The sequence below is a fragment of the Vigna umbellata genome, chromosome 5, assembly GCF_029865625.1.
Source record: "Vigna umbellata cultivar VRB3 chromosome 5, Vumbellata_1.0, whole genome shotgun sequence".
Taxonomy (NCBI): Eukaryota; Viridiplantae; Streptophyta; class Magnoliopsida; order Fabales; family Fabaceae; genus Vigna; species Vigna umbellata.
In genome coordinates, this window is record NC_142169.1 from 31,776,327 (window position 1) to 31,913,062 (window position 136,736).

The 136,736-nt window shown below is 30.2% G+C and overlaps 14 protein-coding genes and 1 long non-coding RNA gene across 19 annotated transcripts; 9 read left to right on the forward strand and 6 right to left on the reverse strand.

Moving 5' to 3' along the window:
• Positions 1-5,561: 5,561 nt before the first annotated feature.
• LOC124836625 (transcription factor MYB2-like) lies at positions 5,562-7,101 on the reverse strand. The gene is made up of 3 exons (XM_047311801.2): positions 6,797-7,101; positions 6,564-6,693; positions 5,562-6,414 (listed from the first exon to the last, which is right to left on the reverse strand). Exons 1-3 carry the CDS (start codon positions 6,948-6,950, stop codon positions 5,916-5,918), a joined length of 783 nt encoding a protein of 260 aa, XP_047167757.2. The 5' UTR covers positions 6,951-7,101; the 3' UTR covers positions 5,562-5,915.
• Positions 7,102-26,489: 19,388 nt separating this feature from the next.
• GOLS1 (galactinol synthase 1) lies at positions 26,490-28,242 on the forward strand. 2 transcript variants are annotated; one of them, XM_088091668.1, is made up of 4 exons: positions 26,490-26,920; positions 27,042-27,497; positions 27,591-27,809; positions 27,921-28,242. In XM_088091668.1, the coding sequence occupies exons 1-3, from the start codon at positions 26,588-26,590 to the stop codon at positions 27,807-27,809; spliced, it is 1,008 nt and encodes a 335-aa protein (XP_087947794.1). In that variant the 5' UTR covers positions 26,490-26,587; the 3' UTR covers positions 27,921-28,242. The 2 variants fall into 2 exon arrangements, with proteins under 2 accessions (XP_087947794.1, XP_047167745.1); XM_047311789.2 differs by having other exon boundaries at positions 26,491-26,920; positions 27,591-27,770.
• Positions 28,243-36,134: 7,892 nt separating this feature from the next.
• Positions 36,135-38,312, reverse strand: LOC124836615 (ADP-ribosylation factor-like). Of its 2 annotated transcripts, XM_047311793.2 has the most exons (7): positions 38,153-38,312; positions 37,783-37,941; positions 37,538-37,608; positions 36,836-36,955; positions 36,610-36,728; positions 36,435-36,516; positions 36,135-36,324 (listed from the first exon to the last, which is right to left on the reverse strand). In XM_047311793.2, the coding sequence occupies exons 2-7, from the start codon at positions 37,928-37,930 to the stop codon at positions 36,319-36,321; spliced, it is 546 nt and encodes a 181-aa protein (XP_047167749.1). In that variant the 5' UTR covers positions 37,931-37,941; positions 38,153-38,312; the 3' UTR covers positions 36,135-36,318. The 2 variants fall into 2 exon arrangements, with proteins under 2 accessions (XP_047167749.1, XP_087947795.1); XM_088091669.1 differs by lacking the exon at positions 36,135-36,324 and having other exon boundaries at positions 36,420-36,516.
• A 670-nt stretch (positions 38,313-38,982) lies between these two features.
• GLB1 (nitrogen regulatory P-II-like protein) lies at positions 38,983-43,484 on the reverse strand. Its single transcript, XM_047311790.2, has 8 exons — positions 43,236-43,484; positions 43,110-43,155; positions 42,946-42,973; positions 42,303-42,390; positions 40,859-40,926; positions 40,164-40,233; positions 39,400-39,435; positions 38,983-39,321 (listed from the first exon to the last, which is right to left on the reverse strand). Exons 1-8 carry the CDS (start codon positions 43,420-43,422, stop codon positions 39,257-39,259), a joined length of 588 nt encoding a protein of 195 aa, XP_047167746.1. The 5' UTR covers positions 43,423-43,484; the 3' UTR covers positions 38,983-39,256.
• A 110-nt stretch (positions 43,485-43,594) lies between these two features.
• LOC124836613 (dihydroorotate dehydrogenase) lies at positions 43,595-44,601 on the forward strand. Its single transcript, XM_047311791.2, has 3 exons — positions 43,595-43,753; positions 43,886-43,960; positions 44,206-44,601. The coding sequence occupies exons 1-3, from the start codon at positions 43,628-43,630 to the stop codon at positions 44,365-44,367; spliced, it is 363 nt and encodes a 120-aa protein (XP_047167747.1). The 5' UTR covers positions 43,595-43,627; the 3' UTR covers positions 44,368-44,601.
• Positions 44,602-54,349: 9,748 nt separating this feature from the next.
• On the reverse strand, positions 54,350-54,703 carry LOC148198139 (uncharacterized). Its single transcript, XR_015786536.1, has 2 exons — positions 54,511-54,703; positions 54,350-54,423 (listed from the first exon to the last, which is right to left on the reverse strand). It is a non-coding gene; the product is annotated as an uncharacterized LOC148198139 (long non-coding RNA).
• A 4,952-nt stretch (positions 54,704-59,655) lies between these two features.
• Positions 59,656-64,197, forward strand: BOR1 (HCO3- transporter family). The gene is made up of 12 exons (XM_047311792.2): positions 59,656-60,243; positions 60,333-60,415; positions 60,508-60,700; positions 60,843-60,981; positions 61,121-61,286; positions 61,397-61,563; positions 61,666-61,839; positions 62,057-62,152; positions 62,250-62,387; positions 62,636-62,961; positions 63,054-63,321; positions 63,597-64,197. Exons 1-12 carry the CDS (start codon positions 60,140-60,142, stop codon positions 63,912-63,914), a joined length of 2,172 nt encoding a protein of 723 aa, XP_047167748.1. The 5' UTR covers positions 59,656-60,139; the 3' UTR covers positions 63,915-64,197.
• An 11,522-nt stretch (positions 64,198-75,719) lies between these two features.
• On the reverse strand, positions 75,720-76,362 carry LOC124836621 (systemic acquired resistance (SAR) regulator protein NIMIN-1-like protein). Its single transcript, XM_047311798.2, has one exon. It carries the CDS (start codon positions 76,211-76,213, stop codon positions 75,851-75,853), a length of 363 nt encoding a protein of 120 aa, XP_047167754.1. The 5' UTR covers positions 76,214-76,362; the 3' UTR covers positions 75,720-75,850.
• Positions 76,363-84,944: 8,582 nt separating this feature from the next.
• Positions 84,945-87,770, reverse strand: LOC124836607 (polygalacturonase At1g48100-like). The gene is made up of 6 exons (XM_047311782.2): positions 86,988-87,770; positions 86,717-86,884; positions 86,578-86,622; positions 86,299-86,506; positions 86,126-86,207; positions 84,945-85,689 (listed from the first exon to the last, which is right to left on the reverse strand). Exons 1-6 carry the CDS (start codon positions 87,372-87,374, stop codon positions 85,188-85,190), a joined length of 1,392 nt encoding a protein of 463 aa, XP_047167738.1. The 5' UTR covers positions 87,375-87,770; the 3' UTR covers positions 84,945-85,187.
• A 6,201-nt stretch (positions 87,771-93,971) lies between these two features.
• On the forward strand, positions 93,972-95,191 carry LOC124836619 (short-chain dehydrogenase reductase 3b-like). Its single transcript, XM_047311797.2, has 2 exons — positions 93,972-94,131; positions 94,205-95,191. The coding sequence occupies exons 1-2, from the start codon at positions 94,118-94,120 to the stop codon at positions 94,983-94,985; spliced, it is 795 nt and encodes a 264-aa protein (XP_047167753.1). The 5' UTR covers positions 93,972-94,117; the 3' UTR covers positions 94,986-95,191.
• A 1,437-nt stretch (positions 95,192-96,628) lies between these two features.
• Positions 96,629-97,932, forward strand: LOC124836605 (short-chain dehydrogenase reductase 3b-like). The gene is made up of 2 exons (XM_047311780.2): positions 96,629-96,769; positions 96,996-97,932. Exons 1-2 carry the CDS (start codon positions 96,756-96,758, stop codon positions 97,774-97,776), a joined length of 795 nt encoding a protein of 264 aa, XP_047167736.1. The 5' UTR covers positions 96,629-96,755; the 3' UTR covers positions 97,777-97,932.
• Positions 97,933-103,737: 5,805 nt separating this feature from the next.
• Positions 103,738-105,357, forward strand: LOC124836628 (short-chain dehydrogenase reductase 3b-like). Its single transcript, XM_047311804.2, has 2 exons — positions 103,738-104,012; positions 104,146-105,357. Exons 1-2 carry the CDS (start codon positions 103,999-104,001, stop codon positions 104,930-104,932), a joined length of 801 nt encoding a protein of 266 aa, XP_047167760.1. The 5' UTR covers positions 103,738-103,998; the 3' UTR covers positions 104,933-105,357.
• Positions 105,358-107,108: 1,751 nt separating this feature from the next.
• On the forward strand, positions 107,109-110,489 carry LOC124836603 (uncharacterized). The gene is made up of 8 exons (XM_047311778.2): positions 107,109-107,822; positions 108,328-108,361; positions 108,620-108,841; positions 108,945-109,034; positions 109,255-109,320; positions 109,517-109,608; positions 109,696-109,743; positions 110,109-110,489. Exons 1-8 carry the CDS (start codon positions 107,482-107,484, stop codon positions 110,224-110,226), a joined length of 1,011 nt encoding a protein of 336 aa, XP_047167734.1. The 5' UTR covers positions 107,109-107,481; the 3' UTR covers positions 110,227-110,489.
• A 2,589-nt stretch (positions 110,490-113,078) lies between these two features.
• LOC124836627 (uncharacterized) lies at positions 113,079-117,488 on the forward strand. Its single transcript, XM_047311803.2, has 7 exons — positions 113,079-113,602; positions 114,267-114,572; positions 114,671-114,879; positions 114,957-115,005; positions 115,115-115,204; positions 115,415-115,477; positions 115,590-117,488. Exons 1-7 carry the CDS (start codon positions 113,435-113,437, stop codon positions 117,198-117,200), a joined length of 2,496 nt encoding a protein of 831 aa, XP_047167759.2. The 5' UTR covers positions 113,079-113,434; the 3' UTR covers positions 117,201-117,488.
• A 1,254-nt stretch (positions 117,489-118,742) lies between these two features.
• Positions 118,743-131,108, forward strand: LOC124836609 (Transducin family protein / WD-40 repeat family protein). Of its 3 annotated transcripts, none has more exons than XM_047311785.2 (21): positions 118,743-118,933; positions 119,012-119,265; positions 119,359-119,476; positions 119,559-119,641; positions 120,643-120,860; positions 120,960-121,074; positions 121,995-122,077; positions 122,709-122,909; positions 123,051-123,410; positions 123,848-124,019; positions 124,494-124,685; positions 124,845-125,051; positions 125,168-125,260; positions 127,035-127,249; positions 127,327-127,884; positions 127,975-128,055; positions 128,163-128,248; positions 128,818-129,525; positions 129,891-130,041; positions 130,118-130,207; positions 130,319-131,108. In XM_047311785.2, the coding sequence occupies exons 1-20, from the start codon at positions 118,792-118,794 to the stop codon at positions 130,179-130,181; spliced, it is 4,101 nt and encodes a 1,366-aa protein (XP_047167741.1). In that variant the 5' UTR covers positions 118,743-118,791; the 3' UTR covers positions 130,182-130,207; positions 130,319-131,108. The 3 variants fall into 3 exon arrangements, with proteins under 3 accessions (XP_047167741.1, XP_087972651.1, XP_047167740.1); XM_088116525.1 differs by having other exon boundaries at positions 130,328-131,108; XM_047311784.2 differs by having other exon boundaries at positions 130,118-131,108.
• Positions 131,109-136,736: the final 5,628 nt, after the last annotated feature.

Below are 136,736 nucleotides of genomic sequence, written 5' to 3' on the forward strand. Positions count from 1 at the left end.
AATTGGTCGATTATCAGTTAAATCGATTAACATTAATACTAACTAACTTAAAAGTAAAATATGATTATTAAATTAGTATTAATTAAAAATTTATTATAAAATTCATAAATGTAAGTTTGAGATAAAAATATATAAATAATCTGTATTTATTGTATATTAATTTTTTAATTATAAATATTGAGTTAATTTTAATATCAGAATATTTTTAGTAGATAGTTTTTAAACTATTTAGATGAATGATTAGATTCAGAACTAGGAACTTTCAGACTATAGAAAACTCACTACACAGTAAACATTTCCATTAGTTTCATTCATGTTACTATGGGTACGAGTCCGACCGATCAGAAACGATCGGTAAGGGCTCGTGCCCATAGTAACATAATTTTTCTCTGTAAGTTTATTATGAGTGTAAAAAAAGTCTCTTTATCTAAAAAATAAACCCTTATTTATGGAGTTTAAAGAAATCTGATCAATTAATTTACCTTTTAATATCATTAATGCGAACCTTAACCACTTAACGGTAGCCGTTATGTTATTAATTGTTTCTTAACTGTGCTCAACGATTGTTAGAACTGAACGACTGCAGAACGTTTTCTTGAACGACTACTGCTCGGTTCTTTGCAGCCCTTATCGATGGGTTCTTATAGGTAGTGTGCCCATAGTAACAATTCATTTTCCAAATATTATTTAAGTAAGACTATTGATAGTGAAAATCTTCTAAGGACATGTATTAAATGGATATGGTTAATCTAAACAGCTGAATTAACATATACAAGTATTTTGCAAAGAGTTTTATAGGTGGATGTTCTAACGTACAACTTTCCTTAATACGTTAAAAGTTGAAGTTTTTGGTTATAAGAGAGCGCATACTAAAGAAGAATTTGGACGGTAAAAACCTGTAACAGTATAGACTGAGACTGATTGCATGGCAATGAGTGTTTAGAAAAAAAGGAGTTGATTAAACGTAGAAAGAGAGAGGAAAGACTGTTTTATAGTCAATAATGAGGAAGGTGGAAATATTTTGAGCAGGGGTGGTAATTCCTTTTGTCTCTGCATGCCATTCGTCCGTTAAAAAGTGAGGTTGCTCTCGTCAAATTAAAATAGATTACTTCTCATAATTTGTCGGCACAGGACAGGTGGGTTGAAGGGTCGGACCCGACTTGTTTTCAATTGTTTTAATTTTTTATTTTTAAAATTTATTTATATACACGTAAGTGAGTATTAAAAATATATTTAATCAAATGTTTTCTAATTTTTTAATTAATTGTTTAATGTTTTTAATTAAATAAATTAAAATAATGATTACATTTATAAGTTAAATTATTTTATTATAATTAATAATAGAAATTTTAAATTATAATACTATTATATGGTTATATTTTTTAAAACGTATAATATAAAAAGTTAATCTTTTAGACTATTTATTTTAATTTTTAATTAGAAAAAAAGTCAACAGATTAGCTCTGACTAACTCGTATGTTAACCTGTCAAATTGACGAATTGTATGGGTTAAACCAAAACATGACGATGGATTTAAATTTTCAACCTGAACTAGACAAGTTAACATATGGACTCAAAGACAATCCATTTTGTCAGTCTTAATTTTAAAAAACAATTTATAAGATTATTTAATGGTTTAGCATATAACTCAACTCAATCTTATCTATTTATACCAAGTTTAATTTTATTTATGATTAGATTAAATTTGATCTAATTTAATCTCAAGTAAACTGTAATTAAGTGATGAGTTTAATATGAATAATTCGATATTCACTTTTATAACAAATTATATTAAATTTTGAATTAATTTAAATAATCTTGTTGTCACTTGATTTATTAATTTACTTGAAATCTTTTAATTATTATAAAAATTATGTTAATTTTTTTATAAGTTAATGTATGAAAATTACAATTTTTGAACAAAAGAAAAGAAAGTTTTTTATAATTTTAAACTTATTGATCCATTCCAATCCAATTCTCTTGACGAATTAAAAAAAAACTCTCAATATTTTATTTCTTATCTAAAAGATAAAAAAGGAAATTTTTTAACTCAACTCAATATTTTAGTTTAAAGTGATGGATAATAAGTTTGTCTAACTAATACCACACAGCCTTCTTAGTGTTCTGAGCATAATTTTTATTATTTGATCTGCAGTCCAAAAAGTTTTTTACTATAAGAAGTATTTTATGGATATATAAATCCATGTTTATTTTATATTTTATCCGATGTGAAATTTTGTTTGTACCCAACATATACGACAAAAAGCAAGTCATTTAAGGTATAATTAAATAAGACAACTATATATTATAACTTAGGCCTCTCATATATACTATTTTGAAACGCAAGCAATTGTTATACGAAAATAAAAGGAAAAGATTATTGTTCCCACTGCTATTACCAAATTTGTATCAATTACAAAACAGAAAACTCTATTGCTAGAATCTACTAATGACTTTTAAAGATTAAGTGATAATCTTTTATATAAGTACATACGTACATGCAATAGATATTATTATCACCGAATAAATAAATTTATGATATATTCTTTTAATTTAATTAGTAATTTTGAAATTGAACCTCAATATAGAAATAAAATTATACGTCAACTATGGTCTTATTTGACACCGATCACTTAAAGATACGGTTAGTATTTGATAAAAATGGTATTATACACATATAAAAATTATACAATACATGAGACAAATAGTTTTGTACTCACTAACCGACATCATCTCGACCTGTATTTATTATCAATAATACAACAATTCAATGTTATAATATGGAAATTATAATGTAATATTTATGTCTTAAACATTTCTAAAATAAATAAAATATTCAAGTAAGACGTATTTACATAGAGTTTATAATAAGAAGAGATTTTTTTTATTAGATATCTTATATTATTTTATTAACTTGAGCGACAGAATATTTGCATAAACTTTTATTTTATTGTAATTTTGAGAAAGAAACATCTCAAACAAAGAAATGTGAACAAAAAAAATTTGAGACAAGAAGTTAGGGTATTGTAAGACATCTCGATCACACATTAAAAACAAAATTAGTTTTTAAATAGAAATTTGTGGAATTCAATAAAAAAAACAATGAATTTTTAGGGTTTTGGTTGAGTATACGGGTTGTGGGTATGATTGGGTGAGCCTATGAAGAGATTGCAATACGGCCTACCTAGTGTTTGTGTTTGTGCTTAGCAGAAGAATGTGTGAAAAAAAGGACGTAGTAAGATCAGCTTGAGAATCGTAGTGATTTGAATGTTCAATGCAAGTGAATGTGCACATCACTTCTGGATGCAATGCATGTATTGAAAGCAGTTGAGGTTGAGAAAATGTATATGTAATGAAAAGGTGAAGCACGCGCAAGTGTTGTGACAGGATGATCCATGGTAGGGACATTCGGTCGCCAAAACATGAAATGTCTTCTTATCAACACTGTTCCTATTCATTGGTTTTACACCTCTCCTTAATCAATGGAACAAGCACAACAATGCTACTCAAAATTTACAATCTGATTTTGGTTATTGTCAAGAATCATATATTCATAAAAAATTAAATAATACTAATAAAACGGAAAGATTATTACTACTTTAAAAACCAGGATGTTGTTATTCTCACATAAATAAGTATATTGCTACCAGTAAGGGTGAGATTTGAGCTAATCCTCTTAGGCTGCTTGAACAGTATGTTGTCCCATGAATAATGCAAATAGGAATGAGAATTTTATTTTTTACGGATATTAAATTGATACTTTTATTTACTTTTTTTTTTGTCGATAATGGTTACAAATATTTAATTACTTATTTATTAATGCAGAGAGAGTACAAGTATTATAGTATTCAATATAAAAATATTTACCTGTTAATAATTATTAGTAAATTTTATATAAATATTTTTCTTAAACTTAAGAGATAAAATAAAATTATTAGTGAAAAAATATTAATAATGAAAAAAAAGTTTAAATTTGACATCATATATTTCTACTATATATGTATAGACCTATATCAAGTTAGTTTGTAAAATGTTTTTATTTTAAAATTTAAATCTTTATAGAACTCATTTAAATTTATTTTTTAGAAAGAAACTTTTTTGTATAAGTTAGAAAAAGTTTTTTATACCGATTTCAAAATCAATAAAAAAACTTTTATATATCAGTTATTTGGCATAAAAAGTTTAATACTTTTATATTCCTATTTTATATAGGAGATTAGAACTTTTTATACTATTTCAAGAATCAATATAAAAAGTCGTTTCTTTATACTATTTTTTATACCACTATAAAAGATTATTTTTGTATACCCTTCTCTACAACGACCATCCCACACCTCTTCAACACTATAACACCACACAACAATAATGAATTCACCAACATTCATTGTAAGTGCAAATCTTTACACTAGCACCTTTACTCGACAACGATGAACTAGAACCACGATATAACCACCTCGTATCAGAACATATGTGCACAACCACACAGTTCCACCACAAATGAACATCGAAGTGGTTGTGACCACAAGAATGCATGTGACACTATAAAAATGAAAATCTGCCCACCTCGCAAAAACGACTGGGCTCGTATATGCAAGCCATGAAAGCACTATTTGAGTAATGCGAGCACCGTTTGAGAAACCACCACAGATCCCTAAATCGTGCTTCCACCTACATAGAAATGCATTGTTGGTCACTCGACGAACCACATCTACAACATACCTAAAAACGCAAAAATTAGACCAGGAACAATGTAGAATTAGACAATGACAATTTCCGAAGAGATAATGGCGAGAGCGACGGAGGAAGGAGATGGAGGTGAGGACTGTTGTGAATGTGTTGGGAGAAAGAGCGAAGAGTATGAAACTTAGAGAGAGCGTGAGGGAGAAACTCAGAGATGATACGGAAGAGAGTATGAAAATTTAACATATTATACAAGTTGGAGTGAATAACATATGTATTACAAAATCTAAATAATTCAATATTCAACTTTCTATACCACATTAGGTTTAACTAATATGTAAAGTCTTTCTAACTTATTAGATATTTGTATTACACCACATTTTGTAGCGGTTATAGATCCAATCAATACAGAAGATTTCACATTAACTACAACGTTGTCACCACTTCTTTTTTTATATTTGGTGAATTTGAATCGGTATAATATGTCATTATGTAAAGTTTATTTTATATTAATTAATGGATACACACGGTACGAAAGAACTCAAATATTTATCCATTTATATATCCAATAAATAACAGAATAGGTAACGAACGAATATTTTTCGGACCAAATCAATGATGTATAAACATTGTTCTTATCCTACCCACTCCATTTTCATTCTTATATACAATGTCGGAACATTAGAGTTAGGGGCAGGACAATTAATTGATATTTTATGTACGCTACACCTTTGTGCCTCAGAACAGACTTGTCAAGTTATCCGGAGTTTTATTTCTAACTTGTTTTCATAGTATTTCAACTTTTATCTATCTTCTATCAAACTAAACTCAATCTCTCCTTCACTATATATATTTTCTTTCTTTTTTCTACACAGCATCCATTTCTCGGCATTCAAACGGACAGTAAAATTGTCTATATACTCGTGAATCAAATGTCAAGCACAAGCGTGAAGATGCATAAAACAACATGAAAATGAAAATGTAAAAGCAACTCCAACTCCCTTCTCTTTCCGATCTCTCTAACTACAAAATAGCAGAGACCGAATGACAATGAGAAAAAAGCTTACTTTTATTAGTTAAAAGTAAAGGAAAAGGAAAAGTGCATGCATTTTTCAACTCTAGGACAAGCTCATGGAACTGACCCTTACGCAGTTTTACCTGCGAATTTGTACGTCAAAGTCACCGAATTAGCACACACAGATACACTTGTCTGCTTTCTCTGGCTTTAACTTGCGTCACGCAAGGAAATTGTCTTTAATTTCCAGATCATCACAAAGTTGCTGCATAAGCCACAGAGTCTCATCATCCCACAAACTCTCCATTGAGTCCCCACCAGCAAAAGGTAGCGTGATATTCCCCTGTTCCACGTCTCGATCATTCATATTTTCACACACTCCCGGAACTGAAACATTATTATGACCCATATCTTCAGGCTCTAAAGGACTCTCCAACTTGGCACTTGACGAACCGTGAAACCCGTTTTGGTGATGGAGCGAAGGAGTTGGGTTCGGGTGAAGTTCGAAGAGGGACACAGGGGGCGGGTGGTGAGTTTCCGATGACGGTTCAATGCGCTCAATCAAACGGGGCATCCACACGTAACGTAAGGCATCTTTGAACTGTTCACTGTCCACGTCACACTTCAGATTCCTTGCTTGCTTAAGCACACGAGTCCTCCAATAATTCTTTATTTCGTTGTCCGTTCTACCGGGAAGATGCCGAGCAATTTTCGACCACCTACGAAAATATTATATAGCGCACTAATCAACGTCTTCACGAGGATTTCTCTGTTTTTTATTCCATGTTATCCACTAACTCGGAAATGAGAAGAAGAAAAAAAAAAGAACAAGAATATATTAACCGGGAACATGTTCCAGTTTAATTACCTATTGCCCCACCGAGAGTGAAGGTCCAGAATGGTTATCTGTTCCTGGAGTGTTATATTTCCACGACGAACATCGGGCCGCAAGTAGTTTAACCATCTCAGCCTGCAACTTTTCCCTGATCTCTTAAGGCCTGCACACGTTTAATTTTACATTATTACAAAAATAACTTCATCTATTTTAGAATCGATAATGCTGAGAGTGTTTAGTTTGATAGCGTAGAGTATAATAAGTGCCTGCACAGCGTGCGACGGAATTCCAGCGACCGTCGCCGTGGGTGGCGACGTAATTTTGGAGAAGAGTGTCCTCTTCAACGCTCCACGGACCTTTTCTAGTGTCTTCACTATTCGCCTCTTCTGCGGACCGTGATTTCTTCATGTTAACATCCATTATGTCTCTTATTTATATATAGGAACTCAAATTCTTAACATAGTGAGAGCATAGTGTATAGGGATGAGACATACATATACTTTGGAAGATGAGTGTAAGTGAGCGATATATTCCGTGGGGATGAGACAAGACAAACTAGGAATGAAGGAGATGGTTGTTTTGGTCTTGTTCTTCCAGTGTCAACAACTATAAATAGCTCCCAGTTTCACCTTTCTTAGTGTCTGGTTTTTGGCATTTCTTTATCTCTTATTTAAGATAAAATTAACTTTATTTTTTCCACTCTCGTTTTCTCCCGTCTGACGAAGTATATGTAATAATAAATTTAATATTAATTTTGAAACTAAAATAAAAAATAACTATTTAAAAAGAAAACAAAGCATTACTGCTTGACACGAAGTTAAACCAAAATCTTGAAGACTAAAGATAACATAAAAGATAATAATTAAGAGTGAGATATGTCATTTTTTTTAGAAACATGTATCTATATTAAATGTAATGTAGATGTTTTTTTTTTTAGAAAAATTACAAATATATGTGTAATATATGTTAGGAGGCCACATTCGGTGTACATACAGGGTCCAAAAGCAAACGTAGATCACTAATCACCCATTTAGTTAATTAGAATCGTGTTAATACAGGCCTAATTCCACAAGTCTCTATAAATAGGTTGACATCCCATAGATTTAATAGATTGATATACGACATCTACAAAAGAATATCAACAGCAAGATTACAAGTGATTGAATAACCTCTAAATTTATATTAAAATATGTTGAATATTACATTAAAATTAAATTTTAAAATATTATAGAAAGTGTGAAACATGTTTCATCATAGTATACATTAAATGTAACATGTTATTTGCAACTTTGAACTTATCTAGTGGTGAAGGAGAGTAATAATCCACCCTTCCATTCTCTTAGACTATTGGTCTTGCTCATTTCATGTATAGTGTAATTAATTATTGACTATGTAAGTTAAATAGACGTTTACCAAATGCAATTTGGTATAATCCACTATAGTTACAATCCAGTGACTAAGATTGAATTAATAACATAAGAATATCTTTTTATCAGTCTAACATAACATAATATGACATTAAAAGTTCAATCTTCTTTGTCGTATATGTAAACATGCAATTTAATAAAACAAAAAAGACATTTTACTAATTAATACTTTATCAGATTTTCTTTTATACTATACATAATTTTGTTTTCTTACTTTGGTATCAATTATTATCTATTATAAAATAAGATATTTTATTTTTAACTCATAATTATATTGTTAAACATTTTACAATAAGTGCATATTTTAAAATAGTTAGGATACTTTTGTTAGTCATATGTATTTTTACAGTGATAATCGGGATTAAATTGTTGGATTTATCAAGGAGGAGGTCACTGAAAAGACACAATACCATTTGAGCCCAACCATACAAGGGATTCAGATCAGTCTCTATAAAAAACCTTAAGGCATTGAGTTAATGAGTCTTTGACTTTTATACAGTCCCTTCCACATAAGGGGAGGACACGCTTACTTGAAACCTTTCACCAAGAAAACTTTCGATATATGGACCATTATACTCGTCTAAGTCGGTCATCAAGACAAATAATCAACTCTAATACCACCGTTGGGTCTATCAAAGAGGAGGTTCACCTAGGAGATACACACCAATGACATCTGAGTCCAACCATATAAAGAATTGACACCACTCTCTACCAAAAACCTTAAGACAATGTGTTAGTAGGTCTTTCATCTTTATACATTGTTCTACTTTCTCATTTCTATCTAATGTGGGACTTGGACTCATACTTGAATTTCTAACATAAACTAAATTAAAATAATTATAATATTTAAAACTAATTAGAATAATTAAGGACCAGATATATTATTTTAATTTGCTTGTCCATATATACTTAGAATTTATATATTTTAATTTGAAAGAATTAACCTGATAATTCATAAATGTTTAAAATATGCTATATATAAAATTAAAATAACTAAATAAATTTAAATTAAGTACACTATTTATGACTTTTATATATTATTTTAAATTTTGTATAAACATTTCAAATTTTAAAGTGTTCGTATTGTGTTATAACTTTGTTCAATAAATCAAGATAAAATGATACAAAAATAATATTTAACTTCTACTAATTAGTGTAAAAATATATCATGGACATAAGCATCAAAAGTTGAATATGATAAAATCAAGGAACGTGAAAATTATATCTTTTATTGTTATTGACTTAATCAAAATATTAGATTAATATATATAGATCATTGTCCAAAACTTTATGATTTCAATTCAATTTTTAAAATACTATCATAATAAAGTAATTAAAATTCAAAGCAATTGTTTAGTTAGTACAAAAATGTGTTTATTTTATACAATGAGTTACACTAAGAAGTAGGATTAGATCATCTCTTCTATTCCTTCTCCGTAGCTTTATTCAGACAGTAGACTTTATCGTTGTGATTGTTAATCGTTGTCACTGTCACAGTAAAAAATTATAAACAATATAAAAGTCGTTCCAAAAATCAAAATCAATGAGTATTACTTCGGACTATAATGCACTGAATACTACATTTGTAAGTCCCAAACAAAAAACACTATGTTTCACAGTGTTTCCTATGTACCATCCTATATATTGTGTAATGAGACAGTTGGCTTATGGAAAAGTGGAATGAATCCAAATCTAAATCTTGCTAAAAATTCAAAAAGTTCATGTGAATTTTCTTCGACATAATTCTATAAACATTTTAAAAATTAATATTTATTTAATAAACATTTCATCCAGTGTATGTTTTCTTATATAAACTTTTTCACAAATTACATATTTACAAACACTTTTAAAATGACAATACTATTTAAAATATTTTTTTTTAAATTATGCAGAAATGTGTGAAAAAGAAGAAAAATGTTTAAAATAAGTTGAGTGTTTGAATTTATTTAGTTAATTATCATAGGTAAAATAAAGATTATTTATATTTTTCAGGAAAATTAAAGATAAATTTTTAATTGGATGATGTTGAGACTAACAACACCTATAACATAAATCTTTATTTGTATTAAATTTTTAATTAGGTTAAAGACAAGAAAAAGTTAATTTTAATTGCATTTATTCTTAAGTGGTTGTAGGTATTACTATTATATTATCAATGAGATCTGAATCACAAATACTCTAACACCTCCCAATTTCTCCCATTTCAATATCAAAACTTATCTATAGAAAATATATGATCACCCACCCTAAATTTATCCCTGCTCCAGCCTTAACAATGAAACCACAGATTTTGGGTTTATTATAATTGTATATGTGAACAGATTACATCGTATATTTAATAATATATTTTTATTTGAATAAATATTTTAAAATAAAATAAATCCTTTAAATTACAACCCATAAACAATTTCATCTTTTACTCCTCAATATATTTAACCATATTTGTATATTTTTTTAATCATTAAAATTTTTAAGATTTACAATTTACAATTTAAGTATCAATTTTATTTATAAATACGATAAATTTCTTTTATTTTAAAATAATATTAGCATAGAAAATTGGGACTTTTGGAAATAACGGTCAGTTTGAGAAGAAAGCAAAAATAAAACAATTAATTAACTGGTGAATGAATGAGCTCAAAGTTCATCCAGAATAAATGCCAAGACCAAACAAACTTAATACGTATAATGGTGGGTTAGTTATAGTTTAGTGCAGTTTTAGTTTTGCAGTTTTTCCCTTACTTACTACCTTTAAAAAAAAGTGTGTTATAGTTACTTTTAAATAGAAAAAAAATATTGTTATTTTTGAAAAAAAAATGGTATGAAGTTACCTATTTCATTACATAAAAAAGATTATTTATATTTCTTAGGAATGGAACTATGTAATTAAAAAAGTCAGCAGCAGTAGCTACAAAAGGTATATATATACATATATTGTTAAAAAATCCAAAATATATAAAAACCTAATGTTGAATAAGACAATACAAGGTAAGGATTGTGTGCATTCTCTTTTAGTTCTAGGTAAACAATAACAGCAAATTAAAATTATATCTGAGAGTTAAGCAATTAATTACAATGATTTTAATTATTCTAAAAGTTATATTTACGATTAATAGCAATCTCAAAATATATATACATATCCTTTTTATTGACAAATTGGACGTTAAATTATTACATTCCAGGGTTAGAATAGTATAAATTTCAAGAAAGATATAATACTTTCCAGACCTGTTCCCATTGGCAAAAGACAAGGATTAATTAAATAGAAAGCGAGAAAAGAGAATAGATCCATTGACTGCTTTTGCACATTAATATATAATCATTAAATTTTTAAAATTCGACCTGCATACATATCAATACATAGTAAATGTATTTCTCGTAGTAAGCTACTGAACCATCTACTCTTAGCATTCATGTTTTCCTCCACAAGAAATTTGTTTGTGACATTTTATTATTTAAATATATTTTCTTTATTTTGTCTCACATTTCAAGGATTTGATACTTTTCTGTAGAAATGTTTCTTCCACATGTTTTATATATTATTAGAAAGTGGAATTTGAGAGCTGAGGATAATGGTCAAAGTCTGAGAATTAAAAATAATTGCAAATCTAACGGGGAAAGGATGAGCATTGAGCACAGAAAGTTGATCGAGAATAAATCCCATGATCAAAACAAAGCAAGAATTAACATAGATGGTGGATTTGTGATAGTCCAATTATTCTGTTCTGGTCAAAAAACTTTTTTCTGGATCTTATATTTATTCTCCCTACTCATTCAGCATTGACTACACATTCCTGCATAGTGAAAAGGAGATACTATTTTTTCAGTACCGTAAATTGACCCAAAATACACACAGTTATATATATATAGCAACATCCTTATAAAGTACACACTACCAACTACGAATTGTTTGTTTGTTCGTATAATATTTTATTAAATCATTTGCTTTCAACTAATTAAAAATTAAGGAAGCTAGCTTAATGTTAAGCGATGCATGGAAGCTACAAACAGATATGTGACAAATTATTGTCTTTCAATTTGTATATACATATTTCAATTTTTCCACAAACGTTTGATTTATTTGATCACTTTATATTAAGAATAATGGAACGGTTCGAAGTTCCACATCGATTAGAGATAAAACAAAATTATAATATATAAGTGGTGCAAATCTTATATTATAAATTGGTTTTGTGGAATTGAGTTAGATTTTAAAATCACTTTTTAATATGGTATCAGAGCTCGGCGTGAAAGAGTGTGTTGGAAGTTTGGAATGTCTTGAAAGTCTCATATTAACTAGATATAAGACCAAATTGGTAATAAAATGATGGAAGACCATGTAGAAAAAATGCACTTCTATGTAATAGAGATAAATTAAGCTCATGACCTGTTATGAGAAGCAGTTTATTAAAGTTTAGGGTTAAATTGTGATGCTGTTCCAATTTTCTTGCAAAGATAGGTGTGAAGATTAATTGTGTATTTTTATTCCATTTCTTCCGTATACAAGAAAGGTACAAAACCGTACTGTTTGGAAAATTGGTATGTTATTGATGTGTGTTGCCTTTGATGGTATGGTGTCCTTGTATGTGTGTAAATATATATTCTGCTTCCTTATTCTGATCTCCCACTATGGTTTCACTGTGTTTGGTGGAAACAGCAATTGTATTAGGATTCTTTCGCCGACAGCATCTACACTTGTTTGTCTACTCATAACTATTACACACCAAATTTTAATTATAACAATTTTGATATCATATTAATAAATAAATTTTAAGTTTAATTTAATATTATAAAATTAATATATATATATATATATATATATATATATATATATATATATTTATTGTAATTACAAAGTAGAAAATACTATGTAAAGACTCTTTTACTTCCTAGCTTTTTATACTCGGTATTCATCTTCTAACTCTTTTTCATCCTCTTAGTATTTGCCTTCTATAGAGTGGACGTTAATTTTGGAAAAAATTGTTTTAGGCTTAAGTTAGTACTCAAAGTCAGAAATTTAGTAAAAATGTGATTAATGTTAAAAGTAAAGTCTAAACTTTATATATATATATATATATATATATATATATATATATATATATATATATATATATATATTTTGTTAATTGTGGGTCATTAACTAAATGAATTAAGATATTGGCCAACTAACCTAATAACCATTTTACCTATATGGTGGTGTCTAGCTAGTTTTGGTTAAGTTAATGGTTTATCAATGTCTTCAACAAATACAAGTAAATGTCGTTAGAGATAACTAAGTTTTAGTGGACAATACTTAACAAAGTATTAGGTTTTTTTATTGGGTACACAGTACTCAATATCCGACACTCTAAACTTGACACTTGAGACTCAACAATCATCATATATATACTTACTCTTTTAACAAACAAAATATTAATCTTTGACGAACAATCTTCAATATATAACTTAACCTACAAAATATTTTGTGTCTATGCAACCTCTCTTAAGTATTCCTTATCCAATATACATTAAGCAATGAATTTTACTTATAGATTAACATTATCACTAATTTATATTGTATCCTTAGTATAAATATGATAAGAAGAGGTGAAATAGGTGTTTAGACGTAGAAGTGGTGAACCAAAATTTTGGCACATAGAGTGATTTGTACCTATATAGGTTTTGATTAGCCTATAAAGATGATTGGTTGAGTGTTGAGTTTGTGGTGAAAGAAAGAGGTGCGTGAGAATGGAAGAAAGGACGTAGGAATATCAGTTAGTATCGTGGTGATTTGAATGTTCAGTGCAAGTGAATGGGCACATTGGTCAAAACGTGTCACTCAGTTGAAGGAATACAGTTCTCTGAATGAACAAAATATGGAAACGTGTGTGAGTGCAGGTGTAGAGAAACAGTTGAGAAATTTGTAGGTGTCAAGAATTTGAGCTCCCCAGTTGGTGACAGTGAATTATGGTAGGCCCATTTGGTCGCTAAAACGTGATTTGTGTTCGTATATGAACACTACAGTAATTCATTTTTATTCATTCCTTCATGTCACAAATATCCTCATTCCTCACTCAATAGGACCAAACACAACAGACCAGCCCCAAATTTTATTTTCGTTACTTCATACATTTCACGTACTCTTAATTTAATCACATTTATTCTTCACGCTACGTTTTATTTTATTTTTCAATGAATAGCTTTACAACTACAAAAATTGACCTAATGCCGGACATTTGTGTAGTTTATACAGCAAAAGATGTTGCTGTTTACTGATACTTTAGAAAGTTAAAAATGATAATATTTAATTGTCATCAATGAATTTACGAGCATAAGAGGAAAGGTGTCCCAGTTTACGAAAAAAAATTATTCTGTTTTAAGTTAAATTCTAAAGGTTATAAATGGAAAATTAGAAAAATATTCATGTAAAATTTTTAACTTTAAAACCTAAATTATTTTTACTTTTTTATGACTTTTCTTTAATTTTTTTTTTACATTTAATATATTTTTAATCTCTCAACTTAAATATGAAATTTGAATTAATTCATATCTCAAACTTTGTTGAACTTTTGTTCTTAAACATTAAAAATAAATGAATATAATATTTTTAAACTAATAATATTAAATTTTTTAATTTGTTAAATGATATTATAGAATGATATTTAAATTTAAACGTGTAAAAATAATATAAATGATTAAAAAATCAACCTAATATACATTTGACATATAACAAAAAAAATTAATAAAATTCATTTAAAATGATTATATTTATTCATTTTTAAATTTTGGATATCAAAATGTATTAAAATTTAATAAATAAATAAATTTTAATTTTACGTCTAAGTTTAAAAATTAAAAATATATTTAATTCTAAATTTTATATATTTTCTTCGTGAACTTATAGGTTCTGAAATAGTTGAGATGAGACTTAGCATAATGAAAGAAAACTTAAATCAAAATAATTTTTTATCGATTTTTAAAAAACCAATTTTTTCATATATATATATATATATATATATATATATATTATGATTATTATGTTTGATACATATTATATATTTTATGGTTTACTTAAGAGAATTTAAATTCTGTTATGATTTAAGTTATCTCTTTTTTAGGAATTTAAGTGCAACTTTTGTCACATAAAATTATTAAAATTGAGTAAAATCATTTATGTATGACGGTCTTTCAATGAAAAATTTTCACTATTGTCACGTGAAAAATTCAATGCTCTTCTTTTTCCAAATATCAATTTGAAGCATATGTGAAAAGTCGTCTCTTCTCTCTTCGTTATTTGATAATGTTGTTGTGTGATGTTGCTTTTGTAATTTGTAACATCCAAAAATATAGCATAATTATCATAGATTAATCACATATAATAATATGATAAATCAGTTTATAAAGAGTTAGTAAAGTATTTTAATCGTACAATTATCAAAAATAACCATAAAACTAAAAACTTTACATAGTAACATAAGTCTGATGAAAAAATATGGACATAAACCGAACGATGATACAACACCATGTATAAACCGATCGGTTTACAAAAGATAAGCTAATCTCATTGACCGAATGATCCATTCTAAAACTATATACAACTGATGACCGAGCGGTCCTAACCTAAGCAACAGGATCCTCGCCTTCTGCTCAAATCCACAGGATGATCATTGCAAAAGAAAAGGTAACCGGATGAACAAAACAAGACAAATCAAGAAAGTAGGGTAAGCTAATGTAATTTAATTATAAACACATCTATACATTTCATGCAATTTTAGTTCATACGAAACCGAACAATACATCATGCAAACACTGAATACAAATAATCACATACACACCGAACACTACAATTCACACACACACATACACACACACACACACATATATATAAACTGAACACTATGACTTGACCATCCGGATTGTATGAATATGTAGCTATAGTTGTCCTTGCACTTGTGGTAGTGTAACAGCTGACACCAATTAAGCTACTACCCAAGGTTAATCCCATAATACCTACCTCGGCACCCTGAGGTGGTAGGATCTCCAATTGAAATATCTCTCTCTATGTGAGAATGATACTCGTAGAATTTCAGGATGAACGTCAGCTTAACATATCCATATTCATACTTTACAATTCAATAACCATACACGAGACATTCCGCCTTGGAATTCTCTTCCACAGTATTTAAAAGTCAAAATTCTCATATTTAACATAATCTATCATTCATCAGTTATATTTTCATTCATAGAATAAAGAGAACATGTGAGCGTTGGAGACCGAACACCTTCACACTACCCAACCGAGAGGATCGAAACGGTTCATAAGAGACAATACAAAAGAAAATGACCGAACGCTATTATTGACCGACCACTATAGAAAGCCAACTACTAGGAACTTAGCCTAACCCGAAGAGCTTAAACTGAACACTCATAGCTCAAACCAAACTCTTAAAAACTTAGACCGAATGGTTTTACTGCACAAAGTACTTAGAGCGTACTGGATACTATATCCAGACCAAACACTATTTTAAATATCAGAACATTGTGGTTAGACCGAACGGTCATAAATAGATGACACCTCTAATAGACCGAACCTAGTTAATGATTGAGTACGGAACACAGCCGAATGGTCAACAAAACAAAATTATGAATAACACTTCTTAAACCAAAACAAGATATTTTTCTTAATTTCTAAACCTCCAAACTTGATTTCTAAGTTATTCTAAACTTATTCGACTTAACCTATTTCACACTGACCCCAACTCACATTTTCACATACTCTCTTTCCCAAACCAGAAATGACTGAACGTTTTACAACAGGAAACTCCAAACCAGTTCACAGGTCTTGGCCAATCACAGAATTTTAATACAATTCAATCAAACACACCATTATTCATACATGCAAGTATTCAAACAGAAATTCCAAACATAGAAGAAAACATTATTAAATTACTAGCTTCCTTTACCTTGAATAAACCAGACACTTCCTAAGCTTCCACCGTTTTGACTAACCAGCAACCACTTCTAAGCAACCTACTAAATTTCTGATCGGTGAAAAGGGACTAACCAGAGGATCAAAGACAGAAAAACAAATTCAGAGAGATAGATGATGAACACATGCAAGATGAACAGTGCTTGCATGTATCAGAAAAATATAGAACCTCACCGAACGAATGAGTTTACTTACCCACTTCACACAACAACTAGATTGATGGAAAGGAAACTCTTGCCACCAAGGAAGAACTCAGACACAACCTAGATGATGATCATAAGAAGGAGAAAGTTTCGTGGAGAGAAGAAGGAGAATTGTAGAGAGAAGGAGAAGAAACTTAGAAAGTTTGGAGAGAGGAGGTGCATGCAAAAAGTGCCTCAACGTTTGAAAAAATTACTTATATACTACCGTAAAAACCGATCGGCCAATCAGCTACACACATCTGTCTTCTACTTTTTGAATTTTCTAAATCCTTACACCTATACCTGGTTTCCATTCACTGATGATTTTAGTGGTCCTAACATAATTGCTTATCAGTTAATAACATTTAGTTTAACTCAACCACTGCTCATTTCTTTGAACATCATTCAACATATAAACAAACCCAATTATTTACGCTTATTAATTCAAATATAAAATATCATAAATTAACTCATAGTATGAACGTACCAAAACCCTTGACAAAATACACATTATAGAGTAAATCAAACATCGTTTACAACTAATAAAATATATATTTATGTATCGACCTGGCTTTTAGGCCCAGCTTGTCACAATAGACCGTCATTCTGGGCCAAAAGTTTTCTTCCCGTACCTTCATAATTTCTAACTGTACATTTTCAATTTTGAAAATGACATTTTAGTTTTTGTAAAATTAACTTTTGCATTATTTGCTTCAGAATTTTTAGAGCAAAGATATTTATAATAAGATTCTTGGAACAGAATTTATAGAATATGCTTTCTAAAACACGTGAAATGTATTTCAAAATGAGTTTTTCAGAAAAAAAAATTAGAATGTGTTTTCCAGAATATACATATACATATGTTACAGTCCAAAACATATATGATATTCTAGAACAATATTTCCAAAACAAGCTTATCTTCTTCTTCCTCTTCTCAAAGAGTGGAATGGTAACAATAGAGAACAAGGTGTGGTTGGAGTTGGCAGCAGCAATTATAGCAACAAGAATGATATGGTACAACAAGGAGGATATTTTAATGTTTTGATGTGATTATGGAGTACAGATACTAATCATGAGGTGCAGGAAAAAAGACCAATTTTGGGCTCTCAGAACCCAAGATATTATGCTGGGCCAAGTACCCATACACTAAAAGCTTTGGTATTCACACACAAGTTCATATCTATTATTTTCTGAAAAAGTACTCAAGCCGAACACAATTCCATCACAGCTAGTGCTAATGGATACTTGTTTACTAACGTTATGAATTTACAGTGTAGATAGTGAAAACTTTCATCGTGTATTATACACTTTGGAAATATCTTTTCTTTAATTACTGCTTTTAGAAGTTTAAAATAGATCGGCATTACTGCTTTTAGATGTTTAAAATAGATCTGCAGTTAATGCTACGCCCACGTTATTTTTTTAAGAAATTATCTTATAATAGTAATCAAATTAATTACTAAATAAATTATTATTTATATTAAAATAACATAAATAAAATAAGATTTTCCTTTTTAATATTACTTTATATAATTATGATATAAATAATATTTTTAAACAATATTCAACTTTAGAAGAATAACCAAATTAACCGTGATACATATTTTTGATAAAAATAAATTATATAATATCTAATTTAGTAGTTATTAAAAAGGATCATTTGAGATTTTTTATATATTTTTAATTTTATTTAGATAAATTTTTATTTGCAAATCGGACAGTGGATAGATACTACTATCCTTGTTCGACTTACTTATCAATCCTAATTGATTCAAATTTTAATAAATATAACTTTTTTCATATAATAAGAATAATGTAAAATAAAAATGATATTTTTGATACTCAAACTTTTTATATTTATTTAATATTATTTTTTATTTTTAAATAAAAAAGTTGATTTTTTGTGATATTTTTTTTCTTGTACGTGTCAAATAAATATATAAATGCATGTGGTAGAATATTTAAAAGTAAAATGTTTATAGTGTGAAGATTGTGGATGAAGAAGGGGAAGCATATAAAAAGATTTTGTGAAGTAATATTTTGCATTGATAAGGAAGGGGAAAGAGATTCCAAAAGTTCAAAATCTGATGTTGACATTCTGACGGTGGCTCAACACACCTACGTGCCATATCTACCATGAATTAGATACCATACCATACCATGGTCCCCCTTGTTTATCTAAATTTATTCCAAATTACAAGTCAATTATAATAAATATTAATACAAGATTAAAATTTTATTTAAGAATTGCTTGAAAGGACAAGAGGCACACATTTCGAAAACAGTGACTGACAGTTCTGTAGAAAACAATAAAACAATGAGTTCTGAGGAATCTTGTTGTAGCAGATTACTCTTGTTTCATGCGACATGCTTACACCACGTGGATTATTGAGTTGCTTGGTTCCTTACGCGTGGACTCTCGTAGTGTTACACTTCATTGCATGTAAATACATTTGTTGTTTTGTGCTTTAGTTGACGGAACCAAACAACCATGCTCTCTCATGAATGCTGCATATACTGTTTTTTCCAACTCCATCCCAAGATATAACGCAAGTCCAAAACTATCTAGACCACAATTTTATTAAGGTGTTGCAATCTAATAATAATGTATTAGATGCTTTTAAACAACATAACTTTTTTTAATGAATTAATTACGTCAAAACAACTTTCAGTCTAATTAGATCAAAACAACTTTTAATGAATTTAGTCTTTTATAAATGAACCTTATTCATTGTTTCGATGTCATTTATTAATGTCATTGGTAAAAAATAACATTAGAAAAATATCCAGAAAATTTATTAACCAAAAATAACATTGATGTCTTTGGTAAAAAATAATCACAGTAAACATTAACAAAACAATAACCACGACATATATCAATTGAAAAGAAATCTAGTTCACGTTTATAAATAAACATCTCAAACATCGCTTGAATAACCCAATTTATAGAGCGAAAAATAACAGTGATTTGCAATAACAACAACATCAACAAAATAATTCTAGCAGTATACATAAAAAAACTCACATTAATATCGATAAACAAACTCTAGTCAATGTCAATAAAAAAGTAGAACTCCCAATATTAATAAGAAACTCGTAAGTAAATCGAAAAACAACTCTTACTATTGTCTTCAAAATAATTTCAATAATTATTGATTGAAAAAAAAAACTCTTCATTGACATTAATTGAAAATAACTTTAATTGACCTAAATTGAGAAAGAATGTGTTTGACATAAAACAAAATAATAAGCATGACCGACTTTAGTCTAAAAGAAATCTTCAATATTTATCTAAAAATAATGTCAAAATCCAAATCAATAATTTTTTAATCTCAATTAAATCAACCACTAGAGAATATATATATATATATATATATATATATATATATATATATATATATATATATATATATATATATATATATTAAAAAAGAGAGATAAATTTGAAAATTTATAAAAAATGCAAATTCTTACCCCTTTAGATAAATTCTTAAATTATCAAATTTTAAGTAATCCATATTACTTACTCCTGTTATTAATTTGAAATTTTACCTAAATAACATATTTCATCTCGAAACATTTCAAATTTTCATCTATCCTCTTAAAATTATCTGTCAAGCTTCAATTAATATTCTTTTACAATATCAAAATATGTTATTTCTTTTACCATGGTAATATATTATTTTTCTAAAGTAAAAACTAAACAAATTGCTGTGAGACTTCGGAAAAACGCACCCAAACCCCTCCTGTCAGAATCATTAAAAACGCACCCAAAATCCCTCTGAACGGACGCCAGATGTTAAGCAACGAGGATCAGAAATCAGATAGTGGGATGCAGGTGTCAGCAGATGAGCGGACGTTCGTCTTAAGCAAAACTGAGTTTTTAGAAAAATCACGTCCCACTCTCTGCATGCATTTTCTCCTCCAAACTCTGATCTTTTCAAATTCTCCTCCTTCTCTCTAGAAACTTTCCCTTCTCTCTACCAAAACTCACCCTTTTTCTTTTCCGATCACCGTTCAGGCACCGTAGGAGCACTCCCGACGTCCCAAGCTTCGATTTAAGCCGAACAGTTCCGGATTCTGAAACTGGTAAGTTTCTCGTCCCTAGCTGTTCGTTCTTGTGAACATGCAAACCAAGCTCTGGTTGCATGCGTTCATCTTGTCTGAACCAATCTTGGTTTTCTGTAACTTGTTTTAGTTTGAAGAGTTGGTTGAGCGTTGAGGGTAGAAGAAATCGTATTTCCGCGAACTGAGTTTTGGTCTGTAGGACGTTCGTTCACACTAGAGGTAAGGAAAGCTTATCTAATTTAATTGTATGTTGTTTATACGTTCGTTGATAATGAATGCATGTTGCTGAGTGGTTGAAGGTATATGAAGTAGGATACTGATATGATTGTTTATGTGGAAAATGATTTATTAGTATGATATGGATCGTATGAAGTATGAAAATTGATTTGATATGTATTTTATATAGTTATGACATTATGTATTGAGAAATGAGTTGAAGATAAATGAATTTCTGGATATGAATTTCCCTATGATAATTTACGTTCGTCATTGAACGGTCCTTGACCGTTCGGTGTTCCTATTAAAATTGTTTAGAATTGAATTCTTTCATTTGGAAAGAATTCTAGTCGAGGACAAGCGTCTTCTTGTGATAGTACTGTACTTGAGCGTTCAGTCAAGCGTAGTTGCATCTGAGTATTCGGTGATAAATTAAAACCTTGTAAATATATGTATTTGTATATAGTAGTTATTCTTAAACACAATTCCGACAATATCTCATTTATAAATCTTTCTATTATAAATTTTAGTAGCTCTCGGTCTCACACCAAGCTCTCGAAATGAGTGGTGCTCGGTCTTATACCCATCGCTTGTACTCTTTTATAATTTATCAATCATAATGAAATAACGTCTGTCCAACTTCAGTAGAATTCCCTTTTACCGTGTTCGGTCATTGACTGGCATTGGGTTCTGTATATGAATTATTATAAGTATTGGTTTGAGCTCACGAGAGTCAGTTCATTTAACTAATTCATGTTGCAAGAAAGTTCGTCATATATTATATAATTGTATTTGGTTTATTCCTACGTCTAGCAGTAAACCTCTCGATCTTATTCTATTCTGGAACGGGATACTTCTCAGTCTCGTTCCTAGTGTTCATCCTCATTCCGAGTGAGGACTGAACGTTCGGTATTTGATGTTCTTGAAATTGGTGATAAAGATGAAATTAAAATGATGGATAATAAAAGATGAAGAGTATATGAAATGGATGAAAGGTTGTGAATTTTGAATGAGCGTTCTAGGGAGGAACGACTCATGTATGAATATTGGAATTTGTAAAGTATGACTGTGGTAATGTTAAGCTGTCGATTCATCCTGATGTTCCGTGAGTACTCGTCCTCATATAGAGAGGGGTAGGTCATGTGTGGGAACGGCAGGAGGTCCTAGTCCTTAGGGATACTTTGGACAGATAGGACTAACCTCGGGTGACAACTGATGAGAGTATTCCAGTTACTACACCACCCGGGTGCACGAACGTCGTAGCTACACAGATTTCATACAGTCCGGACAGTCAGTCTGTAGGATTTGTATGTTACGAATGTTGAATTTGCCTTGTGCATTTGATTGTTTGAAGTGTATGTGTATGCATGAATTAAATTACATAAGCTTACCCTGTGTTTTTCCTGTGTTATCTGGTTTTGTACGTCCGTCCTTGTCATTGCAATGATCATCCATGTGGATGTGAGCAGAAGGAGACGCGCTGTTGGAAGATGCGCTGGAAGAAGAAAATTTGTTAGAAGTGGAAGTGAAGACCGAGCAGTAGGAACGTTCGGTTAGCAGATGGTAGTTTTATTGTGAGGTGATCGTTCGGTCACCTCCTCTTTTGATTTTATCTGACCGTTCAGTAGGATCTTTTGTAAACCTTTCGGTCATGTTTTCCCTTATTGTGTACGGTTTAAATGAAAACCTTTATGTAAGGCCGTTCGGCCATGAACTTGCGTTGCTTAGTGTAAGACTGAACTGATATATTATTAAATTTAATTATTTCTAACATATGGTTTACTACTGTATTTTTGGGATGTTACAATTGTCTTGTTATTTATTTTATCTATTATTATTTTTATTATTTTTTACCTACTTGAATTATTTTAATAGAGTTTTATTTGCTACAATCATATATCCATGTTGTAATATTGACTTTAATCAAGATATAATCAGTTCATATAACTTTGATAATATGGTTATTTATGTAAGTAATTTGGTATAAATCAGTATATTAAATCAATTTTAGAATATTTATTATATTAGTTTTATAATTGATCTAATATTTATTTTAGTGCAATAGTAATGAGATGCATGGGTTAACACTGCAACATTGAGTATGAAGCTATCCTTGCGATGGTGGAATTTTAATGGACCAACATTGGTGATGAATAAAAAAATATTACATTGAAATAAAATGTGTTATAGCTTCAGAAAATAAGAAAAAAAAACTTTGTGAAAAGTAAAAAAAGGAATTTTGTATCTAATAAAAAGACTTATTAAATGGGTTGTTTTTTTTAATCAATATATATATTATATTATATTGATTTTCACTACAAAATTATTTAATATAATTTTTTTTATTTATAAAATTATTATCTTCAATTTAATTTAATAACTTGTTATAGTATGTTTATTTTTCACTAATATAAATATTGGAAGAAGACATGCATGCATCAACGTGCCAACGGAGGTCATCTTGTTAGGTGTAGGTGTAGGTGATATTGCTAGGTGTAGGTGTTGTCTGTATCCCTTTTTAACAACATACCACTTAAAAAAAAAAGAAATGGTTGTCAAAAAAAAAAAAGTTAGAAAAAGAGTACTAGGTAGAAGTGTGGTCTCAATATTTCTGTATTTTTTTAATTTCTTTTAATAAATTTTATGTGATGGTTTATAACTCATAGACTTTGGAGTGTTGAAATGTCAACTTTTGAATTTTTTTTCATAATAATTTTTTTCCCTGCTTGGGTTTAGCCTATGTTAAAATTGCTTAGTGTGTTGTATCATTGAAAATCTGAACTTTTGTAGTTAACCCTAACTCTAAATTTGTTAGAATCTGTTATTCAAAAATTTTTATATTATTTCCTAATATCTACTTATTTAAGTTAATATTGATCTGTTTTAATTGTTTACAATCAATGTAGTAAAATTTAGTAGTACATCACTATACATAAAGTTATTTTTTTATTTTTATTTCTGAATATTGTATTTATAAAAATTATGAAATTAATATGTATTATTTTGTTGTTAATGTCAAGTTTCATAAATTTAATTGATTTTCATTTTATTTATTGTAACTTACTTTTCGTTTTAGTTTACTTTTTTTTGGTGAGTGTGACTTCTCAGTGGCATTTGAACCATGAATTAGATGCCATGGTCCTTCTGGGATCACATATGCATCACTAAGGTCCAACTAACTGCTGTTTTTTTTCTTTGACGTAACTTCCCATCTTAGGTTGTTTCTCTAAATTTTGTTACAATTTTTATGTTTTAATGCTTCCAATTTCATTATTGCAAATTCAAAAAATACTTTTAATTTACAAATACAAGATCTATATACAAAATTAAAATTACTAAAATACAAAAAAAAAATATTACTCTCAATTAAGAAAAATATGTATCAAAGCATACATAATGGGATATTGTTTTGTCTGGAAAATTAGTGGTGTTTTGTCTGTAAGATCGAAGTGCAGTGAAATCAAAATCATTTAGTGAAATAATTAATTAAGATAACTCTATGAGAATAAATTTCAGCTTATATTTATTTGTCTAATCTGAACCCGACTTTAATGAGAAAAAAAAATTGTTGTTTTGATTAAGATCATGTTGCCCTTAGATATTTTTTTAACTTGTGAGAGTGAAACTGAAATCATATTCAACCATACATAAATATACAATGATAATGATTAAAATAAAATATTTATATTTATGAAGAAAAATAAAAATTTAAACCTTTTATCAGTGAAAATCCATGCACATACATATATTTTTTTTATGAATATAAAAATGGATATATAATTAAAAATTTAAGTATTATAACAAAATTAATTAGAAATTATACACATAAAATGTACATATAATTTTTTCATTAATTTTTATAACATTATAATTATACAATAGAAATATTTATATATTTTTGTAAAAAAAATAAATTATTTTAATTTTATTTAAAAAATCATTATTAAATTATATACTAAATAAATTTCAATTTTTACATATAGTCTTTTTACATAATAGAAATTGAAACTACAAACCTTTGTGGAGGTAAAAAAATATTAAACAAAAAGACTAATCAAACATTATTTATCATACTCAACATATAATCATACTCAATACGTTATTTATCATGGTAAATTTAGTTTTGTCCTAGAGAATGATTAAGTATTAAATAAATATATGTATAGAGTTGGATGTTAAATAAATTGAATATTTAATACATTTATTGATGTTTTTAAGTTAATAAAATCAATATAGTATTAAATATTGAATTGATTTAATTGAAATATAAATATATTAAAAACATCTAAATTTTTTAGTCTAAAATTAAAATTATTATACCATCACCCTTTTTTACCAAACCAATATGATTTTTTTATTACATTATTAACACTTGGTGAACTCAATAATAGAATGAATGAGAAAATGAGAAATGATTAGATATAACAATCCGAACATTAACAAGGTGGACGTTTAGCCCGTTCTCTTTAGTTTAATAACACTCGGTAGTTTAGTAATAAAATAGATGAAAAACTATAATATATAATACAGCAGTGAATCGTATATCACATCCATATAGTCTTTTTGTTAACTTATTAAAAAATTGTTGAGTATAAAAAGGTAGTACTTTATAGACCAGTAACCTCTGTTATTTAATTATTCAAATACAATTCAAAATTATACTTTAATCTTTTCTTTTTCTTAGAGTTCATGAATCTAACCATTTATTTGTACTAAAGATTCCAAACAGTATATTTTTTTTGTCAACAAATGTTTCAGTTTTTGATTGATAAATATTTTTTATATATTATTATTATTATAAAGGATTATTGATTTGGTGTGAAATTATGTATATGTCGATGGCAATTCTAGTCCACTAGAATCCTTGAGAGTCCCAGCCTATTCCAGTGTCTTCTACGTAGCACGCGGTCCTTACTCTATCCGGAACCTTCCCATAATAACTTTCAACCGTTAGATATTTCCCTAGGACACGTGCCAAACACAGATGCTTAGATTTCTTAAATTGCATGATCAAATGGAACCACAAATTGATCAAATCACATTAAGGTAAATCCTCAACACCCCTTCCATTTCTTTATATATCATCCCTTACCTCCTCCATCTTCCACCATCACAACTTCAATAATCCTCTTTGTTATTCTCTCACTCTCTCTCTCTCTCTAAGCACTTAACTTCTTTCTACCACTTTCACCAAACATGGCCCCTGAGCTTGTCCCCACCGTCACAAAATCCACTGCCTCCTTCACCAGCCCTACCACCCTGCCACCACGTGCTTATGTCACATTCCTTGCCGGAAATGGTGACTACGTAAAAGGGGTGGTTGGTCTTGCCAAAGGCTTGAGAAAGGTCAAAACAGCCTACCCACTGGTGGTGGCGGTCCTTCCTGACGTGCCAGAAGAGCACCGTAAGATTCTTAAATCTCAGGGCTGTATCGTCCGTGAGATTGAACCCGTTTACCCACCAGAAAATCAGACCCAGTTCGCTATGGCTTATTACGTCATCAACTATTCCAAGCTCCGTATATGGGAGGTAACGTAAATTATTACTATTATTATTATTTTTTTTTTCAGATAGAATTTATGATTATTAAAGTTTTATATACTTTAAAATAAAGTAAAAGTTTACTGGAATTGTATCATGGTTACTGCAGTTTGTAGAATACAATAAGATGATATACTTGGACGGAGACATTCAAGTGTTTGAGAATATAGACCACTTATTTGACCTACCTGACGGTCAGTTTTATGCTGTGATGGACTGTTTCTGCGAGAAGACATGGAGTCACACTCCTCAGTACAAGGTTGGGTATTGTCAGCAGTGTCCAGAAAAGGTGCAGTGGCCCACTGAATTGGGCCAGCCCCCTGCTCTTTATTTCAACGCCGGCATGTTCGTGTTTGAACCTAGCATGGCCACTTACCACGACTTACTGAAAAGGTTGAAAGTCACTACTCCCACATCGTTTGCAGAGCAGGACTTCTTGAACATGTACTTCAAGGACATTTATAAGCCAATTCCTCTGACCTACAACCTTGTTCTCGCCATGCTTTGGCGTCACCCAGAAAATGTTAACCTTGAGGAAGTCAAGGTTGTTCACTACTGTGCAGCGGTATGGGACTAAACATTGGTCTAACCTAACATATAATTTAATTAATGAATATACAGTCTAATTAATGAATATTTTGTTGTGAAATACTTTTAGGGGTCAAAGCCTTGGAGATATACTGGAAAAGAAGAAAATATGCAGAGAGAGGACATAAAGATGCTGGTGCGTAAATGGTGGGATATCTACAACGATGTTTCGCTTGATTACAAGCCATTAGGAGCAAGTGAAGCTTCAGTAGATGGTGTTGACATGGAACCATTGGGACATCTATCAAAGGTTGTTCAACGTGTTCTTGCTGCACCTTCAGCAGCTTAGGTTGAAATACATATCATGTTCAGGATCATATGGTGACGAAAACAAAGTAAAAGAAAATTAAAACAAGCCAAGATTTAAGGTCTAATTTCTTTCTTTTTCTTTTCCCTGTAGATGCAGGGAGTGATCGTGCATTGCTTTTGAAAGAACCTCGCCACCATCTTCATCTTCGATGTGCATTTTGTTTTCTAAAAGACCTTTTTTTTTTTCTCAACCTTTGTTTTTTTTTCTTTGATCCAGCTTCTGTTAAAAAGGAGGTGGGGTCTGTTCATAATTGTCTGGATCTGGTTTTTGTCCACACAATGTGTTAATTATGTATATTTCTGCTGTCACCCTTTTCTGCTGTCACCGTTTCTTGTATGGACATCGTCATTGTAATACTTTTAGGGCAATGCTTAATTATGAAGGCAAAATGATATGTCCATTTTTATGGTCAGAGAGCCTTGTCTGTTTCATGTGAAATTATAAAATGCTTTCAATGTGATCACTCCATTTAAAATATACATTGCTTGATGAAGTAAAAGAGATTCTGTAGTGAGGAATGGTTTGAAACCCTTCTTCTTAACAAAAGTGAAATGAATTGCGCAACTGACATCACGTTTCATCTGTCCCCCACCTTGAAGCAAGAGTTTAGTAGAACAAGAAGCAAGACAAGAGACACACAAATCTCTTGTAGCATACATGTGTACTCAAATCAAGATATTCAACTATGTTAAAATCTCAAATGTGAAATGAATCATAGTACTTATTATAAAATAATACTTATTATCTTAAAATAACTGTTATAAGAACTTACAATTTATTAGTGTAAAATGTGTTAGTTTTGGAATAGTTGATCATATTGTAAGGATGAGTTGTATGATAAAAGCATCATCTTCTCACTTTGCTAAATGTGAAATAGGAGTTGATGTTTCAAGAAAAAATCAAGATGACAAAACTCAAGAGTTGAGTTTCTCATATAAAAAAAATGTAGAAGACATTAATTTTTCTAGTGAGGAGTTCATGATCAGCTGAAGACAAGAATTCATGATCATGATTCTTTTTAAATTCTAATCTCAAACAATTCTTGTTTGTTCTTATAAGAAACATTAACTGGGTCAATTTTGATCCACGTATTCAATTTTCCATTAAAAGTTTAGATGATTCTGTTCTTAAACTTAAAAAACTCAATTATCTGATTCTGACCTAATTGATGTTTGTATATTATCTTTCTAAAAGTGGTCTTTGATTTTTTGCAAATTAACTTTTCTTTATTCATATTTTCATATATTTTGCAATATTCTTTGATGATGATGTACTTGAAGTTTAAGAGGACTTTATGCATGGACACCAAATAGTAAATTGTTTTACTGAAGAAAATTCTCATTCTATTAATAATGCTCTAAACTTTATATCTAGTACTTGACATTACAAGTATCTTTCAATTTATAAAGTATTTGTTATGCAAAAAAATTTCTCCTATATTGATTGCTATGAAATTTCTAAACCTTAAAATACTTTATCCAATTAAACAATTTTTTTTATGAGCAAATAATTATATAATTATACTAGAATATATGAGATGTTCTAACTCATTTACAAAGTATATACATACATTGTTCTTCATCTACGTTACATATTCAGTATTCTTATGCAAAACTTAACAATATGACACTTATAATGTATGTATTCAATATCTGTCATGGTTGTCAAATACGGAACATGAAAAAAACAAAGCTATTATAAACTCTTCAAAAAACTGGTTGCATCAATAGGTTCCTCTGTTTTCACAAACCTTGACAGCTCCCACCGTATAGATATGTTTTCCTGACCAATATTGTAATGATCGAAGTTTGCTTTTCCAGATGCAATGTTTCCATTTTTAGCATGTACCTTGGGCTTTTATTCTCTTCCTTTTGTTTTGCATCTATAGTTCTTTGTATGTTGTAGTTTAATTTATGCCTTGATCGTTCTAGAAAAACCTACATAAAAATTAGAACAAAAATTCAATAGATTACCAATTTTATGTTTGTTTATCCCTTTACAACCTACTAGGCCTTGATTGTCCTAATTTCCCTTCTTTTCTTCAATACATTTTCACTCAACCTATACTAGTTTACTCAATTACATCTCAAAACCCAATACTACTAGAAGATTATTTCCTTGTGGCCTTAAACCATACCCACGTCTCTCAACCATATTCATGTATATGTAATTGTTAAAACATATTGAAAGGTGGCTACTTTACCTTTCGGAAGACCAATTTTAGTACATGTCTAGTTCAATACATCTTGATCCCTTTAGCGTCTACTAATAACATTTTTTTTAATGAATGTAGCAACACATTTATCTTATTAACTTAAGGCAATATATGAGACTTATACACCGGTTGGAGTATGAAAATTTTGTATTGAAATGTTTATTCGTCATCCAACTCCATGGACTAAAATATCAACCTTATTCCCCTTAAATATAATATTTCTATGCATCATTATAATTCATATAATTGTTATCCACGTACACTTTCATCCTAAATTTTGTTTTTCATTTAATTCTATTAAGGTAAACTTTTGGAAATGTTTCTGTAATGAATTATGATTAACTATTTCATGTTCTACTCTACACTTATCACATGTACCATCTCCATTGTTAAACCCCTACAGTTTAAATTATTCTTAGTTACAACTTTATCTTAAAATCTTTCAAGCAAAATATTGAGTTGATGTTAATACTTTTACTTTCCAGAACCAACAAAATAAAGCATCCTTCTCCCCATAAATTTTGTTTGAAGGAGAGGATGAATAAACGGTAAGAATAAACTTAAATTTAGAAGTTATCAAATGATTATTAAGAATGACAATGTTTATTGCATTGATAGAAAAAGAGTGAAAAAGTTACTCTGTTATGTATTGTAATTACTATAGTGTGTTATTTGTAATAATTGGGAACATTATGACCTATAAATGAAATGCCTAATCTTAATCAACAAATTATAAGGTTTATGAGAAATGAAAATACACCAGAAACATATTCAGAAATATAGTGTCAATTTTTAACAAAATGGTATGAGAACTTAGAGAGAGACTGAGTGTCCAAGTGAGAAAGAGATAGTGAGAGAGATATGACCAGTCTAACAAATAAATAGTATGTCTTTACCTCACATCACATCAGTTTGATGTCAACACAATCCTTTTTACATAAACATTTCCATGAAAAAGTGTATATTCAAATCTAACAGAACTTAATTTAATTTGCTAACTTTAAAAATCCCTTCATGGTTTGAAATAAGCTGGGTGTCAGTAAAATGAAAAATCGCGACTATATTCTTTTCTCCATATGATTATGCACAATCAAAGATTCAAAGATTGATTATTCTGTTGTTCTTGTATATGTAATTAATAATCATTGTAGGAGATGATTTGGATGTAATACTCTTACAAAAAAAAGACTTGGAAAATTGAAATATGTTTTAAAAGTTGATTTGGCCACATCAAGCTGAGGGATTTTTTAAAAACATCCTTCAAGAAGTTGATCAACTTGCTTCAAAATCAAGCCTCAAACCAAGGAATCATGTGATAAAATTACATAAAAAGTTTAGACAACCTATTTTAAATCCTTCTTCATATATAAGACTTATTATTGAAAGACTTTATACTTGGTATCTCCTTTGCAGTAAATAATCTGAGTGAATACCTTAACTGTCTTGTAAATGTTTATTAAAATGCAGTCAAAAGAGTTCTCAAATACACTCAATAAACAATAGGTAAAGAATTGTTTTTTCATAGCAAAAGACTGAAAGTAAAATAAAAGAGTTCACATACTCCCATTAAGCATTATTTGTTGACATCAGAAAATCTGTGACTAACTATTGCTTCTTCATTGAATTTATTAATACAGAGGAATGACTCTGTCTAAGATGTAATATATTTTGTTTATTATATTTTAGGTAAATATATATTTAATTTATAATTAATTTTTTAAATATATATTTTATATTATTTGTTACTTAATTAATTTTTTTAATTGATCTCATTCATTGATTTAAAATAAATACAATAAAAAAACTAATTAGATAACAAATAATATAAAACATATATTTAGAAAACTAATTATAAACTAAATATATGTTTACTTAAAATACAATAACAAAATATATTTACATATATCTTAACATACTCAAACAATTTGTAACATACAATAAATTTCTTATCTTTAACAAAATTTCTCTATTAAACATGATGATTCTAATTTATTATATTATGATAATAAATATGATCTACACTAATACTTATTTTTTTCATCAGAAAACTAAATACATTGTCATGTTGTAATTGATAAAGTACATTAAAATATTTCATATCTATATCTTCCTTATCTCAAGTAGCACACATAACATTCTATTCCTCGTCCAATCAAAGAGCTTCAGTCCAAACTCCACGAAATTAATCTTTATATTCCACATTATAAAAGAATTTTAAATGAAACTTTATAAATTTGTTGATATAGTAAACAATATTGTAACATAAGTGTCCACGTACTGTGTGGACACATACATGTTTATATATGAACAAAAACAAGTAACAATATATTTATCACATCAACAAATTTTAACATTGTTTGATAATAAAGACTATATCTATTGACTTTAAAATTTGAAAACCAAACTATATTAAAATTTGAGATATAGACAATATATAATTAGAAACTAAAATTTATTTAATCATACTATTTTATGGGTAAAGAGATCTTATAGTATCTTTTAGTAAGGTTTCTCTATTATAGTGTTCAATACATTAAAAGAGAATTATTAAATAATAACTAATTTTAGTAAAAAAAATGTTTAGAAAGATCAATTTCCTAATTACAGACCAATTTAAATATAATTTTTTTTATCTTTAGAACTTTGACAGTTACTAACCAATTTAAAAATCAATTCATAATAAATATTAATTTAATTATCAGTTTAAAAATGAATTATAACTTTTTATTTATAGTAAAAATCATTTTAATTAATTATAATTTTTAGTTTATAAATTAATATCTAAATAATTATTATAAGGTCAAATTATTTTTAATCATTAAAATTTGTCATTATACAGAAAGTTTCTTAGGTTTGCTAACGTTGCGTACGCCTGTTTTTCAGTTGGTACATTTTAGCAATGTGTACCGGATTTTAATAGACAAAAATATCTTATATATTTTGAATTCTAAGTTTTAAGGTTAGGGGTATTTTAATAATTTTTCATTCTCAAAACTAAAAAAAAAGAAACTCCTAAACGCTTGCTCACCTTCCTCATTCCTCTCAACCCTTTCTCTTTCATTTCTCTCAGTCCAACATTTTCTCTGTCATCCTTATGTTAGTCCCAATTAAAAAAAATCAGAAACACTCGCCTAACCCTAATCTACTTCCTCACTTATCTAATTTGTTTTTGTAATTTGTGAAGCTAAATGTTTTATTTACCATTACATTTTTCTGACTTAATTTTGAATTGGATAAACTTGGTTTGATTTTGATCTTGGTTTATTGATGATAGTGTGCCTGCAGAGGGGGAGTTTGTAACACAAAAAAATTCTAAAATTTAAAAACGAAATTTAATAATAATCAGAAGGAAAAATATATAACACAACTATCCAATCAAAAATCAACATCAACATCATTAATTATTTTGTTATTAAAGTGGAAAACAAATAAACGAACAGAGAAAAAGCAACAAATTGCGGTGTCGCTGGTTGTTGTGTGTGGGTGAGGGAAAGTATGGAGATGAGAAAGAAACAAATTGGATAAGTGAGGAAGATAAATTAGGGTTACACAAGTGTTTCTGACAGTAGGGATGACAAAGAAAATGATTTTATAATGAGTTTTCATTTTATAATTTTTGTCTTATGTAATTTTATCTAATTTTCACAAGGCATAATTTCATCAAAGGAATTGATAATTGGCCTGGAAAAGATCAGAAACACTCGTTGTTAAACAATTTCTTACAAAAAATGATTTTACAATGAGTTTTCATTTTATAATTTTTGTCGTGTATAATTTTATCTAATTTTTACAAGCATAATGACATCCGAAAGAATTGGTAATTGGCCTGAAGGGTTTTTTTAGAAATGATGATTCTAACATATGCAGATGATGAAATTAGAGAGGTTAGTGAAGACGATGAGATTGAAGAGATCTTGAATGAACCTTTGTCTCAAGGTGAATATGTCAATGACTCAACTCTTTACAAAGGCAAATTGTTTCTGATTTTTTCAATTGTGGCTACAGTAGGATGACAGAGAAAAAGTTCGAGTGAGAGATGAAAGAGAAAGGGTTGAGAGGAATGAGAGAGATGAGTAAGGGGGGTTTCTTTTTTTTGTAAAATTGTTTAAAGGTCAATGTTTCTGATTTTTTTTTCAGTTGGGACTATACATAATATATAAGAGTATTTTTGTCTACTAAAACTCAGTACACATTGCTAAAATATACATATATATATATATATATATATATATATATATATATATATATATATATATATATATATATATATTATAATCTTTCCATAATACCTTAACTAAAAATATTTATATTCTCTATCTTTTGAGAAATCTCCTCCGCCTTTCAACCTATTTCAAATTAAAATTCACTTTTATATTGTTTTTAAGGAAACTGCAACTAATTAATTTTACGCCTTCTTATTCAAATATCACATTTGATGGATTGAGTTTCTTCCCAAGTACATTGCTAACTTTTTTTTATTTTTTTAGTTTTTTTACTAAATATGGCACATTTATCTTGGAACACCAAAGTTTCATTTAGTAAATAAATTTCCATATATAAAAATCTAATTATTAAATTCTTCACTACAGAAAAATGTTTAGTTAGTCAAGGAATCTAATACTTACAGAGTTTATATTTTTAATTACAAAAATATTTCTTTTTGTCTTTTAGTTTAGAAATAATAACAAGCTTTGTACCTCTAGGTACATTCTATAATAAATACTAAATAAATATTTTTTAGTAAAAATGGTACATAGTGTGAATAAGTGTTTTAATTTAGGTTATTGATGAATATATATATATATATATATATATATATATATATATATATATATATATATATATATATATATATATATACAAATGTCAAATTATTTAACCTATGAATATCTCTAGTCACACCTTGCAAATAAAAAAATAAGTAATAAAAATAAATTTATTGGTGATAGATTTCAGATTTAATTTTATATATTTGTTTGGTTTAATAAAAATTTTCAAAACTTATATTTTAATGTGCAACTTATTTAAATTTATGTTTTAAAAAAATCAAAGTTATAATTTGAATTATACTTAACATTACTTTTTTTTTTCTAATTTCATATTTTAAATAGTTGATTTTAGATTTTTTTATTTAAAATAAAAAAATGAAAATAGAAAATGTATACAAATATTTATGAATATTCACAAATATGAAAAAGTTTACAAATATTTTTTAAATACCAACAAGTAGCACAATAGGTAATATAACAAATTTTTTTATATGAAATGTGTATGGAGTATAGTATAAGTAGGGTGAATGTTTCTCTCAATGAACTTAAATACTCTAAATATGAAAAAAAAAATGGAAAATCCTTTAGAAAATCTCGAGCACAAGTTGAATGTGAATTGTAGGATTCAACTAAATATTAAACTTCCTTAACTATTTTGGGTTAATGCTTGGATAGGTTTTGAAAACTTAATAGGGCTATTTTTTTTACTTTTGCGCTCTTTAATAGATAGGTATAGAATAACTCGACCAAAGATATTCTATTACAGGAATAACTATTACAACTTTCACTGCCCAATGAATAACTCATTACACCAAAAGATATAGTTAATATTGCAAAACTAAACCAAATTAATTAGTGCGGTTTTTTAAAATATACATATCATACTTGCCAAAAACATCGATGAACCGATCATATTTATTTATTTTAAGCATAGCTAGTGATTGAAAACATCACTACTGAATAAAAAGTATTTTTAATATTAAGAAATTAATGCATTCGATATACATTTTATTTGTATAGTAAAATTTACAATAAAAACCTATAAATATAAACTATATTATAATGCAATTAAAATTTGTAATAAATAAACATTCTTGAACATATAAATTACATTTTAGATTTATAGTAAGTATTTTTTTGCTATGATACACAATTATTTTTAATTAGTAAATTTTTTAATACTCAATATAGATTTTTTTATCAGCGTATCTGAAATGTATATCGTATCTTAATTTCAAAAATTGCCATCCGTGTGGTAGTATCCACAAACAATAGGCAAAATTGACTTCTAAAATCAATGGGTAAAACAGTGCCTTCTGGTTATACACGGAAAAGAATGCAGATTATTTTAATATTAGGTTGTAAATATGTTGTTCTTTATCAAAGACAAATAATACATGCTAGATGAGATAAAAGATTCTAAACAAGGTAACCGTATCAAACATCGGAAGTCACAATCGCTATAAACTCAACCAAAATCCAAGCAATCCATAAATGATGATCACTATGCCTGCAATCACAAATCAATTAAAGGAAAACCATTAGTCATGCCCTCATATGAAATCGGTCAAACTATATTTAGAATTGCTGAATCCCAGAGAATAATTATTCTGCATTAACCTTGTTTGCAATGTTGTTTGAGAGCCAGTCAAGTCCTTCGTAAAGTCCTTCACCAGATGTGGCACATGTGCTCTGGATATACCTGCATGTGAAGAACATGGTCGGTGGGTAAGGGAGTGAGGAGACAGTGGATTCAATAGACAAGTTAACCGCTGACAGAAATATTTTATATTACCAGTGACGCTGACGGAGAGAATGAAGACCAAGTTTGTCAGTTATTTCGGCAGCATTCATAGCATTTGGAAGATCTTGCTTGTTTGCAAAAACAAGTAGCACAGCATCTCTCAACTCATCCTGACAAAAGTTACAGCCAGACAAGAGAAATCACAAAGTTATTCTAGGAAACCAAGTCCTCTAAAATAAACCAAATTCTCACATTCAATGATTATCTATTTTGTTACCTCATTCAACATCCTGTGCAGCTCGTCTCTAGCTTCCACAACACGATCTCGGTCATTGCTATCAACCACAAATATAAGACCTTGGGTATTTTGGAAGTAATGTCTCCACAAAGGACGGATCTAGCAGGGAACACGTGTAAATGTTCACTACTGTATCGATAAAAAAATTCCTAATGATTCTGCGATAAAAATATATAGCAGAGGAGGCCAAATGTGTTGGACAATTCAAGCCATATAGAAGTCCACCACATAGAGGTAACAAGCTAGATGTTCAGCACCGTAGCCAGATCTTGCTACAGTACTGGATCCGAGCAACAGATGACAAGCACTAAAAAATAGAGGCTTAAAACTGCTAATTTAGCTTAAGATTTCATTTTTAACATGTTTGGGTCAAAATTAAGAAATGTACTCACAAAATAATGCATTACCGGCACTATTTGAAATGAAGAAAAAGTATTACAAAACTAATCAAATGCACCCGCAAAAAAAAATATGCATTCTGACTCACATCGATCTTGTAATGGAGCGAGTGTATGCATGGTAGCATCAAGTTATTATTCAGCACCCAAAATTACTAGTATCAGAAATAATGTTTTCTCTCTCAAAGGTAACGAATGAAACCATTCTAAATCGTTAACAAGTATCCCATCAGGCCATGAATATACAGACAAAGGTAGCGAAAGTAAAATGAAAAAGAAATACCTTGTCCTGGCCACCAACATCCCAAACAGTGAAGCTGATGTTCTTATATTCCACAGTTTCCACATTAAACCCTACACCGAACGTTACATATTAACAAAAACCGCATCCTTTATTTTTTTTTCGGTTCTTTTGAATTTTATTTTATTCTATTGTCACGTTTATTGATGAGTGCATAATTAAAATTCGATTTAATTGATGGAAAGAAATTGGAAGAAAAAAAAAGTAAAAGAAAGAGAGAAATATACCAATGGTGGGAATGGTGGTGACGATCTCTCCGAGCTTGAGTTTGTAGAGAATGGTGGTCTTACCGGCGGCGTCGAGACCGACCATAAGTATACGCATCTCCTTCTTGGCAAACAAGCGACTGAAAAGCTTGGTGAATGAGAGCCCCATTTTCAACTATTCTGAAACAAACAATCCCAAACACAAAGGTTAAGACAACATCGGTGCAATCGTTACGCTACCCTAATTAACACAGGAAATTGGAATTGGAAAAAGAGATGTGAAGATCGAAAATTTATGAGAGAATATACGAAGATGGAAACGGATCGAGAAGGTGAGCGTTTGAGAACTAAAAAGATAAAGAAAAATGTGAGAGGGAAGAGAAGGACTTGCCTTAGAGATATGAGAAAGAGGAAGTTGTATTGGGGAACTTGCGATGAGATCTGATGTTGTTTGGGAGCGGAGAGCGTTTAGTAAATGATTTGGTGAGGGGGTTCTACGGTTCCTTATTCGCTCTCCGCTTTTCAAAATCATACAAAAAGCTACTCTTCAAAATTGGGTGGTCTCAAATTCTCCGATAAACAAATATTTCTATACTATTAAAAATTATAAATTATGCTTTATAATTTTATTTTAGTTTTCACATTTCACTTAAATATTAAGTTAAGGCTACACCAATTCTTACATTTGTTATGTTTTTATTTACAATTTGCATACCATGGACACATGTGTGTATTTTTAAAAATCAATTTTTTCTTTTACTTTCTCTTCAATAAAAAAAAACTAAAAAACTGTTTCTTTTTGCCTTTATATTTCTTCATTTCAACCAAATCCCATAGGAGTCTACTTTCAAGAATTTCTCTTATGAAAAAATCATATGAGAATGAAATCGGTTTTAGTGATCAAACTATATTTTACGTGATATAATGTTATATTTATATTAATGTTGTTTCTTTTAATATACACAATACAACATATTTAATTTACAATTTGATTATAAATAATTTTAAAATTGTTATATTATTTCTTCAAATCAAGTTATTTCAATTCTACACAGAATTGAATCTTTGTTAAAGTATGTTTCAGCTAAATTGACAAGACAGGTTTTATCTCAAAGTTATTTCAAATTCAAGTCTTATAAAAACTTACTTGAACTAGACTCCCTTGCCTTATCAGAGAGTTGAAAAAACTATCTTAAACTTGGCAAAGTAAAGTGCAAACTATTTTACCTGGGCTGTAAACTATATTTCTTAATGCAATAAGTCTGATAATGTCATTAATTTATTACATCACATACAATTTGGCGTCATATGACATGGCGCTAATTGAAGTAATTCGCCTTTGTTTATTATTTTTTCACAAGTTTCATCACTGTCCTTTCAACAGTCTGTCATACATCCTTGCAAATATAAATCACAATGCATTTGCTTATTCCACAAGGGAAAAGGAAAGGGTAAGAGAAAAAGATGATAAATGCTGATCTTTTCATTCCAACAGTCATACAGCAGATAACATGTCACTTCTCCCACCAGTCATCCTCTCTGCTTTCTCCCCACGTTCACCTGAAAATTTTATACTCAAAACTTAGAAATGCTCACTACGAGTTTTTTTTTTGGCAATTCCAGGGAGAAAATCGTTACCTGTCCGTATTCTTATAACATCTGAGACGGGGATCACTGCACAATCAAAGTTTCATCAGAAATGTGATTCCATATCGAGGTCAATACATTTACTTGCTGAATTTAGAAATTAGAGTTTAATTCGTATTCCCTCAAAATCTTCTGTTCGGAACTTCACAAGAGGAGACATGGAACAGGAAATACGCATCAAGACTAAGGTGCTTACAAAAGTATAAATCTAATAATTCACGAATCTAAAGATCAATCTTAATAGTTTCTAGGGAATATAATATTTAATATATTAATAAAAAGGGTAGGAGAGGTACAAGTGAAAGCAAAAAGTCAAAAGGTACCATTTCTATATTACGGATACCGAGAACACATCCGGTTGTGTTTCTAAACTGAGAAGGGAATATACATAACATACAGAAAAAAAGAAAAGAAAATATTTTCAGCTTGTAAACAGAATCATATTTGTTGTCTCAGACAGCATAATTCATTTCAGTTATTCTCTTTCAGCTGATAAAACTTTTATTCATGCCGCCGCCGTCCCCCACCCCAAGTTGCGAGAAGGAAAAACAAATCATATTGAAAATGGAAATGCTATCACTACAGAATAACCTGTTTGCCCAGGACCCAAGAAGAGTGATATGTACGAGAAATAAGGCTAACTCACTAAAACAGACACATTTATATCCCTAGATTGGCAATGATCCAAACAGAAAAAAGAACTGCTAATGGAACACAATGTATAATTAATCTCTAGATAGATTTCCAGGTCTTACAGAAAATTTTGCCATCACCAATCTCCCCAGTCCTTGCCTCCTCGATAATTTTGTCAATCACTGCCTCAACCTACAGACATGTGTGGTATTATCAGGGAATGAACATTTTTATTGGTACTTAAGAATGGTTTGGTTTCATTCTAGAAATGTTTCCTAACTTATTTATGTGAAAGAAAAAAACAATCAAAAGAACATTGAAAGTGTTCATTGTAACTTCTCCCGCCAATATTTTTGGTCACAAAAACGATATTCTGTTTTTTCTTTAATCGCTTTAAAATCCATAAACTCGACACTGACAGTCCTGTTACTGAAGTTATTAAGGCAGACAGAACAACCAAGACCAGTGGTAATGGAATTATCATATCATAAAAAAAAAGTTCGTGCTTTTATCTTCCAAATGGTTCTGTTCTGGTTGTGAAACCGGAGAAGATGCAAATCTATAGACAACAGATTTAGAAACGATGAAAATTTTAGCGCATCAAATTCTAATGATTATGGACATAATCATATTCATTTCAGATGCTAGTAAGCATTTTAACATTGATATTTTGCAGATAAAATTGTCATTTAGAGGTTAAGGGCACTCTGGCAGTAACTAAGAAGTGTCTCTTCCCACCTCGCATTATTGCACTCATACGAAAAGGAAGTCAAGTAGGTCTATGAAGCAGTGAAGTTACTACAAACTGTCCGCATACCTGGTTCTTTTCCACTACTATTTCCATTTTAACTTTGGCAACAAAATTTCCCTCAGAAAATTCAGAGCCTGCGAAGAATAGCATATTAGTAAAAGACAATGGTGAATGTAACCCATATGCATAAAAACATGTATATAACACAAAACGAATGGAAAAAGAAAATGTATTTCTTGAACTACTAATAATTAAAATAAGTTAAGGACAGTGTTTACAAACTCAAAGTATAGTTAAAGGTTGATCACACAGGTATGTTGTACATATTTCATCGGTGGCATTCACTGACTGTATCAAAGGAAACTCCCATGGGCAGTAGCTTAATCAGTAATTCACATCAACATCATGCCATACTTACTAATTTGAGAAACTAAAAAAACAAAAAAAAAAAACACATCCAAACTATACTGAGAGTACTACCACTTGCATCTCATCAATAATGAGATTCGACAGTTATTTGCCAAACATAAAAACAGAGGAGAATAAGCAATCGAGCAATTTACCTTAAATCTAAAAACAATAATTGGGACACAAGAAACACACATGCTGTTAACAGGGATTAAAACAATCCAAAGTACTGAAAAACTAAGTCATAAAACCATAAATTTAAACCGTAAGTTAAAGAGTCCATTCCAATGGAAATTGCATAAAATGAAAGAAAAGGCAAATGGAGATCTGTAAAGAATGGAAATGATAAAAGGCAAAAGAGGCAAATCAAAAAAGAGCTGGCTTTGGACAGCAGAGGATCCGTAAGATCAAGAAAGGAGGCGGAGTGCATGCACCAGGATAACGAACTCGAGACTACGTGACTACATGGAGGAGTGTAAAGAGTATATAACTTCCTGTTAGCGACAAAGGCAGGACACGATGATATTGATCCTCTGGTTTTCTCTCTCTCGGATATATATTTTTTTTTCAGGTTGAAGTTCATTTCTCTACTCTTAAATACTGCTACCTCACAGTAATCACCATCTATTCTGATAAATTCGTATTCTAAGAATATCACGCTCACTTAATTCTTCTTCTCTTACACGTATATACATAACAAGATCTTTTGACTAGTCCTCTTGGCATGCCAAATGGAGAAAGAAACTCTAATAAGAGTAGTGGATGAAGATATTTCACTTTACGCAATTTCCATCAGAACCGAACACTTTTCTTTCCGTATGGATTAGATTTATACTTTTATGACTTAGACTCATAGTTATTCACTCTTAAAAAGTGATTACTGATTTTTAGTATCAAAATGAAAAAAAAAAGGAATAAAGATATGTAGGACAAAAGAAAACAAATCTTCTGCAGGATCACAACGCTTTTTAAGTTAAATTAAAGGTGAACTGGAAATACACATTATTTACTTCAACACAAGCCTAATATAGAAGAGTCTTCTTTATGGGGAGGGAAAATATTAAGTTTTTAAGTACCACTAGACACACTACGTCTTACTTACCTCCCTGCCTCTCTTTTGCACCACCCTGAGCACCAAAGCCCCTGACATCAGATACAGTGACACCGCGAATTCCCATTTTCAGCAAACCCTTCCGATCAAGAAAACTAAAATTTAGCACCAGCATATACACAAATGAACTTGGTAAATCTAATGGCTTAAAACAAAAACTACGTGCTATATTAGCCAACCAAGCTAATATATTTGAGAGAGGATAAGGTAGTTGCTTTTCTCTAACACAGGCAATTAGGACAAACGCAAGATACAAATGAGCATTTTTGGAAAGCAGTTGCACCCTTTCTAAAACTACATTCAGAATAAAAGATAAAAGAGTAATCTTCTCAAAATATACATTCAACACCCAAAAGTGCTTTCAGAACATTTATCCGAACAAGCACTCAGTTAACTAAAAAAAGGCACAACTCCCAATCCAAGGATGATGCCCCATTTCATAGATAATCAGAGAGATATTAATAAAGTATTTTTCACCTTCTAACTTGCACCAACTGCCAACTTCTTAGCTCCACTTGAACATAACACGGGTATCAAACAAAGTGCAAGGATGTTGTGAAAGTGAAACAATATATTTACTATTGATCAACAAAGTGTGTATAAATTAAACCCTAAAAGAAACATAATGTCATACCGAAGAAACCTGAGCGACTCGCCAGGGCCTGGTCCACAAGAAATTGAACAAAGTAAATCAGGGAATATATAAACAGGTAGCTAGAAAAACCCACTTCAACTAATTAATCACACAGTAAACCTCTCCCTCCCCAAGCCACGAAAAAAGAGAAAGGTTATTGTAACCTGAGAATGGCTTCTACTTTATAAAACTTGGATTCTGGAACATAGTCTGGGAAAGTGAACATTTCAAACAACAAATTAAGTAACAATATTAGCGGACAGGGCCAGAGAGAACACATGCATTTGTACCTGGAATATTCTGGGCTCTGATTTTGGGAAGAATCGCAGTATTTCCTCTGCGTCTTAGAACCACATTACGCCGAGAACAATCACCAATACGCTTGCGGCTTAAGCTGGAACATGCTAAAGGTATTTCGGCTTCCCTGAGGTGGAAACTAACAACACTAAACACGTGAGTTCCCGCGATCGCAGCCATTCCTACTCCTCTGAAGTACTCGGAGCTAACGCTGTTCTTTTTTAAGTTTCAACCAAAACATGAAATAACAGTAATTTTATCTGTTTCTTTATTTACTTTTTGGTGTTATGTTAAAGAGGAAGCCCAACTCAATGAAAATGGGCCGGCCCATTTGGATATATGCATAGCGAAACGACAACGATGGTTACGGATTTGGAAAACAAAGATGAGTAATTTCGTGTACAGAATCAGTACTGCGCAGGAGTGGGAGGCGTTGCAGAAAAATGGGTCCACTTTCGGTGGGGAGCTTGATAGGTCTTCCGGTTTCATCCATCTCAGCAAGCTCGACCAGGTTGATTTTCGTGCTTTTGTAATTTTTCCGATTCAGTTTCTTTTTCTTTATTAATCGGAATCGGATGCAAGCTTATGTTATAGTTCGAATTGATTCGGTGTTTTACGAAGTTACGATGTGATATCATTGCAGGTTCGGCCAACACTGCAGAATTTTTTCTTGAACAGCAAGTCGGAACTCTACCTGCTTCAAATTGATGCTCAAAAGGTTGCATGTACTTCTTCGCTATACTCTTAAATGGCCAGTGTTTCACTCTTATTCTTGGAAATTATGGCTTTTTGTAGGATGAACTTAACATGTCTGTCCTGCAAATTACTTTCATTAATTCAATGAAACAGAGTGAAATATACAACTGGGTTATGGCTTTTTCGAAGTTATATTTATCAGTAATAAAAAGTGCCAAACTTGCGTGTAATGCTCTAATTTCATGCTTTCTCTGTGATATCCCTCAGCTTGGTGATGGTTTGATTTATGAAATTGTGGATGGTTCAAACAGCTTCCCTCATTTCTATGGGCCATCTAGAAGCTTTGTTCCTCTCTTACTTGATGCTGTAACAAAGGCGGAGAAGCTGATTCCCTCAGATGGTGGATTCAGTTGTAGTTTGCTTGATTAATTACTCTCCTGATCGTACGTCATCTTCTTCTTGTCTCATTCTTCTTTGTATTGTGTGAGGGTGTAGCGGGAATGCTTGCTGCCTATATCTATCTCTGTAATTGATGTATCGAACTTTAATCCTTTCTTATTGACGGAAATGGATGCTCTGATATTACTATTAGAATCCTATATGGCTTCATTGTCCGTATTTTGTTTACATAACTTAATGAACATTCTACTTCTATTTTCTTGAGACGATAATCCTTCTCCTGGATTGGATGCACAAAAATGAAGGAAAACAATTGTACTATAATTGAAGGTTAAATGTAGTAATAATCTCAACATAATGTATTCTTCAAGAGTTTCGCATGTTCACTAGTATAGGTGATAGAGGGAAAATGGTGTACGTTATAACTAATCCACATTAGTACATATTCTCTGGTAGACGGTTTTTTGTCTCTGCAGCAGATACTGCTCCAAGTAACATAGACTTTACTCACTCCAAAATACCTTTCAGCAACCGTTTTATGTTTTATTATACATATATTGGAAAAGTCTCACCTTTACTTTTCCAAATATAATTCACATCCTCAGAGAATAATAGTATATAATAAGGAGGAAATAAGACTCTCTACCATGGCTTTGAGCTCATGTTAAACCTTTTAAGTTTGTATGAGTATGCTCAAAGGTCCATTAGATACATGCTTATTAAGCTCAAACTTCAATGGATCATACTTTCCAAGTACTTATTGATTACAAAATTTCAGCTCCTCCATTTTATCACCTGACAGATTCTACTGTTCAGCTGTACCAAACCTTTATTACTAATGTGTCCCAACATTAGACGACACAACTTTGTTTTCATACATCATCATCAGACTAGCCACAAATGCATGCACGACTATCTTGTATGTTAAGATTGTTATTTTTCATCCACTTAGCAACTGTAAAAATCCCAATTAAAATTTTTATAGTGTTTTGTTCAATCTCTGTTGACATACCTATAAGAAAAAACATGCTAATTGACAAAACAATTCTCTTAAGCTCTAAAGCATGCCTCAAATATTAGAACAACATTTCTTGGTTATCAAACATCTTCAATTTGATTAACTACATGCCTTCCGTTTTACAAATTTTATTGTTTCAAATAAGAATTCACTTCTTTCTTTCAATTATAGAGTCTCAAAAGAACTTCTTTACTAAACACATGTGGTGAATGCATCTTGAGTCCATGGCCAAACTCCTTTGTGTATCTGACATTGATGCCTAACACTCCACAATACGTATAACTATCATGAAATACCACAACATTAGTAGATTCTCTTTTGAAATGAGAGTTTGTACCTCTTTCATTTCTCTACTTCCCTGAATAATTTGTTTTGTTGTGACCTCTCATCTGGAAATTAAAGCACTTAGACGCTGGATGAATGCCTTTTATTCTTCCCTTTCACCCTCCTCATTTTTTTTTTCTATTTGACTTTGAAACATTCAACTCATATAGATGACAATGTGGGTTGGCGTGTCTCGTTTTCGTCCATGATTGACGGCTTGTGAGTCACTTCACATATAAAATTATTGTTTCCTAATTTTCTCCTTTACCCTTTGTTCACTTGAATGGATCTGAAGGAGAGTAATTGAGTGGATTTGAGAGGATCTGAAGATAATTTTTTTTATTGTTTATTTGAGTGGATTTGGAGGTAAATGAGAGTGAATTTGGATGCAACGTGTGAGAATTAGTGTAGGATTTGATTGATGTGACAGATTAAATTTTTTTTTGTAAACTATCAAAGTGTAGGACTTTGGTAATCTTATTTTTATTTAATTAAATGAGTAGAAATAATAAATTCTATAAATTTATTTCTTAAAATAAATAATATTTACAATTTTATAATTTATAATTTATAATTTTTATTTTTTAAGTATAAGCTTGTTAGAAATTGCATAACAATTATATATAACTAAAATAATAGGGAAGAATAAATTTCAAGTAACTAAAGTTATCAAACACAACTTTGGATTAGTGAGCCGAAATACTCAACATATCTTATACTTTTTCTGACGGATAGACCTACATGACTTATCCCACATTGTCATTCTTATTAACTCATTTGAGTTTATCTTGAAATTTAAACTTCCTCCAAAGTAATAGTTTATCTCAAATAAAAAAAATTATCTTTAAAATGTTTAAATATTTTAAGTAAACCTTTAAGTAATATACTAACATAAGAAAGACTTTTAATTATGATATTTTAGGTTTTTAAAATATGTTGAAAGTTCAACGTTATAATAACGTTAAATTAACATAACAAATGTCGCATGTTGCATTTCTAACATACCTTAATTAACATTGGTAACATACTTTAATTAACATTGGTTAACACTAGGACGTTAATGTGTAAATTGAAGTTTGTTTATAAGAGTTTTTGCCAATCAATTTGAATTAAATATTTATAAAAATATTACCATATATTCTTAACATTAAATTTTAAATCATGTACGAGGTTATACTGTTGCACTAGTAATAATTCCCATTAGTGAAAAACAATCAAAATAAGATAATATGAATACAACATTTCATACAGTTTTTAATCTAGCAATGAATTACATGAATAATTAAGGAATTGTTGAATGAACAACGTGGGTTTTCTTAACTTATAAGTTGATGCATAAACACCAAGTACCACTAATTGTGAAATATCTATAATAATATAAAGGAAAACTCTTCATGTTGTACATGTTTTATGTTTTTATTTTATTTTTAATTATATTTTCAAATTATAATGTTTTAAATTTTAAAATTATCATTATGTTAAAAGTAAAAAAATATTGAAAATACTTATTTACTAAAAATATAACACACATTACTAATCAAAATGCAATTATTATTATTTTTCTCCATCTTTTCTTTCATAGAACGATATAATTTATTAATATTGTTTTTATTCAAATGATAGAATAAGTTAAATATTAGAAAATGAAATGCATATATATATATATATATATATATATATATATATATATATATATATATATATATATATATATATATATATATATATATATATATATATATAATTAAAATCATTATAATATTTATTTTTTATTCATTAAAATAATATACCATAATAAAATTGGGAACACATGAGTGAAATGACCTTGACAAAAGAATTAGATAGGCAACTCTTGCATTTGAGGCGTGGATTGCGGAGAATCTATTTTATCTCACTCTTCCTTTTTCTTTTCTTATCGCTGCTAATTAAATAATAAAAAATTATATATATATATATATATATATATATATATATATATATATATATATATATATATATATATATATATTAATCTAAATTATCATTGAATTAGATTCAATAAATAAATTACCTGTTTCAAAAAATTGTTATATATTGGCTGTAATAAATAATTGAATTTATTTTCACACAAATTCAATAGTTAAAAACAACACAGAAAATAATGTGTAGAAATTATTAAAATAAGTGATAGATAACTTTTAAATATTCTATTTGAATTTGCTTCTACACAGATGGAACTGAAATGAACTGTGGATAATTTGCGAAAATTCATGAAGCTCATTAACTTACATTTCATTAATAAACAATTATGAAGTTGTGGTTTGATAAAGAGACGAATAAGAATTGAATATATTAAAAATAGGAAAATAATTATATCTTATATATGCTATCAAATGTTATATATATATGTTCATGTTTCCAAAAAAATTATATATTTCTTTCTACATCACATCTTAAATTATATTTGTGACATTTTCATTTTCATATAAGATAAGTATTTTTAATTTTCTTTTTTATTTTAGAAATATATAGTTGACCATGTATCAAAGTTACAAGAAAGATACATTTTAATTTTTGAAAGTGATTAACCTTAACTCTTATTAATTGTTATAGCAAAGCAAAGACGGGTGAAAAATTGTCTTATTTGAAATTTGTTTGAAAGATAGTTCAGTTAAGAGAAACCAAATAAATATCTTGAGACCAATATTTTTACACATGATGTTAGTGCCAAATAACTTTTTTTTTTCTCAAATCATTAACTAACTTTGTCTCATTATAAAAACCAATGACTTAATCAATATTTCTTAAAAACATAATAGGTACAACAATCTTCAACTCAATTCAATGATTTGGTATTATTTTATTTAAAAATTATGATCTAAACCATGTTAAAAATATTTAATATAATTTTTAAAAGAATATCCTACTGTGACTCATATTTTTATGGTCTACTAATTTTATTAGTAAATATTGTTTATGGTGGAATATTTTTTTTAATTTTATTACATTTATTTTAATTTAATCAGATTTATTATTATTTATCATTTTATTTGAATCATATTTATTATTTTATTTGAATTAGATTTATTAGTATTCACTTTCTTCTACCTATAAATACAATAAATACAATGCGAGAAAAATACACACAAAAAATACAATAGCTCACATAGAAGTATTTTTGTTTTTTTTTTGTATTATCTTTTAAAACAGTAGTATTTATAAAGTTCAAATATCTTTTATTGTTTGGTTGATCTATGGAGTTGTTATATCTTAAAAAAAATAATGCATATTCTAAGGATAATTCTCTGTATGTTCCAACCCAAGTTTTTTATAATTTTCTTCATGTAATATTTAGTTTATATTGTTATTATTTGTTTAATTTGATCAATATCTTTTATTCATATATCTGTTTTATCATATTATTATTATTATTATTTTAAATTTTTTTAGCAATGATTCACCTTGAATTTATTCGTCTTACAAATTGTGTGTAAATTTAGATAAGTTTTTTCTTCACCAATGATATTAAAGAATGATTGAGTATTTTCTAGTAAAAGATAGAATGGTATATGAATATTGCCCTCACCATTTTCATTCAAATTCATTTTCAGTTTTTAAAACATATCTCAAAATTCTATCCAAATACTTCAAAATATAATTTATTATTTATTATTAATGCTTCGTCATCTAATAACTTTGTTTCAATCAAAGCTTAGTATGAATATTAAAGAAAGTTGATGTATAATATAAGATTTTTTATTATTTTTTTTTCATATTATTTTTTGGTGAGATTGTTCATTATTAGTTCCGTTTTTATAATCACCGACAGGTTTTGAAGATTCATTAATAGCTTGTCGTGGCTATAGAATGGGATTGAGAATCCTTCATATACTACAACATAGATGTAGCACGCGACCAGCCAAAATACTATAACGTAGGAACTTCCGACATAGCATGACAACCATTAATCAACTTTTTCTATGTTTATTGGGTGAGTAGGTTAGGGTACTCATTCAATTGTATCCACAATACATAGAATTTCAAATCTGTGAAGCACCTCTCTTAGCTACGGTCATAATTCAATGGCATTTTAAATAGTAAATTAGACTTAAGACAACTCGATTACATCTTATAAACACTTTGCATAATTAATGTGGTCATTAGATAATTAATTTTAATAAAATACTAAAGGATGTGTTCATCATCAAAATTCATTCATAATAATATAATTAAATGACAATACTAAAAGATACATATTTATTGATTATGTGTAAAGTTTTGTATATATAATAATATGATAATATTTGTTAAACAAAAAGTAGGATATATAAATCCATGACTAGAATTAATTATTGATTTTGATATTAGATATTAGTCTTTTAAAACAAGAAGAGATAAACATTATGTGTTAGGAAAGTAAAATCGAGATCAATATCTAATATTTAAGTAACAATTTAAAAGTTGAAATGTTATCATTCATTCCAAGTTTTTTTACCGTCGTTTGTTGAATATTATTTGAAAGACACTACAAAATATGTTCTAATATGAAAGTTAATTTGATTGACTATTCGGAGACGGAACTATCATACGATATACAATAGAAATTAATAATTGTTTCAATTCAAAACATAGAGATAACGATTTTGTGAATTTTATTACTTATAAAATGTTTAATTTTTTTTATATTAGGTTAAAATGGATAAGATTGTAGGGCAGATAGGCCTGAGTAATTGAATGAAATAAATATCTTAGTTTGTGAGGCTGAGGTTGGGGTACATCAAAAGAGATATGGAAATCAATGTTGGGAAGAAATTGAATTTGGTCAATGTTGAGTTGTGCTCTTTTGTCCTCTTGTTCCAAGTGGAGGTGAATCCACAACAACGCCCGAATACCAATTTCGCATCGTTCATTCCAATCAAAGCACTTAACTGTTAATAGGCATTTCTTTTCACCAAGGATGGAATATTGTTTCGCTAATTCTAAATGTGGTCCCTTGCCTTTGGATTTTACTTTTTCCTGCAATTTAAGTCACACAGTCGTGTTAAAGAGTTCAACTTTTAATGATTAATTACGCATTAAACTGGTTTTACCATAAATTTTGAGGAGGAAAAATGGATCCACTCAAACTCAGATTTTACTTTCAAACCTTTTTTAGCCAATCTATTCACTGATCATCAAACATCCACGCATATTCGAATATCCTTTTCTTCATATAAGTTCACAAAATTGACTTCCAGGGATCTCAAGATTTTCTGGGAAGTATTTTGAAAACATTTTTTGGTGGATTTCTCCTTTTAGGATCTCAAGATGTTATAGGAACATTTTATAAGGGAGATTTGAAACTAACTGTTCACAGATATTGCATTCTTCCAGCTATTTTTTAACAAAAGTTTGATAAGTTAAACTATAGTTTGAATATATAAACTATAGAATTTGGATAGAACTGATATCAAATAATTAGGCTATATATAAACTATCCACTACCTTGTAAGCAAAATAAAATAAAGAAAACATGCTTTTCACTTATAGATGTTATTGAATAATTGATTTTTAACAAAAGTTTTTTAAGAGATGCTAATGAGTTATTTTCCCATATATACTTTATAAGTTCAAAAATTTTCTTTTATTTTTCAGTTATGTTTATTAAAATTTGTTGTAATAGTTTGCACTAAAAAAAACTCTTAAATAATAATAAATGTTAGTGATCAAATATATATTTAGAGATCAGTTTTTTAAATAGAAATAAATTATTTTAATAATTAATGTTAGTAACCAATTTAGAAATAAATTTATATTAAAAATTATTTTAATTATTAATTTAAAGATTAATTATAATTTTTTGAAACTATTAAATTTTAGTTTTTGAATTAATATTTAAATTGATCATTATTCAAATATTTTCTTATAATGATATTTTTAACGAAAAACAATAGTTAAACTAAATCATTCATTAACCAATATAATTTGTGACAATAATGTGTTTGATTTCCTCATGTTGCTGTAGAGAGGTATTCCATTGACAGGAATTAATAATATAGTTGATCAAATATTCAAATTTTAAAGCAAACATAGCATAATGATTGCGTGCATGTAAAGAAACTTCTGATGGTATCATGACAGACGCATAGAGAGTTTTTAGAAATAAAGTATATAATTCTATGAGCAGCATTTAATACTGATATGATAAATTTTAGGAATCAAAACAATATACAGCCACACAATTAGTTTACCACTATCCCTCACTTCACACTGAGAGAAACATTATTATAATTTTTCATGTTTTATGAAACTTTTGACGTAAAAAATTTAGTGAACTAACTTTGATAGAATAGAATGGACCTACCACTTTGGCAATGGTGTTGAAGTTCACATTAAGAAGGGTGCTTTCGCCTTTATTGGGAGGTTTATTGTTCCTCATCTGCCATTGACATATTCAATCATGTCTAAGACTAATAAAGTTTTGTGCTCGACAAAATCATTAATGGAGGAAAACTACTTTGGAGGGCAAGTTTTGTTTTCATATGAACCTTCCTCAAATCGTTATGTTAGGTGTGCGACTGTCATCAATAATGCCATGTGGTTTATTTTCTTTTAATCATTCAGATTACCTTCAAAGTGTGAATAGTTTAAGAGAGAATTTGTGGAGGAAAATATTCCCCTTTGCACGTAATAAACAATGATCAAATTAAATTAAAAATTGTTTCTGGAAAGCTTTATTACCAGGTTCATTATTGCAATCTCTCTTATATTAGTTCGAATTGTAATCATTGATAATAAAATTCTTAGATTCTGATCCATAATGCCCAACGCTTTAGACAAAAGAAACAATTAAATGAACAAGGCTCTGCTGGTGAGCTCACTGGATAGTGGAATACAAGGTTTCAGTCTTTCTGATAAATTAGGGCATAAGCGTCTTTTAAGGTTAACAAACTGAAAGATTTTAGATATTATTGTTTAATGGAATTTTATTTTTTATTTTTTTTCATTGTGTTATTTGTCATATAATATAACATCGTTAACTTTTAAAACAGTTATATAAAAATATACATGTTCGGGAGTGGTTTGGTGCTTCAAATGTCGTGTTATTTCAAGAGGAAAAGCAACTCTAAATAATTCAATTTTTGTTGAGAAAAATAAATCTTGTGGGATGACTGTCTTAAATGGTAAAAGTTATTGGAAAAGAGAGTGAGAAACATCATGGTTTAATTTTCCTGATACTAACATTTAGAAAAGACGGATTTGAAAGATTTGAAAAAGAAAATGTGAGATTCTGTAGAAATGAGACATGTTTGGACACTAAGAAAGTGAAAAAAAATATTAAATGAGACATGAGAAATGTATATTTAATGAATAACTTTTAACATCGTTAAATACTTACTAAGAAAATATGGTAAATTTCTATATTTATTAAGTTGGTATTTACCATAATTTTAATCATTTTTTAGATTCCTAATTTTTTAAATTCCTAATTTTGCTGAGAATTCTCAGTTAGGTTTTTTTTCTTAATTGGGTTTCTATTTCACGTGTCACTGTTAGGTCAAATGGCAAGAACCTAATTGTTTTAATTTTTCAAAAATAACAAAAATCAATTGACAAAAAAAAATAACTGAAAACCTAATTAAGACTTCTCAAGAAAATTAGGGACTTCAAAAATGATTAAACCTAATCTTATATCCAGTTATGTAAAGAAGATAAAAAGAAATTATTATTAAAATTAGTGGTTGATTTAATTATCATCACCACAAATTAATAAACCTTTTTATGTAGAAGGAACCTAGATAATTATGTAAAAGCAATATCATATTAAGAAAAATTATATATATTGGATAATAATATTTTTATGGTTTAATACCTCTTTTGGTCCCTAGAAAGGGGACCAATGTTCAATGTGGTCCCACCTTTTTTTCGAAGTTCAATGTGATCCCATCTTTTGTAAAAAGTGTGCAATCAAGTCCTTTTTGCAAACGGCGTGAAGTTTTTAACGGAGCAGCTGACAGGGTGGACTGAATATCATTACGTGGCTTTGTGTGGGTAATACGTGGCAGAGAGAGGGTGATACGTGGCAGAGAGAGGGTAAATTTGGTAATATTAGTGAGGTTAGGAAATCAGAAGTTAGGGTTTCAGGAGTTTTAGAGAAATTGCTAATTTGGGATACGAATGGCTTCTTCTGAAGGGTGTTCATCGTGTTCGAGAAGTTGGGGCAAAGGATCTTCTCGGTGGTCCCATGGTTGTGGTGTGTGGTATTTTGATTTGAAAGATTCAGCACTTTCAGCAGTGAAGTTGATGAACAACATTGCCTGCCAATATCAACAATTTAAGTTTCTTTAACACGAGATAAAATGGGCATACAACCAAAACAAAGAAAATAATAGATATTATGGAACAGGAAGGGTAGGGGAAAGAAAAGTAGTTTAGGAAAATGCTATTTTGTTCAGATTACAGAAGGCAAAAAGCTGCTAGTAGCGCAATGGCCGCAACTGAAAACCTCAATTTAAATTCATGCTCTGCTACCCAGCTATAGCAATTAATGAAACATGGAGGTATTTAACACATAAAAATTCAGCTGCAATAGCGTTAATAATACGGAAATCTCAAGTTCAATATTGAAAGAACAAAATTGACTTAAACAACAAATTTACCTTTGCATTAGGGCTGTTGAAGAACTTGACAACGAAAGGATGATTGTTAGGATCATTGTTAAAGATAGTAACGACAGGGATACTGGACTCCTCAACAAATTTCTCTAGAGTATCCACTTGGAAATCCTGCAAACACGAGTTAATTTTGACAGCCAGTATTAGATTAAAACATCAAATAAAATTGCAAAATTAATCCACATAAATCAGCACTACCTTGGAGTCAACAAAAAGTTCATCGAACGGCTTGAATAACCTAATTACAGGGCCAGCGACTGATGATTCACCTCTTGGAAGGTGTTTAGCATTCAGGGTGTGACCAAAGTCATAATCAGCACGCAACTTCTCTGCTAAGGCAGTAAAGTTATCAAACTCCTCGCCAGAAAATTTCGGGAAAACTCCAACCCTAACTTCTGATTTCATAACCTCACTAATATTACCAAATTTACCCTCTCTCTGCCACGTATCACCCTCTCTCTGCCACGTATTACCCACACAAAGCCACGTAATGATATTCAGTCCACCCTGTCAGCTGCTCCGTTAAAAACTTCACGCCGTTTGCAAAAAGGACTTGATTGCACACTTTTTACAAAAGATGGGATCACATTGAACTTCGAAAAAAAGGTGGGACCACATTGAACATTGGCCCCCTTTCTAGGGACCAAAAGAGGTATTAAACCTATTTTTATTGAATATTAGAATGTAGGTAAGTGTCTTTTATTTGTGTGATATATGTGATTATTTTTCTATAATAATTTGACATTATGAAGATTGTCTTATACGTCTAGTGTTAATATTTTTTTTGTTATAGAAAAATCATAATTACTTATGATTTTTTATTATTATTTACATATTATTAGAGGTAAATTATATTTTTTAGTATATGAAATGACTTTGTTAAGAGGTGAATTTATGTTTAGTATCCGATTTTAAAAATAAAGACATTGAGTCACTATGTTATGAAAAGTGTATGAACAAGGTCATGCCGTTAAGTTGACACCAACGACCTTAAGTCCATGCTAATATGGCTGTATTTTTTCTTTTCTTTTCTGTTGTCCAGCTTTTTCTATCTCTTGTTCAGCTTTTTCTTTGTGGACCTTATTCATATATTTTTTATAACATAAGACTAAAGACATTTTTAAAATCGGGTAGTAAGCATTTAAATCATTTTTTTATATAGATTTATTAAAAACCCAAAACATTAACTGAAATTTTTAATGATATTTAGAGTGTAAAAGTTAAAGGTATATATATGCAATATCTATAGTCTATTTATTATTATTTTTTCTCTAGATTATAATGGAGATTCCAATATGATGAAAGTGAAGATTATCTCTTGATTGATATAATGATTTTTTTTATTAATTAAAAAAAAGTTCAAATCTTATGGTCGTGAGAAAGTTCTCAATCCCTTAATAATATCATATTATTAGAGTGTTAATTTAACTTTAATGTATGTATAAATTCTTCAGACGAGTCTAGAAGATGTGTATTAGGCTATTTTAATATACAGTGCAAAATGAACAATAGTTCTTTATTATTTTGAATGTTCACCACTTAAAAAACAATAATTTCACATTGAATTAGTAAATTAGTATAACCGGAAAAAAATGTTATTTTCTAAAGTTTCAATCTTGCAAAATAAAATATTAACTCCAAGTTTCTGATTACAAAAAATGAAGAAAATTTAAGACTCAATTATACATATTTTTAGTTTAGGAACCTAATTAAAAATTGTGGGAAATTTAATAACCCAACTAAAATTTCTTTAGTTAAAAAAATTAAAAAAAATTCAGAACCTACTGGCTACTAATATCCTTTCGATCCGATAAATTAATCCGATTTATCATGAATTAAGTTGCTTAGATAAAAATTTAATTTTTTTAAATATGAGTCAAATTCAACTTGATTAATTTAATTGTGAATTAAACAAGTTGAGTCGAATGGAAGATAAATTAATCTGAAATTATCAATAATAAGTTTTTATTATTTTTTATGTGTTTTTCATTATAATTATTTGCTATTTTTAATTATTTCAGTTAATAATTTAATTTTTAAAAATACTATAATGTTAAAAATATTTGATTTATTTGAATGTTTAATTAATTAATAAAATAGTGATTAATTTGATTATATTACTATTAAAACTAATAATCAAAGGCACTCCACTCTAATAAAATTAAAATAAATATATAAAATAAATTTCAAAAAATAAATAACAAAACATATTTAAATAAGTCAATCTATTTAATTCATCAATTAACTTATATATCATTCAGCCAATGAACTTACTCTTTTTAGTTTAACTATAAATCAATTGATTCACTTTTTCACCATTATTGATATATTATTGAACCATTAATTAAATATAATCTTTTAAAATAAATTAATTAGTCTACTAGTTTCTATTTGATATTTAGACTAATTTAATTTTTGTAATTTTACTACGGCTGTGCATTTTACTTAACAAACTAGTATATTATTCAAATACTTAAATTATTAATTTATATTTAAAAAACTTATTTGAAATCTCGTTTCTATATGAACTATTGATAATATTAGTAATTATGGTGGGGAAAAAAATCTCCATAGAAAGGTAGATATGAATATCTAGAGATGTGAAAATGGATCACAATCCGCGGGTCAACTTGACCCATCACATGTTTGAGTCGGGTTGGATTTGAAAAAGTTATATTTTTTTATGTAGATCAGATTTCAACTCGATTCATTTAAACTCGGCTCATGCGGATTGAACCCGTGGTGGATCGGATTGGCTCACCAACCCATTTTCAAAATTAATTAAACACCAATGGAAGTGAAATTTGTTTAGATTTAAATTATAGAAAGTTTGTAATTTTTTTATTTAAAAAGAATTGTAATTAAGTGAGCTAGTGAGTCAACCCGTTTACCCATCAACCCGTGTTAGGTTGAAACGAGTTCGAATTTTGTTGACTCGCTGATAAATGAGTCAGATAAGGTTGATTCACAAATGACCAACCCTGATGAGCCGGACTGGATGACCCGCTCTACAAACATCAGAATTTATTTTAGTAATTATACATAAAATTAACTTTCACTGCACATTTTTAAATAACTTTTTTATTACTATAACCAGAATCAATTTCACAAAGGCTCACTCAAAGAAACACATATTGAATAGAAACGCGTGAAAACAACTTGTGCAAACGCGAAATGTGGTTGATGTTGACCAATGAGCACCTTTATATTCTCCTTTTGCAGAGAATGAAGGTTATAATAACATCATCTGCATTGAATAGAGGAAGTGTGATAAGCCCAATGCTATTTGCACAATGAAAAAAGTTAGAGAAGAAAAACATAATAAATGATTTAGTATTTGCAAGTTGCAGTTCTTTTGAGAATGAAGTTCATCACAGAGACTTTCATGCTCGTGCATGAATGACCTACCTAAAGCATGTTAATGCTACTACTATTTTATTAATACCTCTCAAACAGCTTTTGGTCCCATACCTTAGCATGACCACATTATAAACATTAAATATGTGTGACTCAATGTTCTGTAACATTATACTCCATATCATTATTATTCTTCATTAAATAAACAATTTTATATAAATAATTAACAATAATTAGATTGAAAATATATAAAGTACTCCCACTTAATTAATGAATCAAAAGAATCCACGTTTCAAGGTGGGTTAATGGGTTGACCTGAAAGTTAAATAAAAAACAATTATTCAGAAGTATTTTTCAACATTATGATCCTGAGTTTTATTTTGTTTTCTTGGTTATGTAAAAGTATCCATGCAGACATATTTTGTGTGGTACCAGTTATTTGCTTCATAATATTGAGATTTTTCTTATTTTATATTTCAAATATGGAATAAATTAACTAGAACAGTATGTAATGTAAATAGTTTTTTTAAGTGTTTTTCTTCATGATATAATGATCGACTTTCAAATAAATTGTTTAATGAAGAACATAAAAAACTCTTGATAGAAAAATGCACTAATATTAGATTTAGAATTCTTTTTGAAAAGGTGAATTGTTAAGATATTTTTTTAATGCATTTTAAAAAAAAATATTAAATTTAATTAAATGTTATAAAATGAATTTATTTTTATTTTTATAAAATATAAATTCATTTTACTTTTATTCCATGTAAATCTTCAAGAACAATGTTTAAAAGTAACTATCTTAATATTAAAAAAAAGCGTTTTCATCTTCGTGAGAGTAGAAATAGAGGTGGTCCGATAGCGGTCCGACAATGGATGGAAATAGAAATGTCCACATAAAACTTATTAGGATAGACTCTAACCATGACTCTGATACCATATTAGAAAATAGATTTTAAGCTTAACTCAACTCCACAAAACTGGCTTGTAAGGTAATATATTATAAATTGATCTTATTTATAGTCGACGTGCAACTTCCAAACGTTTTCATCTTATGACCAAAACGTTAATACAAACATTTGAACGTAGCGTTTTACGAGTTTACTTCGCAAGGGAGGCTAATTTCCCGGAACAAATCTGCATGACACCATGAGTTGTCAAATTTCCAAAGGCACATGGCCTAACAAAATATATACTATATTATTAATAACATATTCAAATTTCCAATATTGTGTCGAGAGCAATTTCAAGACAAGTTTGTATACGGAGAACTTTAATGTTGCTTTGTTCAATTTAATAATCAAAATGATGGCGATTACCAACAACCAATCATCCTAAATTGTTTAACTGTTGAGTGTAAAGTAGCCCCAACCAAATTAAACTCATAATCAACAACCTTAGCATAATCAACAATCCTTTAGAATTTTTTACTGGCATGGAATTTGTTTTTGTCCATGTTAAGGTGCCTAGTTTAATGCCTTCTTCAACACAACGCAAACAATCATGTACTCACCCAAATAGATCGAAAACTAGACTATAAAAAATGGTATGGTCAACTAAATGGGTTGCTATATACTCAACGGGGCATGCAGGATGATGATTAGCATCTTTCCCACTAATATAGAGATACCTTTCATTTCATTTTTATTTTACTACTTGAAAGTTTTGATGTGTTTTAAAACCATTAAGCTGTTGTTGTTGAGTACTTTTAATTACCACAACTTTTTTAAACATTATCTTAAGGAGGGTATGGCGTAAGTTACTACTTTCTGTAAAGGATTCAATTTGTACTTCTTTTTATAAACTGTGCATTTTGTTGAGCGATCTCACAGTACTGAGTGGGACCAGATTATTTTTTGATGCTGACTTTTGGCATAAAAGCATAGAAGGAGCATTGATGATGATGAAGCTGGAAAGATTGGACTGATCTGTATTTTACATTTTACAAGCCAAGTCAGTGGCACGCACCCTGCTTTCCACACCAAATCTACCTCCATTTCTTTCTTCAATGCTTTGCTTTTTTAAAGCTTATAAATACTCTACCCTCGCACACATTGTTGTTATTAGGAAGCACTCCAGAAGAATACAATACAATACAACTTGCTCTTTTGGTGGTGCTAACCAATAAGAGCATCTATCCCGAGTTCCAAACCCTGCTTTTGGTACAGCTGGATTCTTGGCATATTCACACCGTTCAATCTCTCACTCTCCCATATGTCTCCACAGGCCAAACTGCACTATTCATGCTAAATTCTTGTTTACTTTGTCCCCACATTCTTCCATTTTCTTCCCTCGGTTTCCCTCTGATTCAGCCTTGTCAAGAAATCTAGCCAAAACAAATTGAAAACAACAAAAATCATGTAAACTATACATTGTTGGTCTCTGATTGGCAGTGTTACTCTTAGCCCCAGTGGCAGCCTTTGGAAGTCTATATTGATTCCCTTTGACCCTTTTCGGTCTGGAAGAAGATATGGAAGAAACATTTGTACCCTTTGAAGGAATCAAGAATGATCTGAGAGGAAGGTTGATGTGCTACAAGCAAGATTGGACGGGTGGACTCAAAGCAGGTTTAAGGTATGTATATATGCTGAACTTGTTTAGCTACCAGTGGGGACATGTATTCAAAGATTTTAATGTTTCTCAATTTTTGCATCCCTTTACAGGATTTGGGCGCCCACCACATACATATTCTTTGCTTCGGCAATACCGGTCATTTCGTTCGGGGAACAACTAGAGCGAGATACTGGTACAGAATATTCTAGCTTTAATGTACTCTTCTTTCTCATCAGAAAGAAAAACTATAAAATATAAAGCGGGTCTGCTGTTTTGCACTTGCAGACGGTGTTCTAACTGCTGTTCAAACATTGGCATCCACTTCGATATGTGGCATCATACACTCAATCCTTGGAGGTCAACCTCTGCTGATTTTAGGAGTGGCAGAACCTACCGTGATCATGTACACATTCATGTTCAATTTTGCAAAAGAGAGACCAGAGTTGGGCCGGGATTTGTTTCTGGCATGGACTGGATGGTGAATAAGTTTTTGTTCATTTATGTATTTATTTTCTCCATGTTTTTCATAAGTAGACCCCGACGCTATTGTTTTCTAGTACCACTCATCAAAACCTGGTTTAACATTGTCCCTTCTTTTTTCCTTTAACCTGATTTTGTAGGGTATGTGTCTGGACTGCAGTGTTGCTATTCCTGCTGGCCATCTTGGGAGCTTGCTCTATAATCAACAGGTTTACCCGTATTGCAGGAGAGTTATTTGGCATGCTTATTGCAATGCTCTTCATGCAGCAAGCTATCAAAGTAAGATCAGTTATCAAAGTTTACCTTGTCATTCATCTGTCGTAGCTTGATTCTAAGAGTTAAAATCGTATATTAGTACCTGAATTAGCAATGCACTTTGGACAAATTAATTTAACACCCTGCTTGCATAATTGCTCAGGGACTCGTGGATGAGTTTCGCATACCACAACGAGAAAATCCAAAATCAGTTCAGTTCATACCTTCATGGAGGTTTGCTAACGGGATGTTTGCTTTAGTCCTTTCATTTGGCCTTCTCCTCACTGCATTAAGAAGCAGAAAGGCCAGGTCATGGCGCTATGGTTCTGGTAAGTGTTTGTCACCATTTCATAGATAAATTACAATTCCAAAACCTTAAATTGTTCGGTAAAGACATGTGAATGATTTTATGACATCTGAAACACTTAATCTGTTACAGGTTGGCTTCGCAGCCTAATAGCAGACTATGGTGTGCCACTTATGGTCCTAGTTTGGACAGGTGTATCCTACCTGCCTTCTGGAAGTGTTCCACATGGTATTCCAAGGCGCCTGTTCAGCCCGAATCCATGGTCACCGGGTGCATATGAGAATTGGACTGTTGTTAAGGCATGTAAATCAATTGCTATAGCTCTTTAATTCTCCATTTTTTACTCAAGTGAAATTCTGATAAAAGTATATATACTGTACTTGTTGTTATGAATATAACAGGATATGGTTCATGTTCCTGTTGTCTACATAATTGGAGCATTTATCCCAGCCACTATGATTGCTGTGCTTTATTACTTTGACCACAGTGTAGCATCCCAGCTTTCCCAGCAGAAGGAGTTCAATTTGAGAAAGCCATCTTCTTACCATTACGACTTGCTCCTTTTGGGATTTTTGGTGAGCCACTTCTTTGTGTTCCTTCCTTGCTTAACTTTAATTTGTCGTATATTAATACTTAATGGATAAACTCCCATGCAATCACTACTTTAAAAGACATAAAAATTACTTCAAATTGGTTGGCGATATAAAATCTTTATATTGATATGTAGTACATTCTTAGATTTAATTGAATAATTATTCTTCTAAAGGCAATTTTTTTTTTTCTGGAGGGAAGACCTTAATGTGTGGCCTTATTGGAATTCCTCCAGCAAATGGAGTTATACCACAGTCTCCAATGCACACAAAGAGTCTGGCAACTCTTAAACATCAGGTAATCAAATCAGTGTTTTGTCAATTTCTCTCTAATTAATTTATAGTTTTAAGCGCTATAACAACAAGTCTCACTAAAAGGAGCAATGATGGTACAGTTGCTTCGGAACAAACTGGTGGTAACCGCACGAAAAAGTATGGGAAAGAATGCTAGTTTAGGACAGTTATATGGCAACATGGTAGAAGTATACCATCAAATGCAGACGCCTCTTATTTACCAGGATCCCTCTGCTCGAGTAAGAATGCTAACTTTTTTCTTATCCTTGAATTTACCTTATTTGAGTTTCAAGCGTTTAATTTAATACAAGAGACTGTGTGTGCTTCATTTGTCAATAAAATTCCGTTGCCTAATCACCGCTTGGCAGTAATATTGAAAGATGATAGCACAGGAAAACATATTTTGGTCAAAGTGAACCTTATTATTTGTACCTCAAGTATTAGCACATCACATATTGTTATTTATGACACATGTTGTTATTATCAGGCACAAGGACTAAAAGAACTTAAAGAATCAACTATTCAAGCAGCTACCAGTATGGGAAACATGGATGCCCCAGTTGATGAAACTATATTTGACGTTGAGAAAGAAATAGATGATTTGCTGCCTGTGGAGGTTAAGGAACAGCGTCTGAGTAACTTGCTTCAAGCAATAATGGTGGGAGGATGCGTTGCAGCCATGCCTGTCCTCAAGAAAATACCAACCTCAGTCCTTTGGGGCTATTTTGCCTTCATGGCCATTGAAAGTTTGCCAGGAAACCAATTCTGGGAAAGGATCTTATTGCTCTTCACTGCACCAAGCAGAAGATACAAGTAAAAAAAACCTTCTATTTCTTTTATCTTTCTACTGTTCAATCCTCTCTTCCATGACTCTTATCATCAACAAATTTCTTCTTTGAGTGCAGGGTTCTTGAGGATTACCATGCTACTTTTGTAGAAACAGTTCCTTTCAAGACAATAGCAACATTCACCATTTTCCAAACCATTTACCTTCTTGTATGTTTTGGACTAACATGGGTTCCTATTGCCGGGGTCATGTTCCCCATGATGATCATGCTCTTAGTTCCTGTGAGACAGTACTTTCTCCCCAAATTTTTCAAGGGGGCACACCTTCAAGACTTGGATGCAGCAGCGTATGAAGAGCAAACAGCTTTGCCATTCAACCTTGCAACGGTACGATTTCGTATCGTATACAACAAGCTTAGCTTAAATTTATGATAAGACAACTTTTATACACACCTTCCTAAGTGTTTTAAGTAGTGTTTTTAAACCATAAACTGAAGATTCACTTCGATTATCAACATAATAAAGGTTAACACAGATTACTAAGATTAAAACATCAACGAATTACATATAAGTTTTGTCTTATGATAATCCACATTTGAATGACTGTTATATATGTTTTTTGTGGATACATTTACTTATATTCCATTCAACTGTCCTAACAGCAATCAGAGTTTGGAGGTGGTGCTTCTCATGTTGGAGAAGGTGAGATCCTAGATGAAGTTATCACAAGAAGCCGTGGCGAGTTTAGGCACACCAGCAGTCCAAAGATCACAAGCTCCACCCCAACACCAAAAACTGATCCTAGAAGCCATCTAAGCCCACGTCTCTCGTTTAGTTCACGCGTGGGTGAGCTGAAAACTGAGCAAAGTCCTCGATCTGGTGCAAGAGGTTCCCTCAGTCCAAAGGCTGGAGAAGTGAGACTATCAAATCTGGGAAGAAGTCCTCTTAATCAGGATTCAAAACAGCAGGACCACAACTAAACATTAATCATAGAAGATTTCAGCCGTATCCCCTAGAAGGACTATTTAGGAGGCTTATTTCTTGCTGCTTTTTCCATTCTAGTCTGTTCTTTAATTTTTCTTGTCATGGTTGTAACTTGTAAAGTCCTTTTCCTGTTCCATATACGACAGATATGAGATATGTAACCAAAGTGTGTTTCCTAAGTCAATTGTACTAGTGAATTTTACTATATTTGTGAAAATGTATATCATCATTGTCACAAGTTTGCTTCAATAAATTGTGACTAGTTTGAGTCTTGTATTACTTCATATGGGTTATATACGACAATTGGATTTTATGATTCATATCACTCTGTTACTAGTATAATTAGGGGTGGGTAAAGTATACTGAACTGCATTGTATTATAAAGATTTGTAGTTAACTATAAAATGGTTCGCCTGAACTGAACTGAACCAAAAAACAGTTTGGACAAACTGCACTGAACTAATTTTTAGTTCAGTTAGTTCAGTTATAGTACAGTAAACTGTTACAATGCAGTTTCAGTAAACTAGTCTCATTTCCTTGCAAAACTAAAACATCAGTTATAGTAGAGTAAACTGTTATAATGCACTTTCATTAAACTAGTCTCTCATTTCCTTCCAAAACTAAAAAATACTGTTGCAGAGCTGTCAATACAATCAAGACTTGTACTAGCAATAACATAATATTTTATAATTAGAAAGCATGGACAAATTGGTTTGGTTTGCTACTACATTATTCAGAACAAACTTAATCTTACATCTCCAAAACAATACAGGTAAAAAAATTGTAAATATCATTGGTTACTGGGTTCTGAAAATTTATAAAATGACAAGTATTATACATCACGTAAAATCTTTCACATATGGCTACACCCAACAGGATATACAAAATATTTGCAAGAACAATTAACTAAAAACTCAATACAATCTGGTACACAAATAGTGGGGGGCATTGAAAGCTTCTTCGTTGTGTTTTCCTGTGAAATAAAGCTTTAGGAATTGAGAAACTGCCACCAGATATTATACTTGAATCCGGCAATCCCGCAACCACATCCATCTCAAACAAATTCTAATTTGCACCAACATGCAATAAATTTGTCAATTCCAATGTTCACAAAAACCCTGCTCAATAAACCATAATATGTTTGAAAATCCATTGAGAGATAAGAAATTAACTATGGGATGCAGAAGCTGCAACGATTAACATCTTAGTAAACATGAAAAACCATATATGGAGCAAGGATCCAAAAGCGTTAATATTATATTTTCCTTTTGCCATTTAAATTTGAAATGCAAATATCATCACACTTCCAGTGATTTAATGCTTTCAGTTTCAGCGAAATCATAAAGGTAAATGAAACCGAAATACTACTATATTCCAAAATAAAGCACTTACAGTTAACTGAACTAAAAATATGATAAGTTCAGTTTTAAAAACTAAACTATAAAACAATATATTTAACTTTTTAGTAAAAATGAATTAGTTTTTTTTAGGATTATACAGTACAGTTAACTATAGTTCAGCACAAATTAGTTTTTTTTGCCCAGCCCTAATTATAGAAGCATCTACAAATTGCGCAGAAATCACTCTTAAATCAATTTTAATAACTCTTTTCAGTAAAATAATAAAAATAATGATAAAATGACACATTTTCATATTCATTTAATATGTAAAAGTAAAATAGTCATAAAAAAAAAGTAAGTTTTTGTATTTTTTTATGAAAAAAGAAACTAAAAAATAAAAAATAACAGTATTAAATGAATATAAAAAATTTATGAGTGTTAAAGTATCATTTTTCAAATAAGTATTCGGCTGGAAAAGTCAGTGGAAAGCAGAAACAGTAATTTCTTATCAATAACGTCTAATCGGATCTTAATAAAAAAAATTCACATTAAGTCCGGTAGAAAGACTAGTCCAATAGCATGGCATGAAGAGGAAAACATGTGAGTGGTGTTTACGTCCTCTTTGTGTGTGGACTAAATTTTGGGGTAACAATTTTGGTGATAGCAGTGTCGTGAAATCGATAAGATTCATGTTATATTATTTGTGGTCAAAAAGCCATCATTACAACGTGAAAAAGAGACCGGACTTGGCAAAAGAGTTTACTTGGGAAAAGAGGCTTTTAAAATGGGTGGAGAAAAAGCAAAAATGAGAATCTGTGAGCAGAATCGATTTCCGATCGCACATCCAAAGAAAAAGAAGAGGGTGGCTCGCAACATGGTCAACTTCAGGAAGTAGTAGCGTGGAGAAGCACAATCCAATGCTAATGTTGTATGCTATTTTACTGTTCCATGGTGGGGTTCATTCATTCATTTTGTTTAAAGAGGTAACATCTCTGTCTAATGATTCCAAGATCTCTGTCGTTTGAGCACAATCACCAAAAAGCTCTGAAATAATAACGTAACATCCAGTTATAAAGACAACAGAAGGGCTTTACATCACCCATTGGGGGCATAATCAAACCAGAATTGGATTATTGGAGAAATGACACCTCAGTTGACCATGGACCACTACAAGAGGTTTGTAAGATGTGATGTTATTATCATAAATCATTTGAAAGTAACACTGTCGAAATTTGAGACCACACAAGGCTGGCACCCCTTCAAGCCACCAAATCCCAGTGCATCATCATCTTCAACCTGTTGTTTACATATACAAACAAAACAGCACTCAGACTTTGACACATCTTCTTTAGCACAAACACTAGTTATAGAAAAAGTGTCGCAACATGTAATGTGTAACTATAAAGACCTGATAAGTTGTCACCTATCTATAGAAAACGGTGAGTCACAAAGTTAAAGAGAGCCACTCACACATGCACAACATTTAATGCACCTCGATGTGCATATCATTAGAACAAGATACTTTAACTTTTTTAATATTTATTTGACAGTTTTTTTTAAGTATAAAATTGTATTTTTTTATTATTATTTTACTTTTGTAATGCCCTTCAGAATCTAAAATATTTGGTAGAGTTATCTGGTGGAATTATTAGAAATGAGTTTAAAGCCAAACTCATCCAACAAAACCGGCTTGACTTGAAAGTTGAGGTTTGCACCTCACTTGTATATTACAATTTGGTCTTATTTTTAGTCGATGTAAGACTTTTAACACACTTTCTTCACGTCGAGGTATTAAAATGCATAGAAATTAGAAAGAACATCAACTGCAAAAAACACTCTGTTGAATCGACACTGACAATATAAGACAAACGTTAGGAAACGAATAAAATTAGATTAGATACATCAGTCGTCCTAGCCATTAAGCATGGATACTAGGCGCTCTGCTGTATCAAATGAATATGAACCTAGATGTGTCTCACTAGTCCATCGGTGAAACCATAGTCAAGTTTCTTTTTAGGATTTATGGTATCTGTTTTGGGATAACTGGAGACACAATGAGTTGTAACATGGTCCAGCCAGTAGTTCGTTCGAGTGTTCACCAACAAAAGGGATGGTAACTACATGTGTCAAAGAAAAAAAAATAGTCACTTTATGCCCATATTTTATTATCCGTATGCTTATTTGAAACAAAAATCATGTGCCAGAATTATATGCAACTAATGTAATAAACTGTTTTAGGAAAGAAATGAGAAGAATATTTTTTCTTCTTCTTAGTAACTGCTGTAAAAAAAATCTAGTAACTACAACTTGTAATGGATATAAATGAATTTTATAAAAGAAAATTAATATTTTTAGCTTTTGAATTTTCAGTTAAACTTGCTCAAAGTATTTGTACTTTCGTGCCATTGTTTTAAAAATTCATTATGTTTTTTAAAATTATGAGGGATTTATTCTTTAAAATCTAAGGATCAAATTTATAAATAAATCAAATTTACTTAAAACGTAAGAATTTAAAAACCTTTTTTTATAGAAAATGGTATGAGACATGCTGAGTTGAGTGAAAAGCGCAACTAATGTTAAAGAAGTAAAATTGAAAATGCATCTTTAATTTTTAGTTAAGTCCAATTGATTAAGTTTTATTGTAATTTTGTCTTGAAGACAAATGTACTATGATCATTTGATCAACCTTCATTTGGATTTATGAGCAAACCAATGTCAGGATTAGATAATCGAAAAAATGAACTGAGAAGAGAATTAATCTAATATTAGTATGATTACTTACAATTGAGTTGTAATTAGATCGATGTTGATTAGAAGTCTACTCCAAAATCTATAAATATAGGCTTGAGGTAAAAAGATAAGTAATTTAAATTAATTATACCATTAATATTTAAACTGTCAATGTTGAACTCACTTCGATATCTGAATGTCTTCTACACCGAATGGTTTAGACGAGTTGTTACGAGATAATTTATATTTCAGGACAACTTTCAAACCCTAAATGACTTACTTAACGTTCAACCGTTAACCTCGACTTCCAACAAAAAAAAAAAACTATTACAAACTCAATTGACAATAAAATGGATCAAATTTAAATTTATAAATTTTTGTATATAAACTAAATCATTAAAAATGTCATTCATTGAAATCATTGGACATTAAAAAGATAACATAATAAAATATCTTAATTATATATGCGAGGGACTCAATAACTCATACTATTAAAGTTGTAACAGAACATTCAACATAGTATAATAATAGACAATAAATAAGTTTACAAAAATATAAAATGAAGTACAACTGCATACTTCTGAAGTTTGAAGTTCTAAATAAGTAATTCTCTTTCCTAATATATATACATATATGATACTTATTTTCTAAGGGTTTTATTCTTTCAAAAGTTAAGTATAAACCCTTTCTATTTCTTTTTCTTGTTACACATTAGTTTCCACGTTCAATTATTAAAATATGTATTTATTGGGTATGTTTTGTTTTTATTTTCTTGACTCGTTTTCTTTGTCTATATAAAGTGTACTCCATTCTGGAACACGTAAACAATAGATACATACTCTCCTAATAAAATAAAATAAAGTCATTCCCAGCTTTCCTTTTAAAGTTTATTGTATTTTGGAAGAACAGATTATTTTATTCATGGATTAGATTGTGGTTATACAATGTAAAGCAAATATGCAACACGCTGTCCCAAGTTAGGGCTTCTATATGGAAAGGTTGAAGATAATACACAAAGCCCAGTGAAGAAATTTTCATAATCAAACCATGGGTGTTTCACCTGCACCTCCAACACTTCACCTTGTACCTCCAATTTTTTTTTAAAAATCTTTCTTTAACCTTAGTAAATATTTTTTTAACTTTTTCTCTTTCTTATTAAACTAATCCTGCACCTCTTTAACTCTACATTCTTTTAAAAAAATAAATTAAAACTTTGTTTTTTATTTGTAATTTAATAAATATGTAATTTCATTTAAAAATCTAATATTATTTAATATATTTTCATATTTTAATAATTATTAAAATATAATTCGTATTATTATATAGTTATATTAAAAAAATTAAAATTAAAATAATTAAAATAAAAGTAATAATAATAAAAATATAATAATAAAAATAATAATATAAAATCTGATTTAATATATATAAATATATTAAATTATATTAAAATATTAAATTAATGAAATAAGATTTCGAAATTTTTAGATTTCTTAATTACTATTACTTTAATTTTAGTTTTTTTAATAATATTATAATAATAATATAAATTATATTTTAATAGTTATTTAAATATAAAATATATAAAATAATATTAATTTTTAAATTAAATTATATATTTAATAAATTATAAATAAAAACAAATTTTTAAAAACTTTCTTTTCGGAATTGGAAATCCGATAACTATGTTATCGATATCAATATCCGATTATTATCTTTTTTTAATTTTATTTTCTATTTAAAATTTAATAATAATTTAATTTAATATTTAATATAATTTAATATTTTTATATATATTAAATCAGATTTTGTATTATTATTTTTGCTTTTTTATTTTTATTTTTATTACTTTTATTTTAATTATTTTAATTTTAATTTTTTAAATATAATTATTATAATAATACAAATTATATTTTAATAATTATTAAAATATTAAAAAAAATACTAAATTATATTAGATTTTTAAATTAAATTAAATAGTTATTAAATTATAAATAAAAAACAAAGTTTTAAAAATTTGTTAGAAGGATACATTAAAGAGGTGTATGGTTACTTTAATAAAAAAAGAGAAAAAGTTAAAAAAGTATTTACTAAGGTTAAAAAAGAAATTTTCTAAAAAAATTAAAAGTGTAGGTTGAAGTGTTGGATGTGGAGGATAAAACATTCAAAATGAAATTTTTGAAAAAGTTAAAAGTGCATAATGAGATGTTAGAAAGTTAAAATTGTAATTTTTAGAAGTGCAGATGAAATATTGGAGGTGTAGGATTCTCAAGCCATTTTGTGGCTTTTATTGCCAACTTTTTTTTTAGATTTCTTTTTGCACCCCCATGCCTTCTTTTTGCATTTTAATAAACGTTAAATCCTACTTTGGCGTGGTTAGAAAGTGTCCTTGCCTCTATTATTGAAGGAAAGACTACTCAACAATTTGGAGAGTTTGCTTTTACACAGAAACCAAACACAATTAGGTATCTACAGGGTTAATTTTGTCTTTTACACTTTTATATACTCCATGGGAATATAAAAAAAAACGGAGTTATCAAAATAGTTATCTTTCATTTCGGGTCAAGCATGCTTACATGGTATCCTTGTTCAGCCTAACACATCATAATTACTGCATAAAAATAAAACTTAACTTTAAAAGGTGGAGATATACATGTATCTAACGTACAGGCTAACACTTGCTAAATGGACGAATCAACATATTTTATTGAATAATAATGACGATGTTATAGTCGTGATGGTTATTAGACTGGAAATAAAATGATAAAATGAATATATATATATATATATATATATATATATATATATATATATATATATATGAGTTTGCTACGTGTGTATACGCTTGTTTTTCAGTCGGTACATTTTAGCAACGTGTATTTAGTTTTAGTAGACAAAAAAACCCTTATATATCATAAATTATAAGTTTTAAGATTAAGGATATTTTAATAATTTTAATTCTAAAAACTAAAAATAAAATCTCAAACCCTTACCCACCTCTCTCATTCCTCTCAACCATTTTTATTTCATCTCTCTCACTCCAACATTTTCTCTGTCTCCCTATAGTTCCAATTGAAAAAATCAGAAACACTTATCTCATCTCCATATTCTCTTTTACCTACACACAACAATTCGCGACACTATAATTTATTGTTCATTTGTTTTCCAATTTAATAATAAAATAATTGATAATGTTGACGTTGATTTTTGATTGGAGGACTGTGTTATATATTTTTTCTTCTTATTATTATTAAATTTCATTTTTAAATTTTAGAATTAATAGTTTATTTTGAGGAGATTTGATATTTTGACTGTGAATAAATTAATTTTAAAAAATTAAGTTTGAATCAATAGACTTGGTTTCTAATGTTTAAATGACTATTTTGAAATTGTTTTTACATCCACCCTTTCAGCAAATTGGGTTGCTGAAATTTTCAACAAATTGGGTTGCTGAAATTTTCAGCATATCCAAGTGAAGGAGCACATTAACCTTAGCCGAACACTGATTCTGCAATCGCACGTGCCAACGCACACCACTACAAGCCACCACCTCCACCACCAAGGACCCGCGACAACCACTACCTCAGGCACAGCTTCGGGAACGCAACACCTGCAAGAAAACAGAGGCCAAAACCCATTAAAAAACCATTGCGCAATGGGTTTCAAGGAATGAAGAGTAATATTGTAAAAGGCACATACATATTCTCAAATCCCCTCACTTGAGCTAGGGTAAATCAATCCTAACATCCCTCAAATCCATCTTCAAAAGAACAAAGTTACCACTCCCCTTCAAAAGTGAATCCAATGAAAGAAACAACATTAGTGTCTATATTCAATTGCTAAAAATGAAATTTAATAATAATAAGAAGGAAAAATATATAACACAATCCTCCAATCAAAAATTAATATTAACATTATTAATTATTTTGTTATTAAAGTGAAAAACAAATGAACGAACATAGTAAGAACAACGCATTGCAGTAGCGGGTTGTTGTGTGTGAGTGAGAGAGAGTACGGAATGAGAGAGAAACAAATTGAATAAGGGAAGAAGGTGGATTAGGGTTAGGCAGATGTTTCTGATTTTTTCAATTGGGATTACAGGAATGACAAAAAAAAGGTTGGGGTGAGAGAGATGAAAGAAAAGATTGAGAGGAATGAGAGAGGTGAGTAAAGTTTGAGGGTTTCTTTTTTTTGTTTTTGTTTTGAAAATGAAAATTATTAAAATATCCTTAACCTTAAAACTTAGAATCCACTTAGAATCCACAATATATAAAAGTATTTTTGTCATACACATTATTAAAATATATCAACTCAAAAACGAGTTAGCAAATCTATATATATATGACAAGCAAATCCCAACAGAAGAAGGAAGTTAAAAGATAGGTTAAGAAAAATTAAATGAAAGTTTTGAATTCTTCCTTTTCTTTTCAATTGTCTCATCAAAATAATAAAATCGCTTATTAAAGGAAAAACTAATAATTTAGAAAAATGATTGTGATTATGACTTAGTTCTTTAAGATTTCATTTGTGATTTAATCAAAATTAAAGGATAAGTGGACAAATTTTAGTAGTGATGTGAGAGTTTTTGTTGGTTGAAATGAGATCTTTTGTGTTTAGAGAAAAATTCACTAAGATTATTTTATTTTCAAGTCAGTAAAAATGTTTAGAATCTTTATGAATTTAATGAATATGAATTGATCACATTAAAATATAATTTACCTCAAACATATAAATAATAACAAGTTTAATAGATCTTATCAAGCCAACATCTTTAATATATTTATTGAGTGAGATAAAAATAATTTGACTTTCTTATTTTATGAGGTGGTAGAATGAATTAGTTTGATTCATTATATTCAGTTGGTTTACTAAAAATAATTTCATTATATTTTGTTTTAATATTTTTTTACATGCATAACTAGATTATGTAAATAGTTTTTTAACTATAATGTTTCCAAGAGCATAATTTATACATATAATTAATGATAGCGTGAATAAATATTTATAAGTTTGGTATGATTGTAGAAGAGACTAGAATGATATGGGGAAAATAATTTGAAAAACAAAAATCTTACATGAATACGTAAGAACGAGAAATTGTCTGCTATATGGGTCCTGCGGTTTTGGTAACCACCAACACCAAAGTTTCTCAATTTCTCATCACAGACTCACTTCCTTTACAACCACCGATCCTCTTCTTATTCATTTATTTTAACAAACTTTAACTATTAACTTCTTTTTTTCTATAAATGGTACATACATTTTTATATTATTATTTAATCATAAATTATGATGCACGATAGAATTAGTAGGCTTAAGTAAAATAGTAAAACAAAATAACTTCATCCATTTATTAAAATATAAACTTAATTAAAAAGTACAAAAATTTGAATACTTAATACATGTAAAAATATATATAATAGAAACTCAATAAAAATATCCAATTCTATAAAGATTTTAAAATATAATTAAACTAATTTATTAATTTTTGTAACAATCATCTTAAAAATTATAAGATGATTTTAAATATCCTCACAACGATTTCAATATATTCTCTTACAATTTTTTTTTTTGCAAAATCATCATGAATAAGTATTCTCTGAAATAGTTTTCTTTATAAAGCATATAAATCAGTGAGAGACTTTAAAGGTGAGAAGAGGAGACCTTAGTCCTTCAAATATTTTTATATTTATTTAAATTAATATATAATTAAAACTATTTTTATATATTTATATAAATATTTTGCCATCTCTATCATACATGTGGAAGATACTCATACAAAAGTTACCCAATTTGCCTTGTACACAATGTACTGTAAATAAAAGTTTAAAACATCTGAAAATTCATATGTATAAATATTTTACTCTTTCCGAATATTTGTATATATGTATAAATTAGTATTTAAATAAAGTTTTTTTATATTATATATTATTTTACATCTTGATAACTTTTATACATCTACAACAAAATTTTAGGCATCCTTAAAATATGTCACTTGCATAAAAAGATAATTGAATGAATTTGAAAAAATTAATACTATAAAACCTGGTTTTAATTTAACTGCCGAATACTCCTTTGATAACTTGTAATTCCTCAAATATAACTTCATCAAAATCATAAAATATTATGATTTAGAACAACAAAAATAGATCTAAATTTGAAATATTGATTCAATCCGAACCACTTTAAATTAAATTGCATAAAATTTAAATTTTTAAAAATATGTTGATTAGATGACGAATTAAACACATTGAAGTGATTGTTTTTGGTGATTTCTTTTCTCCAAAACTGATATAATTCAGTTTGCCAGACTTTAAATTAAGGTATATTTAACCATTAATGACACAAGAATAAACTGATAATTATGTGCACATACATTCGATTTAGTTTTTCTTTCTTTCTTTTTCTACACATAAAAAACGATAAACTAATCATATTTACTTATGTGTTAATCATGTACCATGAGTTGGGTAGAGAATTTTTAAGAAAACATTCAATTATCATTTTATCTTATGAAAAAAAGTGTTTATTTCAAGGGTTCAATCCCTTCAAAGAGAAGGATGACAACTTAAAATAGAAACATAAAATGTAAGGTGTTTATGATTATTATTATTGATTATGAAGTAATTTTGGACCAATCACAGAATAATACGTAGAAGATATTAAAATGTTGTCAAAAAAATGTTCAAAGTATCATTATCCTAAAATGTAAAGTGATTAATTAAAATAATTAAGAACCAGAATTATGATTATATTTGCTTTACAGATGTTGCTACAGATTTAAGGGTGAAGAGAATCTAAATTTCTCTATGATTGCCTTCCGTGTCTTTATTTCTTTGTACAAAGAAAGAACAAAAGGACAAAAAAAGCAATGATTTTTAAAACATACATAAAAAATCCTAAATGAGGAGGTTCAACAAATTTTTTTAAAAGAAACTCTCTTTAAGCTTTTCGAGATTTCTTAAGTGACTAAAGGATTTGGTTTTACAGATCAAGTGTTAACACAATAAAATCAATCTCATTGTCATATACGCATAAGGTCTTCGAATATTTGAAGAAGATAAAATTTTAGAACCACCATAAACAATTAAAGTATTTTTCCTAAAAGTTTTATTATTCTCTGACTTAATTAATATGCATATTTAACTAGAAATAGATCCATTATTTTCGTTGTGTGTTATAAATGTGATTTATAACCTGACAACCTCAAGTAATTAACTCTATTAGGATTACGATGACTAAATCCTGTTAAATAAATTTGTGATTATAGCTACAAACTCGACGAACATCCATATCAATTAATTAACAAATATTAACATTTAAATATGGTTTATAAAACTCCGGATTGAATTTTAATTTTAATTTTTATAATTTTTTAAAATTAAAAACCATCACTTCTTTATTATGATATTATAATAAAGTAATTCTCTTTGTTGAAAAAAGTTAAATAACTATTCTAAATTATACCTACTATGATATAATAATAGTTGAATAAAAAGGTAGAGATTCATTCTAAATTTTAAATATTAATATTATAACACAATGTCAATCTGTATCACATTGAAAGAATTTTAAAATTTATAAAATAAATATCACTAACCTATATCTTAAACTCAATATTAAAGATTAAAACGATAAATTAAATATTTAGAGAAGTAAAAAAAAATTAAAAGAACTAAAATCAAATTTAAGACACTTTCAAAAAAAAATGATCTAAAATTTCGATAACAGATATAATAAAAAAATATTAAAAGAACTCATTTTAAAGGATATTATATACTTGGTTATAATCTTGAGAATCTTGAGATTCATACATGGAGAAGTTAAGGGCCAATAAATGATGGAAGAAAAAGGATGAGGTAATATTAGAGAGCGAGGTTAAGATCGAGAGAGTTATCGTGCAGGTGATGTTGGTCGTTCTTACGTTTTTTGAGAGTGAGACGAGGCGAAGGAGATGCAGTCGATGGAGTTGTCAAACGCAAAGGTTGTCCTCTGAATTCAACCTCGTTTGTGAAATCTTCCCACTCGAATGATGGCACCCAACCGCTCTGTTGTTCTGTCGGCACTTTCCTCTTCTTCTCACTCTTCTCTAATTCCTGCAACTCTTTTCGTCTCCGATCACGCGCGTCTCGGAACCTCCGCAGAAGCGCGTAAAACTCCTCCATCTTCATCATCTCTTCTTTTTCTTCCTTCTCCTCGTCTTTTCCCTTTCTCTTCTTGTCTTCCATGACTCTGCGTAATATATAATTAAAAGGAAAACCAGAGTTAACTAACAGAAAGAAAGAACATAAGAAGAAAGAAGAAGAGAATGAAAACAATGTCTATGTCCTGGTAGAGAGAGAGAGAGATGTTGGCAACTACCAAATTGGAAACTCTCTTAATTTTCCTTTTATAACCGTACTGGACCAATGTGGATTATGTCGTGTTCTTAATTTCGAGGGACCATAACTTAGATACCCATAAAATAAAATATAATCTAATACACAATTTAAAATATTAATATTTTAAATAGATTATTATATTATTAAATAGTTGTCGAGCAACGAAGTGATATCTTCTTATTTCATTCAAATTTTTAGTAATTATTTATGTCATTTCCAGGTTTAATTCAAATTCCAAATGAAATCGATTCAACATAATATTTTCATTCAATGTATTAATTGTAAGTTTATATATAATTAAATATTATAATTTATATAATTAAGGTTAAAATATATTTGAAGGTAAGTTATATCGAACATCAGTATAACATTAAATTAGAGAAAATATTATGTTATTAGTAAAGTTACCGTATTGTTACAAGGTATTTTTTAGATAATGATATTTTGAGAACATTTTTTTTTGACAACATTTTAATATCATCTAAGTATATTTTTTGATTGGTTTAAAATTACTCTACAATCAATAATAATAATCATAAACACCAATATAGACAAATAACAGAATGACACTTAGATGATGTTAAAATATTGTCAAAAAAACATTGTTAAAGTATCATTATCCGTAATTTTTTCGGATAAACTACAACATTTGATGGGATTGAGACTAATTCATATATAAGTAATGATATTTTGACCTATATTACATTTATTTATAGGAATAAAATAATTATAAAAAAATGAATTTTTTATTTGAAAAAATAAAAGGAAGAGTGAAAGATATTGAAAGGTAATACTAAATAAATATAAGAAATGTGTCAAATGTCATCGTTCTTGTTATATAAACTAAAATTTAAATTTTACATATATAAAATTCTTTGAAACTATATTAGGTTAAAACTTGCTTGTTCAAGATAAAATGAATTGTTTTTAAAAATTGTATGATAATATATTTATTTAATTTGTGTAAAACTATGATACATTTGATATTTTAATTTGAGTCATATATTTGTATGTAATATATATTTGTTTATTATTTATAATACTTTATCAATATTTATTAATAAATAATCTAATTTATAAAATATTAGTACTTTTATAATGATAATAACTTATAATTTTTTATTTTAATATACATAATTTTAATTTTAATCCACATCATAACAGTGATATAATTATTATATTTTAAAAAAAGTTATACATTTTTTAATATTAAATCATATTTTTCTAAAATAAGCATATTAACCTATCAAATGTATACCGACACATGTTGTACTCACGGAGCATTGGTGACAAGTTGTTTTTATATACCCAAGATAATTTTAAATTTATTGACGCATGACTTCAATTAATATATTATTTTATTTACATCACACAGTATATATATATATATATATTACTTTACTCAGGAAATCATTATTCTAGACATAATAATGCAACCCAGTAAAACAACTATTATAAAAAGGAATGTTTTGTTACTATTTAATTTGTCAAATCGGTCACGTATAAAAGTAAATAATAATAACAAAAGAAATAACTTTATTTATATAAGTAATGATTTTCTTGAAGCGTAAATTAAACGAAATACTGTAACAAATAATCGTACGATTTTTTGAAAGCTTAGAGAATGGAATTCAAATTAAATAGGGAATAAATATACTGTTAAAAGAGACTATAATTTAAAATTTCGTGAAACTTTGTTTCTGTAAGATTCTTTTTAAGTTTATGAAATAGATTATCTATTTTTTAAAGTTCATAATTTATATTTTGAGAAAATAGTGAAAAATAAATCAGGATTAACCACTCAGAATTTTGAATGGTGCTTTCTATTTTTAAAGCGTAGAAGTTGGTTGAGAAGTTCGTCTTGTATTCTTCAAGTTAGAAGTTGTGGTCTTGAAATGTGATGAATGTTGTGAATTGAAGTTGAAATTTATTTAATTAAATACACGGAGTTTTGATTTATCTGGGTTATAACTATTTTGAATCCAACTTAGATTTGGATTATAGAAATGTTATATTAAATTAGTCTAACAGATTTGAATGTGTATTGTATGATCACCAATCAGACGGATCGACCAATTTATAATAGTTAATAATGACAATTAATCTAAGTAATAACAATTATTAATTGGCAGATAATGAAAATAATAGTCATTGATTAACAATTAATAGGAATAATGTCATTTATTGGTAATAAATAAGTCAGACCTAGTGGTAGACTTAATATAATATTTATAAATATATGTTTGATAAAAAAGACAAATAATTTAACTATATTACTCATTTTCGTTATAAAATTATTGAGTAAATCACTAACTTGAGCATAAGAGTGTCTTTGACAGGTACCACTCCCATGGTTTGGACAAAGAGAAGAGAGGTCGAACAACGTATTTCGGATAACGTAGGATCATGAAAAAGTTTTTCAGTCTATCAAACAATTTTGAATACTTTGAGTAAGAAATCTCAAAATATACCGAAGATAGAATGTGAAATTGGTTAACTAATACGAAGATCATTATTTAGGTTGTATAGAATTGTTGAAGAAATATTGAGTGTGGTACAAACAAATTGTATTTTTGATAAGTTATTTGAATGTTTATTTATTTTTATGTAGTTTAAGATTTATTTTTTATTAATAAAACTGTATTGTGTATTTGGTATTGTTTATTTTAAAATGCAAGACATATATTTATTTTTGTAAACTGAAATATTTACATGGTAATTATTGTAATTTCATAAATACTAATTTAGAATGGAATAAAGTGATGATATGATTTGGTATTTTTCTCTTTTTGTAATAATATATTCGAATTGAGTGGTTGACTATTTTCCCGTATTTGGTTGGACATGAGAGAAGGGCATAACAGTAAATGTGGTGAATTGGAGTCACGTCAGCATGTTAATCGCGGAGATGATGATGGTAAAAAGTGAGACAGCCAACAACTTAATCAGAACACAATGCGAAATAAATGGTTGTTACTGATAGCTGACGTATCATTTTTCGCGTCACGCTTTCTTACTACCTTGCGCTTCGTGTGATGTGTGCTGTCTCTCTCCTCAGATTATATTTTTGTTAAGTGAGTTAATCTCACTCAACTTAGTTTATTCGGTTAATGTGTATCGTGTTTTTTTTTTATAAACTAATTAGTTTATATTTCAACATTCTCAATCTTTCTTTTATCATATCTATTTTTTTAAAACGATTTAATGTTTATCTTCTTTTTTTCAACATTAAATTAATGATGAAATAAATGTTTACATTGTTAAAATTAATTCAAATAATCTTGTAAACTTACAATTTAGTAGAATTGTTTATGAAGTAAGGTTTACATTAATAATTTAAATCTAAATCAACTCATTTATTTTATGTTTTGAATTAATTTTGACAAAGTTTCACTTATTAACTCACTTAACGTCTTAAACTATATTTCGTTAAAATCATGCTATTTTTAATTAAATTTATACTTAAAATTATTATTTTGTAAAAAAAAAAAATTAATGTTGATCTAATTATTTCAATCCAATTAAACTCATTTAACAATATATTAAGTTGAATTGAGTTTAACGTAAATAAATACAAATTTCATTAAATGCAATCCGATAAAATTTTAATAATTGTTTTGTTGAGTATAATCAAATTTTATCAAATACAAATTATCAATATCTCTGTAATTGACTCAAAAGAACGCGTTGAGAAAAAACAGAGTATATCATAGTTGAGTAAGTATCGGGCAACATAATTAAATTAAAAATATTTGGAATATATAAGTGTGCAAAGATACCGTTTAGGAGTTTAAAAAAATATATTTCTTTTTCATTATAAATTGTATTAGATTATATTAAAAAATTATAACTTCTTTAAACTTCAACGCATTAACTAATTTTTAAAATCAACATACATGTGTATGTAAATATAAATATAAATGACTGAATAATCATATTTAGCAAACAAAAGACTAAAAGCTAAAGTGAGGTTTATTTTAAGACTAGTGATATTGTTACAATAGTTGATATGTAATGTTAAATTATATTGGACACTCTATCAAAACTGGATAGTTTCTTTTACTTACACCTCTTTTGGCAAATGCGCCAGAAACTACATAGAAAACTAACTGCGGAAGTAAAATACATAAAGCATAAAGAAATGATGATTTAGGATTGAGCAAATTACCAGTGTTTTAGAATTTGTTTATTGAAAAAGGAAAATAGGAATGAATTCAGAAAAAAAAAATATAGTGGTGCATGAAAAGAAATAATTATTGATGTGGTCCAAGCCTACTTATTAGGAAGGGAGAAATAAGTGGTTTTCAAGAGAAAAGTAAATTATGAAAGTTGTGGATCTAAATTATTTAAGAGTATTCAGAAGTGGAGTTTAAAACTCACGAGCATGGCCCGACAACCATGGAACAAAATGTCCACATAGATCTTGTTAAGAAAGGGTCAAATCATGATTCTGATATCATATTAAGAAGTGGACTTTAAACCTAACTCAACCCCACAAAACCAGTTTGTATAGTGAGGTTTGCACTACTTATATATTATAATTTGACCATATCTCTATTCGATGTGGGACTTCCAACACACTCCCTTCACGCAGGTAAAGACATCTCGAGCGTGAGTAAAATTAATGGGTGGTTCGATAGTGACCCGACAACGGGTGGAACAAAATATCCACATAGATCTCGTTAGGATAGGCTCGAACCATGACTCTGATACCATATTAGAAAGTGGACATTAAGTCTAACTCATCCCCACACAACCAGCTTGTATAGTAAGGTTTGCACTGCTTATATATTATAAATTTGTCTTATCTCTAGTCGATGTGGCATTGAAATAATTTAATATATATATATATATATATATATATATATATATATATATATGTGTGTGTGTGTGTGTGTGTGTGTGTGTGAGTACACACCTTTCCTTTTAAATCGATTTTTGTGAGATTAAGTTAGACTTAAAGTTCACTTTTTAACATAATATTGAAATCATGAATTAGAATTCATCCTAACAAGATTTATGTTTGTTAGACATATCATTTCACCCTATTTAATCCTACATATGTGGGATTAGAAGTTCCATATATGGATTCAATTTATTTTAAATTCTATTTCTTTTATTAGAATAAACAATTAATTTATTCCAATTCAACTTTGTATATCCATTCTTCTACTTTGATAACTTTATCACTAAAATATAATGATCATTAAAATTAAAAATGATTATTATGATTTAATCATATACAAAATAATTTTAAATACATTTTTTTATGTAAGTTCGCTTTATATTATTTTTTATTTTTTATTGAGAAACTAAATATTTTTCTTCTTCAAATTTAATTTTGATATATTTTTTAAGAAACTTCAATTTAACTTTACTTAAAGCAACATGATAATATGAAATTCTAAAAAAATAATAACACTTTCCTTAAAAAACAAGAAGCAAAAAGTTACCCAAAATCCATTTAAAATATTTTTTACAATATTGTTTTAAAATATTACAATTAGAATATTATATATATATATATATATATATATATATATATATATATATATATATATATATATATAAATTTACGCTAAGAGAGCTTCTTTTGGTTTATTTACTTACAACAAATTCATGAGATGAAAATGTTATGACAAATTTCTATGTCATAAAAATGTTTCTAATTATTTTCAATTCAATTTATAGTAATTTCTGTAATAATATTTAATAATATATTTTTCCTCTTACTCTCATTACTCACTACCATCTTTTGGATGCATTCTAGGATGTCTTTTATGTCAGAATTTTAGAAATAATACTGTGTCACAAAACATCCTTATTTAAAATAAGTATATATATATATATATATAATATTATTCCAATAGTTAAAGCAGAAAAGAAAAGTCTGTTATAGTGACAACAAGTATAATTAGTTTATGGATGTAGTTAATTGAGTCTGATTAAAGCTGTTAAAAAGGAATCTAAAATTTATATTACAAAACGAGTCCTTCGACGTGTATACATACTAATGGGATTTGGATTAGTAGTAGTAGCTACCTAAAGTCTGATATTCATTTTACTTCAACACAGATGGAATTATTATCAGATTGAATCAGAATATATTATACACTTTTCGTGGACTACATGGTGAATCCAAATTCTTAGCGCCATGTATTTTCTTTTGAATCTTTCATCTTCACACACTCCACTTCACATCCATTTTCATCTTCACATCCACATATTGTGCCCAGAAATGTCCACCATCCCCTCAATGGCTTTGTGTACATTTTTTTTTCCTGCATAAGATATTTCACGATCTGCTCTCTCTGTTCATTTTCTGTGTGGCTCTCATTCTCCCTCTCTTTTGTTTTCTGCTTTTTCTTCTTTTCCAAACAGTCTCCTGGAGCATCATAATGGTTATGGAAAGTGGTATTTGTATGCTATCTTTAGATGTCATTTCTTAGAAAATAAGAAATAAAGTATTAGTTAATGAGATTGATCGAAGTGGGAATCATGAGATGCCGTAAAATGTCCTAGATTCTTTTCTCACTTTTTTTGTTAGCTTTATATAGTTTGAACTTTATTCCATACCCACATTCATGCGACGTCCTTTCATTAATCATTCAGGAGTTAATGCACCTTCTCCTTCTTGGAACCTGCAGATATTTTACAAAAGGAAGACAAAAGAAATTACAAGAAAAGCCCTACCTACTCAAAAACACCATATACTCATAACTCATTAGACTCAATACCTATGCTACACTAACTATCTCGAGCCAATGAAATCAGGTTAATATTAGTTGTAAATCATTTCAATAATTTGCTAAGGCTTATATGTTCATTCATACCCCAGTAGCACTGATATGGAAAAGGCTTTTTTCAGAGTTTGGATAGACGTGTATGTGCATTAATTGCTTCTAACTGATGTTTGTGACTCGTGTAATTGCAGCAGAAAAAGTATGCAGAAAGATGAATCATGACGTGAACTGGATTTGGAAGAAGAATGTTCACTGCTCTGCAAAACAATAATCAGTGGACTACAGAAGTGGAGCAGAAAAAAGAAAGAAGAATGTGCTGAATTGTTATTTTGTAAAGCATTTGATCTATATCAATACACACGCACGCACTCATTGATTCTCTTCTCATCCAATTAACAGCAGTAGCTACTATGTCATATATGTGCTTGTAGCAATAATAGCAAACAAAATTGAAGACAAAAAAATTGATTCAATTTGAGGATGCTTTCTTGTGAACTATACTTTTGGAGATCTCACCAGAATCTCTAATTAAGACGTTAGTGGGGTGGTATAAGCGTCTGACTACAGCACCTAATTAATTATACGATGAGAAAAAAAAAAGTTATTCTTTAGATGTTGAGACCATTAGTCTATAAAGAAAGCTATCAACAAAATAAAGCTGCCCCTCGTTGTGCTGGTATTAGATTATATGACATGACTTGACTTTAAGAGAAAAAGCTTAGCTGCTATATGAAGATGCCCTTCGATAACTCTTCTCATTCATTATATATGGGATGACAATGCGGCCGTTCGAGTTTAAGTCCAGTTCATATAACTTGTTATGTTAATTACGAAGAATATGGTTAGAAGTGTACTTTAAGTCTAATTCAATCTCATAAAACCAGTTTATAGGGTGAAGTTTGCATCCACTTATAAACTATGAATTGGGTTATCTTCTTGACGTGGGACTTCCAACAAGTATGAGGTATGATTAACGTGGACACCGAGTATGCATGACTGAAAAGGGAATTTGACTCAACTTCCACACGAAATTTGTGAAGCAGGGTGATGGGGGCACAAATCCTCTTGAAATCACTCACGCTCACTAAAAACTATGTTATTATATCTGATACTACTTTTTCTGCTTTGATTTCCGGAACTCTCTCCATATTTAACTACATTCTTTTTGTTTGTTTACACTCTTGTCAGTCATCGTCATGCAGACACAAATGCCAAGGTGGTATTGGAATCTCTCCAAGTTTCTGATTAAATATATAGTGAACTGATCATTCATCCTGGACCATGTTTTATAAACTTTCCGTGGGAGACAAAAGTTTGGTGCTTCTGTTAAAGCATTAGGTTCTATAAAAAGAAACAGCAAATTCATCAAGTCTCAGACTTTTGGTTTGCTAAAATAGCGTGGTATCATTCATAAACAATTCAACACCAGTGTTTCTTTCTTATATATATAGGATATATATCCAATGGACACAAAGGAATGTGAAAAATGGGGATACTGGGATGTCAGGAATGGAAAGCTATTCTAGACCCTCCATCAGCCCACTTAATCACCGTTTATTGTTAAAAAGTAATGGAGTTTTTACAACCAAATCTTATGCTTTCTTCTGCAATTAGAAACTTTTTAAACAAAATATATACATATTGAGAATCATGTGGGAGGAATGAGTAGGAAATTATTTATGACAAGTTGTCTGATGAATCTCAATCTCTGATTGTTAGAAACTATCTATTACAGAAGTGCAATTCCTATATTAACAAAAAAACACCATATAACCAACACATTTTTAAGTGTCTTTTTTTCAATCATGTTAACTCCGTCCTTTGAATTTGTAATCAGGATTTAATTCAAGCTCATATACAGCAATGAATGAAGCAATTAAGTTCAAACGCCAATCATTCCAGAATAATCACACGACATATAGTTTACAATTGGGGAGGAGTATAAAAAACACAACTCCTCAACAATCACAAGATAATTAGAGTGAACATCATGCTATGTATTCCCTAAAGGCCTAATCACTTCCAAGTAATAAATTATGTACATGCTCACATTTTTGTCCTACAGAGAAAGCAATGGGTCAGCAACGAGTTATGTCAAAGTCTGACACGGATTGAGGAGTGCCCTCGAGCAAGCATGAGATTGGTGGAATGGTTAGTGTCTCCAAATCTCCATATGCATTCCAGCAGAAAGGGTCATGCACTATGTCTCCTTCAGCTGGAAGAAGCTCAATTTCTGAGAGTGTTAAGTTGGTGCATGGGACAGAGTCACTGCAAGCAAAACGCATTGGGGGGCTCCTTATATCATAAGTACCCCTTATGTTTGTGTAAATAATATTTGATACAGATACTGCAGAGGTCTTGTTGGTGCAATCCTTGGTGAGGCAGTAGAATTGGTCAATTATGATTGGATTTCTTACACTAACCATATGAATATTGTTGAATGTCACTCCAGACACTGATCCTGATCCACCTTGCCAAGTCTTGATCCTAACCCCATTATCTGTCATTTTTATGAGTGAATCTCTCACCACAATGTTTGAAACACAGGCTCGAGAGTTGTGATTCCCCAGACTACCAATGCTGCATAAGTTATACAGATAACAGCTATGTCATAGAAGCCCCTTAAGCCATATTGAAAATTACCATTATTTTAGAATATAACTTCTTTTTTGACGAGTTTAATGTTTCTTAGTTTTTAATCAATTGTAAAGAATATGTTGTATTAAAAAGAATGTTAGTATCCCACTTCAACTTTTTTATTTTTTGTCACAAAGCGCCCTTCAAGCTTAAATTCTAGTTTATTTTTCAGTAACTTGAGATTTTCAGACACTTAGTTGCAAACATGGTGCTAGAGTTTTTGTGACAGAGTAATCTAAAGTGCCATGAAACAAAAGTTAAGGGAGTATTTGGCTTATTGTCTGTTTTAAAGGAAAGTTTTTTTTTTTTTTTGCCATAATTCATAGTTACCCAACAGATGAGGAGAATAAAACTTTTTCTGAAAGCAAAGAATAGTTACCTAATTCCATGACCAGGTCCACATGTAATGTTCTTAATATCGACATCATTGCAGCCGGATCCAATGGAAACACAATCATCACCTTTAGAAGATAATAATTCACCAAACAAACATTAATAATGCCTTTTTGATGCAAAAGCAGTGAAGAGTTGGAAGAGTTTTTCGTGTCTAACCATTAGAAATAACAGAATTGTATATTTTCACTTCATTTGAATTTTCTATGTGAATTCCATCAGTATTGGGGCTAAGTTTTGGAGCTGTTATGTAGATTGATTCTATGTGGACGTTTTTGCAGCCATCAAATCTGAAATGGAACTGGGGGCTGTTCTTTATCCTTAGTCCATGCACAGTCAAGTTGGAACTCATAAAAAACCTTATGGCCTGCATCATGCAGAATTACACTCAATCACAATGAAAAGTATACAAATAGAAGAAAGGGTTTGAAGGCTCACAATTGGGCTATCACAGGGTCCAGGGAGTGTTGTCCCATTAGGTCCCTGAGTCATTTATTGGTAGGGAACATGTGTTAGAGGCTGCATGAAGGACTCAAATTGTTGAAAAAATAAAGCAAACATTCAAATGGATTAGTACCTTGTGAGGCTTACATGGGAGGTCCCACCATTTTTCTCCTCTCCCATCTATTAAACCACTTCCTTCCAGTGACATTCCATTGATTCTATAAAACACCAACCATTGGTGCCTACTGTTGTTCTTTGGCCAATATTCGGGTCCATCAGGTGGCATAAGAGTTCCATGAACCTTATCCACATATTTGAGCCAGAAAAGTCCATTAGTAAACTTTACCCTTAAAAAATGCAAGAAGCAAAGGGCCAAAAGTTGCAAAATAAGTATACATTATTACCTTCAACACCATGAAACTTTGACAAGGACCAGTGAAGATAGTGGACTGAATGAGGAAAGAGAAACCTTGAGGTACAAGAATAGCATTAACTGCTGATTCACTCTGGCAAGCAGTGTCCCATGCCATCTTAAATGACTCTGTATCATCTGTTTTTCCATCTCCTATTGCTCCAAATGTTCGTACATCCAAAACCACAGAAGAATTGCTATTGTTCTCATTAGGAGGAGGGGTAGGAGGTGCAGGATTTGAATGTTTAGAAGATTTATGAGAATGTGAGTGCTTGTGTTTTGTATGAGAATGATGCCTGGCTTGGACCAGAAGAAATAAAGTAAGGAAAAATGAAGAGAATGCTAGTGGTGAAATAGGAGAATGCTTCATTCTGAACATTTTTATCAGGGAGCGAAAAAACAAAGAAAAGAAGGAAAACTAAGCAAAAGAAACAAGGAAAGAGAGTCTAAAACTTAGAAAACCTGAGACCGATTGGCTTAGTCATTCACTGCCAATAACTGGGAGAATGAAAACAGTACTTTTAATTTTTGACTGACTAATTAGAGCCTGAGTTATGGGGAGTGGAAATAAAGCAGTGTGTCTGGTTTTGTAGCACGAGTGAGCACTATGAGCACTAGAGCACAAGTTGCAATAAGTTTTAACTGAGTTTGGCCTTTGGAGTGCATGCAGAATCGAAAAGCTTAAGTTTCTATATATAATAGCAAATCATAGTGGAAGGTCTGCTAAAGTTTCATCTTCACGTTACCAATTTTTATAATGGCTTTCGTAGTGAGAAACGACAAATAACCCATAGCATTGGCCTTCCTTTAACAATGTGGAGTCTGCATATGACTGTTCTGAAAAGAACCGAAACGGAATAACGAGATTTCAGATTAGTGGGTAGTCGATAAGCCTCCCATGTTCTTCCCATAACATAACTGCCACTTTCTTTTTGCCCCAGATTTTCTTAATTATTCTATAATATTTACGTGCATAATTAATGAATCAGTTATACATACACACGTTGTTGAAGCTAAACCTCTGCGTATGTAAAATCATTTGTATATGGCTAAGGAAAAAATTACAGACATGCAAATAACCTCTTTCAAGCACTCACAGAAAAATAACATAGTTGGTTGTTCTGGTTTAACAATAGGAGGAATGCTTCATTAAAAAATGCTGTGAGCATACTAGAAAATACATTAGTAATATCATATGTCAGTTGTAAGAATGTGTGACTTTAATTCTTGTGAATACACAGTATTTTATGTCTGAAACGTCAATCACTGAGAAGATGAAAATTCATCTTTCTGTTTTTGTTCCAGTCTATAAGAGGTAGAATTTTCCCAGTTTCTTTCTTGAGCAGCTGAAATGGTGTGACTAATTCGGGTGAGGGTTTTTCAATTCCTAGCGCTACTGATAGCCAATGATGCCAATTTGGTATTTTTGTCAGCGATGGTCTCAATGGCTACTCGAGTGTGTTGGGCAAGGCTTTTTGATTGTTTTTCCATTGACATTAGACACCACATTCAGTGGATCGTGATTCCAAAGCACCAATGATAATCCAAAAACTGCGTTTAGCATGCAAAAAAGTTAACTGCTGAAACCCAATCCAATTCTTCAATGGTTTTTGCTTTAAAAGCCGAAAGAGAAAAGTGGACGGTCAAAGTGTGCTGCACTCATCCACTGTCAATTTCTTAATCCAAATATAACTACAATACAGGTTTTACTATGCACTCTTTTCAATTATTTATTTTAACTTTAATTTTATAATATTTTTTGTGATTTTTTATTTATTTAATGAATTTTCTTTTTCTCTTTTTTAATTTTGAATAGTTTTCAATTAATATAAAAGTGTCTTAAAATAAATGTATATATAGAGTATAGCCAGCCAGCAACGTTCTAAAATAGAATTGTAAATATATTAATTTAAACAAATATTCTATTTATATACAATTACATTACATGTGTCATGTCATAATATTGTCTTTTATCGTTAGTAGCACCCTTTAAAATGTATTCATTTATTTAAATAGGTATTCTGTTAAGTACACTCGTTATATTCTATTCTATCATTTTTTATTGATTCTCTTAAAAGTTGTTAAGAAATTAATTATTTTAATTTTAATATTTTTATCTGCGCAATTTAATTGTGTATAGCATTTGAATCTTAACTTTACAAAAATGAAATAAATTAGGAAAAGCATGTCGTAAATATGGGTACTCTGGAAAACTTTGGCCTCTGATTACCATACTGGTAAAACGGGACCCGATGTGGTGGAAATTAAATGTTTGAGCCATGGTCAAATTTGTCTTTGGTGGGAAAAGATGGTGTTTTTTAATGAAAGTGATAATTAATATTCAACAGCACTTGTTCATGAATGAAGACACTATTATAAAAATAGTATCGCTATAAAAAAGAAAGACCACTCCGAAAGGGACGTGTAGAGGAAAAATAATGTCGAACAAAATATATACGTATGTCTTTAAAAAAATATTATTCAATTGATTTATTTGCTAATATTGTTAAAGGGTGGAGTGAAAGAGTTAACTTTAAATTTAAGTTAACTTTATAAAATAGGTGATATTTGAATCCATTTATATATTCTAAACTGATTTATTGTAGGTGAAATAATATATCTAATAAATAACACATATTGCTAGAATAAATTCTATATGAAATTAAGAAGTGAACTTTAAGTCTAATTTAACTTCACAAAATCGGTTTATAAGGTGTCGTTTGTATCCATTTCTATATTCTAAATTGACCTTATCTCGTAGATATATGACTTCCAACCGTTATAGTTATAATTCCTGGTATTCAGAAAAATGGTTAAGAATATTATGATTTAAGATCTAATGGAATCAATCAATCACTTTTTTATTTATTTTATTGTTAAGAAAATAATAAATCTTTTATTATTTTTAGTTTAGTTGAAATAAATTATATAATGAAACAATTCAGAAAATTCAATTAATCTCTCTACTGATCTCCCCGTAAGCAATATGTTTCTCTTTTAAAAGCATTCTTATTATCACGTGGTTACCATCATTTCTTTAATTTAGTTTATGTCCAATCCTTGGGGGTTAAATTTATATTCTTAATTATGAGTCCTAACCCTTAGGTAAACAAAATTAGTAAGAACAAAATTTTAGAAACTACCATATATGCATAAAATTATTCCTATATAGGTTCAATAATGAACAATTATTAAATTGAAATAATCAAAGTCCAACTTTAATTTTGAAGTTTCGCATTGCTTACATTTTGTCTTATGTTAAAAAGCTAAAAAGAATAGCATGTTCCTACACATTTCCTTTTAAACAATTAAAAACATAAATAAAAAAAGGAAACATACAATTGATATCAGTAATTTTCTCAGAACATTCTAGTTGATGTCTTCAACAGTGTGAAAAAGACTCCATTACATATTTTGTAAATTTATCGTTGGTAGGGACAAGAACAAACTCCATCAGGTGCACTTTCTACCATGAATTAAATTTTTATTCAAAATTATAAATCATAGGTTCATTACATAAACTGAAACTACTAATTAAAACAATTTCACACTTACGTAGTAACATCTAATTATCAAACACCTTACTAAACATTTGTTGATTTTAATGTTTAAGTAATTGACAATATACACAACTTTTATTAACTTTATATAATTATCAAACTCAAATATTTATATCTTATATCTCAGTGTTATATCTTGCTATTTATTACGATTTTTTTGGAGTCTTTGATGTCATATTGTTCTTATTATGTGCATAATTCAAAGAGACTTTTTTTTTTTTATTTAGTCTCCATTAAAGTCTTCGTAAAGCCATTTCAAGGTATTAATGCTTTCTAAATAATCACGTATTCGCAGCAGCACTATTTTAAAAAAAAAAAAATATGAACCGTAACTTTAGCACAAGAATTTACAGCAAAATATGTAGAGAAAAGTAGGATGCGTTTGGTTTAACTTAACATAATTAGTAGAAAATGATAAGAAAAATGTCGTATGTAATAAATAATAAATATTATTTTTTATATAAAAATTTCTATAATTTATGATAATTTTCAACTTAAATAGATAATAAAATTCACACAAATATAAAGAATTTTTTTTTTATTTTTTATTAAATAGTTGGTGTGTAACAAAAATTTAACATAAAGATATACAATTGTTAAAACTAGATTTCATTCGTTCTGATGCCTTCATAAACATTTTAATTTCATATAAGTTAAAATCAATTCACAAGAATACTCAAACTCTATTCTTAGTGATTTTTAACCTATAACTCATCGAGTTCTAATTCTTTGGATCATTAACAAACAATCATGCATCAACTTCAAGAGTCTTAAGATTACTAAATGAATCATGTTTTATCCCTAGGTACAAGCTTCATTAGGCACTCAATTTCAATTTTAGGTTCAAAAAACATTTTTCAACATCTCAAAAACCATAAATCATGTATGGGTGGCCAAAACAAACATTAAACATAAAAATCAAATACTAACATTGAAATGTTAAAACATATGCACATAAATTACATAAGAATTCAGTTCATTATATTTAATCTCAACAAATAGCTTTATCCATGGTGGAGAACTTAAGATTTATAAATTGAAGAAATAGAAAAGAAATGGAAGCCACAGAAAATATGTAAAGCCCTTTCTCAAGGTTCTTGATAGTTTCTCTATGTTCTAATTGCACATTGCCTTCACATTAATACCTCCAATTTGTAGATCATCTCCCTTATCAACCCCAAAAGGAAAAAAAATATCATGGATGAAGATTGAAGACTTAAGAAGGAGTGACAAAGCTTCCTCGTAGCTTAAACAACCTCCAAGGGACACTCTCAATCACTCTAGGTGGAGAAAAATTGTGGAAAGAAGAGAATTAACCAAACTCTCACAAAAGACATGTATAGACATTCAATTTTGCTATGTCAACAATGTTACCATTGGACACCATTAGTTAAAATAGAAATAACACGCGTTTTGTGAAGGCACATCGTCATCCCCATGATTCTTTGAAGTTAAATCTATCTTTTGACTTTGTAATGCTAGATGTGATTCCACTTGTATTTTCAAATCAATATTTTCTTATCTAATTATACTTGAAGTTTAGCTTGTAAGGAAAATTAATATAAATTAACTAAAATAGAAAACAATAGAAATTTGATAGTTTAGCTTGTAAGGAAAATTAATATAAATTAACTAAAATAGAAAACAATATAAATTTGATAAGAAATAGAATTGATTTTATTCACAAGTTTTAACACAAATAATAAGTAAAAAAATAACGTTATCAAATTTCTGATAGAATTTGTTAATCTAACATGGAGATCTTATATTAATTAAATATTAACTTAATTTATAATATATAAATGCATATAAACTTCATTTATAAACTAATTATATAATACCTATAGTTGAATGTTTAATGTTTTCAATGGAAAATACCTATAGTTGAAAAATACTGTATTTTTGGTTTTCTAGGAATATTGTATTTTTCCTTATAATACACGATTTTATCATATTTAGTGATTATTAATAGAGTTTTCAAAACGGATAATTCGGCTCGATCCGGTCCAGTCAATCACAGGTTGGTCACTTAGTGAGTCAATCAAACCCGCTCATTTATTTGCGAGCTAAAAATATTTGAACTCGACCCGACCCACCACGGATTGGTGGGTTAAACGGGTTGGTTCACTGACTCACTTAATTATAATTTTTTTAAATAAAAAATTTATATATATTTTTAATTTAAATCTAAATAAATTTCACTCTAAAATGATGTTAAACTCCAAAGACAATTAAAAAAATATCATACAATCCAAGCGTAATCCAAAAACAAGCACAAAAGCGAACAAATAAATTTTTAATATTGATAATTTTTGTATCACTTGTCCGTCTATATATTAGAGTCTTGAATAGATAGATCTATAATATTTTTTCTCTTGAAACATTTTTTTTATCCCATCTACAATATAATAAAAAAAATGTTAACTAATAATATTGAAACATAAAATAATAAATAATTGAATTAAATTAGGTGGGTTCACCAACCCGGTTCACCACGGGTTCAATCCAGGTGAGCCGGGTTATAAGTGAATCTGGTTGAAAACTAATCCGCATAAATAAGTTATATTTTTTTCCAACCCAACCCGGCTCAAAACCGTGATGGGCCGAGTTGACTCGCGGGTTACAAATCATTTTGAGAGCACTAATTATTATATTTCCTCCTATATTTCGTTTTTAAATTTTGGATAATTATGCAATGCATGTGATTAACTTTCTAGTTATCTGTTAATTGATATCAACACAAATAAGACCGATCCTTATTTAATTACTTATATATGCGTTGTATTGGTTCTTAAAATGGAGTTGCATGAAGTTATTATAAGATAGATTAATGGTTATAGAAAAAAAAAATAACAGTTTTCCAAATGAAAATAAGAATTATTGAGCACTACATAACATTAAATGACAGTATAACGCCGTGTTGAGTCCAATCGAAACCAGAAATTGTTAGAACCTATATATCTACCTGTGCTCAATGACCGAATGTGTCAATAACACCAGTAGAAATGCCAGTAAAAAATTTATCTCCACATATCTTTTTATTATTTTTTGGCCTCCACGTAATTGCTGAACTTTCTGTGATAATAGTCTGTTGTACCAATGGTCTGGAACCTAATTAAATTGCTGCTGAGCAATTTAATAAACCAATGTGTTGTCTCATTTTTTTTTATTAAGGAAAAACGTTGATGACCTTTTTACACGTGTGATCTCATCTCACATATTGGTTGAATATAGATAAAAACATTTTTTAAGGATTTAAGTGATGTTTTTAAAATTTTAAAAAATATATACCAGAAATAAAAATGATATTTCATTATTTAAGCTTTTCATCTGACCTACTAAAAAAATTAAGAATTCAAATTGAATTTTTTTATTAAAAATACTTGAAAGTCTAAACAAGACTTTTTATTTCCTTACGTTCACATTCTTTTTTATGACTGGTAGCCCGATTTTCTTGATCTTTACGTCCTCTATAAATTTAGGGAAGCCATTGACTACTAACTTTCATATCTAGACTGTTCAAAGTACCGAGCTACAGTAGCACACCGAGCAAAGAAAAAGAATGGGGAAACCAAGGTATGTAAGGGAGGGCTTCAGTATCACGTTATGTAGACTATCTGTGGGATTAAAAAATTTGTGTGATATTTAGGTTGCAGGGTAAGGTGGCCATTGTCACCGGCGGAGCCACCGGAATAGGAGCGGAAGCAGTGAGGATATTCGTGGAAAACGGAGCATCTGTGGTGATAGCAGACATAAAGGACGAACTGGGTCACAGTTTGGCAACTTCGTTTGGCTCAGAAAAAGTGAGTTATCGGCACTGTGACGTGAGAGACGAGAATGAAGTTGAAGAGACAGTGGCTTTCACAGTAGAGAAATATAGCAGCTTAGACATCCTGTTCAGCAACGCTGGCATCGCAGGACCCTATTCATCCTTACTGGATCTGGATCTCAACGAATTTGACAACACCATGGCCATTAACGTTCGTGGGGTAGCCGCAACCATCAAGCACGCGGCACGCGTCATGGTTGCTAAAAAAATCCGTGGATCCATAATTTGCACTGCCAGCGTGGCTTCGTCCGTCGGGGGAAGCGCGGGTCATGAGTACACCGTATCCAAACACGGCGTTCTTGGGCTTGTTCGGTCGGCGTGCGGCGAGTTTGGAGCTTATGGAATAAGAGTGAATTCCATCTCGCCTTATGCACTTGCCTCGCCTCTTACTTGCGACGCACTCGATTGGGGACCTGCTGAAGTTGATGCTGCGCAACATGGTTCTGCGAATTTGGAGGGGATTACGTTGAAGGCTAATCATATTGCGGAAGCTGCTCTGTTTCTTGCTTCTGATGAATCGCTTTATATCAGTGGCCACAACTTGGTCGTCGATGGAGGTTTCACCGCCGTTAATCGTTGGCTTCCTAGGATTCAAAAGTAACATATCCCAGAAGAAACAGAGGCAAGAAACACAGCAGCCTCCGCAGTATGATTAGTCTTCAATCTTGTCCACTGGGTCCAAATGTTTTTCTACGTTCTTCTTTCCTCTGTCTTCTGTAACTTTTAAATTCTTATTTCATGAGTTGAATTACTTCGGTGGTCACATGTGTGTAAAATTTATATATTGTAAGATGTCTTTACTTATTACATTATAGAGTATTAATCTTTCCTTACTTTTAATAATGAAAGCACGATTTAATCAGGAAAATGGAAAAATAATGAAAAACTAAATAATAATTTCATATAATAATAGTAGTAATAATAATACGAAAGTAACGAGTTAAATGAAGTTGATATAAACATAATTAAAGATTATTGGTGTGTGATAAGATCCACTTGACTTTGCTTCCTTTTTAAGTAAAAAATACATGGTTGGTTATTATAAAGTCTGTTAAATCTCAAACTAATGATATGTTCAAAATTATGTGTGAAGAAAAATAGAAAAGACCTTTCCCAAAGTTTGAACATATGATGGAAACGTAAGAATTTGTCAGCATTAACTTTTATATAACAAATTGAAAGTAATTAGATTACAATATGATTTGGATGGTTAGATAACACTTAAAAGTAATGATTTGGGTTGAGTTTGAATAAATTAGTTTTGTTATTTGGTTGAAATGGAACAAAGAGGAGTGTGATAAATGGAATATCTAGAAAAGTTTCTTTTAACTAAATGGCTTCATGTAGTTCACTTTCACTTTGGTTAGGTTAGAAACAACAACTAGCTAGAATACTGATTTCTTTAAAACTAGTTGAAAATAATAACACTTTACCATCTCTAGTAGTATTTATTTAGTTGTATTTCATTCGGCCGATTTATATATATATATTAAAGTGAAATTAACCTAATATATTAATTTAAAAGGACAATAAATGTACTAGATAAAAGAAAAGTAAAATTATAATCTAATCTCAAACCAACAATTTTTTGGATCTATTTGAATATAAGAAATTAAATAATAATCTTTAAATAATAGTAAATTTCAATTATTGGTGAATTTTGAAATGTCAAGATAAAATAAGTAAAATGGTAAAATGGACACTAATGCTTAACATGACTTTGAAACTAATAACTAACTTATTATTAGAAATAATTTAAATATAAAATATTTAAATTTTACATTAAAGTTGACGGTAAAAAATATTTCATTAATATCTTTTACAAATTTTACGAAAAAGATTGTTTTGATACCAAAACAACCATTTAATAACTCATTAAAAAGATAAAATATCATAAAAATTATGGATGTACACTAAATTTTACTCACGGTCAGGAATTGTTTTGATATTCTTACTCCAAAATTCAAATCATATACGCAACGAGGTCTATTATTGCAAACAACCACCAACCTGACAATATGACCCTACAGCTTCAGAAACACCTCAAGCCAAACCCGGAAAACGTGATTCGTTCATCTTTTGCAGCAGTACTACCACTTTTTTCTTCATTTGCTTTTTTTTTCGTAAACATGTTTTCCATCTTTTTTATAATATTTTAATATTACTTATGTGTGATTGTTTTATATTAATATTTATGATTATTATTATTGATTGTGAAATAATTTTGGACTAATAATATAATGACACGTATATAGTGTTAAAATATTGTCAAATTATCATTCCTTCTGCATTTATCTCTTATAAATATGGGGAAATTTTACACTAACAAGTCTCATATACAAAGTCTGAGCAAAGGTTAAGTCACGTAGCAATGTCCAAACAAAGGTCTGGCTTTCAATATTCTTTCCATTACCTACTCCAAGGATTGATAGTTTCAATCAATTCACTAGATTGCATGAATTTAGACTTTAAATCAAGAAAATTTGTTCTCCATCTTCTAAAATTACGCGATTTATCACCAATATATATATTATTATGGGGTAGAAAATCACACATTTTCAGAATGTCACCTGAAGATTAATTAACCACAATATGTTTATGTGATCTTTAGGCTGCAGGGTAAGGTGGCTATCGTCACCGGTGGAGCTGGCGGAATAGGAGCTGAAGCAGTGAGGATATTCGTCGAAAACGGAGCATCGGTGGTCATAGCAGACATCAAGGACGAATTAGGTCAGACGTATGCAGCTTCATTTGGGTCAGAGAAAGTGAGTTACCGCCACTGTGATGTGAGAGACGAGAAGCACGTCGAAGAAACAGTAGCTTTCGCGGTAGAGAAATATGGGAGCTTAGATATCCTGTTCAGCAATGCTGGCGTGGCGGGTCCTTTGTCAAGCATTCTAGCCTTCGATCTCACTGAATTTGACAACAGCATGGCCGTGCATCTTCGCGGTGCGGCAGCCTTCATCAAGCACGCGGCACGTGTCATGGTGGAAAGGAAGACACGTGGATCCATTATCTGCACGGCCAGCGTGGCTGGTTCCGTGGCCGGATGCGCGGGTCATGATTACACCACATCCAAACACGGCCTTGTTGGGCTTGTTCGGTCGACGTGCAGCGAGCTTGGAGCTTATGGCATAAGAGTGAATTCCATTTCACCTTATGCGGTTGCGACGCCTCTTACTTGTGAAGCCTTGGATATGACCGGTGGTGAAGTTGAAGCTGCAGGTCACGCTTTAGCGAATTTGCATGGAATCACGTTGAAGGCTAGCCATATTGCAGAAGCTGCTCTGTTTCTTGCTTCTGATGAATCGGCTTATATCAGTGGACACAACTTGGTCGTCGATGGAGGTTTCGTCGTTGTTAATCACGGTCTTCCATGCATTAAAAATTAAATTATCCAATCTGGAATGCTATCTTGCAATAGAAATCGAGTGAACAAAATGATGCCAGGTCATCCGTAGAGTGATTGTCCGTGATTGTCCTATGATAAAAATAATGATATTTGGATATCAAAATGTCCAAGTAATAAAATACTCGTTTTCTTAAAAGATTTCTGTAATATTAATATAGTCTATAACTTTTTAATATACTTGATATAAAAGAAGTAAAACTGACCTCAAGCAAATATTTTTTATTTTTAACATCATCGTCTTCTCTTTTTTTTTTCTTTTGTGTGTAACTCAACAAATAATTAAAAGTTGATTAATAAAATTATGAATCGTTCATCAATACATAACTTTAGAAAAACAAAATTAAGTCAAGATAATAAAAAATACTTTTCAATCGTAAGTGTTTAAAATTTAATGAATAATGATCATATTATATATATATATATATATATATATATATATATATATATATATATATATATATATATATATATTGAGAATTCAGATATAAGTTTAAATTTCAGGTTAAATAACCATCAGAAAGTTTTTATTTAGTAATAATCAAAATTTTATTGTCTTAAGGATTTAGGAATTAAGTTATGGAGGTTAGACTCATGTTTTATTAGTATTTATTTTATCAGTGAAATTTTTTAAAGAATTATCGTATCAGAACCTATAATTCAATTAAAATGACTATAATATAAGTGAAGAATTCTATATATAAGAATTTGCCGTATCAAAAATCTTTAAACCTAAAATTTCATATTAACATAACCCATAAGAAAAAATACAAAAATGAAAAACTGTTTTTCAAGTCACTTTTAAAATAACTTATCAAAGATATACTAAACCTCTTATATGTGTTTCAAATAGTTCATGCTCAACCTCAATTTTCAATCAAAAATCTAAACTCCAAATTTACCTTCATAGTTATACTTCATCTTTCAAAGATTTATCTACTAATTTCTTCAAAAAAAAATTATCTTTTTGTACAGTTTCTTTTTCTTATAAAATATTAAACTTATTGCATTAACATCAAATTTAATTAAAAGCAAAACTTAAATAAGAGACTTGCAAGATTAATGCTTTTATATAGGTATATAAAACACTTAGCAAATAACTATATAATTAAATATATTATTATTTTATTTTTTAGTTTTTATTCATATGTATTGTTATTATTATTATTTAAATATAATATTTTTTCATTAAAAAGGATAAGTAAGTTGATTGAAGAAAAACGGCCGTCATTAAATCATTAAATCACTTAAGTTTTAAGAATTTCGTTGGGAGTCAGTGTTCTCTTTATTTTAAATAAAAATATAATTAAGTTAAAATATAATTAAGTTAAAATACAAATATGTTTGGCTTTCAGTTTCTAAAATCTAAATTACGTGTTTAGATTTTTATATATTAAAATGTGTTATCTCAAATGGGCATCTTTAAACAATTTTTTTTCAGTTCGTTGTTTATGAAAATATAATGATATATTGACAAGAAGATTCTTCTAAATAATTAAGTTTCTATTTGGAGGCACCAATTTGTTGGTCCGAAAAAACGAGGAGCTTAGACTAAATGGAATTAATGTTATGTGAGGTCCCTCTCACTGTCTCTTCTGTAGGGACACTTTCTTTCAACTCCACATATCATTTACACAACTTTTCTTCATTCACCAACTTTTCTTAGGGCTTTTTCCCCCGATTCTTTTCATTACAAAACAATAATAATAATAATAATAATAATAATAATAATAATAATAATAATAATAATAATAATAATACAGTAGGACTTTGGAAAGGAGCTTAAAAAATAAAATTACAATCACTTAATAGTTTAAATTCATAATATTTTAATTATATTTATATATTTTTTAATTTAAAATTATAATCTATAATACTATATTATTTTAAAAAGTTTTAAAAAATGTATTTTAAAAGACAAGAAAAAAAGCATCTTGGTACAACCAAGATAATATAACATGAGAATCGAGTGGAGGAGAAGAAATGGAGAAGTTATTAAATTTCAGTCTTTTGATTGAATGAAATCATCATTGAAATTTTTTTCTTTTAAAAATTTAAGTATAATTTAAAATTTTTAAACAAAAATAAAAAAATTAATAATATATAAAAAGTAAAAATTTTATAACTATATTTCTTCTTTTAAAAAAATAATTGGAAAAAAATCGATAGTAAAATTAATTTATCAAATATAAATTAATGTTATTGAGTGAGAGTTAAAATTTTCCTTTTCAATTTAATACTTAAAAGTAATTGTTTTTTAATGAAAGTCTTCTGGTTAACACACTTAAATAAATACATAAATATTCTTAAACAAAATATCACACACAAAACATGTACGAGAGTTTTCAAAACACATTTTACTGCAAGGTGGCTAAATAGACAGAGATGCGTTTGGCCCCACAAAAATATAAATTTCAAAGATGGTGACACTCACGGAAGCACAACAATAATGGTGGAGAATTCGCTCACTCAAGCAAAAAGTGTAAAAATTCAAGATTTCGCTGCTAACTTTAAATAACTTTAAATAATTATCTATTAATTTCCTTCTTCTCATTATCTACTACATATTTTGATTATGTTTTTAAAGGAATGTTGTAATTAACCCGTATGCGATTTTCTTATCAAGAAAAATATAATATAAGATATCTATAATATATATATATATATATAAATTCTGACAATACACAAGCATAAATATGAAACCATAACTAAAGTAACAATTTCATTGTGTTTGCAATTTGGAATTTGAATTTGAAACACAATAATATTTTTAACAATTTTTTCGAATACCAAAATCAGGTTCATTTCCAATTTTGGCTAACAAAAAATACTAATTTAATTATATATATATATATATATATATATATATATATTATTTTATTGTTTTTAAATTTAATTTGATTTTTCTTTTTGTGTTATATTTTACGAGTTACGAAATTTTCAAAAAGCCATTATAATTCTGTACATACTTTTATCTCTTTTTATCCCCTCAAAATTCCTGCCACTTTTCTTCTTTTTCTCGTATTGTTGTAGTGTTTCTTTCACACTGTCATGATTTTGTTTTATTTTTTTATGTACTTTTTTTTCTTTCTCGATCACTTTTTTTTATCAATACTTATAAAGTTTGATTGCATAACTTTTTATATGCAGTATACCTTTTTTATTTGTTGAAATATTGGAAGGGAGATATTTGTTTTTACTCTTTGTTAATTTCTTACGTTGGTTGGAGATTTAGAATAATAAATATCAGATAAAATAAGGGTTGTTATCTTTTATTAAATAAATTATTTAAAAAAATCATCTTCTTATAAATTTTATGGAAACTCAAATGTATCCTAAATATCAATTTTTATTTAGTCTTTCACTTAAAAAAAATCACTGTTGTAAGATTATGAGACTTCAATTAGTGTTTTATTTATTATAAAATATATGTGAACAAATATATATTAAGCATTGTAATATTATTTATAATTTTACTTCGTATGTTAACATGATCAAACTACAAATATTATAAACATATTTTAAAATTGTGACCACACAAACACTTTACCTATGTTTACATTAGTATTAATAAAACTAATTTTTTCTTTTAGTCAACACAAATTTTCATCATTTTTATTTTTTAAAAGACTGTTTATTTAAAATTAGTATTTTTTTTAATTAAAATTATTATTTTATTTTTTAAATAATTATTTTATTTTTAAAATAATTATTTGTTTAAATCATTAATTATCGTCACACAAAAACCATTAGTAATAGTAAAATTTTATTGGTAATTTGAATTTATTGACGATAAAAAATTCTTTGATAAAATGCTCGTTGATAAATTTTATTGAAGAATAGAAAAATTTATTAAGAATTTTTATTAATAGATAAAAAAATCTTTAGTAATTATTAATAGTAAAAAATCCTTTGATAAATATTCATCAATAGTTACCAACAACTTAAATTTCTTAATAAATATTATTCTTCATCATCAATTACCGTCAAATTTTAGTCATCAATAAAGTCTTCTTCTTCCTTTTTTTTTTCTCTTCTTTTTCATCTCGTCCTCCTCCTCTCTCACTTACTTTTCTACTATCCTCACTGTTGTTGTGTTAGTCCCTTACTACTCCTCCTCATCTCATTCCACCAATGTTGATCATGGTCACTATCATTGCTATCATTACACGTTGTAGCATAATTATTGTTGTCATTAGTTTTGTCTTCTTCTCTTCCTCCTTTTCTTATTTTTATCCATCTCCACTTAACTTATACAAAAATCTCATTACACTTGATGAAAAATGTTATGCTTTTTTTTATCAACGAATTTTAAGACATAAGTAACACGAATTTTGCATGAATTAGTAAAAAGTCAAGAAAGAAAATGTAACGTTATTTTACTAACAAAACTTATTAACAAATAAATCCACAAGAAATAAAAAATATAAATTATTAATTAAATTTACCAATGAAAATATCAATCAACAGTAAAAATTTTAATTTATGGATGAATTTCACAAAAAGAAAATCAACACTAAAAAAAATTTCTATAAATAATTTAAATTTTAAAATTCGTCAATAAATTCTAAATAAATTTATTTTTGTCAATAGAGATTTATTTTCATCATTAAAATTTAATTCTAATTACAAACATTCTTATAATAAATCTAACTATCATTTTAAACTAAAAAAATTAGAACACATACAAACCCACCCAAATACACATGATCTTTTAATTTTTAATTAATTAGATAAAACTATTAAAATAATCTTAAGACTTACAAAGGAGTTAAAAATTATTAATATGATATTTAATATATTTTTTTCAGAAATATACAAATTGAAAATACCTTCCGAAATAACTAATCTGAAAAATATTAAAAAGAGAGGTGCTGGGGTTTTGTTCTAATTTTAGTGAGGTGTAAACTGAGGATTATGTTTTATGGAGTTGCGGGACGAAAAAAAGCGAGGTGCAGTAAGAAATAGCCCAATCAATAAACTGTCACAATTAAGAACCCAAACCCAAGAGACACGTACGACTGTTACTTCCACATAAAGCCATTCCTAGTATCATGTTCTTCAATTGGCCCGTCCACATTCGTCAATTAACATAAATAATCTTATTAAACAACATTAAGCTTATAATTTTGGCAACTACATGTGTGCGTATCTTAGTTTCTTGCTTTCATAATGCTTTTGAAAGGCAATCAATCATAAAAAAATAATAATAATTCTGACCGGTTATAGGAGCTTAAAGCTTAGTTAAGTATAATTATTCTACACTAATTAGACCGTCTCTGTATTTTATACACACATGCTTCACACCAAAGTGAATTTAGAGTTATATTTTTTGTATAGTTGTACTATGTCATATTTGTATATACATCTTTATATTACAGAAACTATAAAAATTGCATTACATATTTCTCTCTTTTCACTCTTTTTCTCTCCCTATTTGTATGAATGCAATCTTTCAAAAAAAAAAAAAAATCTGATTTTCAGAATATTTATAAAAAAAAAATTATGACCAACTGAAACATGTGGATTAAATGTTGATCAAATTCGTTTATTTGAAAGAGGGAATCAAATTTTCCCATCGGCATGGAATTTATATGATAAAGTATTAAACATCTGGAAAACAATTAAATTCTATAACTGTATGATTGCATAAAAAAAAGTAATCAATGGTGTAGCTTGTACGAGTTGGAATGCTTGACCTTTCAACTGTACATTAAAAGCATATGATGAAGGCCATGTGATTCGAAACAGAGTGTATTGAATTTTATATGCTTCATACACCTAGTTGGAGACGTGGAATTCACCAAAATAATCAATGCATAATCAAATTTCTTCACCCACAGATCACGTATATTTATTTGATTTCCTATCCTAAAGAAATGCATCAGGCCAAACAAAAAATAAGGATGCTTATACTATAGTTTCAACAGTTACTACGATAAGTATCTGATTAACGACATTTTTCAAATATAAGATCAATAAGACAAGTAGTTATTAATATTTAATCATGATTTGACGATTATAATGAACATTGAAACAGTTAGTTAATGTAATGTATCGCTCTACAAACCTTATAAATATAGGATATTATTATTAGGGGTCACTCCAAGAGCTTTATTTCCAGGTTTTGGGGAGTGTTCATAGTTCAAACAAGAACTCACTCACTCATTCATTCATTAGTTCAGTCACTCACTAATCACTTCCAATGCCGAAACAAAGGTGCTCCTCCAAGTTAGATCTATTGACGAACCTTATTCTTTGATCATCATTGTTTTATCTTGTTGTCTGTGTAATATATTATGTTGATTTTGCTCATTCAGATTTATACTTTGATGATGAACTTTGATTATAGGTTGGAGGGTAAGGTGGCTCTTATCACCGGGGCAGCAAGTGGTATCGGAGAAGAGACGGTGAGATTGTTCGCAGAACACGGAGCAGTTATTGTTGCAGCAGATATTCAAGACGAGGAAGGTGAAAAAGTTGCTGCTTCGATAGGGTCAGAGAGAGTGACTTACCACCATTGCGATGTGAGAGATGAAAACCAAGTTGAAGAAACCATAAACTTCACTATGGAAAAACACGGTCGAATAGATATTCTGTTCAGCAACGCAGGAATAATAGGTTCTCTGTCTGGAATCCTTGACCTTGATCTGAATGAGTTTGACAACACCATGGCCACAAACGTTCGCGGTGTAGCCGCCACAATAAAGCACTCGGCACGTGCGATGGTTGCCAAAGGCATCCGTGGATCCATCATATGCACCACCAGTGTGGCTGCCACAGTTGGTGGAACGGGTCCTCATGGTTATACCACATCAAAACATGCTCTTACGGGGTTGGTGAAATCAGCTTGCAGCGAACTCGGTGCGTATGGAATAAGGGTCAACAGCATATCCCCTTTTGGAGTAGCCACACCTCTTGCATGCAGGGCTTTCAACTTTGAGCCTGAGCAAGTTGAAGCTAATAGCTACTCACAAGCTAACCTCAAGGGTGTGGTGTTGAAGGCCAGGCATGTAGCAGAAGCAGCTTTGTTTCTAGCTTCTGACGAAGCCCTTTACATAAGTGGTCACAACTTGATGGTGGATGGTGGCTTCTCTGTGGTTAACAGAAGTTATTCTTTCACACCAGGTGACGTTTAGACCCAAAAAAAAACTTTTTTTTTTCTTTTTTGTGGCAGATTGGCTTTGGTTTCCTTATCCTTCAAGTTGAGAAGATGATGTCATGCGGTGCGTCAAATTACATTGTTACTGGGACTTTTCAATTCTGCACTGTCCATCTCCTTTGTTTTTGTATGTTTTTTAGTCTGCTTGTGACTCAAAACCCTGTTTGCTTTCTATGTACTTTTCCTTATCTTGGGTTTAGCTTCTTAACATCACATCACCCGTTTCACTCCCTCTTTTTTCCTTTATTTTATGTATTTCAAGTTTTCTCTGTGTTACTTTCTATAATGTTGCATACTGTCATATACATATAAGGTCAAGGATACTTAATTTGCTGACTTTTCTGTCTTCCAATAAACTAAAGAACTGTGCAACCCTGGAACCAGAGGCAGTCATTTCAATTATATTTTTTTGCCATTTCATTTTGTAAAGATAAAAGCATGTTTTTGTAGGAATATTTGAATTCAAACTTAACTCATTACATTGATCAAATAGATTTCTTCTACTGCATGAATCGTGTTTTTTGCTCCATGTCACTAGGGAAAGCACGAACCACAGTAATTGTAACACAAATGTTACGACCATTCGTTCTTATCTACTCATTTAGTCTCTAAGATGCGGCGAAATTGTCGGCCACTAAGGGCTAATTAATCTACAGGTTTCGTTCCACCCTCGATGTTTACAATTCCAAAGATTCAATTTTTCTCATATTGTTCAATTCACCAAGCCTTTTTCTTTTTCTTCTTTACTTTTTTTTTTGTTTGTTTCAATTATACGGGGCAAAACCATCGGCAACTAATTACAGGAAAGACAAACACACATGTATTTGTAATCGTGTTTAACCACTCTCTTTTGTTTCCGTTTATTTAGGCTTTGCATAGTTTCCCAATTATAAGGTGGTTTCAAATTCGGCTTATGATTATATAATTTCAGAAGTAGTTGAATGGGTGGCGTCAAAAGCACATGCTGAAAATTATATTATACGACTTGAAGCTGAAGGTAGAGACAGAGACAGAGACTCTGTGTATAGTCCAATTAATCAGTTTCTATTTTGTCAACCCCACAACCGCAGGAAGAAACACGTGAACTTTTAATAAATCATAAACGTAACACATTTTATCTCACAACCAAACCCTAGCTAAAACTTCATCATCAAAATCACAAAATCTAATGCATCCAAATACATTGTTAGAAGAAAATACACACATTGTTGAAGAAGCGATGAAATATATATTTATTGAGAAACCGTGTTGATGATTGGTGAATAACATTTCATGCATTGCCATTTATATATATGAAGAGAATATAACAGCTAGCTGAGGAATATTATTGAAGTCAACCTATTGAAAATCAGAAAAAAAAAGTTATTATTTGAAGCCTCCCCTGTGACAGTCCAACTTGTGTTAAAATCATATATTTCTTAAATTGGCTAGTTGACCTGTCTGTATAAAACATACTCACACTAGTTACACATACGTGGTCTATGTATATACCACGTCTATTCATTTTTAATATTGTTTAGGAAATTTATAATGGAAATAAAAAAATTAATAAAATTTCATTGTTTTTCAAGACTAGTTGTAGAAATGTATATCAGTCTTTTTCATTTATATTGTTTTTCATTTTTAATGTTAATGTTTGAATTAGTTAAAAGTTAAGTGTTTCATCAGTTTAATTCAGTCTTTAAAACCTAAAGTAAGCATTATATCAAACGATTTATTTTAATCATTTAATACTATATTTATTAAAAGTCTCATTAATACGTTTTACTGTGATTTCTAATAAGTTTCCAGTATACATTTTAATAAAAAAAGAGAGTTTAAATACAGTTTTTATTAGTAAATTTATGATAAATTTGATGTAAATATTTAAAATTTAAAATTTTGAGATTGTTTTTAGAATATGAAATTAAATAAGATTAATTTAATTAAAAAATATTATATTTAGATCTTTTTACTAATATTTAAATCTACTCAAACTGTTTATTACAGTACTTCCTTTTTAGTCTGTCTAAAAATCCTAGTCCAATAATTATAAATAGTATGGAGAAGAGGAAAAACAATTTTTGCGAGAAATCAGCGCTTCTTCTTCTCTGTACAAAATCCAAATACAGAACGGGCTTATCGGTCTAATTGGTACCGTAGGCACCACCAATAGTAAAAGGAGTTCAAAAATACAATACATAATAGCCCAAAATCACTTCCCCGGCCACGTGCTTAAGCCCAAGTTTATGACATGTTTTACAGTTTCAAGACTCTTTTTCCCATCGATACGCGCGTCCAAACGTTGTCTCACCGAATTCCACACCACCTGTGTATGAACGCGTAACGTAACCCTTTGTAAAAGTTCTGTCCCAAAGATCCCAAACCTGACATTCAAAGTTAAGCTACCAGTCCCATATGAAAATTCAGAGCCCACACCGAAGAGCTGTGTGTACTTGTTGCTTAATGTGGCAAGTTACGAAGCCATAGAAGAGGTGCATGATTGGTGGTTAATTAACCAACTGACTGGAAACAACAACAATCACCATGGCATTGGAGACAGCGTGGTATGATTTCGCGTGTTTTGCAATAGTTGGGTTGGCCTTTTTAGGAGCGTTATTGGTGCTGGGAATGAACGAGAGAGTTTCCCGGAGGGACTTTGAGACCACCTATGAGAGCCTTTTGTTGTCTCGACCTGACGATGAAGTGGTCGTGGATGTTCTGCCCAGTTATCACGTGAGCACCTCACAACTATGGACAAGTTGCTGGCAAGGATTGCACCCCTTTTGCCTCCTTTGTACCCGTTTCCTTTCCTTTGTGATCATGCTTCTTTTCTTGCTCTGGGATGTTCTACTATACGATGCCAGAATCTTTGTTTACTACACTGAGTATGTTTTCTCTTCCTATCTTTGCTATCACACTTACCCTATTTTTTTATATAGAGATATGGTTAATTAGACACTGAATATGTACATCTCTCGTGATAAAGCTTCAAACTTTGGTTTAACAGGTTGCGAAGAACTAACTTCATCAGTTAGACTTGACCTTTGTTGGTCAACCTCATCTGCTTGTGTAATTTATGACACTCCCCTGTCTGCATGCCTTATATAATTGCAGATCTTCATTTTTTATTGCTATAAAATTGCCATTTGTAGTACTTTCTCTATGCCCCCGATTAAGTCATGACAAGCCCAGGGTAGAATTTGTTTTCATGCCTATTAAGATGTTATATTCTTTCCCTTCTCTTTCTTTCTGTTGTTTGCCCCAACATTCGATGTATTTATTCCTCTGACTAGACTACTCTGGAAGGAATTGAGTAATATGCCAATTGTAGTGCTTTTATAGGTTCTTATATTATGAAGACCATTTAATCTATGGCGTATTTATTTGCAGGTGGACTTTTGCATTGGTTATTGTATATTTTGCGGTAAGACAATTCCATCCGTTGTAAATTCATTGTCGAAGATATACTTTTTTCCTTTTTTCTTTGATCAGAATTAAAGTTTCACTTTATTAATTTATGTAATAAAGGTTTACACATTAATGTTGAGCATAGGTTGTAGAAGTGAATTTTCATTCTGTTTAGAGACAAACACCAAAAACACCTAAGGAATTGCATATAAGTTTGGTTGTTTGAATTGGCACCTACTTTGCATTTATTACTTGTTTGGAACTTTGAATGCAGTTGGGAACCACAATATCTGTATATGGATGCTGGAAGCTCCTTAATAAACCTCTCATTCACAATGGTAAAAAGGATGAGTTTCTGAGCAGGGATGTGGAACAGATAAACACCTACCAAGAGAAAGAAGCAAAGGATTCCATCAAGTTGGAAAGGCGATATGTTGAAGAGGACTTTGAACAAAGAGCAGGGTTTTGGGGTTACCTCATGCAAACTACGTATCAGGTAGGTCAAACACATCGAATTCAATGTTACCTCTGAGGAAAATTACAGTGAAAAATGTCACTATGTGCCTTTCTGGTATCGGTTAACTGATATGCATTTACAGACATGTGCAGGGGCTGCCATCTTAACAGACATTCTATTTTGGGGTGTTATAGTTCCCTTCTTACAAATTTCTCATTTAAGACTAAGCCCGGTGAGACTAATCCTTCTATACACTAGCTGCTTTTGCTACTCGTACATATTCTTCCTTTCATTCACTGTTTCTGCATACAAACACTAGAATTACCATTGCTGATTTCACTCCCGCAGTGTCATAAAAATCCTTGATAATTCTGTCTATACTACTGATTGTATTATAATTTATCTGTGCAAGAAAGAACTCTAACTGATTTTTGTTGGCCTGAACGTGACAGTTGATGGGATGCATGCATGCATTGAATGCATTTTTCCTCCTTCTGGATACAGCTCTTAATAATCTCGTAAGTGTCATTCACCCTTGAATAAATTTAGTGACAAAATTTAGATAAGTACTTTTAGTATTGTTTTACACTAATCTTTAACGCAATGAAACTCTGGATGACAATACCAAAAGTACTTAAAGAAACTTCATCCAAGTTTAAAAGCATTTAGCACTCATCCATCTCACGGTTGTGATGTTGGTGCATTCATTGGCAGCAATTCCCTTGGTTTAGACTCTCTTATTTCGTTCTCTGGAGCTGTGGTTACGTAATTTTTCAATGGGTCATCCACGCCTTTGGATTCCAATGGTACCATAACTGTGAATATCTCGTTTCCATTGTCAGAACAGGCTTTCTTTCACATAGTTGTAAGCTTGTTTTTTTGTTCCCTAACAGGTGGCCATATCCATTTCTCGAGCTTAATAACGAATGGGCTCCTATCTGGTGGGTCCTACATACACTCTAAAATTGCTCAAGTTTTGTTTTGCATTATTCACTTTGTGAATAGAAATCATTCCATGGAACTATAAGATTGATTTAGCAGTAAAAGTTAGAAGAGATTCTGAGTTAAACTTCCCCTATTAACATTTGAGATTTGAGAGCTAAGATTGATTTGAAGGGTTTGAAAAGAATGATGAAATAGACTGTTGATTCTTCTTTTCATTAACAAAATACTAACATCTAATGTTCCATGATTTACACTTCTCAAGGGGATTCCTAATTGATCAAGATAATTTGAATCATGTTCTAATTAATTTCTCTTTCTTTTGCATTGAAATGGTTTCACTGATTAATCTATGTACATGCAGGTATTTGTGCCTGGCAGTAATTCATGTCCCTTGCTATGGCGTGTATTACCTGATAGTGCGAGGGAAAAATACCATTCTTCCCAGATTGTTCCCTCGAGCATTTTTAAGGTCACACTAGTTCGCTTGTCTATGGAAGTTCTGTAAAAACTAGGAAGGACATGCTTGTTTGTTGCTGATATATCAGCATGGTCCACACGTAAGAACCAAATTCAATTTCTTTCAGTTTGCACAAATTAAACAGTGAAGCTACGATGTTTAATATGTTTAGCACTATTACTAGGAATGATTATATACTCCATTTCAAAGGAAAATAACATTCCTAGGAATATTATTTCTGGGAGAAACATTTTAAAATTCAAAATATTTTATTATGTTTATGAATATTTTTTAAATAAACCTAATTTGAATAAAAAAAAAAGCTAAAATGGAAGTTGCAAGTGTAATATAACTTCTTATTTATATTTTGATGGAAATACCACTTTTTTACTTCATTGACATGGGAATAAAAGTTACTAGATGTTAATATAGATTTTCTCATACAATATACACGATAATTATTTTTTTTTATATTTTATAATAAATACAATAATAGATGCTTTTAACACGCATTAACCGTAAGGAAAATTGATGGATATTTTGTGGGTTATTATGTATTACTTAACTATTCATTTCTAGTGAAACTTTTGTCCTTTACTTGAATTCTTGGGTGGAGACTAAAACTACTCAGCATCAACGAGTTATAAATTATAAAGTAACGTATGATATATTATCTTCAATTTAAATGTATTTTGTGTTTTTTTTATATATATATCATTGATTTTTTTTTATTCCTACCAAAATGAGAATTTTTAATAACATAAGCATAGTTTAATAGAATTGTATTAAACAATATAATCTTTAGTAAAACTTATACTGGTATTAATAACATTAAATACATTTAGCTAATATCGGTAATCTTTATCAGAGTGTAAATTAAAAAAAAATTAGTTTTTGAAAAATATTTATATAAATAACATGATCTTTAAAAAATATTATAACATAATAAATATCAATTTATACAAAAGTTATATTAAATGTGTATATAATTTCTATAATATATTAATTTTATTATTTTAGCATTGTAAAAAAATTTCAATCCTTTTAATTTTATGGTATGACTTTTTTTATCATTAACATTAAAATCTGATTTTTAGATGAATGTTGTTTTAGTACTACACATGACGCCTATCTTCAATATGTATTATAAGAGAAAAAAAATAAATAATAAAGATTAAAATGAAGAAACAAAATACATAAAGAAAATCATTAATATATAGAAAAATACATCTTATTACTGTGCTAAAATAATAGATATTCTTGGGTAAGGTAAGATTCGTATAAACTCGTTATCTAATAACTAAAAAATATTGAGTTGAGTTGGACTAAGTTTCTACATTTATTTTAGGTTAAATGCAAATCAACCTAATTCGTTATTTAACTTCAGTTAGGTGAAATTAGTTGGATTAAAATTTTAAATAATTATTATTTTTTGTTAAAAGTTGTAATTTTTATATATCAACATAACTTAAAAAAAATACAATCTTTATAAAAAATAATTCAATTCAAGATTCATATTAGTCAACCAATTAAATTAAGTCACAAAAAGTTACCATAAAAAAAAACATAAACACAATTTATCTATAAGAGTAGATCTCAGTTGGTTTATACTAAATTCCTCGTTAACTCGTATAAAAGTAAGTTAACTAAAAAAAAAGTAAGTCAATTTTAGTTAAGTGGGATTTAACTCAATCAAATCTATGAATATTACACATGTGTCGATTTTTCTTTATCATAATAAAAATAAGGAAAAGAAAAATCAAATCATAATTATTGACATAACAAAGTATTATTAAATTTATAAAAAAATCATAAAAATATTTACAAAATAAATAAGTTACAGAAATTAAAAAAATAATATAATAAAATAAATCATACTCATAAAATTAAAATTAATTAAAAATTATTATATCACTTATAAATACTAAAAAAAATCTTTCTATGAATAATTATAAATTATAGAAGGAATATACCAAAAATTTTTATTTTATTTTTTAAAAGAAAGAAAACTTAAATACTAATTTGGTAATTATTTTCACTCAATGTTTATTAATTTAGTTCTAATTTTTTTGTTCAAATTAATTTTAATTTTTATCAATTTTGTTTGATTTATTTTTTTAACGCTATTTAAATAATTAAATGAATGTTTGTCACAAGTTTGTAGTTTTTTTATTTAAAAAAATAATTTTTTAATTAAAAAAATATTCATATATTAAATTAGCATCATCTCACGATTAATATTTTATATTAAATTTAACTTTTATATTTTTCTTTAATTTAGTTATAGTTTTTTTAAAAATGAAATAGTTTTGTTTTTAAATCAAATTTTATTTTTATATAATTATTATATTGATATTTTTATTAAAATTTGTATTTTATTAAATATTTTTAATTTAAAGTTAAAGTTGATTTAAAATTAGAATGAAAATTACAAAAATGAAGAGTAACAATAAAAGATTAAAAACATATTTAATTTTTAAAATTTTAAGAAGCTAAAAAATGGAAAGTAACTTTATTAAAATTTGATTTTAATTTTAACCTAATCCTAACTAAAAAATATTTTATAAAAATATGAATTTTAATAAAAATAATATTATAATAATTATATAAAAATTAAATTTAATAAGGATAACATTATTTCATTTTAAAAAAAATAAATTTATATTGAAAAAATAATGAATATAAATATCAGATATGTATGATACTGACTGTCACATTCACATATGATACTCACTTAAAACAGAAATATTTAAATTAAAAAAAATAAAAACTGATATGTATATTCTTCACTATGTGGTTAATTATTTAAATAACATTTATAAAGTAGAGTAAAATTAAGAGACGAGATAAAAGAGATGGAAGGTCAGGGGTGTGAAATATGTTGAAGGCGGTGGGTATTGTGTCGAACCCTTCTATCTTCTATCAAAACACTCACCTTTTCACATAAATCTTTTTATCACAATCTTCTCGGAAACTTCTTCGGTTTCCCATCACAAAATTTCCTTCCGCCACACGCACATCGCAAATCATCACTTCAATATTTAAACCATTGATTTAAGATCCACACCCGCAATCGTTCTCGAACCCTAGAACCCCAATTCCAATCGATTCCTTTCTCTCTCTCTCGATTGCAATAACCTAACTTCCTGTCTGATCCGGCACTGGAGCTGGGGTTTGTGATTTCAGAGCTTAGTAATTAATAATCAACAACCAAGAGAAGAGGAGAAGAGATGGATGACTGTTGTGCTGTTTGCGCAGAGCCTTTGGAATGGGTCGCCTACGGACCCTGTTTGCACCGGGAGGTGTGCTCCACGTGCGTCGCTCGCCTCCGTTTCATATGCGACAATCGCTGTTGCTGCATCTGCAAGACCGAATGCAACCACGTATTCGTCACCAAGGTCGTGCCCAATGCCCAACTCTCTTTTTTCTTCCCGCTTAATTTCTGTCGTTTTTCTTTTTTCTTGCTAAGTCCAGGTTTTGTGATATTGTTTTACGTCCACTGCTCTTGTTGAAGAGTCTTTGAGCTCTGGGTAGATTGAGTTAAAATCTTTACTTTTCCACATTGACACTTACCGTTGTGTGCGATTATGACATGCATTTTTAACAATTAGAGGAATCTTTGGTATCTGTTAGCTGTAGTTTCAAGTTGTTTCGAGTTATTGGAGCGTATATTTATCCCTTATTTGAGGTTTATTGCGAAAGTTTTACTCTGCGATCACTGTCAATTATATTGGGGCGGCTTATTTGTTCCTGCATTCATGTATGAACCAATTTAAACGTGTCGCTTGTTTTGTGGAACTTTTCTATTGATGTAATGGAAGTTTGTAATTCACCCAAAATAGCATGTTTTGTATCTGAAGATTTTTACTTGATTTTGCTTCTAAACCGCTGGATTTAACAATTCATGATTTGGTTAAACATGATTTGCAAGCTGTGTTTTATTCAATGATGCAGCCTTTAATCCTGTCGATGTTGATAGCAGGGCTTGCTCTGCTAACTATACGTTATTGTAATCTGTGCTATCTTTTGATGTTGATATTCAATTTTACTGCGTACTGCCAGGCTCTAGGAGATTATACAAAGATGATTAATGATTTTGCTGCCCTTCCTTCGGATGTAAGGGAGGGCAAGATTGGATCATATTGGTACCATGAGGATACAAATGCATTTTTTGATGATGTGGACCATTACAAGATGATCAAGGCTATGTGTAGACTTTCGTGCAGTATATGTGAAAAGACGGATGAACAACCACAGGGTTCTGCTTCAAGACGACGAGAACAGTTTAAGAATATAGGGCAATTGAAGGGTCATATATTCCACCGTCACAAGTTGCATATGTGCAGTTTGTGTTTGGAGGGCAGGAAGGTGATATTTCATGATGTGTCTGATAAGAATTTCCTGGACGATATAACTTGTAATCTTTTCTATTGACTGTGAGACTTGTAACCGTTTCTGTGAATTAGGTTTTTATATGTGAGCAAAAGCTATATACCAGAGCACAGTTGAATCAACACATAAGCACAGGTGATTCTGAGGTGGATGGAAGTGAGAGTGAGAGAGGTGGTTTCATGGGGCATCCCATATGTGAATATTGCAGAACCCGATTTTATGGAGACAATGAATTGTACGTGCATATGTCTACAGAGCATTATACTTGTCATATATGCCAGAGGTAACAACTAAGCTAATCCCATGTACAATTGGTGTGTCATAAATTAAGACTTGTAATATTTGTACTTCTTAATGCAGGCAGCATACAGGGCAGTATGACTACTTTAAGAATTATGATGACCTAGAGGTAAGATATATGCTTTAGGCTCGTTTTACTCTCTTATTAACTAAATGGGTTTACAAGATCTTTCCTGTCATTTGAAATTGAAGTATTTATATTGACATGTCTTGTACAGATTCACTTCCGTAAAGAGCACTTCTTATGTGAAGATGAGGCTTGTCTTGCTAAGAAATTTGTTGTTTTTCAATCTGAAGCAGAGATGAAGGTGAGTGATTATTTATAGCACATGAATCTCATTTTAGTGATTTGCTTAGAATGTGCCTATGTGCTTTTTATGTAGCTGCATAATAATTCTCAGGCCTGTGCATTTGGGCCTTATTATTTTTGTCTTATACTATAAAATTATTAGATGTGTTGGTGTTATTATGAGATTTATTCTGTCTTTGTTGATTTTTTTTCCTTGATTATTGCTTAGAAGCATAATGCTATCGAACATGGAGGACGGATGTCACGATCTAAGCGGAATGCTGCTCTTCAGGCATGTATAGTGACAATCTTTTCTTTTGAATGTGTTCTCCAATGACAAATTATTTCCTATATTGTTTGCATTCCCTTATGAAATAACTGTAGCTACATTCCCTCTGTTACAGATTCCAACTAGCTTCCGATACAGACATGGTAATGAACAAGAGCAACGCCGTGGAAGAAATCGTTCTTTTCGTCGTGATTTTACTGAAAACCAACTTGCAATGGCCATTGAAGCTAGTCTAGAGACAGCTAATGTAGAGCAAACATTTCGTAATCAATCAGCATCAGGTAGTGGGCAAGTTGCTGTTGATGATGGGAATGGAGACATTGATTCTTTCATTCAGCCATTTGAATCATTGGCTGTCACTGGTTCTGAAGCATCTTCAAGATACCTTCAAGCCTTGGGACATAGCTCAAGGAGTGGACCTCTGGAGGATTCTTCATTTCCACCACTACCCGTAACTTCCAACAATGGCCATCAAGGATCCAAACAGGAAGTCGAAGGCTCATCTAGTAATTCCATGGCTGCACGTCTGCGTCGTCATAACAACAGAACTGTAACAGTTGTTAATTCTGGTAATGCTTGGCCAGCAGCAGGTCGTGGACTGGTACAACCGTCAAGTAATCCTTCACAATTTCGACAGTCATCAAATAATGCTCTGGGTCTTTCTCGTAATTCTGGGCAGACAAAGAAGACTGTAATTAACAGTGGACTTTCACCATCAACTTATGCTGGTTCTATTCAGTCTACCCAAAGAACTTCTCGTGGACACTTACCTGGTGGTTCATCGAGGGACACACGTGACAATGTTAGAATTGTTCACTCTGCATCTGCCCCGAATCTCACGGAGAACAACTCTGTTGAAGCTTCACTAACTGATTTTCCTCCTGTTTCTGCTCCACAAGCGAGCAAGATACCTGCTAGCAGTCATTCTTCATTGAATGTGGAAAATGTTCAGTCTGCTAACCAGTCCCTGGTTGAAAAGATTCGATGTGCTCTTGATTTTGATGAAGAAAGGTACAGTATGTTTAAGGATATATCTGCCCAATATGGCCAAGGCACAATAGATACGGAAACTTATATGGACTATGTGCAGAACTTTGGCTTGTCTCGTCTTGTGCTTGAGTTGGCAAGATCATGCCCTGATACTCAGAAGCGGGCAGAGCTTGTTAGTGCTAGCTTGCAAAGAGATGTTTTACTGGAAAATAACTTGGTTCAAAGCAGCACAAGCACCCATCGCAAAGACAGTAATGTAAACAAGAAAGGCAAAGGTAAGTCTGTAGATAGTAGGGGGAGTAACCCCACAGAGAAATTAGCAGATAACTTTTTAAGCACCGTACATCAGCTACAGGCAAATTATAAATCTTCAGAAGAGAAGGTGGAGGTGCTATCAAGGGATGATTACCGAAGCGACAGGGGCAAATTAAAAATCGAACAGCGGACTGATACCAATTCTGGAAGTCAACCTGCGGTGAAGCTTAGTGGGAAGACTGAAACATCAAATGGCAGTTTATCTACTCAAGTTAGAGAGGATGGTGGTGGTGGGAACAAGCAACGCAAGAAAGGTTCAAAGTTCCTGAGAGTACGACTTGGTGATGGTTCTGCTTCGGCCCTTTTTGATCAACCTGATCCTGGAAAAACAGACAGCTCAGAAGTTAACGATGAACCTGGAGGAGGGCCACCTGTGCGTGGTGTTTGGCGAAAAGGGGGAGGTCATAAACTTTTTCCCTAATTTTTGCTTCACCATCATTTTTAAAACGTGAAGTATCAAACGCAGTTGAGCCACGGTTGAACTGCAATATAAACATGAATTTGGTTTCAGCTTAGGGGATATTTGATTATATCGAGTTTAAGTTAGATTTCAAGTATATTGTGGGACGCGATTTTGTCGATGGCCAAACGCCGTTGCCGAAGTGGGCACACTTTTTTGGTTTGGGGTATATGATTTTGTTAAAGACAAGTGTTCATATGAAAGTATGGTGCTAAGTGTTGCGTTGTATGAGAATGGCACTGTTTCTTACATAGCCAGGCCAGACTTGACACTATAATCCACGTCAGGTGTTTTGGGATATCCCGAATGCTAAAAGGAATCCGTAATAAAAACAAGAGTACTTCTGATTGTGAAAATGTTAAAAGGAATCTGTAATAAAAACAAGAGTACTTCTGATTAGTGAAATTGATTTTGAATTGAAGTTACATTAATGCACGAATAAGTATATTTTTTGAATTACGAGCAGTCGCTCGTTCGCAGCTTGAATCATTCCTTGCTAGAAGGAAACTTGAATGGGGACTTCATTCCGAAACCGAGCACGCCATCTCCGAATTTGTTGGACATTTTGAATGAACCTCCACCCTTCTGCATGGTGAGACTTTGGAAAAAAAAAAGAAAAATTAACCAATTGATGTTTTCAAATTAAGACGGGGGTCTGATTTGCCAGTTTCATGTTAACTGCATTACTATATCTCTAAAGGATTGCAAACTTCGAGTCACTTTCCATTCAAATGCTAGGAACATGTTTAACCCTTTTCAATGTAACTGTTTTTTATTTTTGAAGGTTAAATTCCTTATAAAGCCACATCACCAAGTTCTTGATGCACCTCTAAAAACTAGCCAAAGTTGCAACACCATAACCATGTTCTGGTTCATTTAATAACAACATGGATTTAGATTTTTTATTTATTTTTAATTTGCTTGATTGTCGGATTCTTAAAAAAATAACTACCACGAAGAACTTCTGCTGATGAGAACATTTAAACATTTACAAATATAAGCGAGTTAATAGGTGAATTGTGTCATATTAATTGTTTTTAGTCTTTCTTTTCCGTAGGAAATATAATGGCCTAAAAAACTTTGGAGACTAATATCGCATAAATCAGAAAAAAAAAGTAATTAAAATACAATTAAATAAATGAAATGTTGAAAAATGAAAATAATTTTTTAATTAACTTGTCAATCTTTGGATTAAATATTCCTTATACTCACAGAAATCTTAACTAACTATCTAAATTCATTAACTAAATTAAGATCCCTGTATTGTTCCATAAAATACATGGAATCATCTGAGGTTGCTTAAATAATTGAAAATTTTACTAAATAATAAATCTGTAAATTACTAGAAAATGTCAAATAATTTCTGTGTTTGGATAAAATTTAACTAGAAAAAAGAGTTACGTATTGAACAATTACACAAACTTTTGAAAAACTAGGAATTAACAGATTAATTTGACCAAAAAGAAGCAGCGCGAAGCAAGCTTATAAATCCTTCAGTTCAATGCAAGCATGCTTAAACCCTACTCCGCCACTGCATCGCTGAAGGAGCAAAATGGATTCGGCGAACGGAGCAATGGCTGTGAGAGACCAAAACTTAACGGAATGGCGCATGCACCGTGGTCCCTACCTGGGAGACATTTCAGCTCTGTGTTTTCTCCACCTTCCAAATCTCTCTCTCCCTTTTCTGCTCGCGGGTACCGTTTTGCTCTCTCCGCATTGAATTTCACGTTGTTTAACCTTCATTTGTTTTAACCTAGTGAACCTTCCTTCAGGTTTGGGTTCAGAAATTGCGGTCTATGATTTGGAACTGAGTAAGAGAATAAGGTCCTTCTCCGTATTCGAAGGAGTTCGCGTCCACGGAATCGCTTCTAGTTTCCCTCGCGGGACCATGATTGCTGTGTTTGGGGAAACCAGAGTGAAGCTGTTTAGCTTCGAATTTGATGCCGTTTCCGGGAGCGCAGAGCTGACGCTAGCTCATTTGTTGCCGAAGTTTGGTCACTGGGTTTTGGATGTTTGCTTCCTCGAGGTCAGTGAGAATAAGTGCTTAACACATTTGAGTTTCAAATGATGAATGCTTCTTCTTCTTACTTGTGTTCGTTTTTTCTTTAAGTGGTAATAGGGATGCTTACCTCATTCCAATGTGGAGGGTCATTTTCTTGCTGTGGGATGTAGTGATAATTCAGTTCATGTTTGGGATTTTTCTAACTCCATTGCGGTCCTTAAGGTTCAATCTCCAGGTTAGTTTCAACTTCACTATATGTGTTTTTTATTATTTTTTATTATTTTTTTCATGAGGTTATGTTTCTCTTTGGATGATAGTACGGTGCCTTCTGTACTCAATGCGATTATGGGGTCACAATCTTGAAGTTCTCCGAATAGCTTCTGGTACTATATTTAACGAGGTGAGAGATCTGCTGATGATTAATGTTTACAATTGATTTTAAAAATGGGCGACAGAAGTCACATGAATTATGAAGTATTTATTCTAAACATTTTATATCTATCATTCAAGTATATTATTGTTTCTTTCCTAGATAGAGTCCTGATCTGACTAATATGTAGCGGAAGCATTAGGCTTACGTATTTCATGCTAATTCACCTATTTAATTCATTCGTTTGTCCTTTGTTTTGGTTTTTAAATGATGGTGAATGCTTGCGATCCTTAATGATGGTAGAAAGAAATTGAGTTAACAGATCATCTTTTGAAGACAATTGATATACCCATAGAAAGATACATCTTTCCTTTATGTTTAGTCTCATCAAATGCTGAATAGCATGTTCCGATCCAACATGGACATGTTAGGTATGTGATAAGAAGTGAACCTAGACAGAACTGATAATAACGTAAGTTCCCTCATTGTCCTCATCCAGGGAGCATTTTTACTATTATTTGGCTTGAAATTGGCTCCTGATGCCTATAATTTGCCAATTATCTTCCATGTGCTTTAGTATTTGTTACTCTAAATTCTGCTTCTGCAAATCCAGTGGGCTGGTTACCGGAAAAGCCTTCATAACACTGATTAAATGGAATCTTTTTTCTGCCCATGCAATCATGCTTAATCCACATACAAAAACCAAAGACCTCATGCGAATAAAATTTCTGAGTGTTGGAGACTATCCCAATTTTCATATCGAAGGATAATAACTATATAACACAACTGCCGTAATATGAGCATAATATAATGCCACATGATTACGTTAGTTATTTTTATTGAAGCGCACCCATGAAGGATCTTTTTTCTGCTCTGTATCTCTTTACTTTGGTTTTCTCTGTATTAGTGTTGTACTTAAAATACTTATCATTGTCCTTTTTAAAGGTTCCTTGAGTTTTTTATGGCCTGATGTTTAATTTGTTGATGTTTCTATTTTCTTTTAATTACTTCAAAGAGTTTGGTTCGGGCAGATTATTGTTTGGAAAGTGACCCATCAACACAATAAATCTTCAAGTCATCAAGAAAACCATGATCAACAGAGCATTTCATCTTCTGTTTGCTGCCAGCTAAAGGATAAACTGTTTGAGGCTACTCATATATGTAAACTTATTGGACATGAAGGTTCAATCTTCCGAATAGCATGGTCATCTTGTGGATCTAAACTGGTATCTGTCTCTGATGACCGGAGGTGAGTTACTTTTCAAGTCCTACTGTATCACTAATTTATGTTCACCCTTAGCTAATATATAATGACATGTGTTGTGATTGGTCTCCTTTATTAACGCAGTGCACGTGTTTGGGCTGTTTCTATTGAAGGGGAGCATGCATTGTGCCACAGTTCCACTGCCCTTGTCTTATTTGGACATAATGCTCGGGTTTGGGACTGCTCTATTTCTGATAATGTAAGCCATTCAGTTTTTATTTTCTTAGATTAAATAGTATCTTTTAAAAAATAAAACAACCAAAAGGAAGCATCCATTTTCAGTCATATATATGCACAATTTATCTTCAAGAAAAGATCTTTACTGATGTGTTAAACTTCCTATATTTTTATTCATTATATCATATTGTGCTTCTTCATCTCCAACGGAAAAGGTAGAATTATTATATAGTATCATTTCATACAATTTTCCAGTTTGTATCAATCTTTTACTGTTTTCCAAATTTTTCCATGCAATGATCACTATTAACTAATAAAATCATTATTCTGTTTTGATTTATTTTATTTGATTGAAACGTGTATTTACTTTTGAGATAGAAGCTTCTTCATAGACATATCTTATTTTCAAGGAAGAAATTTTTACTTTTATTTGTCTCCCTTGTTCTTTGAAAGTGACTTAGACTTTGGTCTTCTTGTAAGCCATTCCTTTAATTACTTCTGACCAGTAAATGCTTACAATTTGAAATGCATAATAATATTTCTGAAGATATTCATGTGCCACTAGCTTAAAGTTTGTGAACGAGTTTACTTATTAAGTTCTCATTTTGTGACTTTTTGCCACCGAGTTATTTTGACATAATTATTATTTTCACCTATCTGATCATTTTTTCTGATACTGATAAACTCCACTTATTGAAATAATTTTATAAGATATTTTACTTTTTAATGTATTTTTAATTTTCTAGTGACTTTTTCATAAATATTAATACTATCTTTTATAAATGATAATAGCATCCCTCATAATATGGAATGCTTGTCTTCAATTAAAAACTAGCTACAACTAAACGTTTTTTTTAATGTATTTGACTTGACAGTCTAAACCATACTGTGTTTATCTGTCCCCTTAGATTTCCATTTATATTGGTCTTTTTATTTCTGCAGTTGTTTGTCACTGTTAGTGAGGATTGTACATGTCGTATTTGGGGAGTGGACGGTAAACAACTGCAAGTCATTAAGGAGCACATGTAAGTTATCTTATGAACATAACTTCTTGATTGTTGAGTTAGAGTATAAATTGCTAATATTTGAAATTTACTAAGGCCCTAAGCAAACAATCATTGAAGATTATGTGGACTTTTGACATTCTGTGAACTGAGTGTCTAGTGTCTACAGGAAACAACCATCGGTAGTATGATATCTTGAGTACCTTTGAAATTGTGATAAAAGTGGTTGATCATATATCAACCCTTAAATGACCTGACTCAAGAATATTTCTTGTTAGTTATTGATTTCCCATGCTTCTCTCGTGAAAATTGTCTATTTTTTGGTTCATAGATATTTAGATGAGGCTTAAAAATGAACCAAAGAATTTTCTAGCATGAATTTTGGATTTTCTTACATACAGATGTTCCAATTTTGTTTATTTCTCAAAGTAAAATTAATTGGATGTGATATAGTACTGTACACGCAATTTCTTTTTTGCTTTGTAACTTACAATTCTAGCATTCTACTGCTTCATTAGAATCATAACCTGAGTACTACTTAAGTTGTGTTCTCTCTAAGACAGTTATTTTATGATCTTTAAGCTTCTCACAATTTCACTTATACGAGGAATTAGAGGCATGACAAAGTATTTGCATTCTTTGCTGTATACAGTGGAAGAGGTATATGGAGATGTTTGTATGACCCAAATTCATCACTGCTTATAACTGCTGGGTTTGACTCTGCTATTAAAGTACATCAACCTCATGCATCTCTGCCCATGGCCTTGGAAGCAGTACAAGGATCCCCTTGTAGTACAGAGTTGTTTTCGATTTGCACACCTAATGTGTCAGAGCATATTGGATTTATGGACAGGTAGGTTTATTAAAATATTATGAACTCACTTGGGTCTGCTACTAACTCTAAAAAATTTGGAACCAGTGTTGTTATATGTTTGCCTATAACTGTGTATTCTGATTTCCATGTTGACTGGCCTTGCCTCCTCTTTTGTTGTAGCAAGAGTGAATATGTTCGATGTTTGCGCTTTTCCTGTCAGGATTCTCTTTATGTTGCCACCAATCAGGGTTATCTCTACCATGCTAAATTATGTGATACTGGAGGTGCTCAGTGGAATCAACTTGTCCAGGTCAGCAATGGGGCACCAATTATCTGTATGGATTTATTGTCCAAGAACTCTGTTGAACATGACTGTGGTGCTGAGGATTGGATTGCTATCGGAGATGGTAAAGGAAATATGACAATTATTGAGGTTACCAAGGATGATTGCACTCCTACAGTGAGATTGTGCTTTACTTGGCCAGCTGAAACGGAGAGACAGCTCTTGGGTACTCATTGGTGCAAATCTCTGGGATGTAGGTAATGCGTTTCTTAAATCATGCATGGATACACAATACCTGCTGCTAAGGTGTGAATCCATCCTTCGGTACTTTCTGCTGATGAGTGTCCTGGCCTTGTTATTAAAACAAGTGTAATTATAGAGAAAAAAAACCCCACACCATTACGAAACTTTAGACAGGGAAGAGGATTGCACTTGTTAATGTAGTTCAAGTTATGTACCTCTTTGGTTGACAGGTCATAAGATCATACTGTTTGTACTGTGTTAAGCATACTCATTCTATAGTCTCATCTTAACTTATTTATCACACTACTATAAAATGGGAGATCCTAGTATATTGCAGCCTTCTCTTGTTTCTCTTTCCATTTCTTAATCTTTTCTTTTATTTGATTTTTATTTATTTATTTATTTTTAATATAATAAAGTATTATGATTCTCTGGTGACAAATTTGTGTAGGTATGTCTTCACAGCTGATCCTAGAGGAACATTGAAACTTTGGAGATTGCCTGACCCTTCACAATTTGATCTTCAGAGCTCCACGAGCAGTAACAAATTATCACTTATAGCAGAGTTCATATCAAATTATGGAATGCGGATAATGTGTTTGGATGCATGCATGGAGGAAGAGGTATTCTTCTATCCTTCATTAGGATCTTCTCAATTTTTTGGTCATGTTATGAGAAAGGCATAAAAAATTATTGTGTGACCCACCATTGTGTAGAGTTCATAATTTTGTTTTGGCTCTCTCATAACATGATAAATTCATGAACTTGCTAGCATGAGAGGATCCAGATCCATCTATCCATATCCTACATTTTATCAGTTTATTCTTTTTGGTGTGAGTAGATTAACTTTTAATGCGTTCATTGTTGCTTAATTATTATCTGTGGAAGACTATAAGATACTTGATAGAAGCTGACTTTATAATTCAATTAAAATATCATTTTAAATTTATTTTATGTAGAAATGGACCTTAATATGGGATTATTTGATAATGTGAAACGGAAGCATGGGATGTTTTTCATTTTAATTTTAAAATATTGATATGAACATGCTAGTGTACAAATTAAAAATGGAAATTTATCTTTAATCCGAATGTCAGGTTTTAGCATGTGGTGATGTGCGGGGTAATATGGTTTTGTTCCCTTTGCTAAAGAATCTGGTCCTGAGCATATCTGGTGCAGAAGAAACGAAGATACCTCCAGTAAATAATTTCAAAGGAGTTCATGGGATTTCAAGTGTCTCCAGTGTTTCTGTGACTAAGCTTGGTTATAATCAGATAGAGATATGCTCAGTATGTTCAACTTTTCTCCTTTAGATTTAGTGACTGGTGATCCACATTTAAGCATTTGCCAAATATAATATTGAGAGCACTCTTAATATTGTAACCTGCAAGTGTAGATATGATTGTGGTCAACCTTGATTCCAATTGTTGTTTTTTATTCCTCTTCAGACCGGAGCAGATGGTTGCATATGTTATCTGGAATATGACAAAGAAATGCATAATTTGCAATTTACGGGAATGAAACAAGTTAAAGAATTGTCTTTGATTGAGTATGTTTCTGTGGATAACAAGTCTGGTGATAGATTGTCAAGCAGCTATGCAGCTGGTTTTGCATCTGTGGATTTCATAGTATGGAACTTAGTGAACGAAAATAAGGTACTTTGACAACCTTTTCTCTTTACTTTGCTTAGTTAATACTTGCATTTACTTGCCCGTTGCTTTATACCATTAGCACCTGTAATAGATTTGATGATATCAAATGGTATTAACAGGTGGTGAACATTCCATGTGGTGGATGGCGACGTCCTCATTCCTATTATTTTGGTGATATACCAGAGATGAAGAACTGCTTTGCTTTTGTCAAGGTTTGCTTTCTGCTTTGAACGTTTAATTATTAAAAGTTTCAGGCAGCATTTAGCATTTACTTAAGCTTTATCTGTCCTGGAGTACATTTACAACTGCTCAGCTTTATCTGTCCTGGAGTACATTTACAACTGCTCAGCTTTATCTGTCCTGGAGTACATTTACAACTGCTTATTAGTTATTTGATCTTGCTGCTCAAGCTCAAAGTAGTTAAACTCATTGGTGTTTCTTTCTATTTAAGATCATTTAATGAACAGGGCTTGTATATGCGTTCTTTAGATTTCAAAATTTTCCTAATCATGTCTAAGGGTAACTGAAAGGAACTTTTGATCATCTCGTGTAGCTTCACTATAGGTGTAGGAAGAAGTTAAAGAAGTTCTAAAACTAGTGTTGCAATTGTAGGATATAAGGGTGTGATTATCTTGGAATGACGGTTTGGGCCTAATAAATTCTACAATAATTATAATTACATAAAGGTTAAGTTTGCACCCTACTTCTATTTGATCCTTACAACAAGTTGATATGGGTGGGACCAAACTACCGCCCTCTTAGGTTGCAACTAAGGTGGGCTGGGAGTAACAACAACTAAGGCTCTGATCACAATGAAAGCAACTTTCCAACATGTACATGAGTTCTAGTCTGGAGTGTGGCAAATGCAGGTGGCCGACAATGGACCTAGGATAGACTGTTACTGTTAAGCTATAAATATAAAGAGAAACATTGAACAACCTTGTGTTTTCTGTAACAACATGTGTATTGAGAAAAGGAAATCAATCAGATAAATATAGGAGATCTAATATCTTCTAATAATAAAGATATGATCTTGATATTTTTTTTTTATTATAAAGATAAGGAGAGGCATTAAACTGAAATCTGCATTTTGGTAATAACATGGGTGATTTATTTATATTGAGAAAAAGAAATCAATTCGATAACTAGAGGAGACTTGATATTCTCTAATAATAAAGATACGATCATAGAATAATATAGATATGATCTTGATATTTTTTATTACAAAGATATTATAAAAATATGATCCTGGTATATGTAATTATAAAGATATGATCCTTATTTATGTCATTATAGCAATTACCATCTTGGAATGTTGGTTTGGGTTTAAATTAATCTTTCAAAATGAACTTTTATGGCAAAGTTTGAATCTCACTTATGTATATATATATATATATATATATATATATATATATATGTATGTATGTATATATGTATGTGTGTGTATTTATGTATGTATGTATTCTATTTTAGCCATATCAGTGGTCATCACCCTAAATGTTGCAATAAGACAACTTCCAAATGAGGTTGCTACTGAGGTGGGTTAGGGGTAACCGCAATCAAATAGACTTTTCAATAGTTTGGGATAGTTGTGAAATTGAATTATTTTAATAATCAATTATAATCATAATTCTCTTGGTAAGTTTGTTCATAAATGGTTTTAAGATAATTAGAATATTTGAAGTTGAAAGGGGAAAAATTGTTGAGGAATAATTATAAGCTACACATTTCACACTCAAAATCAGCTTAATTTTTAAGAAAAAAAACCATTACAAATTTCAGCTACTGTCCCAAACATATAACTGAAATTTAATCTTAAAAACAACTGAAATCCTTGAAGTTAATGTTTTTAAAACATATTACTACATTTTTAAGCCTTTCCTGCAGTCACTTTATTAGGTAATAAGCCTATTTTGTCCTAGATGATTGATTTCTTTTATCACTATTGTCTCCGAAACATCTAACTAATATGACCAATTATTACAGGATGAATTGATACATATACATAGACACTGGATTCATAATAGAGATGGGAAGGTTTACCCTCAAAATTTAAACACGCAATTCCATGGTAGAGAAATACATTCCTTGTGCTTTATCTCTGAAGATGTGGTAATTGGAGATAATTTCAAGTGCACCTTATTTTCTAAATCAAGTTGGATTGCAACTGGATGTGAGGATGGAACTGTGAGGTTGACTTGGTAAGACCATTGTTGTCTGCTGTCTGTAGAACTTGCTTGAATGCTTTATTAACACCTACCTTTTCTGTTTTATTTAGGTACTCTCCAGGCACTGAAAATTGGTCCATGTCAAAACTGCTTGGAGAACATGTTGGAGGGTCAGCAGTGAGATCAATTTGTTGTGTGTCGAAAGTACACACAATTGCATCAGATATGGGTGATGTACCTGATGGGAGGATTGAACTGAATGCTGCGGTTGAGAAAAAGGATAATCCAACATTACTCATATCAGTGGGTGCAAAGCGTGTCTTAACCTCTTGGTTATTAAAAAATACTGGGCTGGACATAAAAAATGACTTCATAATCAATCATCAACACAAATCAGGAGATGATGACTGTTTTTTGTCAAGTTTGTCTTCGTCAATGACGTTCCAGTGGCTGTCCACTGATATGCCAGCCAAATATTCAATTACACGTGATACTCCCAAAAATAATGTGCAGAAGATAGTTGGTGTTGCAGAAAATGTTTCTCATACTAATAATGATGCTGGAATGATTTCTGAGAGTGGAATGGCAAACTTGATCAGAGATAAACATGAAGATGACTGGAGATATCTTGCAGTCACAGCTTTTCTTGTTAGATGTTTCGGTTCCAGGTGAGAAAAGATGCCTAATATTTCCTTTCTTGATCATGTATTTGGGTACAGAAAAACAGAAACTAACCTTTCCTTTTGTGTACATTCCAGGATATCTGTTTGTTTTGTTGTTGTTGCATGTTCAGATGCCACACTTATGTTACGGGCTTTAGTTTTACCATTTCGCTTGTGGTATTTTCATTTAATCCTCTGTCGGTTTCTATGATATTTTTTTTTCTCTGCTTTCTTATTTTTCTTGCTACATTTCACATGGTGCTTTCCCTTTTACCTGATGGCAGGTTTGATGTCGCTTTACTAGTTCCTTTATTGGCACCAGTTTTGTCATTGCAGCATATCATATTTCCCCTGTGTAGGCCTTGTAAAGGTTTGTATTACATGACAGTGATTACTGGGTAGAGTTCTTCAGTACATTTTAATTCCTTCTTTCATGTGGATGTGATAGTTTTATTGCAATAACACAAATCATTTCTAAGTTTGTCTCTTCAAAAGTTAATGCACGATCTACTGCAATTGAGAAAACCAAAGTTCAAAGATGAAATTGTCTCAATGTTTTGGTTGGGTTTAATTTGTGATCAAGGGACTGGTTTAAATAAGCCCAAAGGCCATGCTAGATTACTGTTACATGTATTCTGTGATACTAGTTATGGCTAATTAATTTGGTATTGGGTGGTTGGGATATTCCAGCCATTTTCTTATTCCCAGGTTATTCATAGAGGTTTGTAACATTTTCAATAAAATGATCAGTTTTATGGTTTTTGGATGTGCTTTTGCCTTTTGAAGAATAACCCAACACCCAACTAAAAGCACACCGTGTTTGTAATGATAAATTTGTTATTTAATGACATTATTATAATTTTATGGTTCATATTTCTGTGTAGCACCTGTTTCCTGTATAAATTTGATTCATCTTATGTCTGAACATTTTTTTTGCAGAAAACATCCAAGCTGGAAATGTTTATATTGTGATTAGTGGGTCTACTGATGGCAGTGTTGCTTTTTGGGACCTAACTGACAGTGTTGAAGCTTTTATGCAATGGGTTTCAGTTTGTAATGTTGAAAAGCTTTTTGATTGTCAAAAGCGACCACGCACGGGGAGAGGAAGTCAGGGTGGTAGACAGTGGAGGTCACTACGCAGAGACTTGTCAAAGAAAAGACAAGAAAGCAGTCTGGTCACTTTGAAAGCCAAAGAGAAGACCGAAAAGGGGGTGCCAAGTGATTCTGAAGGCAGCAGGACGGGTTGTTCTCAATCCACACATATAGCTCTCCTGGAGTTAGAAAGCAAGGCTGATAATTCCTCGATAGAAATATGTGAAATACAACCTCTATGCCTGCAAAAAATTCACCAATCTGGTGTCAATTGTCTCCATGTTTCAGAGATGAAGAGTGGGCAAAATACTGACTGTTGTGAAATGTACAGCATAGTTAGTGGGGGTGATGATCAAGCACTTAATCATCTAATGGTTGAATTATCACCTAAATCAATAAATTTAAATGACGGGATTTTGTGCCCTGAGATCACTCATATTGCCTCTGTGCCTGAATATGGAAAGGACTTCAACGTTAAAAATATGAGCAAGAAATTTAAGATTAGATTCTTAAATAACGAAAAATTACCCTCTGCCCACAGTGCTTCCGTCAAAGGTAAAGAAGCTGTGTAATTATACTCTCTAAAAAGAATAGTGGAGCTTGTTGGCTTTCATTGTTTGATTCAATGCTCGTCTTTCCCCCTAAAAAGATTAACTTCTTCGTGTAGCACCCATCTTAGAATATTTTGAGTTAAGTGTATCCCCGTATAATTGTTTTAGTTTAGGGTTTAGAATAGACTAGTCTGGTAGATTTGACAAAAGATTTCTCGTGGGGTAAATATTAACATACTTGTGATCCTTGAAAACTATGTATCCATTTTTGAATCTTAATCAAATTGAAGCTAATATCTGAAAATGCATACGAACTATTTCAATAATTTTGATCATTGATGCATCATAATCAGCCTTTATTTTATGAAGGTGTCTGGACAGACGGATCCTGGGTGTTTTCCACTGGACTTGATCAGCGGGTCAGATGCTGGCGTCTTCAGCGAAGTAAACTAATAGAGCATTCATATCTAATAGTTAGTGTTCCAGAGCCAGAAGCGTTATCTGCTAGGGCTTGTGGCAGGTGATTGTTATATATGATTGGATGATCAGGTTAGGTTATATATTTTTGTTTGTCTGAACTTTTTTTTCTTTTGCAGGAACCGATATCAAATTGCTGTTGCGGGAAGAGGAATGCAAATAATTGATTTTTCTGAATCTTGAAACAAGATTGATGACTGATGTGAAGAGTGAGTGATTGTTATTGTGTTTTTTCTATTCATACATCCAAATAGTTTACGGGGAGTGCAATGTTGCCAACCTCGTTCAAATGAATCCAATCCTGATGGTAAATGCTCCAGTGTTGGCAGAATGGTTGCTCCATGTACCTGAAAAGTGAATTTATTCGTACGAAGTGTAGCTATTGATTTTTGTTTGCTCACACTCGGGATATCTCCCAGCCAACAGTGCAGTCTGTGAGGTTATATTTTCTGCATTTAGCCAAGGGACCATTATTGCTAGTATTGGATTTATGCTCCTCATTCGCACAAACACAGCACAAACACAGCCCTACTCCGTCTTGGAGCTTAGGTTCTGCAAATGCCTCTGTATCGAGTCCCAAGGGTCGAAGTTGTCACCTGGATACAAGGGGGAAACTAGTCAAGGGTACACCGGACTGACCAACAATGACTCGAGTTGCACGGAAAGTTTGCTCATTGCACTAGACATTGAACTTGGGTTTTCTTAAAGAGGAAATTAATGGAGAAAAACAAAGGTGCCGCTGGTTCTCAATTTAACTATCAATTTGTCGGTGTAATGTACCTTATAAATGCATTTTCAATGTTATAGCCGATAGACTGCAGTATGCCCTAAATGATTTCGTCTCTCTTTGCCAAGCTACCTTGCTTCTTGGCAGGAATATCATCTTGAAAACATTATTGCGCTTCAGCTAGTGCACTGCATGGAGGATGAACGTTATTAAATCTAGTGAAATAGACTTAGAAAAAAGCCTATGATCGAATCTCTGTCACTTATTCATGATTGTATGGAGGAGCCAAAAGTTCCCCATGCGTGAGAAATGATTATAGCCTGCACATCATCGTTCACGTTATTGTGGAATGGTGATATAAAGAGAAGCATTCTGTTCCCCTAGTTGAGTCGGAAATCCCATATCCCCGTCATTTATTTTTCTTTTAGCGATTTGCATGAAGAAATTCTCATTTGATTCATGATGCCGTGCACGAAAATCTGCCCAAGCTACTCATTATGTTTGTTGACAATATCCTTATTTTGAGAAAAACTTGGGCTCAACAATTGGAAATTATATTAAATCTTAAACTATCCATGGGCATTGAGTTCTGTCGGGTCAAAAGTTAAAGAAAATAGAAGGCCACCATATAGTTTTTTTTATCAGAAATGTTAATCTGGAGAAATAATACCTCATCACTCAAAAAGTGGATACTTGATGGCAGCAAGTATTCTCCTGGACCATGACCTTATCTGGAAAAAGTGAAAAAGGAAACTTCAGAAGTACCCTTCCAAAGTTGCAGAAGTAACTTGTTAGATGAAAAAGACAACTGTAGGGAGAGTGATTTTAATTTCCAGATGAAACACTCCCAGAAAGTTCTTGGAATTTTCTGACACCCTTGTTATATCAGGTGGGCATTTCATGCATGGCACCATTTTCGTTATAATATTTGGTCACTAATGCCTTTTTGCATTAGGAAACTCATGGAAGCGACTATTATTCTATTATTACCACTATTTTTCAGCAATCACATTTTGATGGGATCTCTGAAAGCAGAAAAATATCACAAGACATTTACAAAGTGATTGGCCAAAAGGAGTATTAAAGTAAGTTAAGATTATTGTATTTATATTGAATTAAAAATATGTTTTTATTTAGTATCTTTAAAAAGAAATGGATGTTATTTTATTTTTGTTGTGATGTATGAAGAGATACATCATAATTTTAATTTAACGTAGAACTAAATATACTTTTTTTAATCTTTACTCCACGTCTTGCCATACATACCATGTGGTGTGATATCGCATGTGAAGATTCGAAATAAAGACTAGTGCTTGAAAAGGGAAAACTTCACTCACCATGAATTTAAAATAAGCACTGGAATCTTTTTTTGCTACATATATTTTTTCAATTATTGTTTACCAAATCCTTTGTCATGTCTTCTTAGACTATATATTAATATTTGTTCTTAACAATAATAATATCTACCATTACCATGGATAAAAATAACGTATGGCTTTATTTCTTTAACCTTTAACCAATAACATTTTAAAAAGAAGAGTTAGGCTTCCAATCAATTATAGAATTGGTTTCTAAAAATGTTTTAAAGCTATTTATGATAAACTGTTGGAGAATAATTCTTTCCAGGTATGTAAATGAAACATATTCTTTTCTTCACATTTGTTTTTATCCACATTCTCTGCATGCTTTAATGCATGGTTAATTTTAAGGGTTAAATATATTTTTATCTTTAAACTTAAACATAAAATTGAAATGATATCAGTTTCAAATTTTGATACAATTTTTTTTTTAAATTTTATATTCAAAGTTTTAAAATAATAGATATAATCATTTTAATATAATTATGAAAATTTTGTTTACGTCTCATATGTTTGAATTTTTTACACACACACTTTAATTCAAATATTAATTTTAAAGATTATTTGACATGCAAAAATAATTAATTTAAATGGATTAAAAATACTGTACATATTCATTTTTTAAATTTAAAAATTAAAATATATCAAAATTTAAAACAAAATAAATTTTAGTTTTACGTTTAAATTTAAAAATTATAAATATATTTAACCTGAATTTAATTAACGTTCCATGTTTTTCAACCCAAGTACGTTATTGATAGTAACCGATTTTGGAGTCTCCTTTCTCATAAAACAATTACTACACCATAAGAAAATGGCGACAAATTGTCTTAGGTGGTCGATAGCACGTTGCACGTTACTACATTTATGGTTTTCTGATGCATCCAGAATATGAGATCTGCAACTTTGCGTTGAAAAATAGCAAGTTGCCACCACTCACCCACCTTCAAACGCGTAAACAAATGGGGTTCTCTATCTCTTTCCACAGATTGTAAAGTTCAAACCTTGAGTTGTTCTTAGATTTTCCTTTTTTTCTTTTTTCTTTTTGTTTCTCTACCCATAAAAGAAAGGAATATAAAATGAAGATTAAAATTAATGATTGTGATTACGCATGATTGTCAAAGAACGTGACGTTGTTTTTCTTCTCATTGATAGAGAGAAATGGTGATGGTTTTAAAGATGATGAAGTATATCTGAGTCTAAAATGTTGAAAGTGATGAACCAGACTTGACTATGTTTGACCTACACAAGGCTAATGGGTTGTGAAGTTCATTCGTGTTGGTTTTTTTCTCATCAATTAGTTAATAATATCTAACAGTTTAGTCAACACTTCACATCGATTAAGATGATTTCAAAACTTTGTCATTTTTTCTTCTTCTTCAAAGAGCGATGAAATACCAAAAAAGTGTTATGTTATCCATCTCCATCTATTTGTTAGGTTTATCAAAGAGGTTCCTTGTGAGTTACACAAACAATAATCATATTTGAGCCAACTATATAAAGGATTGACACCACGATGTCACTGTTTGATCTATTGAGGAAGAGGTTTCTTGTGAGTTACACAAACACCAATCACATCTGAGCCAATTATAAAATATTGACACTCATCTTTACCCAAAACCTTAAGACAATGAGTTAATGGGTCTTTTATCTTTATATATTGCTCTACTTTTTCATTTTTATCCAATGTAAAACTTAGACTGACACTTGGATTCCCAACATCATGTATGTGTGGGTTTTCATTTTAGATATTTTATTTTGAGGTCTCTATATTTGAAAATTTATAACATAGTAAAATATTTTTTCTTTTCAGAAATATGAAACTGAAAAAATATGTTTCCCTCTTATTTAATTTATATATAAAAAATAAGTAAACAAGGTTTTCGGGAAATTAATTGTAATCGTGTTTTCTATTAAATATCCCATCGTGCAATGGAGGTGGAAAACTAACTTTCTTTTATTTAAAATAAAAACTTTCATAAAAAATACCATGCTATTTTTATTGATCATTTATGTTGTAAATCAAATAATTTTAGCATGAAAGGATACCTGATATTTATTTTATTTTTTTGCTAAAAAGTTATATAAATATTAGTACACCAGCCAAATATTACTTCCTAAAGAATCATATTTTCTCATAATAATAATAATTTTGGTGCTGAAAGAAGAAACTTGAATAAAAATTAGTTAATTTCTTAAAATTTAACTCATAATATATGAGAGTAGTTTATAAGTAACATAGAATAATAAGAAAATGTTTTTTTTTTCATTAGGTTGAATATTTCACTAACACAAACTTCAACCTTTTACGTCATTTTTATGTGAGTCTAAGGTTAGATATTATTTTAGGGCACATAAATTTTCGTCGTATGTAAAACACACAACGTATATGTTGGACTAAAAAGGTTCAATTAAATGCTTCAATTTACGTTTGATACTATCATGTTCGACATAAAAAAATTTGCCTTTAACTTAAATGATTCGTTTTACGTCGGATTTATAAAAATGACTATGCTTTTTTTACGTGCATTTCTATATTGTTAGATGTAAATTAAATAATGTAGATGACTATTTTTGTAATGTTAGTATCTAAAAGTAAAAGTGAAAGAGAAAATTTTATTACTTATAATTATTATTCATGAAAAACAGAAATATTGGGAATCCCTATATTCTTAAGATTAAAATAAAGTTCCTTTGTTAAGTGAAAACTATTTATATAAAATATTTTTAAAAGATAAAATAGAAATTTTTTATTTTTATAAAAAAAATCAATTTAACTCAAATATTGTGATAAAGTTCATTTAGTTACTGAAACCATCTACATTCCTTCTATAAGAAAAGATAATGATAGTTTGACAACATTTTAACACCATCTAAGTGTTATTCTGTGATTGGTCTATCTAGATGTTTATGATTATTATTATTGATTGTGAAGTATTTTGGACTAATCATGACACGTAAATGATATTAAAATATTATCAAAACAATATTGTCAAAGTATTATTATCAAAAAAAAGTTTGTGTATTTGGAACATGAAGGTCATATTCCACATTCTATTAAGCCACCAACTTACTAATAATGTTGCATAATCATTCACCTGCACCAACACCACTTTGTGTTCGTTGTTTTCTTTTCCTTTCTCTTCTTAAAAGTTCAATCAACAACATTTGACTCTCATCAATTTATCTTTTATATAATCCACTTATTCGCATTTCCTACATTTACTATACAGCAAAATTATCAACAACCAAGTTATGCTACACACGTCCAAGTTTAATTAAAATCAAAACATACAATTTTTTAACAGAAAAATAATTTTAACAAGCATGGCAATCACAAACAAATCTATATTTTTATTATAAACATAAAGAAGACGAACATGTTTAGTCCATGAACCACGGTTGTACTTATAGAAGGGCGTGGATATTTTTTTTTTCATGACGAAGAAGAAAAATAAGCAATTTATATAAAATAGTATTGCATTCTCTTCAACTCAAAATTCTAAAACTATGTATTTATAAGTCTTTTTTCATGTGTAAATCAAAATTTTCATTTACTTTAGGTGTGAGTTTGAATTCATGTTGCATTTCTATAAATTCTGATAAATGGCAATCTCACCAAACCCCTTATATAGGATTAAAATCTAACGGCGAGACAGGTAGTTCCGGTGTTCGGTCGTGTGGGGTCCACGCATTTCCTCACGCAGCACCACACAATTCATTTGTTTGTTTGTAGTTTGGTTCTGTAAGGTGTGGTCTTGTTACAATGAGTGTCTTTCTTTATATTCATCAATTTTCTCTATGCTTTCTTTTATTTAGCTTCTTTCGCTAATTCTATCGCGGTAAGTAGCATTTAGATACGACATTTTCAGTGTAGGTTCACCTGGTTACTTTCTAATTATACAAGATATAATTTAAATGTCTAAGTTATATATTAGAAAATATATAATAAATTTAAATATTATACAAGATAAAAAAACTCACTTGTTTTGATATAAAATTCTTAAACTCTTATCATATATACATATATAATTTCTCTTTAAGAAACCGTCGAAAGAAATTTCATTTGATTACATGTTTGTCCTAACTAGACTGTTATAGTTATGAAAATGATTTTTATTTGCAATTTTCTATCACTTAGTTTTTTGCTTCTACTGTTGTGGGTTGTTTTGTCTTTCTCTCTCTGGATCTAATTTCGGTACTTGATTTAACGTTGCGTATTTTTTTTACTTGTTGAACTCTCTACCATTGTTAAACTACTCAGCATTATGTAATGTTTTTCTATTTCCACGCAAACGGAAATAATTAATGTTATTTTATGAAAAACTTCAAAATAATATAGTGCAGTCTCAAAATATTTTTTTATTACAAATAGTATGTCACAATTATTCTTTCATAGAAATAAAATATTTTACTTATACAATTTCATTATTTGGTTATTTTATGTAACTATTATTTTACTTCTATGTACAATATTAATAAAAAGTGATTAATATTAATAAAAAGGAAATTTACGATTTCTTTTTCCATTAAATATATGAAAAAAGTTCAATTAATTATTTAATTTTTATTTTTTTCTAAAAAAATCAAGTCGAATTTTCAATTTGTATTAATTTCAATTTAATTTTGATTTGTAAAAAATTAATGCAATTT

Bases quoted from the DNA above. Each gene is read 5' to 3' on its own strand.
- LOC124836625 (XM_047311801.2), bottom strand. From the start codon at position 6,950: ATGGATGTTAACATGAAGAAATCACGGTCCGCAGAAGAGGCGAATAGT. The intron at 6,694-6,796 runs GCACTTATTATA...AAACGTGTGCAG, and splicing joins TTCCGTCGCACGCTGTGCAG to GCCTTAAGAGATCAGGGAAA. The intron at 6,415-6,563 runs GTAATTAAACTG...ATATTTTCGTAG, and splicing joins CACTCTCGGTGGGGCAATAG to GTGGTCGAAAATTGCTCGGC.
- GOLS1 (XM_088091668.1), top strand. From the start codon at position 26,588: ATGGCCCCTGAGCTTGTCCCCACCGTCACAAAATCCACTGCCTCCTTC. The intron at 26,921-27,041 runs GTAACGTAAATT...TGGTTACTGCAG, and splicing joins CCAAGCTCCGTATATGGGAG to TTTGTAGAATACAATAAGAT. The intron at 27,498-27,590 runs GTATGGGACTAA...AAATACTTTTAG, and splicing joins TTGTTCACTACTGTGCAGCG to GGGTCAAAGCCTTGGAGATA.
- LOC124836615 (XM_088091669.1), bottom strand. From the start codon at position 37,930: ATGGGGCTCTCATTCACCAAGCTTTTCAGTCGCTTGTTTGCCAAGAAG. The intron at 37,609-37,782 runs GTATATTTCTCT...CGTTCGGTGTAG, and splicing joins CACCACCATTCCCACCATTG to GGTTTAATGTGGAAACTGTG. The intron at 36,517-36,609 runs GTAATATAAAAT...CTTCACATGCAG, and splicing joins TCTCTCCGTCAGCGTCACTG to GTATATCCAGAGCACATGTG.
- GLB1 (XM_047311790.2), bottom strand. From the start codon at position 43,422: ATGGCTGCGATCGCGGGAACTCACGTGTTTAGTGTTGTTAGTTTCCAC. The intron at 43,156-43,235 runs GTACAAATGCAT...TCACTTTCCCAG, and splicing joins CAGAGCCCAGAATATTCCAG to ACTATGTTCCAGAATCCAAG. The intron at 40,927-42,302 runs GTAAGTAAGACG...TATTCTTCGCAG, and splicing joins TGCAAAAGAGAGGCAGGGAG to GCTCTGAATTTTCTGAGGGA.
- LOC124836613 (XM_047311791.2), top strand. From the start codon at position 43,628: ATGAGTAATTTCGTGTACAGAATCAGTACTGCGCAGGAGTGGGAGGCG. The intron at 43,754-43,885 runs GTTGATTTTCGT...ATATCATTGCAG, and splicing joins ATCTCAGCAAGCTCGACCAG to GTTCGGCCAACACTGCAGAA. The intron at 43,961-44,205 runs GTTGCATGTACT...GATATCCCTCAG, and splicing joins TTCAAATTGATGCTCAAAAG to CTTGGTGATGGTTTGATTTA.
- BOR1 (XM_047311792.2), top strand. From the start codon at position 60,140: ATGGAAGAAACATTTGTACCCTTTGAAGGAATCAAGAATGATCTGAGA. The intron at 61,287-61,396 runs GTAAGTGTTTGT...AATCTGTTACAG, and splicing joins GTCATGGCGCTATGGTTCTG to GTTGGCTTCGCAGCCTAATA. The intron at 62,962-63,053 runs GTAAAAAAAACC...CTTTGAGTGCAG, and splicing joins GCACCAAGCAGAAGATACAA to GGTTCTTGAGGATTACCATG.
- LOC124836621 (XM_047311798.2), bottom strand. From the start codon at position 76,213: ATGGAAGACAAGAAGAGAAAGGGAAAAGACGAGGAGAAGGAAGAAAAA.
- LOC124836607 (XM_047311782.2), bottom strand. From the start codon at position 87,374: ATGTTCAGAATGAAGCATTCTCCTATTTCACCACTAGCATTCTCTTCA. The intron at 86,507-86,577 runs GTGAGCCTTCAA...TGCATGATGCAG, and splicing joins GACCCTGTGATAGCCCAATT to GCCATAAGGTTTTTTATGAG. The intron at 85,690-86,125 runs GTAACTATTCTT...TAACTTATGCAG, and splicing joins GGACCTGGTCATGGAATTAG to CATTGGTAGTCTGGGGAATC.
- LOC124836603 (XM_047311778.2), top strand. From the start codon at position 107,482: ATGGCATTGGAGACAGCGTGGTATGATTTCGCGTGTTTTGCAATAGTT. The intron at 107,823-108,327 runs GTATGTTTTCTC...ATTTATTTGCAG, and splicing joins ATCTTTGTTTACTACACTGA to GTGGACTTTTGCATTGGTTA. The intron at 108,362-108,619 runs GTAAGACAATTC...CTTTGAATGCAG, and splicing joins TGGTTATTGTATATTTTGCG to TTGGGAACCACAATATCTGT.
- LOC124836627 (XM_047311803.2), top strand. From the start codon at position 113,435: ATGGATGACTGTTGTGCTGTTTGCGCAGAGCCTTTGGAATGGGTCGCC. The intron at 115,006-115,114 runs GTAAGATATATG...TGTCTTGTACAG, and splicing joins AGAATTATGATGACCTAGAG to ATTCACTTCCGTAAAGAGCA. The intron at 115,478-115,589 runs GCATGTATAGTG...CCTCTGTTACAG, and splicing joins AGCGGAATGCTGCTCTTCAG to ATTCCAACTAGCTTCCGATA.
- LOC124836609 (XM_047311784.2), top strand. From the start codon at position 118,792: ATGGATTCGGCGAACGGAGCAATGGCTGTGAGAGACCAAAACTTAACG. The intron at 128,056-128,162 runs GTATTTTCATTT...ACCTGATGGCAG, and splicing joins GTTTTACCATTTCGCTTGTG to GTTTGATGTCGCTTTACTAG. The intron at 128,249-128,817 runs GTTTGTATTACA...TTTTTTTTGCAG, and splicing joins CCTGTGTAGGCCTTGTAAAG to AAAACATCCAAGCTGGAAAT.